This window comes from Symphalangus syndactylus, chromosome X, assembly GCF_028878055.3.
Source record: "Symphalangus syndactylus isolate Jambi chromosome X, NHGRI_mSymSyn1-v2.1_pri, whole genome shotgun sequence".
Classification (NCBI taxonomy): domain Eukaryota; kingdom Metazoa; phylum Chordata; class Mammalia; order Primates; family Hylobatidae; genus Symphalangus; species Symphalangus syndactylus.
The window spans coordinates 96,406,890-96,551,068 of NC_072447.2; the positions used below are offsets into that span (position 1 = coordinate 96,406,890).

A 144,179-nucleotide genomic window follows, 5' to 3' on the forward strand; every position below is an offset into this window, starting at 1 on the left:
AGCTTCATAAGTGAAGGAAAGATACAGTCTTTTTCAGACAAAGAAATGCTGAGAGAATTCACCACCACAAAGCCAGCACTACAAGAACTGTGAAAAGGAGCTCTAAATCTTGAAACAAATCCTGCAAACATATCAAAACAGAACCTCCTTAAAGCATAAATCTTATGAGACTTACAAAACAAAAATACAAAAAAAAAAAAAGCCATGGTATACACACAACAAATAGCATGATGAATGGAATGGTACCTCATATCTCAATATTAACGTTGAATGTAAATGGCCTAAATGCTCAACTTAAAAGATACAGCATTGCAGAATGGATAATAAGTCACCAACTAACCATCTGCTGCCTTCAAGAGACACACCTAAGGGCTCACATAAACTTAAGGTAAATGGATGGAAAAAGACATTCCATGCAAACAAATGGACACCAAAGGTGAGCAGGGTTTTTGGGTTTTTTGTTTGTTTGTTTGTTTTTTAGACGGCATCTTGCTCTGTCACCAAGCTGGAGTGCAGTGGCAGGATCTTGGGTCACTGCAACCTCTGCCTCCCAGGTTCAAATGATTCTCCTGACTTAGCTTCTGGAGTAGCTGGGACTCCAGGTGCGCAGCACCACACCCAGCTAATTTTTGTATTTTTAGTAGAGACAGGGCTTTACCATGTTGGTCAGGATGGTCTCAATCTCTTGACCTCGTGATTCGCCCACCTTGGCCTCCCAAAGTGCTGGGATTACAGGTGTGAGCCACTGCACCCGTCTAGGGGTAGCTATTCTTATATCACAAAAGAAACTTTAAAGCAACAGCTGTTGAAAAAGACAAAGAGGGGCACTATATAATGATAAAAGACTTTGCCCAACAGGAAAATATCACAATCCTAAATATACAGGCATTTAACACTGGAGCTGTTTATAAAACAATTACTAATAGACCTAAGAAATGAGATAGAAAGCAACACAATAATAGTGGGGAACTTCAATACTCCACTGACAGCACTAGACACATCATCAAGACAGAAAGTCAACAAAGAAACAATGGATTTAAACTATACCCTGGCGTAAATGGACTTAACAGATATTTACTGAAAATTCTACCTAACAACTGCATAATATACATTCTATTTAACAGCACATGAAACTTTCTCCGAGATAGACCATATGATATGTCACAAAATGAGCCTTGATAAATTCAAGAAAATTGAAATTATATCAAGCACCCACTCAGACCGCAGTGGAAAAAAACTGGAAATCAACTCCCCAAAAACCTTCAAAACCATGCAAATACATGGAAATTAAATAACCTGCTCCTCAATGATCATTGACCCAACAATGAAATCAAGATAGATATTAAAAAATTCTTTAAACTGATTGACAATAGTGACACAACCTATCAAAACCGAGGGGATACAGCAAAGGTGGTGCTAAGAGGAAAGCTCATAGCCCTAAATGCCTACATCAAAAAGTCTGAAAAAGCACAGACAATCTAGAGTAACACTTCAGGGAACTAGAGAAATAAGAACAAACCAAATGCAAACCCAGCAGAAGAAAGGAGATAACCAAGATCAGAGAAGAACTAAATGAAATTGAAACAAACAAACAAAAAATACAAAAGATAAATGAAACAAAAAGCTGGTTCTTTGAAAAGATAAATTGATAAATAATTAGCAAATAAATAGATAAATTGATTAGCAAATAATTAGCAAATAAGACAGATAAATAATTAGCAAATAAGACAAGTAAATTGATAAATAGCAAATAATTAACCAAAAAGACAGAAAATCCATAAGAACATGAGTAGACCCTTCTCAAAAGGGGATACACAAATGGCCCATAAACATATGAAAAAATGCTCAACATCACTAATGATCAGAAAAATGCAAATCAAAACCACAATGCGATACCACCTTACTCCCACAAGAATGGCCATAATCAAAAAATGAAAAAATAATAGATGTTGGTGTGGATGCGGTGAACAGGCAACACTTCTAACACTGCTGGTGGGAGTGTAAACTAGTTCAACTACTATGGAAATCAGTGTGGATGTTCCTTAAACAACTAAGAGTAGAACTACCATTTGATCCAGAAATCCCACTACTGGGTATCTACCCTGAGTCACTATATGTAAAAGATACTTGCACAGGCATGTTTATAGCAGCACAATTTGCAACTGCAAAAACGTGGAACCAACCCAAGTTCCTATCAATCAGCAAGTGGATGACGAAACTGTGGTATCAGATGGAATACTACTCAGCCATAAAAAGGAATGAATTAATGGCATTCACAGCCACCTGGACGTGATTGGAGAACATTATTCTAAGTGAAGTCACTCAGGAATGAAAAGCAAACATCATATGTTGTCACTCATATGTGGGAGCTAAGCTATGAGGATGCAAAGGCATAAGAAAAACACAATGGACCTTGGGGATTCAGGGGGAAAGGAAGGGAAGGGAGTGAGGGATAAAAGACCACAAATTGGGTGCACTGTATACTGCTCTTGTGATGGGTGCAACAAAATCTCACAGATCACTACCAAAGAACTTACTCATGTAACCAAACACCATCCGCTCTCCAATAACCTATGGGAAATTAAAATATATATATATATATATATATACATTTGTTGAATAAATGAATGAGTTAAACACACACACACACAAAGAAGTCATACACACAGCCAACAAATATATAAAAGATGCTCAACATTGCTAATCATCAGAGAAATACAAATCAAAATCGCAATGAGATACCATCTCTCACCTGTCAGAATAGCTATTATTGAAAAGTCAAAACAACAGATTCTGGCAAGGCTGTGGAGAAAAGGGTACAATTATACACTGTTGGTTTGGAATGTAAATGAGTTCAGGCACTGTGGAAACCAGTTTGGAGATTTCTCAAATAACTTAAAACAGAACTACTATTTGGCTCAGCTATATACTCAAAGGAAAATATATCATTATACCAAAAAGACACATGCACTCATATGTTAATCACCACACTGTTCACAATAGCAACGAGATGAAATCAAGTAAGGTGCCCATCAATGGTGGGCTGGGTAAAGAAAATGTGATATATATACATCATGGAATCCTATTCAGCAATAAAAATGGAGTCGTGTCCTTTGCAGGAACATGGATGGAACTGGAGGCCATCCTAAATGAATTAATGCAGGGACAGAAAACCAAAATACTGTGCATTCTCATTCATAAGTGGGAGCTAAACATTGAGCACACATGGACGCAAACGTGGGAACAATAGACACTGTGTACTACTAGAGGGGAGAGGGAAAGAGGGGGTCATAGGTTAGAAAACTACCAATTGGGTACCATGCTTACTACCTGGGTACAATATACCCATGTAACAAACCTGCACATGTATCCCTTGTATCCAGAATAAAAGTTGAAATTCGTAAAAAGCCAAAAAAAAAAAAAAGAGGATATACATTTTCATCTGCATGTGGCACATACTTCAAATTTGACCACACAATCAAGAATAAAACAATTCTCAACAAATTAAAAGAATGTAAAATCATACCAACCACACTCTTTGAACACAGTGCAATAAAAATAGAAATAAATACTAAGAAGATCTCTCAAAACCATACAATTACATAGAAATTAACCTGCTTCTGGGCTGGGCGCGGTGGCTCACGCTTGTAATCCCAGCACTTTGGGAGGCCGAGGCGGGTGGATCACGAGGTCAGGAGATCGAGACCACAGTGAAACCCCATCTCTACTAAAAATACAAAAAAAAATTAGCCAGGCGTGGTGGCGGGCGCCTGTAGTCCCAGCTACTCGGAGAGGCTGAGGCAGGAGAATGGCGTGAACCCGGGAGGCGGAGCTTGCAGTGAGCCGAGATCGGGCCACTGCACTCCAGCCTGGGTGATAGAGCAAGACTCCGTCTCAAAAAAAAAAAAAAAAAAAAAAAAAAAAAAGAAATTAACCTGCTTCTGAATGAGTTTGGGGTAAAAAATAAAATTCAGGCAGAAATCAAGTGTTACTTGAAATTAGTGAAATTATTGAAAAACAGATAAAAACATACCAGAAAATCTAGGACACAACTAAAGCAGATTTAACAGGAAAGTATATAGTACTAAATGCCCATATCAAAAAGTTAGAAAGAATTCAAATTAACAGTCTAATATCACACCTAGGGTAACTAAAAAACCAGTGCAAACAAATACCAAAACCAGCAGAAGAGAAGAAATAAGCAAAATCAGAGCTAAGCTGAAGAAAACTAGGATGCAAAAAAATATACAAAAGGTCAATTAAACCAGAAATTGGTTCTATTAAAAATAAACAATATTAATAGACCATAGCTAGCCTAATAAAGAAAAAGGGAGAGAAGACTGAAATAAACACAATCAGAAATAACAAAGAGGACATTACCACTGACCTCACAGAAATACAGAAAACCCTCAGAGACTATTTTGAACACCTCTATGTACCCAAGTAGAAAACCAAGAAGAAATGCATACATTCCTGGAAACATACAGCCTCCCAAGATTGAACCAGGAAGGAACTGAACCCTAAACAGAGTAATAATTTCCAAAATTGAATCACTAATAAAAAGCCTATCAATCAGAAAAGGCCCTGGTCAGATGAATTCACAGCTGAATTCTGCCAGACATATAAAGAACAGCTGGAACCAATCGTATGAAAACTATTACAACAAATTAAGGAAAACAGACTTCATCCTAACTCATTGTATAAGGCCAGCATCATTCTGATGCCAATAACTGGCAAAGACAAAACAAAAAAAGAACACTTCAGGCCAATATCCCTGATGAACATACATCAAAAATCCTCAGGAAAATACAAGCAGAAAAAATTCAGCAGCACATCAAAAAGCTAATCTACCATGATCAAGTAGGCTTTATGTCTAGGATACAAGGCTGGTTAAATATATGCAGATCAGTAAATCTGATTCATCAAATAAACAGAACTGAAAACCAAAATCGTATGATCATCTCAATAGACAGAGAAAAGATTTAGATAGAAGTCAACATCCTTTCATGTTAAAAACCCTCAACTAGGCACTGAGGGACAATACCTCAAAATAGTGAGTCATCTATGAAAATCCCATATCCAATATCATACTGAGCAGGGAAAAACTAGAAGCGTTCCCCTGGAAAACTGGCACAAGACATGGATGCCCACTCTCACAACTCCTATTCAACATTGTTCTAAAAGTCTTACCCAGAGCAATCAGGCAAGAGAAAAAAATAAAATAAATCCAAATAGGAAGAGAAGACAAACCATCTCTCTTCACAGATGATATGACTTCACAGATGATATACATAGAAAACCCTATAGTCTCTGCCCAAAAGCCTCTAGAAGTGATAAACAACTTCAGTAGACTTGTAGCATACAAAATCAATGTGCAAATATCAGTTGCATTTCTATACATCAACAATAGTCAAGCTAAGATCTAAATCAAGAACACAATCCCATTCAGAAGAGCAGCAACAAAATAAAACACCCTGGAATAGATCTAACCAGGGAGGTGAATGACATCCACAATGAAAATTACAAAACACTTCTGAAAGAAATCAGAGATGACACAAATGGAAAACATTCCATGCTCATGGATAGGAAGAATCAATATTGTTAAAATAGACATACTGCTCAAAGCAATTTACAGAAATGTTATTCCTTTCAAGCTACCAGTGGCATTTTTAACAGAAGCAGATAAACCTATTTTAAAATTTATATGGAATGAATAGAGCCTGAATAGCCAAAGCAATCTTAAGCCAAAATAACAAACAAGAAGGCATCACATTACCTGACTTAAAACTATACTACAAGGCTATGCTAAGCAAAAAACCATGGTACTGGTACAAAAACAGACACTCAGAATAATGGAGCAGGTTAATGAACCCAGAAATAAAGCCACACACCTACAACCACCTAATCTTTGACAAAGTCTCCAAATGCAAGCAATGGGGAAAGGACTGCCTATAAAATAAACGGCACTGGCATATCTGGCTAGTCATATGCAGAAGACTGAAACTAGACCCCTTCCTTTCCCTAACATTAATTCAACAATCAACTCAAAATGAATTAAAGAATTAAATGTAAAACCCAAACCTATACAAACCCTAGAAGAAATCATAGGAAATACCATTCTGGATATAGACCTTGGCAAAGATTTCATCACAAAGACTCCAAAAGCAATTGTAACAAAAACAAAAATTGATCAATCATTCCTAATTAAACTAAACAGTTTCTGCACTGCAAAATAAACTATCAATAGAATAATAAACAGACAAGCTACAGAATAGGAGAAAATTTTTTCAAACCATGCATCTGACAAAGGTCTACCATCCCAAATCTATAAGGAACCTAAACAAATTAACAAGCAAAAAACAAAAAAAAGTCATTAAAAATGGGCAAATGGCATGAACAGGCACTTCTTAAAAGAAGACATACACGTGGTCCACAAGCATATAAAAAAAGTAAACATCACTGATTATAAAAGAAATGCAAATCAAAACCACAATGAGATACGATCTCACACCACTCAGAATGGCTATTATTAAAAAGTCAAAATATAACAAATGCTGTTGAGGTTTCAGAGAAAACAGAGTACTTATACACTGCAAGTGGGAACGTAAATTAGTTCATACACTGTGGAAAGAAGTTTGGAGATTTTTCAAGGAACATACAAAAGAACTACCATTCTACCCAGCAATCCTATTTTGGGGTATATATCCAAAGGAATATAAATTGTTCTACCATAAAGACAGATGCACACATAGCTTCATTCGCAGCACTATTAACAACAGAAAAACCATGGAATCAACCTAAATGCCCATCAATATTGGACTAACAAAAATGTGGTACATATGACCCACAGAATACCACACTGTCAGAACACAAATGAGATAATGTCCTTGGCAGCAACGTGGATGGAGCTGGAGGTCATTATCTTAAGAATATTAATGCAAAAACAGAAAACTAAATATCACACCTTCTCACTTACAAGTGAGAGCTAAACACTGACTGCACCTGGACACAAAGAAGAGAACAAGACACCTGGGCCTCCTTCAGCATGGGGTGTGGATCAAAAAACTACCTATCGCGTATGATGCTTATTGCCTGGATGATGAAATAATCTGCCCACCAAGGCCCCATTTCTCTAAGTTTACATGTGTCTGGCCATCTCACATAATCCCTGAACCTTGAATGAAAGTTGGAAATAAAAAGAAATAAAAAATATTTAAAAATAAAAAATAAATCTAGGATGTGGAAGAAAAATAGAAAGACTACAGTAGAAATTAATAAAATAGAAATGCAATACAATGTATCAGCTAAATCAAGCATTTGTTATTTGCAAAGATTAATAAAATTGATATGTCATTTTTTTTTTTTTGAGATGGAGTCTCCCTCTGTCACCCAGGCTAGAGTGTAATGGCGCTATCTTGGCTCACTGGAACCTCTGTCTCCCAGGTTCAAGTGATTGTCGTGCCTAAGCCTCCCTAGTAGCTTGGATTACAGGCATGTGCCACCACAGCTGGCTAGTTTTTGAATTTTTAGGAGAGATGGGGTTTCACCATGTTGGCCAGGCTGGTCTCTAACTCTTGGCCTCAAATGATCCAGCTGCCTTGGCCTCTAAAAGTGCTGGGATTACAGCTGTGAGCCACTATGCCTGGCCAAAAATTGATATGCCTTTGGCAAGATGATTAGGATGAAAAAAGTGAAGGCATAAACAATACTAGTAATAAAAATTGGCACCTAAATATGATGCTGTAGACCTTGTAAAGATAATAAAACTTATTTTTAACTATATTACATCAACAAATTTTGATACTTCATATGCGACGGACAACTCCTTGAAAACTATAGCTTATCAAGCTAACTCACAAAGAGCCACAGCTTATGAGTTGTATAACTTTCATTAAATTGAATGAGAAATCAAAAATCGTCCACTTCCAAATCCGAGGTCTACCAACTTTGTAAGTTCTACTGAACTTTCAGTGAAGCCAGTACTACCATAATACCTAAAGTTTTTCATAATATATAACACTTGCATAACTATGATTCTAAAACCTGAGAAAAATAATGTGAGAAAAATGTACTAGCCAATATCATTCATGCATATATAGACCGTTTTTTTACCGTTTGTATTTGTGGGTGCATATGCAGGTTAGTTTCCTGAGTGCACTGCCTAATTGCTGAGGTCTGGGGTACAAATGACCCCATCAGCCAGATAATGAGCACTGTAGGCAAAATATTTAAATAAAATACTAGCAAAGTGAATCCAGCAAGTTAGATTTAATTGAGGAACATAAGACTGGTATGTCATTAGAAAATCAATTGAAGTAATTCACCACTTTAATAATTTTAAAAAGCCTTGCACTCCACAACTCATCATGGAATGGGCAAGCTGATCCAAACTGAAAAAACAATTGGTGAAATAACTGTTTTAAAATAGTTAAAATAGTTTGTAATCAATGTCTGGTTTTCGAAACGCAAAATCCTTGGAAGAAAATAAAAACTTCAGGTGGTGCATTTCCACAACCTGAAGGATAATTTGAATATTTACTGATAGACTTTATTCAGTTGCCACCTTCATCTTTATTTAATAGTAAATAAATATTAAACTATGTATGTATGTACTTGAAATGGTCTGAATGTTTTTTTGGTTAGACAGAAGCTTTTACGTGTAGGAGCACTGATGCTGTGAGAGTGGCTGGAAAGCTTTTAGAAGGTATGTTTCCTTCCCTTTACGGGGAATCCCTGGAGAAAATTTCAGTGACAGAAAAACCCATTTTAGGCTGGGCACGGTGGCTCACACCTGTAATCCCAGCACTTTGGGAGGCCGAGGTGGGTGGATCACGAGGTCAAGAGATTGAGACCATCCTGGCTAACACGGTGAAACCCCATCTCTACTAAAAATACAAGAAAAAAAAATTAGCCAGGCGTGGTGGCGGGCGCCTGTAGTCCCAGCTACTTGGGAGGCTGAGGCAGGAGAATGGTGTGAATCCAGGAGGCAGAGCTTGCAGTGAGCTGAGATCACACCACTGTACTCCAGCCTGGGAGACAGAGCGAGACTCCGTCTCAAAAAAAACCCAAAAAAACAAAAACAAAAAAACAAAAAAAACCATTTTACTGGGCAAATTATAAGGTATTACGGATGCATTATGCCAGAGTGTATTTTCACTAAGTAAACAAAGCTTTTTGTGGCCCACGAACTGATGAAAACCAGACCTCTCAAAATCTAGAACCTTGGAGGCTGGGTATTCTGGAAATGACATCAGAGAAAGACTGCCCTTGAACCTTGTTAGAAAGAATCCTACTCACTGATATTCAAGATAATGTTGAAATCCAATGTAAGGAAGCTAAGAATCACAAAAAAATGATATAGGAGCTGACAGACAAAATAGTATAGAAAAGAATGTAACTGACCTGATATGGCTGAAAAACACTACAATAATTTCATAACACAATCTTAAGTATTAACAGTGGAATAGACCAAGCTGAGGAAAGAATCCCAGGGTTTGAAGACCGGATTTTTAAAATAAGAAAGTCCGGCAAGAAAAAAGAATAAAAAAGAACAAACAAAACCTCCAAGAAATATGGGATTATGTAAAGAGACAGAATCTATGACTCATTGGTGTTCCTAAAAGAGATGAGGAGAACGGAAGCAACTTGGAAAACATTTCAGGATATTACCAATGAGAATTTCCCCAATCTAGCTAGAGAGGCTAACATTCAAATTCAGGAAATGCAGAGCACCTCAGCAAAATACAAGATCATCCCCAAGACACATAATCATAAGATTCTCCAAGGTTGAAATGAAAAAAAAAATATATAGTAGAGGCGACTAGAAAGAAAGGACAGGTCATCTATAAAGGGAAGCTCATAAGACTAATAGTGGACCACTCAGCAGAAACCCTGCAAGCCAGAAGAGATTAGGGGCCTATATTGAACATTCTCAAAGAAAAGAAATTCCTACCAAGAATTTCCTATCTAAGAAAAACCAAGCTTCATAAATGAAGGAGAAATAAGACATCTTTTTTAGACAAGCAAATGTTGAGGAAATTTGTTACTACCAGACCTGCCTTACAAGAGCTCTTGAAAGCAGCACTAAATATGAAAAGGAAAGACATTACCAGCCACTAAAAAACATGCTATAGGACACAGACCAATGACACCGTAAAGCAACCAGACAAACAAGTTGGCATAATGAACAACTAACAGCACAATGACAGGATCAAATCCATAATATCACTACTAACATTGAATGTAAATGGGTTAAATGCCCCAATTAAAAGGCACAGAGTGGCAAGCTGGATAAAGAACCAAGACCCAAGGGTATCTTCATGAGACCCATGTAACATGCAATGACAACCATAGGCTCAAAATAAGGTGACAAAGAAAAATCTACCAAGCAAAAGGCAAACAGAAAAACAGCAGGGATTGCAATCCTGATTTCAGACAAAACAGACTTTAAGTCAACAAAAATTTTAAAAGACAAAGAAGGGCATTACATAATGATAAAGGGTTCAATTCAACAAGAAAAGCTAACTGTCCTAAACATATATGCATCCAACACAGGAGCACCCAGATTCTTTTTTTTTTTTGAGACAGAGTCTTGCTCTTGTCACCCAGGGGGAGTGCAGTGGTGCAATCTCTACTCATTGTGACCTCCGCCTCCCAGGTTCAAGTGATTCTCCTGCCCCAGCCTCCCAAGCAGCTGAGATTACAGGTGCCGGCCACCACGGCCAGCTAATTTTTGTATTTTTAGTAGAGACGGGGTTTCACCATGTTGACCAGGCTGGTCTCAAACTCTTGGCCTGAGGTGATTCACCCCCCTCGGCCTCCCAAAGTGTTGGGATTACAGGCATGAGCCACCATGCCCGGCCCATAAACAAGTTCTTAGGGACATTCAAAGAGACTTAGACTTCCACACAATAATAGTGAGAGACTTTGACACCCCACTGACAATATTAGACAGATCACTGAGGCAGAAAATTAACAAAGATATTAACTCAAAACAGGACTAAGTGGATCTGTACATCTAAGATCCAAGACATCTATAGAATTATCCACTGAAAAACAACAGAATGTACACTCTTCTCATCTGTACATGGCACATACTCTAAAATAGACCACAAAATCAGTCATTAAACAATCCTCGGCAAATTAAAAAAAAATCCAGACCTTCAGACCATAGCACAATAAAAGTAGAATTCAATATGAAAAAAATAGCTCATAACCATATATTTACATAAAAATTAAACAACTCACTTCTGAATGACTTTTGGGTAGATAATAAAATTGAGGCAGGAATCAAGAACTTCTTTGAAGTGAATGAGAACAAATATACAACATACCAGAATCTCTAAAGACACAGCTAATGCGGTATTAAGAGGGAAATTTATAGCACTAAATACCAGCATCGAAAAGTGAAACAGATCTCAAGTTAACAGTCTAACATCACAGCGAAAAGAACTAGAGAGGCAAGAGCAAAACAATCCAAAAGCTAGCAGAAGACAAGAAATAACCCAAATTAGAGCTGAAGTGAAAGAAATAGAGAAATTAAAAGCCATTCAAAAGACCAACAGAGCCAGGAACTGATGTTTTGAAAAAATTAATAAGATAGATAGGCTGTTAGACTAATGAAAAAGAAAATGAAGAAGATTAAAATAAACACAATCAGAAATGTCAAAGATCTTACCACTGACTCCAGAGAAATACAAATAACTATCAGAGACTATTATGAAAACCCCTATGCACACATACTAGAAAATCAAGAAGAAATGGATAAATTCCTAGACACATACACCTTCCCAAAATTGAAGCAGGAAAAAGTTGAATCCCTGAACAGACCAATAATGAGATCCAAAATGAATCAGTAATAAATAGCTTACTAATAAAAAAAAGCCCTGGACCAGACAGATTCACAGCTGAATTCTACCGATGTACAAAAAAAGACCTGGTACCATTCTTATTGAAATTATTACAAAAAAAATTGAGGATGAAGGACTCCTCCCCAATTCGTTCTATGAGGTAAGCACCATCCTGATACCAAAACCTGGCAGAGTCATATATGAAAAATATAACTTCAGGCCAATATCCTTGATGAACATTGATGCAAATATCCTCAACCAAATAGTAGCAAACGGAATCCAGCAGCACATCAAAAAGTGAATCCACCGTGATCTAAGTAAGCTTCATCCCTGGGATGCAATGTTGGTTCAGCATATGTAAGTCAATAAACGTAATTCATCACATTAACAGAAAAAAAAATCCCATATGATCATCTTAATAGAGGCAGAAAAGACTTTTAATAAAATTCAACATCCATTCACATTAAAAGCTCTCAGCATACTAGCTATTGAAGGAACATACCTCAAAACAATAAGAGCCATTTATGACAAACCCACAGGCAACATCATACTGAATGGCCAAAAGCTAAAAGCATCCCCCTTGAAAACTGGAACAATACAAGGATGCCCTCTCTCACCAGTCCTATTCCACATACTATTGGAAGTCCTCACCAGAGCTATCAGGCAAGAGAAAGAAATAAAGTGCATCCAAATAGGAAGTCAAACTATCCTTGTTTGAAGATGACTAATTCTATATCTAGAAAACACCATAGTCTCAGCCCAAAATCTCCTTGATCTGATAAGCAACATCAGCAAAGTCCCAGGATATAAAATCAATATACAAAAATCACTACTATTTTTATACACCAACAACAGCCAAGCAGAGGCCCAAATCAGGAACACAATCCCACTCACAAATGCCACAAAAATAATAAAATACCTAGGAATATACCTAATGAGGGAGGCCAAAAATCTCTACAAGTAGAATTACAAAACACTGCTCAAATAAATCAGAGATGAAAAAAATAAATAAATAAATTCCATGTTCATGAATAGGAAGAATCAAGATCCCTAAAATGGCCATACTGCACAAAGCAATTTATAGATTCAATGCTATTCTTATCAAACTACTAATGATATTCTTCACTAAACTATAAAAAAAGATTTTAAAATTCATTTGGAATAATAATAAAAAAAAAACAGCCTGAATAGCCAAAGCAATCCTAAGCAAAAAGAACGAAGTAGGAGACATCATGCTACCCGACTTCAAACTACACTATGGGGCTACAGCAACTAAAACAGCATGGAACTGGTACAAAAACAGACACACAGACCAATGGAACAAAATAGAGAGCCCAGAAATAAGGCCACACACCTACAACTATCTGATCTTCAACAAGGCTGACAAAAGCAATTGGGAAAGGACTCCCTATTCAATAAATGGTGCTAGAATAATTCGCTAGCTGTATGCAGAAGATTGAAAGTGGACCCTTTCCTTAACATCATATACAAAAAGTAACTCAAGATGGATTAATGACTTAAATGTAAAATCCAAAATTATTTTTAAAAAACCTGGAAGACAACCTAGGCAATACCATTCTGGACATAGGAACTCACAAAGATTTAATGATGAAGATGCCAAAAGCAACTGCACCAAAAGCAAAAAATTATAAATGAGATCTAATTACACTAAAGAGCTCCTGCACAACAAAAATAAATTATCAGTAAACAGACAACCTACAGAATTTGAGAAAATATTTGAAAACTATGCATCTAACAAAGGTCTAATATCCAGTATCTATAAGGAACTTAAACAAATTTACAAGAAAAAAACAAACAACTCCATTAAAAAGTGGACAAAGGACATGAACATAAACTTTTCAAAAGAAGACATACACGCAGCCAACAATCATATGAAAATAACTCAATATCACTTATCATTAAAGAAATGCAAATCAAAACCACAATGAGATACCATCTCACAACAATCATAACGGAAAACACATGCACACATATGTTCACTGCAGCACTACTCACAATAGCAAGGACAAGGAATCAACCTAAATGACCACCAATGACAGATTGGTTAAAAAAAACGTGGTACTTATACATCATGGAATACTATGCAGTCATAACAGAGAACGAGGTCATGTGCTTTGCAACAACATGGATAAAGCTGGAGGCCATTATCCTTAGCAAACTAACGCAGGAACAGAAAAACAAATACTGCTTGTTCTCACTTATAAGTGAGAGCTAAATTATGAGAACACATGGATGTAAAGAGAGAAACACCAGACACTGAGGCCTAACAAACGGTGAAGGCTGGGAGGACGGAGAGGAGCAGAAAAAATAACTAATGGGTACTAGGCTTAGTATCTGGGTGACAAAATAATCTTTACATCAAACTCCCATTACACTAGTTTACCTGTATTACAAGCCTACACATGTACCCCTGAATCTAAAATAATTTTTATTTATTTATTTATTTTTGAGATGGAGTCTCCCTCTGTCACCCAGGCTGAAGTGCAGTGGCACGATCTCGGCTCACTGCAACCTCTGCCTGCTAGATTCAAGCGATTCTGTCTCAGCCCCGCAAGCAACTGGGATTACTGGCATAAACCACCATGCCTGGCTAAACTTTTTTTGTATTTTTAGTAGAGATGAGGTTTTGCCATGTTGGCCAGGCTGGTCTCGAACTCCCGACCTCAGGTAATCAGCCCGCCTCGGCCTCCCAAAATGCTCGGATTAGAGGTGTGAGCCACCGTGCTCTGCCTAAAGTAATTTTTTTAAATAAAAAGAACCCTACCAAGTTTTTTTCTCCACCCTCACCACAGCAAAGCTCAAGAGACTCGAATCTTGGGCCTACAAGTCACAACTTAAGAGGGCCCCTCCAGGCTCCTGGAACTGCACACCTGTTGGAGACTCTAAGGTAAAGCTAACCAAAGAAATTCTTTCCCAGAAACAGATGGCATTGTAATACATGGACAGCTTTCCTAAGATCATGGACGAAGATTTCTCTGCAATTATGAAGACCTTAATTTTCCTCCTGTTTTCTGCTGTTCTCACCCCTTCTCTTTTCATGCAGGAAAATTCATGGGACAATAACCTGCGGATGGCTTTAGCAAAAGCTTGTGCTCTAGCAAGAAACCAAATAATTGTTGGATTTGTGGTCTAATGCAAAAAGAAAAACCCTTAAGAAACCATTCCATTATTGCCAATACGTCTTCATGTTCCCATACACACCTTGAAAACCTCAAAGGAAGAGTGAAAAGTTATCCCTGATATGTTAAACATCACCACTTATTGCTTTCCTATGATCTGTAGAAGTAGTACTCTTACCTTTTCAATCAATAGCCTAATTGCTACCAGGAACTTTTAAAAAAATCCTCTCTGTGTGATGCCTTTTACAAGGTATACTGTGCCTTCTGGCATCAAATAGTAGAGACCCAGGAACTACCTATGTGGGTACAAGTAACTGCTTATATAACACTACTCACCAATAGGTGTGGTTATGCACACCTACAGTATACAACAGAGGGGCCACCTAAGAGCAAATTTCTTTTTGTATTTTATTCAGGAACTATGATTATTGACTGAGTAGATATAACTGACCTTCGCTCAAACGCCACTAGGTGGCCTTCCTTTCCAGCTCCCGAGGGCCTATATTGGGTCGGCTTCTTCACTTTAAAATCTTGCTATTTGTCCAGTCTCCCTTCTGCCTTCCAAATAGCTTTTCCTGAAAATCCTCTTAGTATTTTCTATAATCAGAAGCCAAAAAGGAAAATAATCAAAATCAGTATCTATGTTGAAATGAATATGGACAAATTTGTTCTCAATGAGGAAAGGTTCCCATCATGTTTCCGATGCCTAACTTTTGGCAGTATTGGGGTGTCAGTTGTATGAAATGAAATGTAAACCTAATTCATGTAGTGGGAAAAACTTTGGACTTTGTGGCCAAACCTCTCAGGGATTCAGATGCATAGAGGCTACCCTCTGACAAATGGATGGCAAGCTTGGCTGCTCTAAGGTTTTCTAATATTTACATTTCTGTTAATGGATCTCCGGATCACTATGAATTGTGTCACCAGACTAACCACAAAATTGAATACCTCTTTAGAACACGCAATCTTGCAGCATGCTATGGGCCTTGTTCTCCATCATATTACAAACAAGGAGTATGACCAATGGGACTCAAACACTAATGAATTACACTTAGTGCCTGAACTTTCAGTTGTTCAATTTTGATGAGTTAATTCATGGAGACTCCTGCTCGAAGGTGAGTTTCAGTTTCTTGGCATTGAATTGTGTTGTATTCACTCAAAAATTTTAAATACCCATATACAGCTGTCTTCTGTGCATTGAATGGTCTCATTACAGTTGGAATAACAAAAACATAAAACATAAGAGTCATCTAACTTATTTTACATCATGAAATTGTAAATTCTTGACAATTGCTGGATCCAGAAGAGTGATTGTGAAGGCTGCAGAGGATGGTGTAACTCCCCATGCCTATGGCTTTAGTCAATCTCTCTTGGGTAAGAGGATGACAAAATGGGGGGAATTGTTAAATTAAGTATGGTTTAAAATGGCATTTTTACATAATGAACTGTGGCCTAGCTTGATGCATAAACAAGTTGTCAGCATACATAGTAGTATGCCCTTGTAACGAAGCAACAGTGTCTCAGTCAACTATAACAGCCGGACCTTCAGCTGAAGGTCTGAAAGCTGCTAAAAGCTGCTGAAAGCTGCTAAATTATTCCCAAATAAGGCAAATGCAAACTGCCCCAATCAAGTAATCCCTATATGTCATTTTCTGTTTTCTGGTTGTAAATATAGCTCACCACGTTGCGGGTGGGGGCATTCTGAATAATCTTTGGTCCAGAATGCTGCCTGGTTCCAGAAGCTACTGCTTGCTCAAATAAACTTTGTTGAATTTAACTTGTCTTACGGTTTTTCCTTAACAAACTCCATGAGGTATATGCTATTTTATCTCCATGAAACATAGTAATATGAAGATTACAAAGGTTAAATAGCTTGTCTAAGCTCTCATAGTAAGTTGCAGAGCAGCACTATTGCACCTGTCCTCTTCTAAATATCTTCCTTGCAAATAATTTCAGTATTTTCAAAGTGTCCAAATGGTAAAATCACTTATATTTTCTAACAAGTAAGCAATTTATAATTTATTCATCAAGTTATTCTGAATAAGCAATTTAGTTTTTTTGATGATTAAGACATATTGCTATGTCTTAGACACTAAGACAGTATTAGTGCAAGACATATATTAACTAGATAGTTAACTAGCTAATCTCTATGATAGGGGATGGGGTTTCAAAGTTTCTTAAGACTTAGTGTCTGGTCTTAAAAAACTAGTAGCAGAGGCCCGGCGCGGTGGCTCACGCTTGTAATCCCAGCACTTCGGGAGGCCGAGGTGGGCGGATCACGAGGTCAGGAGATCGAGACCACGGTGAAACCCCGTCTCTACTAAAAATACAAAAAATTAGCCGGGCGTGGTGGCGGGCGCCTGTAGTCCCAGCTACTGGGAGAGGCTGAGGCAGGAGAATGGCGTGAACCCTGGAGTTGGAGGTTGCAGTGAGCCGAGATTGCGCCACTGCACTCCAGCCTGGGCGACAGAGCAAGACTCCGTCTCAAAAAAAAAAACTAGTAGCAGAGTCCGAAAGATAGGTAAAGTGATGATGAAATGTGGCAAGTTCTATAGTAAACATTTGTGTAATATTGTATGGGAAATCAAATGAGGGAATGAGACTACCTCTATCAGGAAATAACAGTATGTTTCAGAGAAGGAATATTGAAAAGTGAGTAGGAGTTGATAAGGTAGAAAAAGAGAGAAACACATGCTAGACAGTGGGAACAACACAGAAGTATAAAAGTGCATGACATGAAAATGGCATGAATGGTGAAGAGACTATTTCAATAAAGCAGTTGTATATGGTATGTGGTAAAGAGCAGTGGGGAATGAAGCAAACAAGGTTAACTGATCAGGTCATGAAGGACTTTGTTTGCAATGACTAATTTATCCTTATAGTGAAAATATTTGGAGCCATAGAAGATGTTCAAGCAAGAGATGAACAAAATTGTATTTACATTTTACTTTTAGATTCTAGTCTACAAATTTTACATTTACATTCTATTCTGTAAACAAATAATTCTATTTACACTATATTTAGATTATTCTTGTGCCAATGTAAATGATGGGATGAGAACAGAGAATCCTGGAGGTAAGAAGACTAAATATATGAATGCTCCACTAAACCATGTGAGAGATTATAAGTATCTGAGCTAATACAAAGATAGAAAAAATGATGGAAAATGTGTTAAGAAGTAGAAATAAATTTAATTAAGACATAGGAAGGAGTGCTCCCAAGGAAACTTGGGAGTATGTCCCAGGCTGCAGTCCATTAAAAAAAAAAAAAAAAAGGACATAGGTATTGGGTAGTCCATGAATGGTAAAGAAGAGGAGGAACCATCAATGACCCCACAGCAGTTTCTTTTGGAAGTGACTAAATATGAGGTTCATATATAAATGAAAACATAACTTGCATTATAACTTAGTTTTGTTCAACTGCTCAGAGTCCCATTACCTTTTGTTATCTTCATGGGAATTGATTGCACAGTTAACCTCAGCTGGCTTAAAAATTCTTCCCACCAGTACAATAATTATGTGAGAAGCTTTGCATAAATTAACATTAATCTAATTCAACTAAAATTTGTTATTTGATTACACCTTATCTAATTTCTAAAAGGATTTGAAATAACTAGCACTGAAAGGCAGAGAAATATTGTTTTATTTTATAAAAAGACTTTGAAAACCACCATGGAAAACAGGGAATGTGTTTGTTTTGTTCATCACTATCACTTATTTACTATTATAGTGCTTGGCCCATAGTGAATATTTGTTAAATAAACAAATTGAAAGCAAGTAAAAGACCCACACTAAGTAGCTACAATATAAGTAAAAGAAGTGTTACTCAAAAACTTTGAGTACATTAAGTTTTTTAAATTTGAAACATATTTTCCAAGAATTCTCGATGTAGTCAATGCTGAAGACTTTCCATAGAAAACCTGTAGCAAAACATTATATTTATCATAGCAAACATTTTAAAATTATGTATTAATACAAATACCTTAATTATAACAGGAGGTGCAATGTGTCACTAGCTAAATATTATCTTAAAACATACTACTATGCATTACCAGAAACTTCTCATTGTCAGTTTTAAGAAGGGTCAGGACTAATTTTGCCAGTAAAATATTGTGGATTTGGGGGGATATTGTATTAAATAAACTCTAAATCAACAGACATTTCATTTTACTGTTGAAGTTTCTTCCTAGAGTTTTCTTCTTTCACATTATTACATTTTGCCAGCCAGCTGTAGACGAAAACAATGCAATATGTTAAACTCACAGTCAATGGATTCTGTTTCTAAGTTATGCTTCTCACAAAGTCCGCAATTTTAATAAATATTATATACTATGTTGTAACTTAATTATTATCAGAATTATTTTAAATGAGAGGCAAAGACCAAAAGAATAATAAGATGTGACTACAGAAACTATTAAAGAAGCCAAATAATTTACTAAGAAAGCCAAATTAGAAAACAAAGAGTTTTATATTAAGGATGACAGAAAGATGACTCCCCATGAAATACATTTATTTGCCAACTGCCTAAAATTCATTCATGAATTCTAATCCAAAATACATACTTCCAAGCTTTAAGACACTCTGAAGCTAGAGTGATCAATTCCTCTGGGCCTACCTTGGACTTTCCAACTTTTACCACTGAAAGTCCAGTATCCCAGGAAACCTCTCTGTTCTACATTAACAGGGATGGTTAATCACTCTATATGAAACACATCAGAAAAAATAAGAAAAATATGATTTTATACCACGTAAATTCATTCACATGTTTTATTAAGCTCTGACCTAACCAAACTATTCATTTCAATGTAAAATAAAAGCAATGAACCGAATCCACTTATTAAAGTAAAAAAGGAACTATGTCCTTCAGTTTCATCATATGTTTTCAAGTAGTTTATTATCCTGAATTATAATGGAAAAGAATTAAGTAGTTCCAGTAAATTCAGAACTATACCTTTCATTGCAAAATAATTATGTTATGGCTAGATCGAATACAACAGACTTCACATGTCTATTTTTACTCTGTCTCTCACATACTGCTCTTCTGTAGTTATAAATTTCACAAGTGATAACAGTTTAAACTAAGAAATTAAGTCAACAAAAAATTCACGGTTAAGATAGTTCTCTTCTTCACATATTGAAGAATTGGTAGCAGATAAAAATTAAATTATATGAGAAAAGCTTAACATTTGGTGGATACATTTACAATATGCATATAATAAGCAACTTCAATGTTGAAATGCTAAATTTCATGTAGAAGTAAAATATTTTCTCTTAATAGGCCATTTTATTCTAAAAATAATATTATAAACACTATTCTCATGTTCTTTCTCAGAAACAGACATAAATATCCTGGATTTTTATGGTGCCCTAATGTTTACATCTGATTCTTCACTAGGGTTTGAGCCTGAAAACCAACTGAGGCCAACAGAATCCAAGAAGAAATCTTCTGTGCTGAGATGTGACTTCAGAGAAAGGTTTCCTTCCATGATTAGGAGTGATAAACTAGGCAAATGTTCTGCCTTGCCCTTGCCTGCATCAAATATAGTCTGTCAGCATGAGATTCCTGGGGATTTAGTTATAAGTATGTGAGGATGAGATCCCTCAAGGGGAAGCCTGAGAGAATAAAAGAAGCCACTTAACCAACACCTGAACCATCTCTCTTTGGTATTCTTTATGTGAAAGTAATAAACCTCTAGAGTTTAATTCCATTTTAGTCTGGTATTCTAATACACGTGGCTGAAAGCATCTTAATTGATACTCCAGTTTTCCAACCACAGAAACAAAAATACTATAGCTGTCAACATGATAAAAGGCAACTTGTTGGATAAACAACTAAACTTATCACTTTGGTATTTGTCTTTACCTATTTCACTGTTTTTATATAGTTAGGTTTTTTTCTCTGAATTGAACTTTTATTCTGACTCAAGATGCACAGGACTAGTAATTTCTCCCAAGGGCTAACATCATGCCAGCTTCCACTCATAAATGACAGAAAATCTTGTTATAAGAATTATTGCCGGGCACAGTGGCTCACGCCTGTAATCCTAGCACTTTGGGAGGCCAAGGCAGTCAGATCACTTGAGGTCAGCAGTTCGAGACAAGCCTGACCAACATGGAGAAACCCTATCTCTACTAAAAATACAAAAATTAGCCAGGTATGGTGGCAAGCGCTTGTAATCCCATCTACTCGGGAGGCTGAGGCAGGAGAATTGCTTGAATCTGGGAGGCAGAGGTTGCAGTGAGCCAAGATTGTGCCACTGCACTCCAGCCTGGGTGACAAGAACGAAACTCCATCTCAAAAAAAAAAAAAAAAAAAGAATTACTAACATGTCAGTACAGAGACAAAAAGTTCCCAGAAAATTTTCCCACTTGAAATGTTCATGAAGGGAATTTCCAGTTTCCAGCTCATCATGTAAAGAATGTGAAGGTCAACAGTCCTGTCCACACAACAACAACAAAAGCTGAACAAACTAAAAATCAACACCATATTACTGATTCATCAGAGAACCTAGGGCACAGGGCAAACCACTGTCCCCAAAATTGGAGAGGAAGATAAGCAGATAGAATAACAACTTATTGAAGCAGAAATGCACAACAGAAATCCCCATGTTAACAAAACCAGAGTAGAAAAATCTAAACAATAATTAATACATTTCTAGAAGATTCGTGTGAAAAAAGTTTGAGAGTTAAAAGCTCCAAGGTGGGGGTAGTCTTAGAGATGCTTTCACATTTTTGTAAGTTTTACTGCCAAGAGATAACTAGGTTCTCACAGTGAACATCAGAGAAAAATGTCTTAGTTATTTCAGCAGGAGGAGAGTAAAAGTAGCCATTAGGAAATACTCTGAGAGCATTCAGTTTTTCACAAGGCCTGCCCTCAAGAAAGACTATTTTGTCAAAGCTGTATCCACTGGGGTTTTACCAGAGGCTAACCCACCTGGAAGGAAAATATTCAACTCCAGCAATATCTGGACTCCCTGCATCACCTAGGTGGTGAAGGAAAGATGAGAAGCACTTACAAAGGTCATAGCTCAGGGAAACAGGCTCACTAAAAGGCTGAGGTCAAACCATAGGGCAATATAATGATTCTCCTTTCACCCACATTCTAGCAATACATCAGTAAAGACCTATGTACCACAGTTATCCAATATATCATGACTTCCTTCCAACAAAAAATTATAAAGGATAGTAAAAGACCACACAATTTGAAGAGACAGAGCAAATATAAGATCTGGATTCAGATATGACACAGATTTGAAGATTAACTGGTAGAAAATTAAAAATAACTGATTTAATAAGCCAAATATTCTAATGAAAAAAAAGCCAACATGCAAGAACAGATGGATAATGTAAGCCATGAGATGGAAATTTTAAGAAAGAATACAAAGAAACGCTAGAAATAAAAAACACTGTAACAAAAAAGAAGAATACCTTTGACAGGCTCATTAGTAAACTGAACACGGCCCATGAAGGAAACAGTGAACTGGAAGATAACGTCAATAGAAATTTCATAAACTGAAATGCAAAGAACAAAAATACAGAAAAAAAATAGAACAGAAATGTGAGATTACTGCAAAGGGTATAACATATATCAATGAGAATACTGGGAAAAGACGAAAACGAGAAAGGAACAGGAGAAACACTTGAAGCAATAATGACTGAGAATCTACTAGGATTAATGTCAGACACGAACCACAGTTACAGGAATTTCAAAGCACACAGAGCAGTATAAATGTCAAAAAGTCTACATCTGGGAAAATTATATAAAGAAAATCAAAGACAGGAAAAATCTTGAAAAAGGTCATAAGGGACAAAAATACCGTAACTAGAAAGCAACGAGGATAAGAATTATATTGGACTTCTTTTTTAAATTGCAGCCTGTGCCATCAGAACCAGCTGCTGCAGCCACAGAGGTAGCCAGAATCAGAAGGAAGGTGGGCTGGGCTGTGCAGGGCTGTGTAGGATGGGGCAGGCTTCTGGCCACCCACCATGCACTGCTTTGGAGAAGGCTGCAAGCTTCCCAGCCTAGAAGAAATTCCTAGCTAGCTTTAAAGTCAGTGCCTCCAGAGCCAGCATGGTGGCCGTAGACAACAAGATAGAGTAGGCCACGGATCCTTGGCTGTGATGAAGAATCATCTGATGCATGCTGTGAGAGAAGAGGTGCAGATTCTGAAGGAGCAGATACTAGAGCTGATGGAGATGAACTCCCAGCTGGAGTGCAAGAACACCTTCTTGAAAACCCTGGCGAGCCCAGAGCAGCTGGAGAAATTCCAGTCTGGTCTGAGCCCTAAAGAGCAAGCTCCAGAATCCCAACTGCCTGAAGCCCTCTGTGGTTCTGCAGTGTAAGTGGTTACACCAGCTACGCAAGGTGTAAACTTCTCATGAGATGATGCTTGGGGAAACAAAAACAAACTGGAAAGAACTAGGTAAAATAAGTTTAGTGGCTTTGCTCACTCCGAGGACAGAACCACCAGCTTGGCCAACTTGGTGAAACCTTGTCTCTACCAAAAAAATACAAAAAATAGCTGGGCATGGTGGCGCACGCCTGTAATACCAGCTACTCGGGAGGCTGAGGCACAAGAATTGCTTGAACCTGGTAGGCGGAGGCTGCAGTGAGCCGAGATTGTGCCATTGCACTCCAGCCTGGGTGACAGAGCAAGACTCTGTCAAAAAAAAAAAAGAAAAAGAAAAAAGGACATGGTCACCTGGGTCCATTCTAGTGACAGACCCCCAACAAAGACTAGATCTCTGGAGGCTGATTTGCATGGGGTCTAGTAACTCCAAGCCAGTGAACCTCTAATGCTACTGCACCGTGGGGGCTCCCAGGGACTGGGCAACTTAGTTGCAACTGGCAAAGAGGAAGGGTAGTTTGAGATGTGATACCAGTTTGCTCCAGAAGGTATAAGGGGCCTGTTTCTTATTCCGTGGACATCTTCAACAATTTCACCTGACAATAACTGTTCCTATGAATAAGTCACTTGTGTTTTAAGCAGAGGCAGCCTCCCTTTTCTCCTCTGCTTTGTGAAAGCAGAGGACACAGATGGGACAGATTGAGCCAAGTCAGCCTTCTGTTGGTTAATATGGTATAAAGCATGGTTTTGTACACAGTGCAGTGTGAGATTACAGCTTTAGAATAACTGCTTACAAAGTTCTGCTTGGTTAGTATTGGCATAGTTTTTCTTAAAGTCACAAATGCACATACACACACACACACACACACACACACACAAACACACACACACACCCATAGGGCTAGATCTGTATCTTAGTGTAGTGATATATACATACACTCATCCACCTACATGTTGAAGGGCCTAAACAGCTTTGGGAGTATTGACTGGCACCTTATCTCTTAAGGCTAACTCTTTTGACTGTGTTCATTTACGATATTGATGCAGTTTCTCCTTTAGGTTAAGTAAGACTCATGAGTAAAGGCAGGGAGGGTGCCAGCCTCTGAATGCAGCCACAGATGCCTTACTGCTGCAATCCTTTCCCCAGCTGTCCACTGAAGACACATGAAGTCATTTGAATGCCATACCCACCATTCACTGGTGCTGACTTCATAGAATGGGGTTAACGGACCAGTTTGCACTTCACAGTGTCATTTAAATTATTTTTAATTATTTAAAAATAAATAAATAATTATGTGGAAAACTTACAAATGAGAAGGAGGGTGTCCTACTGTGGATGAGGGATGGACAAGGGAATGGCTTTAATCAAATGGAGCCTGGGAGGTGTACATAGGGAGCTTGTCTGTAGGGGAGTGATATGCTTTGTCTCTGTGTCCCTACCTAAATCTCACCTTGAATTGTAATAATCCCCGTGTCAAGGGCGGGACCAGGTGAAGATAATTGAATCATGGGGGTGGTTTTCCCTATGCTGTTCTGGTGATAGTGAGTGAGTTCTTACGAGATCTGATGGTTTTATAAAGTGCTTCCACCTCCACTTGGCACTCATTCTCTCTATTGCTGCCCTGTGAAGAGATGACTTCCACCATGACTGTAAGTTTCCTGAGGCATTTTCCCAGCCATGTGGAACTGTGAGCCAGTTAAAACCTCTTTTCTCCATAAATGATAAAGTCTCCGGTATTTCTTCATAGCAGCATGAGAAAGGACCAATACAGGGAGTGTGTGATAGTTTCTGATACATTATCCTGATGTGTGTTTCCAGGATTTGGAATTGGATTTTTCAAATGTAGCTTGAAATTTCAGTAAACTTTCCTCTTTTTTTTCTAAAAAAATCTGCCAACAACAAGAAAGTACAATAAAATATTTAAAGTCTTGAAAACAACCCACCAACCTCGAATTATCCATCTAGCCAAAGCAATTTTCAAAAGTGAAGGACAAATAAAGACTCTTCCAGACAAATAAAAATTGATGCAATTGCTGCCAGTAAGACTACCTGGCAAGAAAGGTTAAAAAAATTTATTTAAAGATAAGGAAAATCACATAGGTGAGAAACTTGGACCTAAATAAAGAAAATGAGAATATTAGTAAATGAATAAATAGAGGTAAAATAAAACATATTTCTTATTTTTAATGATCTAACAAATAAGTTTGTTCAAAATAATAATAGCAACAATGTATACAATTATTATAGCTATAGATAAGTTAAATGAAAGACAGTTATTATAGAGGAATGGGAAAGAGAAATTAGCAATACTTCATTAGAGGGTACTTTTACTGCTTCCAAAGTGGCATAGTGTTATTTGAAACTAGATTTGCATTTATTGTAAATACATATTTTAATCTCTACAGCAACCAATAAGTAAAAGCAGTTTAAAGAAGAGTAAAGTATAAAAAAAAGTATAATGTATACGTTAAGAAAGGTGAGAAAACAAAATCGTATCAAATCATCAATTAAGGTTGAGGAGGCAGAATAAAAATGGAAGATAAAAATCAAAAGAAAGAAGGACGATGAATAGAAAACAGTAAAAAATGTTGCAGATATTAACCAAAGTATATCAGTAATCACCTTAAACATCAGTGATCTAAATACAGCAATTAAAAGACAGAGACTGTCAGAATGGATTATAAAAGACCCAACTGTGTGTTGTCTTAAAAAAAAACTATTTTCAATATAAAGACACATCTAGATTAAAAGTAAAGGGATAAAGAAAGTGAGTGGCTATATCAATTTCAGAGAGAGTAGACTTCAGAGCAAGAAAAATTGTCAAGGATAAAGAGGACTGTTATCTAGTGATAAAAAAGTCAATTATTCAAAGAGACATAATAATATTTAATGAATGTGTCTAAAAACAGAGTGTCAATATAGATGTGGCAAAACTAATAGAAATGCAAGGAGAACAATACTAATCTACTATTATATTGGAATACTTCAACACCCCTCTGTCAGAAATGAACAGATCCAGCCAGAAGATATCAGGAAGGATACAGTTGAACTTAACAACATTATCAATCAATTGGATCTAATAGACACCTATAATATATTTTACCCAGCAACAGGAGAAAACACATTATCCTCAAGCTTACACGGATTCAGCAAGATAGACCTTATTCTAGGCCACAAAACACACTAAACCAAATTTAAAAGAATATAAATTATACAATGTGTGCTCTCAGAGCACAATGGAAATAATTAGAAACCAACAACAGAAAGATAGCCAGAAAACCACAAAATACATAAAGATTAAGCAACACGCTAATAAGTAAGACACACGGCTACGAAAAAGTCTCAAGAGAAATTTAAAAATACTTTGAACTAAATGAAAATGAAAATACAACTTATCAAAAATCATGTGATGCCACAAAACTAATGCTTACAAGGAAATCTATAGCAGTGAATTAATATGAATTTATATATTAAAAAGAAGAAAGATCTGAAATGAGTAATCTAAGCTTCCACCTTATGAAACTAGAAAAAGAGCAAATTGAATCCAAAGTAAGCAGAAGAAATAATATACCACATATTTGAAATAAATCAATGAATTTGGAAACAGGAAATCATAGTAAAATCAATGAAACCAAAAGTTATTTATTTGAGAAGATCAATAAAATTTATAATACTCTAGCCATGCTAACTAAAGAAAAAAGAGAAGACACAAATGACTAATATCAAAAATAAAAGGGAAGCCATAATGAGTAAACATCAAAGGGGTAAAAAAGAAATAAACAACTGTATGCCCACAAATTTGATAACATAGATGAAATAGGCTAATTCCTTCCAAAATATAATTCTCTAAAGCTCACACAAGAAGGAATAGATTATCTGAATAGGCCTGTATCTATTAAAAAAGTTTAATCAATAGTTAAAAATCTTCAAAACAGAAAGCATTGTTCCCAGATGGGTTCGCTGGCAAATTCTACCAAATATTTAAAGAAGAATAGCAAATTATCTGCAATCTCCTCTAGCAAATAAAAGCAGAGGAAACCTATCCTAACTTGTTCTATGAGGTCAGCATTAGTTTAAAGCAAAACTAGATAAGGACTTTACAAGAAAACAAAACTAAAGACCAATACCCCTCATGAATATAAGTGTAAAAAACCTCAATAAAATATTAGCAAATTGAATGCAAATGTACAAAAACAATTACTCACTTTCAGGCATGCAACATTGGTTCAATATCCAAAAATGAATTAGTATATTCCATTACATCAACAGATTACAGAATATAAATCACCATATCATATCAACAGATGCAGAAAAAGCATTTGATAAAATCCAAAATCCATTAATAATAAAAATATCTCAAAAAATTGTAATAGAGTAGAACTTCCTCCAACTGGTAAAGAACATCTATAAAAAGGGATTCAGTCCGGACGCGGTGGCTCACGCCTGTAATCCCAGCACTTTGGGAGGCCGAGGCAGGCGGATCACGAGGTCAGGAGATGGAGACCATCCTGGCTAACACGGTGAAACCCCGTCTCTACTGAAAATACAAAAAATTAGCCGGGCGTGGTGGTGGGTAACTGTAGTCCCAGCTACTCGGGAGGCTGAGGCAGGAGAATGGTGTGAACCTGGGAGGTGGAACTTGCAGTGAGCCGAGATCGTGCCACTGCACTCCAGCCTGAGCGACAGCAAGACTCTGTCTCAAAAAAAAAAAAAAAGATTCAATATTGTCAAGATATCAGTTTTTATCAAATTGATCTACAGATTCATTGCTTTAATTCCAATCAACATCACAGGAAGTTATTTTGTGGTTATCAATAAACTGATCCCAAAGTGTATATGTAGAAGCAAAAATCCTAGAATAGCCAACACAATATTGAAGGAGAAGAAGAAAGTTGGAGGACTGGCACTACTCAATTTCAAAACTTACAATAAAGCTATAGTAATTAAGGCAGTGTGGTACTGGCAAAGAATAGCAAATAGATCAGCACAACAGAGTAGAGAACCAGAAATAAACCCACATAAATTTAGTAAACAGATCTTTGACAAAGGAGCAAAGTACAATGTAGCAAAGATAGTTTATTTCAACAAATGGTTCTGGAACCAGTAGATATACACATGAAGAAATTAATCTAGACACAGACTTTACACTCTACACAAAACTTGTGGAGACTGTGAAAAGGGGTATCCGAGGAGAGAGAGACAAATGGGTGGAGCCTAGGGGACTTCTGGAGGAAGGTGATATATTTTGTATAATACTGTAATGGTGCATACTTGTCATTTACATTTGTACATTATGAAATGTACAACACAAAGAATGAAATGTACTTTGGTTGATAATGATGTGTCAATGTTGGTTCATTGATTGTGACAAATGTAGCATTCTGGTGCAACATGATGCCAGGGAGGCTCTGCTTGCACTTTGCACTATCCACTCAATTTTGCTGAGCATCTAAAACAGCTCCAAAATAAAGTCTTGACCAGGTGTGGTGGCTCACGCCTATAATCCCAGCACTTTAGGAGGCAGAGGCGGGTGGATCCCGAGGTCAGGAGTTCAAGACCAGCCTGGCCAAGATGGTGAAACCTGGTCTCTACTAAAAATACAAAAATTAGCAGGGCGTGGTGGCGGGTGCCTGTAATTCCAGCTACTTGGGAGGCTGAGGCAGGAAATTGCTTGAACCCAGGAGGCGGAGGTTGCAGTGAGCCAAGATCACGCCACTGCACTCCAGCATGGGTGACAGAGTGAGACTCCATCTCAAAAACATAAAAATAAAAATAAATATAAATATAAATATAAATAAAGTCTTAATATTTTTTAAAGATCATAAAGATAACTAGATGCTTTCTTGTGTCATCATGGATTGTGAAGCAAACAGGCAAGTTTCAACAGAATAGAAATATGTATAGGCAAGTTCCTGAGTGGCAGGGAAGCAATAAAGACAAGTTTAGGGGAAGTGCCTGATTCATTTTGTGATGGTGGGATTGTATAATTTGTACTTAGCCACCAAAATCAACTGACACAGTTTGGATATTTGTCCCCACTATTTGTTGAAGTTGAAGAATCTAACTTCAAATTTCATGTTGAAATGTAATCCCCAATATCGGAGGTGGGGCCTTGTTGGAAGTGACTGGATCATGGGGACAGATCTCTCATGGCTTGGTACTGTCTTGGAGATAATGAGTTGCAAGATCTGGTTGTTGAAAAGTGTGGCACCCCACCCTCACCTTGTCCCTGTTATCACCATGAGAAGTGTCTGCTCCTATTTCACCCTCCACCTTGAATAAAACTACCTGAGGTCTCCCTAAAAACTGAGCAGATGCCAGCACCATGCTTCCTGTAAGCATGTCATAAATTAAAATTCACTTATTTCTTATGTTTTTTTTAATTATATTCCCCCCTCTAGAATGTAAAAACTACTATGGATAGCAGAGACCATGTCTATCTTGTTCAACATTCTATCCCCTAGGCCAAACATAGTGCCTGACACATAGGGGTCCCTTAATAAATATACTTTATATAAGTAAGTGGACTGCAAATAGATCTTAAAATGATCAAATAGATCTTAAAATGCACCTTAATATCATCATATATTGAATGTCATGAAAATAAAATAAGATCTATAAACAATTATGTGAAGAAAAATACATGTCGTGTTGGTTGGGGGGAAGAGTTGAAGCAAACGTGAAATACCTAGCAGTCAAACTGAAACAGAGAGCTCACTTAAGTTGATGAATAATGTATCCAAATATTTTAAAGGTTATTTCAGTATTATTGGAGCCATAAGTACGTCAACAAATTAACCAAAACAAATGTCCCCACATTATTAATGAATGATTTTTTTGTCTTAATAGTAAACCAGTTTCAAGGCTATTTCAGCAACCAAAGTCTAGAATTAAGACTTTAACAACCATGAAAAGAAATAAGGATAAAAAATTTGAGCCACAATCAGGACACTTCAATCAACAGTAACTATACCAGGACCTCTTATATCCTTTGATTTTTTGAGTCAGATTTGTCCCTTCTATTTAAATTTAAATCTAATTTTAATATTAATTCCTACCTATTTATCTTTGTTTTTGTTGCATTTGCTTTTAAGTTCTTGGTCATGAAGTCTTTGCCTAAGCCAATGTCTAGAATGGTTTCTGCACAGCAAAAGGACCAGTCAGCAGAGTAAACAGACAACCCACAGAGTGGGAGAAAATCTTCACAATCTATACATCCAACAAAGGACTAATATCCACAATCCACAAGGAACTCAAATCAGCAAGAAAAAAAACAAACCATCCCATCAGAAAGTCCCCTAAAGATATAAACAGACAATTCTCAAAAGAAGATATACAAATGGCCAACAAACATATGAAAACATGCTCAGTATCACTAATGACCAGGGAAATGCAAATCAAAACCACAATGTGACACCACCTTACTCCTGCAAGAATGGCCATAATGAAAAAATCGAAAAATAACAGACATTGGCATGGACGCAGTGAAATGAGAACACTTCTACATTGCTGGTGGGAATGTAAACTAGTACAACCACCATGGAAAACAGTGAGGAGATTCCTTAAAGAACTAAAAGTAGAACTACCATTTGATCCAGCAATCCCACTACTGGGTATCTACCCAGAGGAAAATAAGTCATTATATGAAAAAGATACTTGCACACGCATGTTTATAGCAGCACAATTTACTATTGCAAAAATATGGAACCAGCCCAATTGCCCATCAATCAACAAGTGGATAAAGATATTGTGCCACACACACACATACACACACATATATACATATGTATATATCTATATGATAGAATACTACTCAGCCATAAAAAGAAATGAATTAATGACATTTGCAGCAACCTGGATGGAACTGGAGACTATTATTCTAAGTGAAGTAACTCAGGAATGGAAAAGTAAACATCGCATGTTCTCACTCATAAGTGGGAGCTAAGCTATCAGGATGCAAAGGCATAAGAATGATACAATGGACTTTGGTGACTCCGGGGAAAGGGTGGGAGGGGGATGAGAGCTAAATGGCTACAAATTCTGTTCAGTGCATACTTCCGGGGTGATGGCTGCAGCAAAATCTCACAAATCACCACTAAAGAACTTACTCATGTAACCAAACACCACCTGTTCCCCAAAAACCTATGGAAACAGAAAGTTTTAAAAAATAAAATAACCCTTAAAGAAATTATTTCTTCAATACTGTAATAATTCATATAAGATGCTCTTCAAAGAACACCTTTCCAGTAATGACATTTCCACCAATGAACTTATGCCAACTCTGTCTTTGATTCTCCAAAACCAATGAACTCTATTTCCAAGCAGCTTATGTGAACTTATTTTTTTGCCAATATCAGCTTCCCTTTACTCTGCCTCTTCAAATGCATGCGTGACTTGGCATAGCTGTGCATCTCAGGTTAGAAACTTCATTTCTAATTCCCAAATAAATTCAACATAAATTTTTAAACTGTATTTCTAATGGAAATGTGCTAGAGCTTAAGTATTGCTCCAAGTCAACAAATACTTATTTTGATTATAATATAAACCAAAGGTATTACCGATGATTCTTTATTGAGAAAAATCAAAGTAATTAGAATGTGTGTTTCTTCTCGGATCAGACGCATTAGTTTACTTTAAGCCTTGGAGTTTCTTTCAGTTTTCACATTGTCAGATTCTAGTATTGTCATTTACACTCTCTGATATTGCACAGGAATTAGGTTTAAAGGACAAAGTAAGGAAGTAAATGTATAATATTAGTAAAATAATAGTAGAAATATTCATTACATTTTATAAGGGTAAAATATTTTCATGCTACCTCACCCCCAAAACGAAATATACGGAAAGGAAATTTTATAATAAAAAAAACTTTTTTAAGAGCATATTTTAGACAGTGGCAAAGGAGAAGTACTAAGGAATTAAAAGACCAAATGAAAAATGAAGATATTTTACCCTTTAAATAAAATGTGCAATTGATATAACTACTGTTATATGTAAAAAAGCAGAAAAATAATGATTACTCTCAGAAGAAAATGGGTACACAGTTCCTGTTTTCTATTATGTGGATTAATGTGGATGACTGAGAACTATAAAAGGGGAGTCCCATCAGCTTTCACAGGAATTGCCTTATTACTTGGTATGTTCATAAACACAAGGCAGAGATTTGGGGACACAGGATACTTTAAGAAAGAAACTCTACGATTTTTCCATTGATATTGATTAAACAATAATGTATTGTTTTATATATGCAGTTTTATGTAAGGAAAGGCAGAGGCTTTTCCTCAATCATCTGCTTGTTACAATTTTAACTTTTCCTCATTTGCGGAGAAGTGTTCTCCATGTTTTATATTTTTGAACAGACATTCCACAAATGAGGACAAAATGTTAATATATGATGGTCAGTATTTGGAAAATGGTTTGGTTTGGTTTGACGTTCTAAACCAGAAGTCTTCAATTAGCTTCCTGCCACATACTCCTTTCTTAATCTTTACAAGCTAACGTGTAACCCTCTCCTGCAATCTGCAACTCTCACACTCTCTACCCTGCCCCGCACACACCTAATTGAGTCCATATATATCCAAGTTCTACTGGTAAATGGACTGACCATGAAGATATACATTAGTCTGCTTTGAAAACATGGGCTAAGTTCATGTCATTACTCACTCAGAGATAATGTTATAAAAATGAATCAGGAGCTTTTATGGTTGAATGTGCATTTTTATGGCTGGAATGCCATTGGCTGTACATGTATTTTCTTTTATTTATTTATTTATTTATTTATTTATTTATTTATTTATTTATTTATTTTTTGAGACAGCGTCTTGCTCTGTTGCCTAGCCTGGAGTGTAGTGGCATGAACATGGCTTGCTGCAGCCTCTGCCTCCTGGGCTCAAGCGATACACTCACTTCAATGAGTAGCTGCTAACACAGGTGCCTGCCATCACACCCAGATAATTGTTTTAATTAGCTGGGGTCTTTCCATGTTGAACAGGCTGCTGTTGAACTCCTGGGCTCAAAGAATTCTTCTGCCTTGGCCTCCCAAAGTGCTGGGATTACAGGAGTGAGACACCATGCCTTATGTTTTCTCAAAGGTTATATAACAGTACTCAACTATAAAATCACCTGTTCCTGTTTGTTTTTTTAGTAGCATATGTGTAATCATTCTGTAATTTTTTCTAAGGCTATTGTTCTTTTCTCCTTTCAGTGAAATTTGGTAATTTCTATTTTGCTAGAAATTCCAAGTTCCTCCAATTTTTCATGTTTTTGGCAAAGTAGATAAATTGCTACAGCATATTTGAAACAAGTCTGACAGTATATAATAACACTTCATAATATACATACCATTTAATTGTGCAATACCCACTTCTGAGAATCTAGTTAATAGAAATAGAATCAATAATATATAAAATTACGTAATGTGGATGTTTATTATAGCATTGTTTGTTATAATACTAAAATAACTAAAAGCAGCTTTAATGTCCAACAATAGAGAAACGGTTTAATATATTTTAAATGTCATCTAAAAGCACAGGTTAATAGGTATAGAGTTTCAGTTTAACAAGATAAAAAGAGTTCTGGAGATAGATAATGGTGATGGTTGCACAACAATATGAATGTTTCTAATACTGCTTAAACACTTAAAAATCATTAAGATGGTAATTTTTGTTACATGTATTTTACAATAATTTTAAAATTTAAAATAAAGCATAATGTTCACATCTTTTAAAATTATCATTCTTTTATTTATTCTTCTAGGTCAAGTGAAAGGACTACATATCAAGATTTCTAATCAGAGAATGTGCTAAATATATATTTTCCCTATATGAGACATGTGTTCAGTTAACAAGCACTAGCAAGGAAACAGAAATTTGTCTGAGACTATCTGCTAAGTAGGCAACGCTCGCCTACGTTGTTTCAATGTATCATAACAGAAAATAGCTTAATTATATATAAAACTCTAAATACACTGGATTCTGAATACATAGTAATTGCATAAATTCACATGTACTATTCTAAGTAATTATTTTAAACTAATAGTATCTAATTAAAAGGGCACTCTAAGATGTGTTAATCAATCTGATTTTAGTCATCATTATACAATGTATACATATAGCAAATCATCACATGGTACATCTTGAATATATACAATCTTTGTCAATTAAATATTTTAAAATAAAAAATAACCCTGAGGAGATGCCAAACTAACTCAAAATATATTTAAAGTTCTTATGCTATTTTTATTATGTTTTTTAATACTCATATTTCTTCACAGTTGAATGATTTTTTTTAAAAATTGTACTAAGAACACTTAACATGCGATCAACCCTTCTAACAAACTTTTTAAGAGCACAATACAGTATTTTTAAATATAGGCACAATGTTGTACAGCAGATCTCTAGAACTTATTCATCTTGTGTAACCAAAACTTTATATCCACTGAATTCCCCAGTTCCCCTCCAGCAGTCACTCCCAACCACCACTCTACTCTCTGTTTCTATGAGTCTAACTGTTCTAAATATGTCATTGACATGGAATCATGCACTATTTGCCCTTTCATGATTGGCTTATTTCACTTCACATAATGTTCTTGAGCTCCATCCCATCCCTGTTGCCACTTGCTGCAGGATTTCTTTTTTTTTAGGCTGAATAATATTCCATTGTATGTTTATACCACATTTTCTTTATGCATTCAACCATCAATGGACATTTATGTCATTTCCAAGACTTAGCTATGGTAAATAATACTGTAATTAACACGGGAGTGCAAATATTTCTGAGATTCTGATTTCAATTACTTTGGATATATACCTAAATATATGTGACTACTATCCAGTAGAACTTGGATACATATTAACTCAATTAGTTGTGTGTGGGGAGGGGTAGAGAGCATGAATGTTGGCAGATTGCAGGAGTAAGGTTACATGTTACCTTGTAAGGATTTAGCAATCCTAGTAGGATTGCTGCTTCATATGGAATTTCTACTTTTAAGTTTTTGAAGAACCTCCATACTGTTTACCATAGCAGTTGTACCACTTTACATTCCCACCAAAGGTAATGGATTCCAATTCTTCCACATCCTGGCCAACATTTGTTATGTTTTGATTTTTTATAATAGCCATCTCAACAGATGTGAGGTGACATCTCATTAAGGGTTTGATTTGCATTTCAATGATGATTATGATGTTGAGCATCTTTTCATTTACCCATTAGCCATTTATATTCCTTCTTTTGAGAGATGACTATTCAAGTTGTTTCTTTGTTTGTTTTTGCTATTAAGTTGTAAAAGTTCCTTTTATTTTGGGGATGATAACCCCTTATCAAATACTTGTTTTACAAAAATTTTCTCCCATTCTGTAAGCTGCCTTTACACTGTTGATTGTTTATTTTGCTGTGCAGAAGCCTTTTAATTTGATGTAGTCTTTTTCTATATATATATATTTTTTTGCTTGTGTTTTGGTGTCATATACAAGAAGTCATTGGTAAGACCAATGTCAGGAAGCTCTTACCCTGTTTTCTTCTAAAATTTTATAGTTTCGGATCAGGTTGAAAGTCTGTATTTTGAGTTGATTTTTGTGTACAGTGTAAGATAAGGATCCAATTTTATGTATAGCCAAGTTTGTAACACTATTTGTGAAAGAGACAATCCTTTCTTCATTGTGTTTTCTTGGCACCTTTGTCAAAGACCAGTTAACTGTACATGTGTGGGTTTATTTCTGGGCTCTCTATTCTGCCTCATTGGCCTATATGTCTGTTTTTTATGACAGTGCTACAGTGTTGTAATTACTGTAGCTTTGTAACATGTTTTGAAATCAGGAAGAATGGTGTCTCCAGCTTTTTTCTTCTTTCTCAGATTGCTTTGGTTATTCAGGGTTTTTTTGTGGCTCCAAATGAATTTTAGGTTGTTTTTTTCTACTTCCGTAAAAAAAAAATGCCATTGGGCTTTTGATAGGGATTATATTGACCAGTTTGGATAGTATGGAGATTTAAAAAATATTAGACTTTAGGGTTTTCTACAGATAAGATTATGCCATCTGCAAACAAAGATTAATTTACTTTTTTCTTTTTGATTTTGATGCTTTTATTTCCTTCTCTTGCCTAATTGCTCTGCCTAAGGTTTCCAGTACTATGTTGAATGGAAGTGGTAAGTATAGAGAAGTGATTATTTTGAAAATGTGTATTTTAACAAATCAATTCTAACTATAATCTTAGAGAAAATATGTACAAATAAATTTGAATATGGACAATATTTAGTTGGTTACAGGAACAGATGAAAATATTGATTTGAATCAATAATGAGGTTGTGGAAATTGGATTTATGTTGTTATTTTACTATTTTCAATAAGGCAATTTTAAAAATGAGAAAAGTCCAAAACAGACTAGAATTCTAACCCGTTGTTAATTATGCATAAAAGAAAATGTGTTTATAAAAGAGCCTGCATCGCCAAGTCAGTCCTTAGCCAAAAGAACAAAGCTGGAGGCATCACGCTACCTGACTTCAAACTATACTACAAGGCTATAGTAACCAAAACAGCATGGTACTGGTACCACAACAGAGACATAGATCAATGGAACAGAACAGAGCCCTCAGAAATCATGCCACATATCTACAACTATCTGATCTTTGACAAACCTGACAAAAACAAGAAATGGGGAAAGGATTCCCTATTTAATAAATGGTGCTGGGAAAACTGGCTAGCCATATGTAGAAAGCTGAAACTGGATCCCTTCCTTACACCTTATACAAAAATTAATTCAAGATGGATTAAAGACTTACATGTTAGACCTAAAACCATTAAAATCCTACAAGAAAACCCAGGCAATACCATTCAGGACATAGGCATGGGCAAGGACTTCATGTCTAAAACACCAAAAGCAATGGCAACAAAAGCCAAAATTGACAAATGGGATCTCATTAAACTAAAGAGCTTCTGCACAGCAAAAGAAACTACCATCAGAGTGAACAGGCAACCTACAGAATGGGAGAAAATTTTTGCAACCTACTCATCTGACAAAGGGCTAATATCCAGAATCTACAATGAACTCAAACAAATTTACAAGAAAAAAACAACCCCATCAAAAAGTGGGCAAAGGACATGAACAGACACTTCTCAAAAGAAGACATTTATGCAGCCAAAAAACACATGAAGAAATGCTCATCATCACTGGCCATCAGAGAAATGCAAATAAAAACCACAGTGAGATACCATCTCACACCAGTTAGAATGGCCATCATTAAAAAATCAGGAAACAACAGGTGCTGGAGAGGATGTGGAGAAATAGGAACACTTTTACACTGTTGGTGGGACTGTAAACTAATTCAACCATTGTGGAAGTCAGTGTGGCGATTCCTCAGGGATCTCGAACTAGAAATACCATTTGACCCAGCCATCCCATTACTGGGTATATACCCAAAGGACTATAAATCATGCTGCTATAAAGACACATGCACACGTATGTTTATTGCGGCACTATTCACAATAGCAAAGAGTTGGAACCAACCCAAATGTCCAACAACGATAGACTGGATTAAGAAAATGTGGCACATATACACCATGGAATACTATGCAGCCATAAAAAATGATGAGTTCATGTCCTTTGTAGGGACATGGATGAAACTGGAAAACATCATTCTCAGTAAACTATCGCAAGGACAAAAAACCAAACACCGCATGTTCTCACTCATAGGTGGGAATTGAACAATGAGAACTCATGGACACAGGAAGGGGAACATCACACTCCGGGGACTGTTGTGGGGTTGGGGGAAGGGGGAGGGACAGCATTAGGAGATATACCTAATGCTAAATGACGAGTTAATGAGTGCAGGAAATCAACATGGCACATGGATACATATGTAACAAACCTGCACATTGTGCACATGTACCCTAAAACCTGAAGTATAATTTAAAAAAATTGTAAAAAAAAAATATATATATATCTTCAAAATGCAATAAACTAAGCAGATGTTCACAAGTGTTTCCACATGTTGGTCACTCTGGTCACACTGTAAAACCCATTTATTAGTCTATAATATCATTGTTCATATTTGCCTTTTCTCAAAATCTCCATGTCTTAGTTAACCAAGAATACTAGAAAGCAAGCCAGAAAAAAATAGTAAAGAAAATTACTAAGTTTTTGAGTAAATAATGAGGTTTAATTTTAACTCTACAGTCTAATAGACACTGTAAAATGTATAAAGTGAATCAATACTTTAATTTAGCCTCTTATTCTGAGGACTTATTAGAAAAACACCCACTAAGGTAATGTCCTTCTCTGGCACTCTTTTTTTCCCAGGATCTTTTCCAGCCTAAGAGTAGTGATAGATGTTTTGTTTGGATTTTTCTGGAGGGATAGGAATTGTGGAAGGAGCTTCTTGAAGTGTTGTTTGCGCATGCTAGATATCAGTGAATTTCTGAAAACACAGTCAAAATTTCTCTTCAAAACGGTTTCTCAAATACTCTGAAGAGAGATATTGTTGAGAAACCGCTGAGTTGAGTCCAGTCTGATGGCACTGTTTCCTGCAAGGGTTTCAAGTTGACAACTCATGCTGAAATTCATAATTGTGTAAAGTGTATATATCTTAACATGTTTATTTCATCTATAAATATTAATTACATATTTCGTATTGATTCTGTCGCTTTTATCTCTTTAACTGAGATTTTGTAACTGTAATTCTCGCGGCAGCTCAACAGTTTCAACGTTTTGTGGCACTAAACACCATCAGAAGCCATTATATGGCTCTCCAATCATTAAAACCTTAGCATTATGGGATCAGAGAAAAGATCTCTTTGCCTACCACCTGAGGAAAATATTACCATTATGTTGGAGATTAATGAAGTAAGGCTAAAGGCCAAAGGTAACATGGTCCTGTGTTCTACTTGACCCTGTGATCCTTTAGCACTGGATTGGGAGGCCAGGACATTTGTAAACTTTGACTTTCCAATGCACTCTGGAAAGTATGCAACCTATCCTTTTCCCTAAGCTTAAATGATTTTGATAATTAGTTTTTTAAAACTTATTATTTTTGTCCAGGTCGTCATCTTCTTATGTGATTTTCAGATGTTCGGCTTAAATATAGTATTTTAAATAATAAATAACATTTAAAATATAAGAAACATCTAAAAGCCATCTTAGATTTTTCTTTCTCTCCTTCTCTCTCTCTCTCTCTCTCCCCTTCTCTCTGTCTCTCTCTCTCTTTCTTTTTTTTTTTAATCTTGGTACAGAGGAAGCGGGAAGTTACTTAGCACGGTTCCGGGTTTCTCGCGCCCCGCCTGTCCCCCCTCCCTATCACTGCTACTGGCTCTTGGTCCCTCCGTTGGACTGTCCTGTGGAGAGAAACCCCAGCCCATCGGTCTGCGCCGGACCGCCCGCCGCGCATCTGCCCTTCTTCGCTGACTCCGCCCCGCATCTGGCCAGACCCGCCTCGCGTCAGAGCTGACCCACTCACTGCGCGTTTGCCAGTCAGTCTCTCCGGACCTGCCTCGAGCCTCAGGCTGCTGAAATCACCGCGCCTCACTCGGTCCGTACCCAGTGGGCATCTTGGGTATCTGGGCGGTCTTCGATCCCCCGCGCGTGTGTCTGTCTGTCTGTCTCTGTGTCCTATCCGCTGCCTGCAGCCTGCCTGCCGGTCTTATCGCACCAAGTGTCTAGTGTACCCTTTCGCAGACGCTGAGTGCGGAGAGGCCTTAGCGAAAGGCTAGCCAGCCCGAGACTGGCCAGGCAGCCGGCGGAGGAATACGCGCTCGGTCCCTGCCCTTGTTGATATCATTTTAAACCAACAGGAGCTCTAGGCCTATATTTATGCAGAAAACGGGTCGGGAGGCCTCTGTCTGCAATGCTAGTTGTGGGGAACCAGCCAGCTGCTTGGTGGCTTTTCACAATTTCACGGGGACAGGAAAATTACGTTTCTGGTACTGGCTTTTGAAACTGATTTTAAATCTGAACGGGTGACAATTTTAAGTCCCCGCAGGGAGAATAGATTCGTATTTGGGGCGCCTTTTTGTCTGATGTGTTTGTTCTGAGCCTGCTGACCAGCTGTTTCTGAACTTCATTTTCTCAGCCTCGACAGTGATTCTGAGTCTGCTTTTAGCTTCCTTTTGCCTGCCTTGGCTTTTTCTGTTCGTGAACAGCTGTTTGGCCCATAGCTTAGAGAAAGCAGCCTTTTTCTCTTCAAAGAGAACCTCCTCCCAGTGCTCAGAGAGATGGGGAGCGGGGAGCCTAATCCTGCTGGCAAGAAAAAGAAGTATCTCAAGGCCGCTCTGTACGTGGGTGACTTGGACCCAGATGTCACCGAGGACATGCTCTATAAGAAGTTCAGGCCTGCTGGCCCTCTGCGATTCACCCGAATCTGCCGTGATCCGGTGACCCGCAGCCCCCTGGGCTATGGGTACGTTAACTTCCGCTTTCCCGCGGATGCAGAGTGGGCCTTGAACACCATGAATTTTGATTTGATTAATGGAAAACCATTCCGCCTTATGTGGTCTCAGCCAGATGACCGCTTAAGAAAGTCTGGAGTGGGAAATATATTCATCAAAAACCTGGACAAATCCATAGACAATAGGGCCCTGTTTTACTTATTTTCTGCTTTTGGGAACATTCTGTCCTGCAAAGTCGTATGCGATGACAACGGCTCTAAGGGTTATGCCTATGTGCACTTTGACAGCCTGGCCGCTGCCAATAGAGCCATCTGGCACATGAATGGAGTGCGGCTCAACAACCGCCAGGTGTATGTTGGCAGATTCAAATTCCCAGAAGAGCGGGCGGCTGAGGTCAGAACCAGGGATAGAGCAACTTTCACCAATGTTTTCGTTAAAAACATTGGAGACGACATAGATGACGAAAAACTGAAGGAACTTTTCTGTGAATATGGGCCAACTGAGAGTGTTAAAGTAATAAGAGATGCCAGTGGGAAATCTAAAGGCTTTGGATTTGTGAGATACGAGACACACGAGGCTGCCCAAAAGGCTGTGCTAGACTTGCATGGAAAGTCCATCGATGGAAAAGTCCTCTATGTAGGGCGAGCACAGAAGAAAATTGAACGCCTGGCTGAGTTGAGGCGGAGATTTGAACGGCTGAGGTTAAAAGAAAAAACTCGGCCCCCAGGAGTGCCTATCTATATTAAGAACTTGGATGAGACAATCAATGATGAAAAACTGAAGGAGGAATTTTCTTCCTTTGGGTCAATTAGTCGGGCCAAAGTGATGATGGAAGTGGGGCAAGGCAAAGGATTTGGTGTGGTCTGCTTTTCCTCTTTTGAAGAGGCTACCAAAGCAGTGGATGAGATGAATGGCCGCATAGTGGGCTCCAAGCCCCTGCATGTCACCCTGGGCCAGGCCAGGCGCAGGTGCTGAGAATAAGAATGCTGTTTGTTTCAGCCTTAGCTGGTGCCTCCTTAGTTTGGGCTCCTTTGTGATAAGGGGTTATTTTATGCTAATTCACAAGTTTTTTTTTTTTTAAGTGAATTCTTTTTTTTGAAAAAAAAATGCAAAACTAGAAAACTTTGTTCATTTTAGAATAGAACATGATTTCTAATTGTAAAATTGTCATTTTGTACTTTTTTTGATGTAATATCCTTAGAAATCTGTAGAATAAAATGTATTCCTCCACTGTTTTTTTCCTGAACAGTCAAGGTGAGGCAATTGATTGAGTATATTTCCCTTCTTATTTCAATACTCTTTTTTTTTTCATGAAAATATTGTCAACATGGTTCTTCTGAATCTATCACAGTGAAAAGTTCTAACCTGCTTTTTGAGAAGTCAGTACAGCAGGGGAAAACATATGTGATCCAATTAACATCTGCATTATTTCACTTAAAATTATTATGCAAAAATTAATGTTTTTTCAAAGAAATGTGAAATGTATTTTATTTTCTTTATTTATTTGTATTCTTGTTTCATTTTTTAATATGTTGTGAACATGCTACAGACTTGATAGCACTTTTGACTAAATGTTGGGAGTGGTCGTATTAACTTCTTGCACAAAGAAGTAAGCATATTGGTGTTTTCTCAATTAGTCACTGAGAAAATTAACAGTTTAGGCAGTGGCTATTTAAAGTAGGAATTGCATCTTAAAAACCTTTCCTAATAGATTTGATATGTGAGGATACTTTCAGTACCACTCCTACCATTCATTTTTCTAAATTCCTTAGTACATATACTTGTATCATGTTAAATTAACAAGAAAGATGAATAACTGCGCTGAATTTCCTTTACCTATAAATAATTTAATATTTTACCTTCGGATTTTACCAACTGTCAGTATAAAAGGCAATACTCCACAGAATGATGTTGAAAAACTTCTTCGAAGAACACCTTCTATTAAACTTGTTATCTCTTGTAAATTATTGAGTGTGTCCTTTTGATAATATTCACAGGTGTTTCAAAGGTAAGGAATAGGTTGTCTCTTGGATTAAGTCATATGCCTCCAGCCATTATACGAGAACTGTGAAACCAATATGGTTTTCTTTATGTCTTGGCTGCTTGAAAATTAAAAAAAAAAGTTTTGTTCAATATTGCCGTTACATTAATTAGACTGTAATTTCTAAATTGGAGATTCTCTACATTTCACTTGCAGTTTCCTGTTCTCATTGCCTGCCTTCCATTCATATTACACTTATTTTTCTATTTTTTGTATTACCTTTTTAAAAATATATACCAGTTCAAGTCCTTTTAGGAAGAAGAAAATACCTAATTTATGTAAAATTTAAATAATTACTTTTTTATAATATGATTCACTTATGCCACAGATTCAACATTAGAATACGTTTTTTTTCTACTGTCAGTTTTATTACCTTATATACAAATCTTCATTTTCATACATAGTACAATGTAAATATATAACTTTGTTAACACTTTTGTTAGCTCTTTGACCATAAAATAATGACAATAAGCTGTTTCTATGTATTTGTTTATCTACAAATTACAGGTTTATTCATTTGCAAATATTTTCAAAATGGAAATCACTGTTTATATTGATTATAAACATAACACATGCTCATTGTAAAAAATGTACACAACGCAGAAGGAAGTAAAATTTCTACAGTTCAGAAATACCACAATTAATATTTTCAATGTGTAAATATCTTTTCATATTTTTTCCTACGTATACACAAACATTTGACCAAAAATCCACACTACGTGTACTGTTCTGTATTTTTAATTTTAAACTGAACCATAATCATTTTTTCATGACAATAAATATCAATCTCTATCATCATCTTAGTGACTGCATAGTATTCCCTTGTGTTGACATATTATAATTTATCTAAACAGTTTGCTATTGAATCTAATTTATATGATTTTTAACATTTTTACATGCATAAACAATGCCGTGATGAACATCACTTGCTTAAAACAGCTATTAATTACTGACTGCAAAAAAATTTCTATAATATGTAAAAGCTTAAATCTGATAAAAAATATGTGCACATCATATTGATATATGTATCAAAATTTTGGAATAGTTTCAAGATATATTCTGCATTTAGACTGACAAATGGAAAACTAAAAACGAATATTATTTTTCATTTTTCTGAGCCAGCTTGCTTTACATCATTGTGATTAACATATATGAAAACTATGAAACTACAAATACAATTTAAAATGTTTACATTGGTAATTATTTATCATATATACTCTCCATTCGTTTTTACCCATTACCAGTTTTCAGTTAAATTTATAAACCTGAAGTATCAGTGTTAGCCTGCATTCTTTACAAATGCTTTGATTCAATATAAATCTAGACAGGTATCTATAATGTAAAAATTATCAAATAAAAGCATTTAATATATTTTTGGAACGATGTATTTAAACTATTACTATTTTTCAAAAGCTAGCCAGTATAAAGAAAAGAAGAAATCAAAATATGCCTAAGAAGAGATAAAATATATATGTTTAGGGGTTTGATAAACTGTTGTAAAAAACACCATAAATTCCGTTGGTGAAAATCAAAACGAAAACATACAGGAAAGATATTCTCTATTTGAATGTAAACACCAGGGTAGTTTTTCAATCCTGTACTTTTGCTCATCATTTCTTTTAGCACAAGATAATTAGTACGAATTAAACAGTTAGGTTAAGAATGCACCATTTAGTACAAATTTTGTTTTGTTCTGTTTAGCTTTTCAAAACAATCACTTGTACAAACTTTAAATGTACCCAAGGAGAAGAAAACTAAAAATATTGTTTTGTAATTGCAAGCCATCATAGTCAAGGTTATTTTGAGGAGGCTTTTTTGTACAAGAAGTTGGCACATGCTGATGCCTATCTAGTAATAATGGTTAAAGAGAAAAATAAAATATTACACATGTAAGTGATATTTTTAGCCCAGTGGAAAAAAGTTATGATATTTTTTTTAAGGGGAGACAGGAATGGAGTGAATATCCTCTTCCCTATAAATAAGTGGCCTAATTTAAGGGAATAATTAGACATGTATCAATATATGATTGCAGATAGATAAAACAAGTTTTTTCAGCACTTATGACAATACCTGGAATATAGTAGGCATTCCACAAGTATTTGTGGAATGAATGAATTCACAATCTGAATTATATCCCTCCATTTGTTTTCTTTTCAATTCCCTCAATATTTGACAAAAGAAATGAGTTATTACAGAATAAGCCATTTGTATTAAGGCCCATTCTATGAAGAAATAATTGAGAAATGATTGGTTACACAGACTGCTGCTTATACACAGTACTGTTGGTTACATAGACTAGTGCTTACAGTGTAAAGGTTTTCTCAATGTTTTCCCTCTTCTCATGCTCTTTTTTTCATTATTTTTGTGTTTAATACTTGATTGATGAGCCTGTCTTCAACAGACAAAGCTTCTAATAATTGGCATAACTTAAATCAAACAGTCTATTTGTAGAGCAACACGTTTTATAAGTTAATGGGGTGCTCCATCGAGACCAATGCTATTTCACAAAGTCTTACTCCTGAATTGAACCGTATGACCACAGTAATCCCTGAGATACAAGAGCATGCTCGTTTGAAGGGAATTGATTCGTACACATTTTAGGGTTTTATTTACTGCCCACGAAATGTAACTTAACAAATGATTCCTTGAAGCCTCATGAGAGTTAATGTATCCCTCTTGGTTCCAGGGAATCATAGTAAGTATTTAAAAATCGTCTAGCTACCATTGGAAATACGAGAAAATAAAGCCTTGAGGAATTCAAAGTACCAGTACTGAAGATGTCATTCTTATAAAACTTTAAAAAACTAACTCCAAATAGTTTCACCCTCAAAAGTCGCAGTCAACTTCAAAATAGCTCCCATTTGGTAGAAAAAAAGATCAGTCTACTCACTAAATTTCTCATCAAAATTTGGGAACTTCACAGTTTATTTATTTAAAAATAATATTTAGTGCTTAAGAGAGATAAGGAGTGCTGATAAGGGATGAGTGCTGATATTGTATGGCATGACTGCTCTGTTTTAGAGTAAGTGAAACACAAGTGTTGGAATCTTTTGTATGAAAAAATAAGTCTTCTATAATGTAAACTAAATAATTTTACATCCTTTTGTGATTGAATTGAAACTTCTAAAAGGATAAATTATACTTTTGAAAAATCAAGGACTTTACAAAACAGTGTTTTAAAAAGTAATTTAAGCGAATTTACACAGAATGACAGCCAACTTTTTTTTAAGTAACCTCTCTTTGAGGATATTGAGCAGACTAAATCCCTGAATAAAACAAATACAGAGAGGAATTTACAAATATTTCTTTTTCAGTGTCTCAGGAAGCCCAGAATATATCAGTAAATGGTCTTGTTGCACAAAAATCTATCATATATTAATATTTATAAATAAAGAAATAAGAACCCACTTTAGTCTTTTTGTCTCAAAGGACAGTTTTATTACATTAAAGATGGTTACAAAGCAATGCAAGTCAGGATGAATAATTTGTTTCCTTGTTTATTGCTGAATTTAAAAAAATAGGGGAGTTGCAAATTAAATCAAGAATAATTAAAAGAAAGGATGTACAGAAACAAATAGTAATTTAAATGTTAGAAATATGAATTAATACTGTAAAGGCATTAAAATTCTGCCTATTTTGTTACTTAATTGAAGATAAAACATCACAAACCGTTTGTATTCAATTTGTATGGTTATTTTTATCATTGATATGACTACTACAGTGACACTAAGCCTCAGGAGTATTTCATTTGTAAGTGAAATTGCTTAAATAATTATTGGTGCTAATCTACTTCCCTCTACTCTCTTACCTCCCTCACTGAATCTCAATCCCATCCTTGCTGAGTATTCAAAAGTACATGAGGTATTTCTGGTTTATGTAGTCTGTCTAAACATCACCTCAGAAATTTATCTGTAACTATTAAATGTGCATGTGTTTGATATTGTACAATTTGGTGAGATAAAGCTTCAGGACTTGCACGTTACGTTGTACATGGTGGGAAACTTGTCTACTGTTTAGATGTAAGTGAATGTATTTAGCTAAAGATATTCTTTTAAAAAATGTAAATTTCATAATGATGCTAATTAAACCAATGACAAAGCCATGGGGTCTGTTTGGAATTGTGGTTTCATAATGTATACATGTGCTGGAGCATACGAATATCACAGACTAGGGAATATATCTAGAAATATATATTGCTAATGTGGGATACATTTTGTGTTATGAAATCACACTGCAAGCATAACAAGAGATAATGCTAAGAGAAACTGCCCAATACTTCTGAAGTGTAACATAGGCAATGAAATTATCTAGTTGTTTCATGGAGACATATTACAATAATGTGAGCCCTCTCAGTTGAAGAGTAAAAATGTATAGGAAGATGCAGTTTTCTGAAACTTGTGTTATATTTTGATATAAGTGAAAGATACCATGAAAGAATGAAAAAGTATAAACTTGGTATGTCTCTTACTTTAGTCTCCAAAATGAAAAACAGTTTTACTTTAGGCAGAATAATTTTCTCAGACTACTGAGTACTGTTTGTATTATCTTTAGATTGTGAGAGATGCATGTATATAATTTATCGTAATGCTCAAGTACAAAAATATCTCCTGAGTACATTTTAAGGTAATATATAAACTGAGAAACAGGACTACAACCTCCCCTCAGCAGCAATTCTCATCATAAATATCATTTAAGCTGAGTTTCTGATTCAAGTAATTGCTTGCTTGAAATTTTAACTGGAATCTGGGGCTGAGAACTTGGGGTTGTGACAATTATGTTTTAATTGATCTTGGGTCCTCTATTTTTAGGGTATTGCTAACCTTGTCTGGTAAAGCAGTTTATCTTGCTATATATGCAAAGTTACCTATTGTTCAAGTTGGTGGATGAAATTTCAAATGTTATTAAATACATAAAACAATATGGAATCTGTCCCTAAAAAAATTCTTCAGTGAATAATTAAGAACATTATACTAAATAACTTGTCAGTATTAAGAATTCATAATTTAAAAAGAGGAGTTTCAGATCAATTGAATACACATTTTGAAATGCAAAAAAAAAGAATTTTACAGTTGAAAAAATGGAAAACATATCTGCATCAGATACTAGTTAATACATTCCCTCCAGAGAGAGAGCCCTCACAGAAATTTGTAAAGGTGATGATTAGATAGAAAAGGATAAAAAAAAGTCATGGAAATCTTTCATAACAACTCTGAAAGGAGAGTCATGTTTCTCCGTTGCACCATCAATGTAGATCCAAAGGAACAATGAGAATGTAGAAAAGGTGGCAAAAAGAAAGACTTGGCCCTTGGAAATATAAACTTGTGGCATGCATTGAAAGTTCATTAAAAAGTGTCAGTATTTATTGCTAGAAATTATCTCAGAAGATACATTACTGCTTGCTTTCTTAATTTCATATGTACTATCTAAAAGCTCCAGAACTTCTTAGAATTATTAAGGTATTAAACAATAATTGTAACTTACAATAACAATGATTCTGAAATGTGTTCTAATGATTCGATTTTTAAAGCTCCCTTTGTTTTGTTGTTTGTACTGAGTTAGACACCCAAAATTTGCTCTTTCCAAGGTGGATTGGTAAATTTTTTAATTTTCTAGGGCACAAATGGTAGATCATACCTATTAAAAACTCAAGATGTGCATGGCAATTGGGCTGGAGGACTGTTCTAAATATAGTCAAGTTAAAATCTTTGTGTTTGTAAGGAAATTGGATGGACGAATAGATCAGTGGATGGATGAATGTGAGGGTGGATGCATGCATATATGCCTGCATGCATATATAAACAATAATAAAGATGATATAGAAGGGAGATAAGAACAAATACAAGGATCCCAGGACTAAGGATGCATCAATTATCATATGGGCTCAAATTAGGAACCACAAACCTCTTAGTCCAAAAACAAAGCTTTGCTTCCCAAACAAGTCTACGGTCCAAAGAAAGGTGATTGGACAGCTGGACAGAACCATAGGCAAGTGTGATCCCTGTAGCAATTCACTCCAGTAAGATCTTTATGATGAACTAATATTTACCAGCATGCTGGTGGGGAAGCACTGGCCCACATTTAGTTAAACGACAGTATTAAAACCTGTTCAGCATTTTTGTGTTTCTCAAATTGTGTTTCAAAGTGTATCAGAATCAACGGGAGTATTTGTTAAAATTTGGATTCCTAGGACTCACCCTTGGCTTACCGAATCAAATTTGATGTAGCAGGGGTGACACTGGGGTGAAGAAGAGAAATCTACATTTTTTTCTCATAGTTCCCAGGAGATTTTTATGCATACTTTTTCTAGAACAGGAGTCAGCAAATTGTTTGTATAAAAGTCCAGATAACAAATATTGCAGCCATTGTGGGCCAAGAGGAAGCATCAAGGATATTATGCAGGCTCTCATATAACAAGAAAAAACACATTTCCACAAATGTTAAATTTGACAAAATTCAAAATATAGGGATGATATTGAGAAGAAAAGAATACTATAATAAAATTCTACTAATGAGAAGAATTTGAGAGGGTTATATTTCACTTAAGGTTCAAAGTTAGTGTTCTCAGTCATCAAATCAATTGCAAATGTGTTTACCTATAAAAACCTTTTTTAGCTGTGGCCATACAAAAACAAGTGGTGGCCTGCAAGTTCTCATTTTCCAACTTCTGATCTAGAAACACTGTTCCAGAGGCTTGTCTTAGTTTCTGCTGTTATTACAAAATACCATAAATTGGGTAGTTTGTAAACAACGAAAATTTATTTCTCACAGTTATGGAGGTTGAAAGTCTAAGATCAAGGCAGGTTAGGTGTCTGGTGAGAGCCTGTTGATCATAGACAATGCCTTCTCCCCACAGCCTCACCTGGTGGGAGGGGCAAACAAGCTCCCTTGGGCATTTTTTATAAGGACATCAATTCTATTCATGAGGACCCTACCCTCATTCTCTAATCACCTCCCAACAGACCTTGCCTCCTAATACCGCAGCTTTGGAGGTTAGGATTTTAACATGAATTTTGGAAATACACAAACATTTCCACCATAGCCAGCTAAAGTATAGGATATTTTTAATAAAGAAAAACTATTTAAAAATATAATTACAAACACTTGTAATAACTGAACTCTTATCTCCTCACACTCTAAACTTATTCCTCTACCCTTGTATATTTTTCATCTCAGTAAATGTCAGCTTTTTTCTTGAAGTTTTTAGGCTAAAAGCCTTGGGGTTTTTCTTTACTCCTTTCTTCTTCTCATGCCTCCCAAATCCAATCTGTCGGGAAATCATGATGGCTACGTTTTCAAAATATATTCAAAATCTTAGGATTTTGTATCACCTCTGTTGCCAATCTCCCAGTCCAAACTGCCATCACCTCTAATCCTCTAATGTAGGTTATTTATGTAGGCCATTATGTAGCTTATTAAGATAGGCTATTTATTAAGGCAGATTATTTTGGTAGTCTCCTAACAGATTTTCCAGCTCTCCTTGTTTTCTTCCTATAGTCTATTCTCCACAAAACTACCAGGGTAAATCTTTACAAGTCATATCATGTAAATTCTCTCTCTAAATGATCAATGGCAGCCTATCTCATATTCAATGAAGTTCAAAGTTCTTACTGTGACCTTACCTCCTTGATTAAATCTCCTACTGCATTTCCCCTCCCTCATGTCACTCTTGTCACACTGTCACTTCAACGTTCTCTAAAAACATCAAGCACATTCCTATCTCAGCTCCTTTGTTCCTGCTCTGTCCCTTTGCCTGGGATTCTCTTTTCTCATTCTATCATTTCACTCAGATCTCTGCTAAAGTATCACCAAACAAGGGTTTCCCTCAAACCCTGTACTAAATTGCAACCCCTCCTTCCTAAACTCTTTATTACTATTACTTAACGGACTTTCTTTTTCTTCACAGCACTAAAAAACACCCATCATGTTTTATGTTGACATGTGTTTTTGTCCCCCACCATACTATCACTAGAAAATATTTTCCACCTGATCAAAGACTTTGTTCATAGCTGCATTTCAGTACCTGGAAGAGTGGCTGACATTTATTGATGATAAATAAATGTTTATTTAATAAATGAATTGCATGACATGACAGGAAGAAACATGACATGAAAGCAATTATTCTATCATATACTATTAACAAAATGAAGCAGAGTGCATAGTGCTAAAAGGCAGAAAATGCAATAGCAAAAGAAAACTTTTTTTACTCTTCTATTTTTTGGATATTCCAAATTATCTTTAATGAACATATATGATTTTTTAATGGATAAAATTGTTGAACTTCAAAAAATCATTAAGATATAACAGAATAAATAAAACATTAAAGCTCAATGAATTTAACTATATTAACATTTTACTCTTATATTTCTATTAACCAAATAAAATTTTGAAAGCAAACTTGGAAAATATTCACACCGGTTATGCCAAATCAATTGGTACATTATTTGCTTTTATATAAAGAGGTCACACAAATCAATACAAGAGCACATGGGCAAAAGTAGTTTTTGGGAAAACATAACAACAGACAACTATAACAGGATAAAACAACTAGATGACAGACATATGACAATGACAGTGTCTAAAGTAACTAGCTAAGATGCAATTTTAGTGAGATACTATTTTCACCCATGAAATTAGTAATACTGAAGGAAGTGTCAATATTGATGAGGCTGTAGTTAAAACAGGCATTCTCAGGTATTGCTTATCAGGGTTTAAATTTATAAAACCCTTTTGAAACTATTTTATTAAATAGCAATATGTTTTAGTATCTCTAAAGTTGTTCATAGGTTTTGAACACGTTTTTATCATCTGAAAAGTCATATTAGAATGGAAAATAACATTTTCAAACCTCATTAAGCATCTTTGGAGTAATCTTCATGCTTCATCATTCTTCTATAGCCATGCCTCCACTCCATCTTCATGCCACAGCGTATGCTAAAAAAGTGCATTGTGTTTGCAGGTATAACTATTACATGCCAGACAAACTCATTATTCTTTATATATAGCATCCTTTTTTCTATCTGCTTTCCTCAAGTAGCTACATCTACCACAGACATGAGGTCATAGGAGGTATATAGTACCTATTTGTTAATCAAACTATTGAAAATACACATCTGGTTTTCTTCTAACCATGAAATTATTTTCTGTTGTTAGAAATAGAGGATAACATCCAAAGAGAAAGGACAGAATCAATGTAGTTATCCCTTGCCAACCCAGAACCAAAAACTTCACCTTGATCTTAACCTTTCCTCTATGGTGGTGTCCAACTTATACCAAATATCAATTTGATGCTTTACACAAACTGTCTTTTTGCACACCAGCGTGTGTGTGTGTGTGCTTGTTCATGTGTTCTTGTGTGCTCAGGGAGAAGAAAGATTATCAGAATTGCCTGATTAATGTAATTTAAGTAGGCAAACCAGTTATAGGAGTAGAGATGATACTATCTGACTTATACAACCTCAGCATTTACTAACTCAGAACAGAAACAGAAAATAAAGTACAAATTGAAAGGCATCACCAAATGAAGTATACTTGGAAGAGAATAAAAGTGTTAAAGAAAGACCATTAATAAAAGAAATACTTTGTTTTTTGACCTATTATACACATTCTATATAATTCCCCTAGAAGAGGAAGCAGTAGAGATACTTGAGAGTGAGGAAGACATAGATGTCAAGCTCAATATGTATCTGTAGTCACTTGTAAAATGAATTGTTGAACCAACAGAGTAACTCTTGTTAGGTAAATAAAGCAAGGATACAATTAATCTAATTAAAGGAATGGCAAGAACTGAGACAAATGATTAGATTTGCTCCAAATTAAGGAGACAACTTTGGCAACTGTTTTCATCTATATAAAATACAGTTATTTAATATAATATCTAATGTTTCTTTTTAAATGTAAATCTATTTCTGCAATCTATTCTATTCTAGTATCTAATATTTCTTTTAAATGCAAATCTATTTCTAAACTATATTATATTCCGAAATGTTTATTAGTGATAGGTAAAATCATTTCAGTGAATGTAAAATATTGGCAATTTTATGTTTTTAATTTCGAAAACCACAGCTCTATGTTTCCCTTTGTATTCAAAAATAATAATACATATAATGGATGTTGCTTTTATCACCAACAAGGATAGGCTATGCAGTCCTGCCTTCTGAGCCATTTATTCTTTGTTATCTGGTGGTGTGTTTGACAACAAACACAGTATATAATTAAACTCAGATTTTGTGTAAAAGCATTAGGTTGTAGCCTGGGGTGAGGCAGTCACAGAGCTTTTCACTCCTTGAACCATGTTAAATTATGATACACTTTCTCTTATCTATGAATAAAATATTTGGATCATTTGCAGTATGGGGAGATAATCATCATCCTTTAGCAACTGAAAAACAGTATTCACAAAATGTAAGGATGACCAATAATATATGTATATTTTCCCCCGGGATTAATTCTATGTCTTTAAACATGAGTTTACAGATTTTTGTCTTTGGAACATGTCTAAAAATCTTCAATCTCTTCACATTAAGCGTGGGTGAGAAACCTCTACTGCTTTAAAATTGCTCTAATAGGGGGAAGATAAGGCAACTACCTAAATAATTTATATATGTACTCAAATCAATTTTTAAATTTATGTCACCCTTGTAAAAATAGTACCACCCGCTCTGAAATCACATCCTTATACAATAAGCTTTTCGTTCCTTATCCCATCTTACTATATTAATGTTGTGTTGGTGCCTAGATCAGAAAGGCATTTCTAACTACCACCATTTCACCCTAAAGGAATTTCCAAACTCTGTTAGTCTTCATAGGAGCTTGTAGTTACTATGTAGCTATATACCTATTTGCCTTCACAGATACCTACATAGACTATATAAGTATACTCTATAAAAATGCAAACATGTAAAAAACAGCCCAAATTTTTTTTCTGAAATTTCGGTATTATCTAAAAATTAAAAATTTTGACATATGCAAGTATAACTGAGAAAGGCTAATTAAAACAGTAAAAATAAAAAAGTTAATAGTCAAAGCACTTCTGAGTTAGCAAAGAGTTCATAAAGAATGAAATAAGTCATACATTTGGTGATTTCAAACATAGACTGTTTTATTAACTAAAGTGGTTTGGAATTCATTGCATTCCAAGTCAACATAAATGATTTTTAAGTTGGCCTTGTTTTATACATCTTGAAGTCAACTTTCTCGGCACAGGAATGGGAGAAAAATGTTGCTATCACCGTTTCTATTTAACAGTGTACCAGGACCGGGCGTGGTGGCTCATGCGTGTAATCCCAGCACTTTGGGAGGCTGAGGCAGGCAGATCACAAGGTCAGGAGATCGAGACCATTCTGGCCAACACGGTGAAACACCATCAATACTAAAAATACAAAAAATTAGCCGGGAGTGGTGGCACACACCTGTAGTCCCAGCCACTAGGGAGGCTGAGGCAGGAGAATAGCTGGAACCCGGGAGGCAGAGGTTGCAGTGAGCCAAGATCTCGCCACTGCACTCCAGCCTGGGTGACAGAGCGAGACTCCGTCTCAAATAAATAAATAAATAAAAACAGTGTACTGTATGTCCTAGGTAGTTCAGTAAGTCGTAAATAAATAGATAAATGAATATCTGTACAAACAAATAAGAGGTAAAATAGTCAGAAAGAAATAAAACTATCATTATCCACAGATTTTATAAGTTGAAAATAAAAATGAATCCACAAATAAACTCAGGATGAAAATTGGTTTTCTTATATGTGGTAAATACAAGGACAATGTAAAGTTGTCTTTCTTAAAAGATTATAAATTTTTAAATATTTTATATGATCCAAAATATCAAATAACTAGAAAAAAATACAACAGAAAATTAGAAAAAATTTAAAACTTAATTGTGAGTTATTTAAAGGAGACCAAAATAAATGAGAAAAGTACAATGTTCATAAATTAAAGACATGAATTGTAGAGGTCAACTATCAAAAACTGATTTAGAGATTAAATTTCACATCAGTAAAATGTCCAACAATTTTTCTTGTGTATAACTTGATAAGTTGACTCTAAAATTTATATGAAAATTCAAAGGGCCAAGTATAGTCAGAATAATGTTGCAAAAGAACATGATAGTATAAATAGCTCTGCCAAATATCAATAACCGTAGAAACTTATTATCCAAGATTATTATAAAGCTGTAGTAATTAATATGATGAGTTAATTATTGGGCACAATAGCTCAATAGAACAGAAAAGGAAGCACGGAATGTTACTTTCACACACTTATATATGGAAACTTGATTTATGAACAGAGGTTGCAGTGATGAAAAGATGCAATAAGAAGACTTTTTAAAATTAAATAAAGGGCAATAGAATAATATTAAAGTGTAAAAAATAATTGGATACCACACACCACACACAAACATCAATTCCAGGGGTATTAAGCACCAACATTTGTAAGAAAAAACAACAAAGCCATTTAGAGACAATGTTGGAGATTTTTATGACAATATAGAATGTTCGATAAATTAAAATAAATTACATTTAAAACTTCTATTCATCAAAAAAACATAAAGAACATTAACATATAAGCCACAGAATAAACACAGATATTTACTGTGCATATAACCAACAAGAATATACAATAAACCTATATAGATTTTAAAGAAAGAACAGGTAACAATGCCAACTTTTAAAAATGGGCAATCGACTTGAATGAAACTTCACAAGAAGAAAATCAAAATGGACAATAACCGTATGAAGAAGTGCTCGACCATATTCATGATCAAGAAAATACAAATTAACAGCTCAGAGTGATAAACACCACCAGAACAATGAAATTTCAAATGTCTAATTTGACTAACTGGTTCTTTTAATGTTCTCATCCATTCTCAATTAAAAACATGTAGAGTGCTATTAACAAGGTGAATTTATTTAATCCAATAAGAATCATCTAAAAAACTATAAAGTATCATTCTTAGTGGTAAAATATTGAAAGCAATCACTGTAAGATAGGGAAGTTCATATTCTCCTGGTGAGAGTGTAAGCTTGTAAAACCACTTTGGAGAATAATTTGGAAATTATCTAATAAAATTGAGGGAAATCATATCCTACCACCCAGCAATTTCACTACTCCTTTTATGTGAGAAAATATATGCAGTACCATTCATAACAGCCCCAACCGAAAAAACCCCACATAGCCATCAAAAAGTGTATAATTGTAGAATTATAGTATATTCATATAAACATCACACTACGAAGCAATAAAAATGAAGGAAATACAAGTATACACAGCAACAGGAATAAATTTCACAAACATGATATTATGCAAAAGAGGCTAGGCTCAAGAGAACACATATATTCAAAAGTGTAAAAAAAGCCCCAAAACATGTCCTTTTAAAAAATTTAACAATTTAATTGAGCAAAGAATGATTCATATATCAGGCAGCCTCCCAAGCCAGAATAGTCTCAGAGTGCAGACACGTGGTAGAAGAACATTTACGGACAGAAAAAGAAAAGTGATGAACAGAAAATGGAAGTGGTGTACAGAAACAGCCAGATTGGGTAGAGCTCGGCGTTTGCCTTATTTGAAATTGGTTTGAACAGTTGATGGCCTTTGATTGGCTGAAACTCAGTGATGAGCAGAAGAGTAGGTTACAGTCAGTTTACATGTCCACTTAGGTTACAGTTTGATAAGTATGGAGAAAACTTTAGGCAGAACTTATTAATAAAATATGTGAGGCAGCTTTAGGCTAAACTTACTTTAACTATTCCCCCCTTTTTATCATCCTCTCAGTTTTGATAGACCAAAACTTTAAGCATTGATGTCACTCTGTCACCACTGTAAATGCACTTATTTGGTCTCAAATCCCATTGGAAAATAGCAAAACAGTGGATTTTGTAAGGTAGGGACAAGGACTTTATGTGATTAGTTTTTAAATGTTTAGAGAAGAGGTGAACTTTTGTGCTGTAACCTCTGATCTACAGGAGAAAAACCCTAGTCTGTTTTAGGATCTATCTGTTTTGCTAAAGTTTTAGCTTGATTATGTCACATTTAGCATAAATGACTCCATTTTTGTTCGGTTTAGTCTGCTGGGGCCTAGTACATGAGCTCAGTCCAAAACAATTGCTTCCCATAATTTTCTTTAAAAATGTTTCACTTTTGGTAAGGTTCTCATTTAGATGAGAGTGTAACCAAAACATAGGGCCTTAGCGTCACTCGGTTACTATCATTTTGGGTTCCTGGCCTCAGCACGTCGCTGATGAGTTATGGTGTTCTCATGGTCACACATCTTTTTTTGAGTTTATGTCATTACAGTCAAAGAGAGACCTTGACATTCTAGAGATGGCTGCATGCAAATGTCTGAAGCTTTTGCAAGAATAAAGCACACCAGGGAAACTACTATTATGACTATGAGGAAGATAATACCAATTGTTTGGAGCATGTACACTAGCCAGGATCTCCATAAACCAAATCAACTAAAATCAAATAGATCAAAGCATGAGCTATATAGAATACACTTCTTTTAATCAAGCAGCCTGTTCATTGATCCGCTACAACTGAGCCTCTAAAATACTTGATGTATTCCTCCATGTGCAACTAGAACTATTAATAACTGCACAGCCACTTCTCTGTTTAGTCAGTAAGTAAACTAGAGCCATTATATTATTTAGCACAAATTTAGCAACAGAATTTAAAAAGTGTTGTGTGATCATAGCCTTTACAGTATAATCTGCTATACAATTTATTATGAGGGTTACATTTCTAATCATTGTTTCATTTACTCCAAACCATGAAAAAGGAGGCCTAACACATGATGCCCATCCAGAAGACTGAAAGCCTTCTGACAATGTTCTCTTTAATCTATGATGTAGATTAACAGGAGTGGACCAATGCTATATTTCTGACTGATTATGAAGCAACAAAGGTATCATTTCTCATCCACATTGGCCCTTCATATTTTAGCTATCAAGGCATATGGTTGTCCACATATAAGGTTGGCTAAAAAATCCTGCACAAATAAAATTATACCTTATGAACGAATAAGAGGGACCTCATTTTCAGTTCTATTGTTCATTGGGAAAATAATGAGAAATAAGAGTTTCATGATAGCAGAGAAGTATTGATCTGCAATCTTGGGATAAAACCAGTCCATGTCTGGGGTGCCATCTGCTTCTGGGGAGAAATTTCCCTGGGTTCCTTTACCTTAAGGTCTCCAATCAACACACAGAGAAGGGTCCTTCTGAGTTGTGAGATTCCAACCCCAAGTTTCAAGGTCCTGAAATTTGGTGGCAGTGTAGGTGGCAAGATCAGTCTTTCTCTGATGTCATTCTCAGAAGACCCAATATCCAGGTTCTAGATTGTGAATGGTTCGAATGTGCTCAGTCAGTGGAACATGAAAAGCTTTCTTTACCTGGTGAAAATACATTTTGGCACATTGCATTAAAGCCTGGTAGCATTTAGTCATATCAGAGCTTAGAAGCAGAAGATACATAAGTTTCTACTATTAGGTACATAGGCCTTCCAGTGACTATTTTACAAGATATCAACTTATTTTTCCTCAGGAAGTGAATCTGTCATTAATCTACAATACCTTTGATGAAGGTAATCCCATCAATTCAGTTAGCTTTCTTAATGTTATCGTATCTGCAATACCTTATTTAACAGTTTTACAACTTTTATAGTGAAACAAGTACTTCTATCACTAGAGATTTCTTCAAGAACATCCCATGAGGAAAACATATTTCCTAATAATGTTTCAGCTATCATTATAACATTAGCCCTCTTGTGAGGGAAAGCTTTTATATAAACAGAAAACATGCATCGAAAATGACAATGGAAAGAAATCCCTCTATAAAGGCTTAGTTGGCCCACCTGCTATTAGAGATGTACCTGAAGAGTTTGACTGTTTTCCCAGGATTATGGGTTTGACAAACCAAACAATGGTCAAAAACCATTTTAGCAATTTAGAAGTTTCTACATACATATACATATATATATAGTGACTTCTAAAAATATATATATTTAATTTGAATCATCTTATTTCTTTCATAATGAGTCATGGAATGCAGAGCTTTTAATAATGAAAGCTTTAAGGACTCAGGAAAGACAACATAGAGTCATCCAGTTTCTCTATTTGTCCACACTTAATATTGGACTTATATCTTAAATAAAAATTTTACTTCTCCAATTTAGGTGTATACTATTTATCAGATGGGTTATCATAGATAATTTGACTTGGATCATAAGTTTATTAAAACTGAATATCTAAACATTTTCAGTACTGGTAGACTTAGCATAAAAATCTAGCAAAGTATTTACTTGGTATTCAATTAATTTTTGTTCTGCTGGGGTTAGCAGTATTATCAACTAGTCAGTCTTTTTATTAGAGTTAGGGGAATTGTTAGTCAGTCTAAATGATATAATCCTAAAGTTATCAGAACCTTGTATTCAAGAGCATTTGTCAGGGTTCTTTCCATCCTTTCATGAACCTCCCTGAAAACACAATACTCTAAGATTTTACTTGTTAGTGATGTTTTCAAAAAATGCATCAGAATTATGCGATTAACTGTGGAAAGAACTTAAAATAAGCACAAAGACACAAATACCAAGAAAATTTTGTGATTTTGTGGCCTACATAATTTAACATAATAACCATAATTACAACTGATAACATGTACCCAGACATCATCATTTTAGGAATCACATACAATTTTGGAACGCATATTAGTAACATATTGAATACAATACACCTCAAAGAAAGTTAAACATCGTTTCTTATTTGACAATGCTTCCAAGTAATTTAACATATCAAATAATGCTTTTTATCTCTCTATTGGATGTTGCAGATGCCCTCCGTAACATTCTGAAGTTAACGATTTAAAAAACAAAAGACTTAATTTTGTAATTGAAATCTAACTTTGGGAGGCTTGTAAAATATGTCAAAAGTTTACAACACTTGTCAAAAACATCTCTTAAAGTAGACTAATTTTGGTCCAGGGTTGCCTAGGTACTTTGAGCTCCTTTGTAGCAAACTGCAACCTAACCGAGTATATAAACATACTACATCCTAATTTAAGGATATATTTTAGTAAGGAGTAGCTGAGTCTCAGCCAATCATAACAGCCAAGCTTCAGCCATTCACAGGCTACCAACTGATCAGATCATGTACATAAAAGTCAAAGACCTCCTTACATCGTGCTTAAATAAGGCAAATGCCAAGTTGTAATCAATCAGTTTGTTTCTGTATGTAACCTCCTTTTTATGTCTATAAATACTGCCTGCCCATGTTGTTGGGAGTTCTCTGAACCTCTCCTGGTTCAAAGTGATGCCCAATTCATGAATTATTCTTTGCTCAAATAAACTCTGCTTAATTTAATTTGTCAAAAGTTTTATTTTAACACAGGGAATTGTAAGAATAGTGTTTAAGGATGTGTGAATCAGTAGCAAAACTATAAAGAAAGTAAAGAAGCAATTTTCACCTAAAACAGAAGTCTATTAATCCTTAAGGGAGATAAAAAGTTTGTGATAAAGAAGATGCTCTATTTCCCGAACTTAGTTATAGTTACTGGATGTTCACTTTATAATCAAATGCTAAACTATACAAATATTTTATGTAGTTTTCCTTATATGCATTATACGTCACAATAAATGTGTTTAAAACAAAAAAATTTCCAGTTCAATGTATTACCAAGATTTATCCTAGCCAATAATCTCGATACATAGCTTTTGGACATTCACGTCTTCTTAAAAACACAAAGGAGATTTTCTTTCCAAGACAATGGATCAGAGACATTATTAGCATGCCTCTCCTACTTGGGAAGACAAAATGGTGTGTGGAGATACATGTTTTGAACTTTTTTTCAAGAAGCAACACAAGAACTTAACAGAAAAACTGAAAGAAACCACAGACCCTTTGCAAAAAGCAGCAGGCAGGAGCATACACTATAAACCATGCAGAAAACTATGAGTTTCCGGAGCGTCAAAGGGAGAGAGACTCCCTCAATGACACACGATCTCACAGGGAGGCCAGGTAACCCAGGCCATGGGGTGATGCTTTAATCCTACCCAGTACTAGAGCTGATTCATTGAGCAGTGTGAAGTATATGGAGCAGCATCAGGACATGCTTTGCATGTACTCCACGATTCCAGTGGTGATGGAGAAAAGCGACTCCTGATCTCACCTCAGGGGAACTTGTGGAAGTCTGCCAGCTAAATCAGGCTGTGGTCATAGGTTGAGAGAAGTTCTCAATTGAAATTTGTGATATATTCTTGAGTGGAGATAAATCCCCTTGGCCAAAACCAAGGGGCTAATGGGAAGTGTTCTATAGCTACAGGAGCTGAGTGCCCTTGCTTCCTGGTTGGACTGGGAGGGGCATGACCTGAAAGCCGTCTTTTCTGACTTGATGGAGAAGGCTTATGGCCTGAGGCAGTTTTGAGTTTTAAGTGCAGGCTGCCTGTTTCCCAGCTAGCTGCCGCTAGCAAAAAAATGTGGATGTGGAACCTGCCTTGCCATATGCATGGAAGTTGAATGGGTCTTACTGCCACCTGCTACTCTCTGCTCCCTGTGTGGATTCTTTTGTGGAGCAGAGACAGCTGCATTCTACCCTAGAACATTACTCCAGTGGCCAGGGAACTTCCATCTGATTCTTATTGGGGCTGCTGTTTGTACCCAAACATAGGGAACCAGAGTGTGGACTTGCCTGACTCAGCACCAACTTGGCTTTTTCCCTCCCCACACCCTAGTAGCGTAACACAACGGTCAAAGACTTTTGGGAACTCTGTGGCTCCAGCCATTGCCTAAAACACCAGAGTATGTCCCTTGGATAACATAAGGCAAACACAGATCCCAACACTGCCATTGCAGCTGTAACTCCTCTGCACCACCTCCCGGCTGAAGGCCAAGCAGCACAGCCCATTACAACTGTGGGCACAATAGCACAGCCCTCAAGAGCAAGAAAACTTTTTCACGACCTCAGCTATCAGAATTGCCTGCATCATACTTGATAACCAGGAGGTCTTGAGTTTGGCCATGTGCGCAGTACATTATTATTGAAGCTGGCATTTAAGAAAGCCAACATAGTTAGGCTATTTATAACCAACGAAATCTCACAGAGTCTACATCACTCCCCTCCCAGCCTCAACAGAACTTCTGCTGGTACCTACTCTAAGAGACTAGAGGACAGGTTAAATAACTAGATCCCTTGCAGACATTCTCCAAAACCAGCCTGGAATGTGGCAGCCCCACTGGGTAGCTACACCCAGAGGAGCAGCAGCATTCACAGTAGTCTTGCCCTCAGGATTTCTACTCCTAGGAAAAGAAGATGTATATCACAGTAAGGGAAAATCCAGCCGGACAAAGGAGACCAGACTGTGATCCTTGAGTCCCTGAACTTTCTACTTGTGGATAGTTTCTTCCCATAGGCACAGATGCAGTGCTGGGCTCAATGGAGAAAGTCTGCAGGTCTAACCCAACAGTCAGGCATCCCTGGTGCTCATGAAGGGTCTTGGAGAAGGGTACTACTTTTCCCCCTCACCCAGTAATATGGACACAGCTGGGGCTTCTCAGGTGGGAGCTAAGCATGTGTGCATCTGCAGACAGCCTTTCTGGAACATTTCAGGGTGACTGCATCCCCACAGGAATAGTGCACTCCAGGTTCACGCTTGCACAATAGGTAGAGTCAAAATCCCTCTCTACATGGAAAATCACAACTAAAACACTGTGTTGGGAAAGTGACTGGAAGGTGGATTGCTGTCCAGCTGGCCTGGAAGAGAGGCTGTGGCAGCTCCCTCCCTTCCCTCTAAAAAGACTTCTGTTCATTTTACTTAGAGTTTCCCTTGTTTCCTCTGTCAAAACTGGGACATTGGCCCACCATTCAGATTTTGCATTTACCCACCTGCTTTAGCCATAGCGGGGTTTTACCCATGGGCACCTCCTACTTTCCTGAAGCTGAACTGTTTAATCCCATGAATGAAATATGGGCATTTTTTTTAAGTACACACCACTTGATAATGAGATAAGCTTCATGAGACTTCGTCCATTACAGCTCTAAAAGAGAATGAACCTGCTCACACACACAGCATGTTGCTACCATAACTACCATCTGAGAAAGCCATTGCTCAAAGATTCTCCATAGCCAAGGAACACATACAGAATCTGTCTCTGAAATCAACTAGAGCCAAAGCTAAGTGACAATAAACTATAAATATTAAAGTCACATTCTCTAGGAGAAAAAAAAAATCAGTCAAATCAAAAATAAATTCAAAAATAATTAGGAGAAACATTTAATCCAAATGAGAAGAAACCAGAAAAATAATTCTGGCAATATGAAAAAACAGAGTTCTATAAAACCCCAAAAGATCACACTAACTCCAGCAGTGGACACAAACCAAGATGAACTTTTTGAAATATCAGAAAAGGAATTCAAAATTTTATTACATTACTCAAAGAGATGCAAAAGAAAGGTAGAAACCAACAACATTTAAAAGAATAAAAATTTAAAAACAATTCAATTCCCCACTTTACTCAGCACTTCTCCTTCCTGCTGCCATGTGAAGAAGGACCTGTTTGCTTCCCCTTCTGCCACAATTATAAGTTGCCTGAGGCCTCCCCAGGCCTGTAGAACTGAGTAAATTAAACCTCTTTTTTTTTTTTTGAGACGGAGTCTTGCTCTGTCTCCCAGGCGGGAGTGCAATGGCGCGATCTCGGCTCACTGCAAGCTCCGCCTCCCGGGTTCATGCCATTCTCCTGCCTCAGCCTCCCGAGTAGCTGGGACTACAGGCGCCTGCCAACACGTCCGGCTAATTTTTTGTATTTTTAGTAGAGATGGGGTTTCACTGTGTTAGCCAGGATGGTCTTGATCTCCTGACCTCGTGATCCGCCCGCCTCGGCCTCCCAAAGTGCTGGGATTACAGGCTTGAGCCACCGCGCCCGGCCTAAACCTCTTTTCTTTATAAATTACTCAGTCTCAGACAGTTCTTTATAGCAGCATGAGAAAGAACTAGTACAGTAGCGGAATGTGGGAAATCAGGATACTAAATGGATACAAAAATATAGTTAGATACAATGAATAAGATTTAGTATTTGATAGCAGAGTAGGGTGACTACAGTCAGCAATAATTTGTTTTACATTTTAGAATAACTGACAGAGTACAACTGGAATGTTTATAACACAAAAGAATGAAGAATTGTTGAGGTGATGGATACCTCATTTACCCTGATGTGATTATTATACATTGCATGCTTGTGTCAGAATATCTCATGTACCCCATAAATAAGTGCATTTGTGATGTACACATGAAAATTTTTAAATTTTAAAATTAGAAATGTCATGTTGTAATAATTAAATGTTATATATGGACTGTGCTGTAGATGTTGCACCTTACCACTTACCTTATGAGTTAATTTACAATAGAAAAAATAATAACTACATCCATGTAATATCTATATATTATGTGATAGATTATTGTAGGTTCTTTCTATGATACTAAAAATTGTAACTCTATCCCATGTCTATTCTTCTTGTCTCACAACTATCTTCTTCAAACACCTGCTGCTGTCTGCTTCTTTACCTGAGAAGTTTCTCCTGCAGCTGAGCTTATTCAGCATAAAAGAATAGCAACACCAAGGCGAGGAGATTTAATTATCACAGAGTAATCTTCAAAGGCAAAGACTGGAAAGATTTTTTAAATAAATACATATAATCATGTTGCTTTTTGCTAATATATCTTTATCTTACTACTGTCGACAATAAAATGAATAAATTATATTAATAAATAAGCCTGTTTGATTACTCCAACATGTAATTTCATGCATAAAACTTCAATCAAAGGAAATAAAAAATTCTAATTAAGGAAGTGATGAATTCTTTATGTTTTCTCAATTTCTTAAATATCACATTGGAAGGTTACTTTGAGAATACTGATAGGATTACTATCTTCCAAAAATAGCATTTTAAAAATGTAAGACTTCAATTTTCTACACCAGAGTGCAAAGAGCTTAGAAATTTTCACTCAACCCTATCTACAAGTAAACAGCTAAACAAACTAAAAAATCAACAACTTCTCTTACAACAATGGGGAAATAGAAATCCACAACTCCAGCCCTCTTCAATAATTCTGTCTTACCTAAGTGGGAGTGAGGAAAGCTGAGAAGCTCACAGTCCAGAGGCTCAGGCTCAGCCAGAGCAATCAGGCAACAGAAAGAAATAAAAGGCAACCAAATTGGAAAAGAGGAAGTCAAATTTTCTCAGTTTTATATTCCATAATCTTATACCTACAAAACTAAAGGCTCCCCAAAGAGACTCCTAGGTCAAATAAATGGCTTCAACAATGTTTCAGGATACAAAATTAATGCACAAGATTAGTAGCATTTCTATACATCAATAATATCCAATCTGAGAACCAAATTAAGAACTCAATTCCATTTACTGTGGCCATACACAGAAAATAAAATACCTATGAATACATTTTACTGAGGACATGAAAGATTTCTACAAGGAGAACTTATAAAACACTGATGAAAGAAATTGTAGATGGCATAAACAAATGGAATAACATCCTAAGCTCATGGATTAGAGGAATCAATTTCATTAAAATGACTATACTTCCCAAAACAATCTATAGATTCAATGCAATTTCTATCAAATTACAAATAATATTTTCAACAGAATTAAAAAACATTATTTGAAACCAAAAAAGAGCCCAAATAGCTAAAGCAATTTTAATCAGAAAGAGCAAAGCTGGAGCCATCAGATTACCTGAGTTCAAACTACACTACAAGGCTAGAGTAACCAAAACATCATGGTACTGACACAAAAATAGACACATAAATCCATTGAACAGAATAGAAAACCCAGAAATAAATACATATACTTGCAACCAACTGATCTTCAACAAAGTCAATGAAAATAAACAATGGATGAAAGAACACCCTATTCAATAAATGGTACTGAGAAAACTGGATAAAGCCTAGGAAAAACTCTTTAGGACATTGGCTTAGGCAAAGAATTAATGACATTTGTGACTAAGACCTCACAGGCAAGTGCAAATAAAAAACTGAAATAGACAAACGGGACTTAATTTAAGCAAGGAGCTTCTGCAGAGCAAAATAAATAATAAACGCATTAAACAGACAACCTACGGAATAGGAGAAAATATTTGTAAATTATGCATTCAACAAAGGACTAATATCCAGAATCTATAAGGAACTCAAATAACTAAACAAGAGAAAAAACAAACAAACAAAAATTAAAAAGTGAGCAAAGGGCATAAACAGACATTTCTTAAAAGAAGACATACAGGTGGCCAACAAACATATGAAAACATGCTCAACAAAACTAATCATCAGATAAATGTGCATAAAATCCCCAATGACATACCATTTCACAGCAGTCAAAATGGATAACATTAAAAAGTAAAAAAGAAACAAACAAACAGATTTTTATGCAGATGCAGAAAAATAAAGGAACACTTACACATTGTTGTTGGAATTGTATATTAGTACAACCTCTATGGAAAGCAGTATGAACATTTCCCAAAAAATTAAAAATAGAACTACCATTCAACCCAGAAATCTCACTAATGGGTATCTACCCAAAGGAATAGAAATCATTATATTAAATAGACACTTTAATTTATATATTTATCACGGCCCTATTCACAATAGGAAAATCATAGACTCAAATGTCCATCAATAGATGATTGGGTAAATGTTGTATATATACACCATGAAACACCATGTAGCCATAAGCATAATAAAATCATGTCTTTGGCAGCAACGTGGATGCAACTAGAGTTCATTATCGTAGATGAAATAACTCATAAACAGAACAACAAATACTGCATATTCTCACTTGTAAGTGAGAGCTAAACAATAAATACATGAGCACATATAGATGAATAGAATAGACACTGGGGACTCTATAAAAGAGGGAGATTCATGGAGGTGAGTGTTGATAAATTATCTATTAAGTACAGTGTTCACTATTTGGGTAATGGGTACACTAGAAACCCAAATCTCACAATTATGGAATATATCCTTGTAACAAATGCACATAATTACCTCCGGAATCTAACATAATAAAAATAATAATGTTGGTTTCTTTTTGTCTGTTTTAATCGTCCCATAGTGACACTGAATGCCTAAGTGTAAATTTGTATGTACAGTCTTTATTCTTAATTAGTACACTTGATGCTCATAATTCTCAGATTCCATATTTACAAATTTACATACTCACTGCAATTTATTAGTAATTTCAAAATCAATACTTGCAGCACTTTCATAATCATTCACAGATATGCACAGGGTGACAAAAAATTTGAGTCACTCTATGAGCACATTCTTAGCTGAGGCTGAATAAAGTGACACCCTGCCTTCTTGTTTCAAAAATCATTAAAAATTTTAAAAGGCACATATGGATTAAAAGTGAATGGATATAGAGGCATACTCTGTTAATACTAATGAAAAGAGAGTGGAAGTACCTGTATTAATTTCAGACAGAATAGTCTTCAGAATAAGAAAGGTTATTAGGAATAAAGAGATGCAGTACATAATAATAAAAAAGTAGACTTCAAGAAGACATAAATATCCTTAATGTGTATGTATCCAGCAACACAGCATCAAAATGGATCAGAAAAGAACTTATAGAAGTACAAGGATAAATAAATAAATATCATATCACACTTGGTGAATTGAACACCTTCTTATCAGAAATAGATTCATCAGATCAATAAGAACATAGTTGAACACAACAGTATCACTAATCAACTGAACATAACTGACATCTATAGACTACTTCATCCAACAAGAGCAGAATATACATTCTTCTCAAGCTCAAGTAGAAGGGGAATATTCAACAAGATAGACCACATTCTGGACCATAAATCATCTTTTAACAAATTTTATAAAACAGAAATCATATAATGTCTGCCCTTAGATCACAATGATATTAAACTAGAAATCGATAACAGAAAGATAACTGAAAAATCCCCCATACACTTGAAGATTAGAAAACATGCTTCTAATTAACTCGTGGGTTAAAGAAGAATTCTCAAGGAAAATTAACATGTATTTTGGAATGTATGAAAATGTTAAAAAACTTATCAAAATTTGTGGAATGCAATGAATGCATGCAGTACTTAGGAAGAAATTGTATACATATATTAGAAAAGAAGAAACATCTAAAATCAATCATCTATGTTTTCAACTTACAAATCCACAAGAGTAATCTGAGTCCAAAGTAAGAAGAAGAAGACATATACAAATTTAGAGCAGAAATCGATGAAATTGAAAATGGGAAATCAATAGAGAAAATCAATAAAACCAAAAGCTAATTATTTGAAAGATTAATAAAATTGATAAGCCTCTAGTAGGCAAACTAAGAAATACAGAGAGAAGACACAAATTACTAATATCAGAAATGAAATAGGGGCTATCACTACAGATCTCATGGACAGATAATAAAAGAGCATTATGGACAACAGTGCATCTACACGTTTAGTTACCTAGATGAATGACTAAATTCCTTGAAAGACATGATGTGCCAATATTTACACAAGAAGAAATACACAACATAAATGAGCCTATATCTACTAAATAAATTGAATTAAAAATTAATAAATATCAAAAATAGGATGAACCAGGCCCAGATAAATTACATGTTGAATTGTACTAAATAATTACGGAAGAAATACCAATTTTATACAATCTCATTCAAAACATGGAAGCAGAGGTAATTCTTACTCATTCTATGAAGCCAACATTACCCTAATACCTAAGCCAGACAAAACATTACAAGGAAAGACAACTACAGACCAATTACTGTCATATACAGAGATGCAAAAAATCCTCAACAAAAACTTAGCAAATCAAATTTAACAATATATAAAATGAATTATGCATCATGCCCAAGTGGGATTTCTTCCAGGTATGCAAGACTGGGAACATTGGAAAAACAATTAGTTTAATCAATCGTATCAAGAGAGTATAGAAGAAAAATAACATGGTCATATTAACAGCTGCAGAAAAAGCATTTGACAAAATCAAACACACGTTTATAATAAAAACTCTCAGCAAACTTGGAATAAGAGGGAACTTCCTCATCTTGATAAAGATCATTTGTGAAAAACCTACAGCTAAAATTATAATTAATGGTGAGAAACTCAAAAGTTTTCCTACTGAGATCAGAAGCAATAATGTCCCCTGTTACCATTGTTTTTCAACATCATAGTGAAAGTCCTAGCTCATGCAATAAAACCAGAAAAAGAAAATAGAGGTATATAGATTAGGAATAAAGAAAGAAAATTGTCTTTGTTCACAAATAACATGATTATCTATGAGAAAGTCCCAAAGGAATCAACAAAAAATTCCTAGAAGTAATAAGTTATTGTAGCAAGATTACAGGATACAAGATTAATATTTAAGAAAATTCTATTGCTGTCCTATATACCAGCAATGAACAAGTGGAACTTGAAATTATAAGTTCATTACCATTTAAGTTGTATCAAAAACATACATAAATATAAATTTAATGAAATAGGTACAAGATTGATATGAAGAAAACTATAAAATCTTGATGAAAGGTATCAAAAAAAGAATGGAGAGACACTCCATGTTTATGAATAGAAAGACTAAATATTGTCAAAATGTCAGTTCTTACCAAATTGTCTACAGATCCCAAACAAAATCCCAGCAAGTTATTTCTAAAGTTTAAATGGAGAAGCAAAAGTTTCAGAATACCAACAAAATATTAAAAGGTGCTCAATATTATATGTCATCAGTGAAAATTGCAAGTTAAAATGGGAATGAGATAAGACTACACACTTCTTTAGAATGTTCAAAGTCCAAAATATTGACAACGCCAAATATTGGCAAGGATCAACAGGAACTCTCATTAATTGCTGATGGGAATGCAAAATTATATAGTACTTTTAAAGACAGTTTTACAGTCTTTCACAAAATAAAACATATTCTCACCATATGATCCAGCATTCATGCCCTATGGTATTTACCCAGAAGAGTTAAAAATTTATCTCCACACACACAAAAAAACTGCACAGTCATGTTTATAGAAGCATCACTTACAATTGCCAAAACTTGGAAGCATCCAAGATGTCCTTCAGTAGATGAATGGATAAATAAATTGTGAAACATCCATAAAATGAAATATCATTCAGTGCTAAAAATTCATGAGTTAACAAGACATGTAAAGACACGGAAGAAACTTAAATCTACATTACTAAGTAAAATAAACCAATCTGAAATGCTACCATTATTGTATGATTTCAACCATATGACATTCAGAAAAAGGCAAATCTATGGAGGAAGTAAAGAGATCACTGGTTGCCAGGAGTAAAAGAGGCAGGAGGATTGAATAGGCAGAGCACAGAGAATTTTGGGAGGCAGTGAAAGTATTTTGTATGATAACTACAGTGGTGAATATATGTCATTATACATTTGACATGTCCAACGCCAAGAGCAAACCCTAATGTAAACTATTGACTTTGGGTGATAATGGTGTGTCAATATATGTTTGTCAATTGTAACAAATGTACCACTCTGGTAAGAGATGTTGGTAGTTGGGTTAGTTGTTTATATTTGGGAACAGAGGGCACAGTATAAGGGAGGTCTCTGTACTTTCTGTTCAATTGTGTTGTGAAATTGAAGCTGCTCTAAAAAATGAAATTTATTAATTGAAAAAAATGGTGTAATGAAAAGAAGATAATTCCACCAGATATTTTTTAAGCGCTTAGTGATCCTGAAAGAAAATATTTTACATAGATATAAAAAATGTTTTATGTATTATGGGAATTTTTTTTCTTTTGGAGATTTTTAGTTTATTTTTGTAAGGTTTGATCAGCCTCTAAGAGTTGTGACTTGTTGAAGGTTTTACCTTTAGAATCTCTGCTTCATAAAACCCTCCAAACCACTTTCTACCAGAGACAAAATATTATACAGAGCAGTCCTTTGTTGATTTTTTTCCAACCATCATATACCTTGAGCCAAGAACCACACACTAGGAAAAGCGTAACTCCTCAAATCATTGCCAGATTATTTTTTTAATGTTCCACATAATATGAAAGAGAAAAATGTCTCCATTGTGACAAAATGCATCTATGAGCCTTCCAAATTGACAAACATCAAGCGAATTCTAGCAGGACTAGAAGGAACCTGAAAGCCCACCTACTCTAAATTGCTTCTCAGTATTATGGGAATTTTTAAGAGCACAAAAATGGTTAAGAGTACAGACTCTGGAACCAAACTCCCTGGTGGTGTAGTACTTACTAGCTGTATAACATTGAACAAATTATTTACCCTTTTGGTGTCTCCGTTTTTATACATAAAATAAAGATAATAATGGTACCTTACCATATAGATTCGTTGGGAGGATTAAGTGAGTTAATGCATTTAAAAGCTTAGAAGAGAACCTGGCACTGGATAAGCATTCAAATCAATACTATTATTTTATTAAAATATTCAAACATTTTGTTATAGCTGTATAAAATAATACTTGCAAAATTTGAGAATATTCTTATTAAAATTATTAGAAAACTTTTTTCTAAAAAGCATATCTGTATAACAATCTTTCTGATTTGGATATAAATTCACAACATACCTATTATCTCACCTTTTATCATAACAGCTGTTTTACTAATTCTAAGCATGTCACACTCTGCGATATCAAAATTCCTTGCCTACAAAAAACCTAAATATTATTCTATTATTTAGACATGATATTAATTTTCAACTATATTTTGTGTTTTTTTCTGTTATGTATTATTGTTCTTAATATTCATGTAGCATTCTATATAAAAGAAAGAAAACTCTTCTATTAAATATGCTTTGGAGACATTGATAAACACACAACGATCATGCGAGTTCACATAAAAAGTTTGGGGTTTTTAAGGTAAGGACTTGGAAATTGCAATTAAGATTAACAATCGGCATTTTATACATCTGAGTATGTATTTTAGTGTGTGTGAACAGAAGAGAAAATGATGAAATTCAGAGAAAAATGACTTACAGAACAGGCATAAAATAATTCATATATTCAACAACTACTTGAGTGACTATTTCACGTAAAATGTCCATTAAATAAAGAATAAAGATATGAATGAGTGAATAAATTAATGAGAACATTTATCTATTACCTGTTTTGGAAAAGGAATAAAGCCTGTAAAGCAAACCCAATAATTATGAGCAATAAAGCAAGTAATATTTGTGCAAATGACTGAATTTTGGAAATGTTTTCAAAATTGCCAATTTTCTACAAAACAGAGGAAAAGAAACATCAAAAGAAAAATCAATTTAAGGTTGTGCTCTATTATTGGTAGAGCAAATTTGATTAAGTGAGATTGAGAAAACATACAGCTTTTTAAGTGTGAGTAAACAAGCTCATTTCTCTACATAAGCAACTAATTTCAAGAGATCTATCCGGTTCCAAAGTTTCCCCTTCTCCTTCAGTTTGGGGACTGTTTGCCTGAGCATGCAAAAGGTGGTTGGCATAGGACTCAACAAGAAATGATTATTTTTACAAATCACAAAATGGGATGCTCACTACCCAGAAGGCCAACAATACCAAGAAAAAGCTTCTTGTACAGATGTCAGGTTGTGTGAAAATGGTTCATAAAATACTTGTGGTTATTTGGGACTCTTAGGTCCTGCTCTTTTGAATCATATATCAGTTGTATTTTAATCTGTGGCCAAAGGAGTCTCCATATTGAAAACTTTTCCTAATTTACTTGAAAAATAAAAATTCTGGTGCTTAAACTTCTGTGTGGGAAATTAACAGAAACTTAGAAATTATAAAGAAAATTGTTAATCTTTAACTTAGACTTGGAAAAAAAAGAACCACATGATAGAGGGACAAAGGGGGATTGACAAGACCACGAACAATTCAAGTTTACAAAGCGTGTTAATTTGTGTAGAATTTTGAGGTGAACAACGTTAGAGTAGGAAACAAGAATACATTCATTCCTTTTAACAAAGCGCTTACAGTGTATTTGAGAGCTAAGTGAACAAGTCAGTAAAGTTGCTAAATTACATATATTCATATTCCAAATTGTTCAGTGTAGGCTACATATGTTCTGAAGGATCAAGGCAGGGACAGTCCAATTTTGACCTTATGCTTAGATTTGAAATCTGGGAAAGATTTACAGAAGGTTCACATTAAATCACTTTCTCTTTGATTCTCACTTGTTGATCCATAATTTCAAAATGACACCAAGAAAATGAGTTTTCACTTTTCAAAAAAAAATATGATTTCCAAGAAAAAACCTTATTTAAAATTACCGTGAGCTCCAGGTCATGCTGTACTTCAACAATAGCTCAAAGTGCCTATCATTATTACTAAACTGCCAGTAATTTTGATAGTAAGAAAAATAGGCAAGTCACTTGTAACCTCCTTAAATTTATCTACAATTGTCTTCCATTTCGCTCAAAATAAATTTGAAGTTCTTATTTGCTATTTGTTTCATTAATACCTGTGCAACGACGCCATAAATTATTACCTCTTATGCAATGTAGCTTTATTTTTACAAACTGATAATAACATTCATGAGAAAGAAAGGTTATTTAAAATACCATATTGAGCAATTAAAATGGGTTTGTCAACTTTTCACCATCATTGTTCCATAGAGAACAAATGTGGTATGAGGACATTTAGATCCTGAGGAAAAAAAAAGACCAGAAATTTCTCTACTGGGAAAGTTAAAAAAATAATTTTTACTATTTATTTTTAACTTTATTTCCAAATATTTGCATTCCGTAACAATTTATGCTAAATTAATAGTACTATTCATTTTTCTTTCTGTATTAAGATAAACTGAGTCCTGCATATGGCCATATGCATATGTTTGTGTGTAATGGTGATTATCTTGTTACCCAAGGGCATCCATTTGCAACAACAGCAAAACATGTTTACCTTAACAAAAGGAAGAAAAATGTTTAACTTTAAGAAATTAGTTGAATAATGACCTCAAACCATGTTAAGGTAATTTTGCTCCATATGAGAAATACCACAAAAGCAAAATTTGTAGTGGGGTTGTTCTTTTGTGTGGATTCTGTTTTCTTATTTCAAAACAGAAGAGAACCATGAAAAATGAACGAAAATTTATTTGGAGTAACAGATAACTAAAGAGTGTATTCGCGGAAGATCTAAATGTTACCTAACAGCATTGACATCAACAAATGCTGCACCTTCAAAATTCTAACGATTGATAATCTAACCAAATATATGCACTACCAAACCTCAAGCTTTTATATAAATATTACAGATTTCCTCAGTATTTCTAAGAAGAACTGTTTTTGCATTAGGTAGTTTCAAACTTGTTAGGTATATATTTTAACTATTATTTCCAAGTTTTTAATGAGATCTCTCACAGATCAATCATTACAATGGACAATTTGAGGAGAAGCCTAGAATATATTAAACATCCTTAGCTTCTCTCAGAGCCATATACATTCTGCTCTGCTTTTGTATCCAGTTTATTTAAAACATATTTTTTAAGATTTGTCTCCTTAGATATCAGCTAAACATATGTACACTTTTTAATTTAATGTTACAAATATACATAAAATATAGAGAATAATTTTTTAAATTACAGCAAATAATTTAAAAATATTACAGCTAGTGACCCACCAGCAAGCTTTATCAACTCTGAATATTCTGCTATCATTTAATATATATTTTTGGTATAGATGCATTACAAATTCTTAGAAAACATATATTACAAATACATTGAAACATGCTTTGTTTTTTTTTTTTTTTTTTTGTTTTTTTTTTGTATTTATTTATTTATTTTTTATTATTTTTTTTTTTTAATATTTTTTTTTTTAATTATACTTTAGGGTTTTAGGGTACATGTGCACAATGTGCAGGTTTGTTACATATGTATCCATGTGCCATGTTGATTTCCTGCACCCATTAATTCGTCATTTAGCATTAGGTGTATCTCCTAATGCTGTCCCTCCCCCCTCCCCCCACCCCACAACAGTCCCCAGAGCGTGATGTTCCCCTTCCTGTGTCCATGAGTTCTCATTGTTCAATTCCCACCTATGAGTGAGAACATGCGGTGTTTGGTTTTTTGTCCTTGCGATAGTTTACTGAGAATGATGTTTTCCAGTTTCATCCATGTCCCTACAAAGGACATGAACTCATCATTTTTTATGGCTGCATAGTATTCCATGGTGTATATGAGATACCATCTCACACCAGTGAGAATGGCCATCATTAAAAAATCAGGAAACAACAGGTGCTGGAGAGGATGTGGAGAAATAGGAACACTTTTACACTGTTGGTGGGACTGTAAACTAGTTCAACCATTGTGGAAGTCAGTGTGGCAATTCCTCAGGGATCTAGAACTAGAAATACCATTTGACCCAGCCATCCCATTACTGGGTATATACCCAAAGGACTATAAATCATGCTGCTATAAAGACACATGCACACGTATGTTTATTGCGGCACTATTCACAATAGCAAAGAGTTGGAACCAACCCAAATGTCCAACAACGATAGACTGGATTAAGAAAATGTGAAACATGCTTTGTAAACTTCCTTTGTATATTCCCCTGTCTCCCTCACCAGTGTAAACTACTATCTTCAATTGGATGTTTATCATTGCTATATTTTTTATATGCTTAACATTTATTTGTCAATTAAACTATACAGTTTGTTGCCTTTAAGCTTTATAATAAATAGCATGACACTAAATATCATTTATCTTTGCTGAGACTTATATTTTAAAAGTTTAACAATGTTTATATATGCAGCTCAAGATTGTCACATTAACTGCTTATTTTTTTCCACAATATGAATATATCAGTGTGTTCTCCTAGTGATAGGCATTTGTTATTTCAGATGGTTCACTATTATAAATACTACGAGCAAGTCTACAAGGGTTATAACTAGAAGTATAACTGCTGGGTTGAAGAGTGGGGGTGTTTTCAACTTTACCCGATATTGCAAATGTGTTCACCTAAATAGTAGTATTAATATATATGTCCAGTAGCCATGTAGAAAAATCCCAATATTTTCATATCCTTGCCTGATTTGTTTTTGTCAGATTTTTCCCAATATGTTGGATTCGAAATGGTATCTCACTATAGTTTAAATTGTATTTCCTTGATTATTGATGAAGTTGAGCATATTTCTATATTATTATTCACTAAATGGATTTTCTTTTCTGTGAAACACCTGTTTAAACTCTTGACTGTATTTCTCATGAAGTTTTGATGTTTCATTACTGATTTGTGAAAATACTTTACATATACTATATATTAATTCTTTATTGTTTATATGTGTTTAAAATGTCTTTTCTCAGTATATGTCTCAATTTTAAAAAACTTTATAGTGGTTTTTGTGAGAGATCTTTCTTTTAACGCAGTCAAATAATCTTTTTAAGATCAATTTCAACTTTTATTTTAGATATAGTGTGTCTATGTGCAGGTTTGTTACATGAGAATATTCTGTGATGCTGAGGTTTGGAATATGGATCCTATCACACAGTTAGTAAGCATAGTTACCCAGTAAGTAGTTTTTAACCCATCCTTCCTCTCTCCCTCCCCGATCTAGTAGTTTCTAGTGTCTGTTGTTCTCATATTTATGTACAAGTGTGCTCAATGTTTAGCTCCCGCATATAAGTGAGAACATGTGCTATTTGGTTTTCTATTTCTGCATTAATTAGCTTAGGATTATGGCCTCAAGTTCCATCCGTGTTGCTGCAAAGGACATGATTCCATTCTTTCCTACAGCTGTGTAGTATTCCATTGTGTATATTTACCACATTTTCTTTATCCAATATACCATTGATTGGCACCTGGGTTGATTCCATGTGTTTGCTATTATGCATAGTGCAGGGATGAACATGAGTGGATATGTCTTTTTAGTGGAATAATTTATTTTCCTTTGGGCATATGCTCAGTAATGGGGTTGCTAGGTTGACTAGTAGCTCTGCTTTACGTTCTCTGAGAAATCTGCAGACTGCTTTCCACAGTGGCTGAACTACTTCACATTCCCACCAACAGTGTATAAGTGTTCTCTTTTCTCTGCAGCATCACCAGCATGTATTATTTATTTCTTCTTTTTCACTTTTTAATAACAGCCATTCTGACTGTTGAAAGATATTATCTCATTTTGGTTTTGATTTGCATTTATCTGATGACTAGTGATGCTGAGAATTTTTTCATATGTATTTTGACTGCTTGTATGTCTTCCTTCCAGAGGTGTTTGTTCATGTCCTTTACCCATTTTTAACGAGGTTATTTGGTTTTTGCTTGTTGGTTTAAGTTCCTTATAGATCCTGGGTACTAGGCCTTTGTTGGATACATAGTTTTTGAATATCTTATCTTATTCCGCAGGTTGTCTGTTTGCTCTGCTGATCATCTCTTTTGCTGTACAGAATCTCTTTAGTTTAATTAGGTCCCACTTGTCAATTTTTTCTGTTTGATTGCTTTTAAGGATTTAGCCAAAAATCATTTGCCAAGAATGATGTTAAGAAGAGTATTTCCTAGGTTGTCTTCCAGGATTTTTATATTTTGAGGTCTTACATTTAAATCTTTAAACCATTTAAGTTAATCTTTGTATATGGTGAAAGGAAGGGTTCAATCTTCTGCATATGGCTAGTCAGTTATCCTAGCACTATTTGTTTAATAAGGAGTCCTTTCCCCTATTGCTTATTTTTGTTGGCCTTGTTGAAAATCAGATGGTTGTACTTGTGCAGCTGTATTTCTGAGTTTTCTATTTTGTCTCATTGGTCTATGTGTCTGTATTTGTTCCAGTGCCAAGCTGTTTTGGTTAGTGTGGCTTGATAGTATAGTTTGAAATTGGGTAGTGTGATGTCTCCAGGTTTGTGCTTTTTGCTCAGGATTACTATGGCTATTTGGGCTATTTTTGGTTCCATATTATATTTAGAATAGGTTTTTCTCATTCTGTGAAACATGATGTTGGTCATTTGATAGGAATAATGTTGAATCTGTAAGTTGCTTTAAACACTCTGGCTATTTTTAAATGTCCACTCTTCCAATACACAAGTGTGGAATGCTTTTTCATTATTGTGTTGTATCTGATGTTTTTCAGCAGTGTTCTGTAGTTCTCCTTACAGAGATCTTTTGTCTCCTTAGTTAGATATATTCCTAGGTATTTCATTTTATTTGTGGCTATTGTAAGTGAGATTGTATTCTTTATTTCTCTCTCAGCCTGGACATTGTTTCTGTGTATGCAAGCAGTATGTATGTTTCTTTCTTAATAAAGGTAAAAAAAAAATCATACAAAGTATTTTTCCTATCACAATGAAACAAAATTAAAAATCAATAACAGAAAGAAAACTGGAAAAAAATGTAAAAATAAAAAGATACCTTTTGTAAAAATCAATGGATCAAATAATAAATCACAAAGAAAATTATAAAATATCTTGAGACAAGAAAATATAAAATACAATACACTAATGGAAAATGTATAGCTGTAAACATGAAAAGATAAAAAAATCTCAAAACAGCACCCTAACTTTATAATTTAAGAAACTAGAAAAAGAAGAGCAAACGAAACTAAAAGCTAGAGGAAGAAAATAATAAAAATAGAGTAGAGACAGACAAAATAGAGAATAGAAAAATCAATAAAAATAAATTTATTTTTTAAAAAAGCTCAAAGTATTGACAAATCTTTAGGTATATTGACTCATGAAAAAAAGAAAAGACCTGGGGATCTGGCAAGATGGCCAAGTAGGAACAGCTCTGGTCTGTAGTTCCCAGCGAGACCAACACAGAAGGTGGATGATTTCTGCATTTCCAACTCAGGTACCTGGTTCACCTCACTGAGACTGGTTAGACAGTGGGTGCAGCCCACAGAGGGCGAACAGAAGCAGGGTGGGGCGTCACCTCACCCAGGAAGTGCAAGGGGCCAGGAAACTCCCACCCCTAGCCAAGGGAAGCCTTGAGAGACTGTGCCTTGAGGGATGATACTATCCGGACCAGATGCTATGATTTTCCCATGGTTTTGGCAACCTGCAGACCAGGAGATTCCCTTGGATGCCTACACCACCAGGGCCCTCGGTTTCAAGCACAAAACTGGGTGGCCATTTGGGCAGATAGGGCAGATACCGAGTTAGCTGCAGAAGGTTTGTTGTTGTTGTTGTTGTTGTTGTTTTTGTACCTCAGTGGCACTTGGAACCCCAGCGAGACAGAACCATTCACTCCCCTGGAAAGGGGGCTGAAGCCAGGGAGCCAAGTGGTCTTGCTCAGCGGGTCCCACACCCACAGAACTCAGCAAGCTAAGATCCACTGGCTTAAAATTCTTGCTGCCAGCACAGTAGTCCGAAGTCGACCTGGGATGCTCTAGCTTGGTGGGGAGATGGGCATCTGCCATTACTGAGACTTGAGTGGTGGTTTTCCCCTCACAGTGTAAACAAAGCCACCGGGAAGTTCAAATTGGGTGGAGCCCACCACAGCTCAGCAAGGCCTCTGTAGCCAGGCTGCCTCTCTAGATTCCTCCTCTCTGGGCAGACATCTGTGAAAGAAAGGCAGCAGCCCCAGTCAGTGGCTTATAGATAAAACTCCCATCTCCCTGGGACATAGCACCTGAGGGAATGGGTGGCTGTGAGCACAGCTTCAGCAGACTTAAAATTTCCTGCTTGCCAGCTCTGAAGAAAGCAGCATATCTCCCAGCAGAGTGGTCGAGCCCTGCTGGGGGACAGACTGCCTCCTCAAGTGGGTCCCTGACCCCCTGTGCCTCCTGACTGGGAGACACCTCCCAGCAGGGATCAACAGACTTGACAGACACCTCATAAAGGAGAGTGCCAGCTGGCATCTGGCAAGTGTCCTTCTGGAGAAAAGCTTCCAGAGGAAGGAGCAGGCAGCAATCTTTGCTGTCCTGCAGACTCCACTGGTGATACCCAGGCAAAGAGGTTCTGGAGTGGACCTCCAGCAAACTCCAGTAGAACTGCAGAAGAGGGCCCTGACTGTTAGAAGGAAAACTAACAAACAGAAAGCAATAACATCAACATCAACAAAAAGGACACCCATGCAAAAACTCCATCCAATGGTCATCAACATCAAAGATTGAAGGTAGATAAATCCATGAAGATGAGGAAAAACCAGCACAAAAATGCTGAAAATTCCAAAAACCAGAATGCGTCTTCTCCTCCAAAGGATCACAATTCCTCGCCAGCAAGGGAACAAAACTGAATGGAGAATGAGTTTGACAAATCAATGGAAGTAGGCTTCAGCAAGTGGGTAATAACAAACTCCACTGAGCTAAAGGAGCATGTTCTAACAAAATGCAAGGAAGCTAAGAACCGTGATAAAAGGTTACAGGAACTGCTAACTAGAATAACCAGTTTAGTGAAGAACATAAATGACCTGATGGAGCTGAAAAACACAGCACAAGAAGTTCATGAAGCATACGCAAGTGTCAATAGCCAAATCGATGAAGCAGAAGAAAGGATATCAGAGATTGAAGATCAACTTAATGAAATAAAGCATGAAGACAAGATTAGAGAAAAAAGATTGAAAATGAATGAACAAAGCCTCCAAGAAATATGGGACTATGTGAAAAGACCAAACCTACGTTTGATTGGTGCACCTGAAAGTGACGGGGAGAATGGAACTAAGTTGGAAAACACATTTCAGGATATTATCTGGAAGAACGTCCCCAACCTAGCAAGATGCCAACATTCAAATTCAGGAAATACAGAGAACACCACAAAGATGTTCCTCGAGAAGAGCAACCTCAAGACACATAGGTTGAAATGAATGAAAAAATGTTAAGGGTAGCCAGAGAGAAAGGTCAAGTTACCCACAGAGGGAAGCCCATGAGACTAATAGCAGATCTCTCTGCAGAAACCCTACAAGCAAGAAGAGAGTGGGGGCCAATATTCAACATTCTTAAAGAAAGGAATTTTCAACCTGGAATTTCATATCCAGCCAAACTAAGCTTCAAAAGTGAAAGAGAAATAAAATCCTTTACAAACAAGCAAATGCTGAGGGATTTTGTCACCACCAGGACTGCCTTACAAGAGATCCTGAAGGAAGTACTAAATATGGAAAGGAAAAACTGGTACCAGCCACTGCAAGAACAAACCAAAATCTGAAAAAAAGAAAAAGCCCCAAAGCTAAATCAGATATGGAAGATGGGGCATCACAACTTATTTTACAGAAATAAAAATGATTATTAAAAATACTATAAACAAATATACACCAACAAAATGAAAAACCTAAATGACATGACATAATTTCTAGAAACACACCACTGACAAATACCAAATCATGAAGAAAGAGAAAATTGAAATAGACTAGTAAGGGGATTGAATCTGTATTTAAAAACCCCCTATCAAAGGAAGCCCAGGAAAAGATGATTTCACTGGTGAATTATATCAAATATTTAAACAAAAATTAACCAATCTTTATAGCAGCATGATTTATAGTCCTTTGGGTATATACCCAGTAATGGGATGGCTGGGTCAAATGGTATTTCTAGTTCGAGATCCCTGAGGAATCGCCACACTGACTTCCACAATGGTTGAACTAGTTTACAGTCCCACCAACAGTGTAAAAGTGTTCCTATTTCTCCACATCCTCTCCAGCACCTGTTGTTTCCTGATTTTTTAATGATGGCCATTCTAACTGGTGTGAGATGGTATCTCACTGTGGTTTTGATTTGCATTTCTCTGATGGCCAGTGATGAGGAGCATTTCTTCATGTGTTTTTTGGCTGCATAAATGTCTTCTTTTGAGAAGTGTCTGTTCATGTCCTCTGCCCACTTTTTGATGGGGTTGTTTGTTTTTTTCTTGTAAATTTGTTTGAGTTCATTGTAGATTCTGGATATTAGCCCTTTGTCAGATGAGTAGGTTGCAAAAATTTTCTCCCATTGTGTAGGTTGCCTGTTCACTCTGATGATAGTTTCTTTTGCTGTGCAGAAGCTCTTTAGTTTAATGAGATCCCATTTGTCGATTTTGGCTTTTGTTGCCATTGCTTTTGGTGTTTTAGACATGAAGTCCTTGCCCACGCCTATGTCCTGAATGGTATTGCCTAGGTTTTCTTGTAGGATTTTAATGGTTTTAGGTCTAACATATAAGTCTTTAATCCATCTTGAATTAATTTTTGTATAAGGTGTAAGGAAGGGATCCAGTTGCAGCTTTCTACATATGGCTAGCCAGTTTTCCCAGCACCATTTATTAAATAGGGAATCCTTTCCCCATTTACATGTATGTTTATTGCGGCACTATTCACAATAGCAAAGAGTTGGAACCAACCCAAATGTCCAACAACGATAGACTGGATTAAGAAAATGTGGCACATATACACCATGGAATACTATGCAGCCATAAAAAATGATGAGTTCGTGTCCTTTGTAGGGACATGGATGAAACTGGAAAACATCATTCTCAGTAAACTATCGCAAGGACAAAAAACCAAACACCGCATGTTCTCACTCATAGGTGGGAATTGAACAATGAGAACTCATGGACACAGGAAGGGGAACATCACGCTCCGGGGACTGTTGTGGGGTGGGGGGAGGGGGGAGGGACAGCATTAGGAGATACACCTAATGCTAAATGACGAATTAATGGGTGCAGGAAATCAACATGGCACATGGATACATATGTAACAAACCTGCACATTGTGCACATGTACCCTAAAACCCTAAAGTATAATAAAAAAAAAAAAAAGAAAAAAAAAAAATTAACCAATCTTTTTCAAATTCTCCCAAAAATTTGAAAAAGAGGAAACATTTCCGAAGTTACTTCATAAACCCATCATTACCCTGATTCCAAAACCAGACAGACAATTCAAGTAAAGGAAACATCAAACCAATATCCCTGATGAACGTAGAGGCAAACATGCTAAACAAAACACAAGCAAACAAAATTTAACAGCACATTAAAAGGTTTGTAATGCCTGAGATACAAGAATGATTTGACACATGCAAATCAATCAATGTGATACACCGCATTAGCAAAACAAAGGATAAAATTCACATGACCAACTCAGTAGATATCAGAAAAAGCATAGGACAAAATTCAATACACTTTCATGATAAAATTAGTCAACAAATTTAGTATAGAAATAATTGCCTCAATATAATAAAGGCCATTTATGAAAAGCCCACAACTCATACCTTACTCAATAGTAATGAAACTGAAACCCTTTCCTCTAAGACCAAGAATAAGGCAAGAATGTCCACTCTAGTCACTTCTATTTGACATAGCAATTAGGTAAGAAAGAAAAAAATAAAAAGCATCCAAATTAATACAGAAGAATTAAAATTATCTCTGTTTGCAGATGACATATTCCTTTATGTACAGAATCCAAAATATTCCACAAGATACTCTTAAAACTAACAAATTTAGTAAAATTGCAGAATACAGAATCAAACTACAAAATCGCATTGTATTTCTGCACACTAACCAAAAGAAATCTGAGAAAAAATAAGAAAATAATTATTTAAAATAGCAAATAAATGGAAAGACACCCCATCCTGTGTTTCTGGATTTAAAATGTTCATAATACTCAAAGCTGTATACACATTCAATGAAATCCCCATCAAAATCCCCTTGGCACCCTTTTTTAGATATAGAAAGAAAATCCTAAAATGTATATGAAACCACCAAAGGACTCCAAATAGCCAAAACAATCCTCAAAAGAAAAAAAAGCTGAAAGCCATTCATTTACTGACTTCAAAACATATTACAATGCTATGATAATCAAAACAGTGTGGTACTGGCATAAAAAATAGACATATAGACCAATGGAACAGAATACAAAGCCCAGGAATAATCCTACACACGTACATACGGTCACCTGATCTTCAACGAGTGTGTCAAGAATTCACAATGGGAAAAGGATTGACTTTTGCACAAATAGTGCTGGGAAAACTGGATATTTACATGGAAAACAATGGAATTAGATTCTTATCTTATACCATATACAAAAATCAACTCCAAATAGATTAAAGACTTACACATAAAAACTTATAGGAGAAAATGGAGGAAAAGCTTCATGACATAGATCTTGGGTATGGCACCAAATGCACAGGCAACAAAAGCTAAAACAGGCAAATTGTACTTGATCAAACTGAAAAGCTTCTGCAGAGAAAACAAACAAACAAACAAAGAACAACAAAAAAACACACACACACCAAAAAACCATCAACAGAGTGAAAGGCAACCTACAGAATAGGAGAAAATATTTGCAAGCCATGTATCTGATAGGCGGCTGGGGGCTAATATCCAAAAGACAATCTATGGAATGGGAGAAAATACTTTCAAGCCTTATATCTGGGTAAAGGCTAATATCCACAAAATTTATCACAAACTCCTATAACTAAATAACAAAAAATCAATAATTTGATTTAAAAATAGGCAAAGGGTAACATGGATGCAGCTGGAAACCATTATCCTAAGAGAACTATGCAGAATCACAGAACCAAATACCACATGTTCTCACATATAAGTGGAAACTAAACTTTCAGTACACGTGGTCATAAATATGAGAACAAAAGACACTGGGAATACAAGCGGGAAAAGGGAAATAAAGGCTGAAAAACTACCCATTGAATATTATGCTCACTACCTGGGTGATGGATTCCTTTGTACTCCAAACCTCAGCATTATACAATATACCTCTGTAACAAACATGCACATATACTCCCTCAACCTAAAATAAAAGTTGAAAAAAATGGGCAAAAAGCTTGAATGGACATTTCTTTCAAGAAGATATACAAATGGCCAATAAACATGTAAAGATGCTCAGAACCACTGTTATTAGTCGGTTCTCACATTGCTATGAAGAAATACCCGAGGCTGGGTAATTTATGAAGAAAAGAGGCTTAATTGGCTCACCATTCTGATGGCTGTATAGAAAGCATGATGCTGGCATCTGCCCAGCTTCTGGGGAGGCCTCAGTAAACTTACAATCATGGTGGAAGGTGAAGGGGGAGCATGCATATCACATGGCCAGAGCAGGGGCAAGAGAGAGAGAAGCCACACACTTTGGAACCACCAGATCTCACGAGAACTCACTCACTATCATGAGGTCAGTACCAAGGGGACTGTACTAAGCCATCATGAGAAATGCACCCCCATGAGCAAATCACTTCCCACCAGGCCTCACCTCCAACATTGGGGATTACAATTCAACATGAGATTTGGGTTGTTTCACAGATACAAACCATATCAACCATTAATCATCAGACAAATATAAATCAAAACCACAATGAGATGTCACCTCACACATGTTAGGATGGTCATTATAAATTTAAATAAAATAAAATAAACAGAAAAGAAGTGCTGCCAAGGATGTGAATAAAATGGAACCCTTCTTATCTGCTGGTGGGAATGTAAAGTAACGCAGCTGCTGTGGAAAACAGTGTAACAGTTTCTCAAAAAGTTAAAAATAGAGCTGCCACATAATTTGGCAATTTCATTTCTTGGTATTTAATCAGAAGAATTGAAATCAGAATTTTTTTTTTTTTTGAGAGTGAGTCTTACTCTGTCACCCAGGCTGGAGTGCAGTGGTGTGATCTCGGCTCACTGCAACCTCTGCCTCCTGGGTTCCAGCGATTCTCTTGCCTCAGCCTCCCGAATAGCTGGGACTACAGGCACGTGCCACAACGCCCAGCTAATTTTTTGTATTTTTAGTAGAGATGGGGTTTCACTGTGTTAGTCAGGATGATCTCGATCTCCTGACCTCGTGATCCGCCCTCCTCAGCCTCCCAAAGTGCTGGGATTACAGGCATGAGCCACTGCAACTGGCCCAAATCAGAATCTTGAAGAGGTATTTGTGTCCTTATGCTCATTGCATTGCATTTATAACAGCAAAATTGTGGAAGAACCTAAATATTTATTGATAGATGAATGAATAGATAAATGTGATATATATATACACATTGAAATACTTAGCATTAATAAGAAGGAAATACTACCATATGCTACAATCTGCATGAACCTGGAGGACACTATCCTAAGTGAAATAAGCCATCACAGAAGGACTAATACTACGTGATTCCACTTATATGAGGTATCTAAAGTAGTCAAACTCATACAAGCCGAAAGTAAAATGGCGGTTGCCAAGGGTTGAGCAGTGGGGAAAATGGGAACCTGCTGTTCAATTGGCATAAAGTTTCAGTTATGCAAAATGAAAAAGTTCTGAATATCTGCTATGCAACATTTTGATTATAATTAACAATATATTATACATTTCAAAATTTATTAAGATGGCAGATCTCATGTTTTGTGTTTTTTGTCACAATTTTAAAAATCATAAACAAGCACCTATTGAGATAGATAGTAATAGTTCAGTGTTAAATGCTGTAATAAAAATCTCAGCATACTTAGATAAGATATTGAGGGGACATGAAACCAAGACGCTGGGGAGAGGGAGCCAGGAAAACTTTATAGAAAAAGTGATGCTCAGGTTAGGAAGGTATTAGCTAGGTGAATAGAATTTGAATTTAGATGAAATGAATAAGTCTATTTCAGACATATATTCTAACTTGTGTAAATGTATAGGAAAGGCATGTAGATAAAGTTGGAGGAATCAAATCAATTCAATATGGCTGTAGACATAAAATGTAGGATGAAGAGTGAACAGGGGCATGATCAAAGGAAGATGTAGCTGTCAAGGCATTTATAAGCTTGGTAAGTCATGTAAGGAATCTAAACTTTAAGAGCAATGGAAAAGATTAACATCGACCACTGAAGTGATGTGATCAGAGTAAGGAAGGTGACTTAGTACTGTGGTTGTAATACAGGTGACTGTAATGGTGGTCTGAACTAATTTAAAATTGAATAGCCATAATAGACAGGCTTAGTAATTGAATAGATGGTAGGGAGAATACAGCTATCAAGGATGATTCCTATGTACGTACGTAAGGCAACTAAATGGGTGGTTTTTAATTCACTGATACAGAGAACATACAGTAAAGATGATGAACAGAAAGTGGAAATATGAGAAATAAGGGAGAATCATCAGATTTTGGCAACTTGTGTATAATGGATAATTTTTACTTAAAATTGCGAAATAAAGACTGTGTTTTCTAATTTAGGGTAGAATGTCTTTATTTCCATTTATAAAACCGAAACAATACAGGTTTCAATATGATTCTGTTATATTAGGATTTTATTAATACACCGACTCTCTTTTGCATTTATTTGATAGATATCTCATATCTGTCATAGTGGTGTTAGTATATTTTACTAAGAAATCAAGTTGGAGGTAGATGTTAGCAAATAAAAGGCTCAGTGAAAACAATAAAGTTTCTTGTTGTAAAATTATGCAAATAGCAAGAATGTAAGTATTCCAATAACATTGTGGGGTTGTACACACTATGGTTGTTATTACTTCTTCCTGGTAAAATCATTTTTTTGAGACATAGTCTCCTTCTGTGGCTCAGACTAGAGTGCAGTGACATGATCATAGTTCACTATAGCCTCAATCTCCCTGGCTCAAGCAATCCTCCCACCTCAGTCTCCTGAGCAGCTGGGACTATAGGCATGTGCCACAAAGCCCAGCTTTTTTTCTTTCCAAATTTATTTTAGGTTCAGGGGATACATGTGCGGGTTTATTACATGGGTTAATTCCCTGTCATGGGGAATTAGTGTAAAGATTATTTTGTCGCCCAAGTAAGAAGCATAGCAAATAATAGATAGTGTTTTTTTTTTAATCCTTACCCTCCTTCTACCCTCAAACCTCAAGTAGACCTTGGTATCTATTGTTATCTTCTTTGTGTCCCTGCGTACTCAATGTTTAGCTCCCAATTATAAGTGAGAAGATGCGGTATTTGGTTTTTTGTTTCCATGCTAATGTGCTTAGGATAATGGCCTCCACCTTCGTCCACATTGCTGCAAAGGACACGATATGGTTGTTTTCATGGCTGCATAGTATTCCATGGTGTATATGTCCCACATTTTCTTTATCCAGTCTACTATTCATGAGCATTTAGGTTGATTCCTTGTCTTCAATGTTGTGAATATTGCTACAATAAATATATGTGTACATCTGTATTTATGGTAGAATAATTTATATTCCTTTGGGTATATACCAAGTAATGGGATTGCTGGGTCAAATGGTAATTCTGTTTTAAGTATTTGGAGATATCTCCAAACTGCTTTTCACAGTGGCTAAACTAATTTACATTCCCATGAACAGTTTATGAGCATTCCCAAGTTTTTCAGTATCTGTTATTTTGTTGACATTTTAGTAATAGCCATTCTGACTGGTGTGAGATGGTATCTCTGTGTGGTTTTGATTTTCATTCCTCTAATTACTAGGGATGTTGAACATTTTTTCACCTGCTTGTTGGTCATGTTTATGACTTCTGTTACGAAATGTCTGCAAAGTCAGGATTTCGAGACCAGCTTGGCCAACCTGGTGAAACCCCGTCTCTACTAAAAATACAAAAAATTAGCTGGGCATAGTGGCAGGCGCCTGTAATCCCAGCTACTCTGGAGGCTGAGGCAGGAGAATCGCTTGAATCTGGGAGGCGGAGGTTGCAGTGAGCCGAGATCGCGCCACTGCACTCCAGCCTGAGCGACGGAATGAGACTCCATCGCAAAAAAAAAAAAAAAAAAGTCTGTTCATGTCCTTTGCCCATTTTTAAAATGAGGTTGTTTGCTTTTGGCAAGTTCATTTGTTTATGTCCTTTATAGATTCTAGATACCCAACATTTGTTGGAGTCATTCAGAAGAGGGTTGTTTAATTTTAATGCAATCGTGTGACTTTGAGAGATCTTCTTAGTGCTGGTTTCTATGATTATTTCACTGTGGTCTGAACGTGTGGTTGGTATTATTTGATTGTTTGTTGAATTTGTTGTTTTATGGCCAATTGTGTGGTCAGTTTTAGAGTGAGCGCCCTGTGTAGATGAGAAGTATGTATATCATGCTGTTGTTGGTAGAGTGTTCTGGAGATGTCTGTTAGGTTCATTTGGTCAAGTGTTGAGTTTAGGTCGTGAATATCTTTGTTAATTTTCTGCCTCAATGATCTGTCTAATACTGTCAGTGGGCTATCGAAGTCTCCCACTATTATTGTGTGTTTATCAGTCTCTTTAAGAACTTTAAGAACTTGTTTTATAAATCTGTGGACCCCAGTGTTGGGTGCAAATATATTTAGAAAGGTTAACTCTTCTCGTTGAATTGAATGCTTTATGATTATGTAATGCCCTTCTTTGTCTTTTTGGATCATTGTTGGTTTAAAGTCTGTTTTGTCTGAATTTAAAGCAGGATCCCCTGCATTTTTTTTCCTATTTCCTTGGGATATTTTTCTCTTTGCCCTTATGTTGAGCCTATAGATGTCATTGCATGTGAGATGGGTCTCTCAAAGACAACGTACAGTTTGTTCTTGCTTCTTTATCCAGCTTGCCACTCTGTGACTTTAAGTGATGTGTTTAGTTCACTTATGTTCGAGGTAATGTAAATGGACTGTGTTGATAGTTTATCAACTAAGCATTGATATTATGTAAATGGACTAAACACACTAAATATTGATATGTGCAAATATGATCCTATCTTCATGTTGTTTTCTGGTTGTTATGCAGATTTGATTGTTTAGTTACTTTACAGTGTCAATAGTCTATGGACTTAAGTGTGTTTTTGTAGTGGCCAGTAATGGTATTTTGTTTCCATGTTTATCACTCCCTTAAGGACCTCTTGTAAGGCAGGTCTGGTGGTAATACATTTCCTTAACATTTGCTTATCTGAAAAAAAATTATTCTTCTTTGCTTATGAAGCTTAGTTTAGTTGGACATCAAATTCTTGGTTGGAATTTAATTTTTGATGCTCAATGTAGGCCCACAATCTCTCCTTGTTTGTAGGATTTCTGCTAACTGGTTTGTTGTTAGCCTGATAAGTTTCCCTTTGTTGGTGATCCGTCCCTTCTCTCTAGCTGCCTTTAATAATTTTACTTTTGTGTTGACCTTGGATAATCTGATGACTAGGTGTCTTGTGGATGGTTATCTTCTATAATCTGTGTCTCACAGGGGTTCTCTGCATTTCCTGAAATTGAAGGTTGACCTCTCTAGTAATATTGGGAAAATTTTCAGGGACAATATCCTCAAATATTTTTTTCAAGTTTCTTGCTCTTTTTCCCTCTCTTACAGGGATGCCAATGAGTTGCATGTTTGGTCTCTTTACATAATCTCATATTTCTCAGAGGTTTTGCTCATTGATTCTTATTTTTTCTTTATTTTTGTCTGACTGAGTTGATTTGAAGAACTTGTCTTTGAGCTCCAAGATTCTTTCCTCAGCTTGGTCTATTCTGTTGTTCATACTTTCAGTTATATTATGGCATTCATGCAGTGAGTTTTTAGCTCTAGAAGTTTAGTTTGGTTCTTTCTTAAAATGGCTATTTCATCTTTCAGCTCTTATATTGATGTATTAAATTCCTTATATTTCTTTGATTGGGTTTCTACTTTCTCCTGAATTTTGATGATCTGTGTTCCTATCCAGATTCTGAATTCTATGTCTCTTATTTTAGCCATTTCCACGTGGTTGAGAACTATTGCTGGGGTGCTAGTGCAGTCCTTTAGAAGTAAGAAAACACTCTTAACTTTTTGAGTTGCCAGACTTCTTACACCGGTTCTTTCCCATCTGTGTGGGCTGATGTTCCTTTAATCACTGAAGGCATCAGGGTGTACTGGTTGTGGTGGTGGCTCTGTGAGTTCCAAGTGCACAGTAGTGGAGGCAGGGCAGCAGTTCAACATAACCACTCATGCATGCCAGGGGCAATGAGACAGTCCACATATACGCACCGACAGAGCAGTGGAGGGGACTGTGGCTGAGTGTGGTCCAGCAAAGTAATAGGGGGAGGCTTCTGGTGGGTGGGGGCATGTTCGTTGGGGCCTGTCTGCTGAAACTCTCGTACAGTTATGAAAGGTCTGCTAGTGAAGGAGCTGTGGTGGCAGCTGCCAGGAAGCACTCCTGTTGAGTGTTCAAGGCTACAATGCTAGTGGGCATGACTAGGCATGATACCTGAAAAAAGGCTGGCAGACAGGGAGGTGCTCAGGTCATACTGGCCCCATCTCATGGGCAAGACTACCCTGTTTTATTCCAAGTCCAATAGTCAACAAAGGCCAATCTCCCCTAGAAAAGCATGGCAAGCCTTGGGGAATGGGCATTCTTGGCCATATTCATCTGCAGCCATTCCTTTGCCAAACCATCTGGGCTCCAGATAGTCTGGAGTCCTGTCCCTGATACTTCTTAAAGCAGCCCTCCCTTTCAGGTCAAATGTCCATGGGGGTCATCAGATCTCCTGCAGCTAGGATTCTACATGTCTGTGGTCAGATTGGACCACTTCTTGCCTATTTAACTCATCCCTTTCCCCAGGGCTGTTTGGGACCAGGAACTAGTCCTGGTGTTTGTCAGCCCCATGCAGGGTTCTCAGCTTTCTCCTCTTTCAGTCCAGAGTCCGCATTCTCCTTCTGTCCACTCTCAATGCCCTTCTTCTGAAGATCTGTGAGGAGTAGGCTGATCTTCTCGATGGTCTGGTATTTTGGTGAGAGATGCTCTTCCTGGTTGCATCTAGTCAGCCATCCTGGCTTTTGTCTCCCTTGTTTTTTTTGTTTTTATTTTTAGTAGAGACAAAGTCTTGCTATGATTCCCAGGATGTTCTAGAACTCCTGAGCTCAAATAATCCTCCTGCTTCAAGCTCCCAAAGTGCTGGGATTACCGGTATTAAGAAGCCAAGACTTCTTAATAATGTGTTTTACAGTTATTCAAAATTATTTTCTAGTAGAAAGATGTAGATTACAAGTTTTTATATTTATTTGGTCTTAAAACATTTGTAATACTTTCTGTCTGGTTCACTAAGGGTTAAATATGAATAGAATTAGGTATTTATAAAATATTTTCTAATGAAAAATGAAAATATAGAAAGTTAGGGAGTGGAATCTAATATTTAAACACTGAGGATTCGTGAATATGTTCTTATAATGAACTCAAGTTCTCTAATGTGGTTCTTTGGGGGAATAATGCCAGTGTTATGTCAAAATATTAAGCCTGTGACATAATCAGTGTCCTTTCATTTGGAGTGATATTTCAATATATACTTACTTGTGATATTCCAACCTATTTTCCAGTCAGCCTTTTTAGTTAAAAGCATTATCAACTTACTCAACTTTCCTTAAAAATAAAGATAAAAAATCGAAATCTTATATTGCCATATTATCATGTTACATCTCCCCTTCCCTTCACATTCAAAACTTTTAAAAAGTGTGATTTAGAATTAGTTTTCATTTTCTTACAAATTATTTCTTTGTTCCTCATTATCCAGTTTTCATTCAAAATGAAAGTGCCTTTCTTGCAGGTAATTGGTTGTCTCCTAACTGTAAAGTCCAAATGCTTCTTCTCAATCCTCACTGGGTATTTGACACTGTTCATCAACACCATTGTAAACACTATCTCATTTTTAAAAATCTTTTTTCTTGCTCTTCACAATAACATTATGACGTACAGGCTGATGACTACCACATCTATAATTCTCGCCCTGCTTCCTCTTTCAAGCTCCAGACTCATTTTCAACATATGGCATGGCATGTGTCTCCTTGTGAATATCCCACTAGGATCCTAAACCTGACATTTCTAATACCAAACTTATCTGAGTCACCAAACCTGTTCTTCCTCTTGTGGTCCTACTCCTTGTTATTTAAGTTCTCACCTTTAAAATAACATGCTTTAAAAATAACATATTAGAAATTTCAAAGTCATTGTAACTCTTTCCTTTCATTCCACATTCATTTAATTGTAAGACCTTCTAATCATGCTTCCACCATGTTTTCATATCTTTTCTTTCCTATCCATGGTCATATGTCACACCTTTATTAATTCTTGCCCAGAGTGTTACCAAAGCTCCCAATTGTTTCTGCTTTCTCTATTATTTTTGCTAGGGTTATTCTCAACAGGTAAGGTTATGCCACTACTCAGCTCAGAAATATTTTGGGTATATTCACTATGCAGGAAATTGCATCAATACATCTTAGCAAAGCATTCAAGGTGTCCTGGCCATGCAAACTTTCCAGTCTCATTTTTTATTATAGCCTTCTATGTTACTTGTGTTCTGGCCACAATGATCTCGTTATCCATAGCTTCATGCTCAATATTCGATGCCCCAGAAATCATATTCAACCTTCAAGGTTCAGCTAGAATATTACCATTTTCATGAAGCTTTCTGTTAAAAATCAATTTCTTCTTCTCTATATTCCTATAACACTTTTACCTCGGTTATAATACTTACTCTTCTTTATACTTTGATAGTTGGTAGAATATCTAAAACAGAAAAGAAACAAATCAGTGTACTATAAAAAGTGTATATACACTGAAGGACATCTGATTATCTAGAATTGAAAGGCTTTAGCAATATGTACTAGTTGCATAGGGAAGCATTTAATGTTACACTAACAGACAAAGAAGTAGAACATGAAATTGAGAAAGATGGCAAATGTTTTAGGAATCTTGCCTATGAATCAGCTTCTAACCAAGTTCATGGTGACAAAGTAATCATTACTGTTCAAATGTTTTGTTTCTGGCCGGGCATGGTGACTCATGCCTGTAACAGCACTTTGGGAGGCCAAGGCGGGCAGCTCACTTGAGGTCAAGAGTTGGAGACCAGCCTGGCCAACATGGTGAAACCCCATAGCTAATAAAAATACAAAAACTAGCCGGTTGTGATGGCATGTGCCTGTAATCCCAGCTACTTGGGAGGCTGAGGCACAATAATCGCTGGAACCTGGGAGGTGGAGGTTGCAGTGAGCCAAGACCTCACCACAGCACTCCAGCCTAGGTGACAGAGAGAGACTATGTATCCAAAAAAAAGTTTTGTTTATAATACATTAACATGCAATATGTTTAATATGGTTTCTAAATGAATCCCATCAAGATCATTTTTCAAATTATTTTCTACCACAGAAACAGTAAATAATACACGTATATAATAAATATGAATATAGTGAAGTTGCTACTAAATAGTAGGAAAAATACGTAATGATATGAACATATTTACAACCAATGTCATCTTAACACTGTAAACCTATATCGTTGCACAAAGCATTAAGTATCAATAGGTACACAGCAACACATCATTCATAGACAGCTACTCGCCTTTACTATGAATCAAATGGTATTTATTATTTCTCGTTCATGTCTAGAAGAGAGAAGACGTTGGTCCCTTGCTTATATTTTCAATCACACTGACTTAGAAATAATAGCCTCTTAGGAACATAACTTTGGGACATGTTTAATATCGATAATGTGTTTCAACATACTCTAAAGTGCCATATTATGAAAATCACTCTTAAGAACTCTTAAAACTGTTTGTGTATTTGTGCCCTGGACACTATAGGTCAGCCTTTAAAATCAATAATAGCCCTTACTATTATTTGTTAGGACTCTGTGGCAGTGTATCTAGAATAATGACTGTAGAGTTGAAAAATTATTTTTATGTTATTGAACATGGTCCTTTGTTGACAGAATAAGTCTTCTTCTTTCTCTGCACCTATTTCTTTTATGCCCATCTGAGGATCGTAGGCCAGTGGAAAATTTCCTAGTTACAACAGTGAAACTTTGGACTATTTGGATAATCCTTTTTCAAATAGTTACATCAAAAGAAAATAATCTCTAATTGCAAAATGTCAAAATACTCTTTTAAATCAAGTATATAGTGATTTATTTTATCTCAGATTTTTCTATTCCTTTTTATGTTGGCTAAAAGACACACACTGTTATGAGACAATTATCTGTATGTCTCTCACATTGCTGCACGTCTTGCAAAGAGAGTCATTGTCTGACTTTCTTCCAGACTATCTTTTTGAGAATGCTTATATCATGAACTGCTTTAAAAGATAGGGATGATTTCTCCCCCAGAGCATGGAACAGTTTTGTTTACTGTCCAGTATAATAAAGACAGTGTCTCCCTCCATGACAATAATCACATAGGCTTACTGACTCTGAAAAAAGTTTAAGTTCCCTAAGCTCAGGGTTCCTTTTCTGTAATGTAACCTATTGCATGTATAGGCATCACGTGAACCTCTTACATCATTCTGTGAGAACTAAGGCTTACAGAACTGGGACGAATGCTGATGCTGACACTCTGGCTACTGTTATTGACATTAGTAAAAAATCGTACTTTTTCTGACTCTGATGTCTCATGTCTTCGGCCAGTATCCATGAAACTATGGCAGCCTAACTCATTAGCTTGTAAGAAGGGTAAAATCTTAGACCCTTCACAGTTCTCAACACATTCATAGGTGCATTATTGCAGGAAAAGAAAGAATAGAGAAACGACCTCCAGGCAGCATTGTCCTAGAAACATGTTTCAAATTGGAAAAATGTATATATTAATTTAATTTTCTTTACGCAAATTAATTGTCATGAGTTGTAAGCTACTTACGTAGCTAACACTATTCAAATGTTATTTTTCTATTAATTTAATAACTTAAATTGCTATGTAATTTATTTTCATCTGCCCTCTGCATTTGTGGTCTATTTTCAGATTAAATAAGAGGTAAACCTAACCAAATGCATTTATGTGGCTATACTAATGGGTACATAGAGAGTTGTCTAACACTTTGCTGCTTAAGGAAAAAAAATGAGTTACTGCATACTGAACAGTGCTGCTCTCTGAGAATATGGAAAAGGCTATTTAGTTCACAGTAGGAGAAGTTACAGTTGTATGTGTGACAAATATTGTGAAAAATACAAACACTAAGATTTTTTCTGCAGGTGGCACTTTTTTATAGGGATGGCTTACAAAGAAAAAGATACTGTGTTAGATCAAACTACAGCTATTTTCTGTACTCTTGGGTTTAATGGAGGAAGCACTTTTCCTCATCCTGTCATGCTTACTTTGCAGGAGACTGCAGATGCATACAACCTGACTTTCGACTCCTCTGTAAGAATGCTACAGTGTGGGAAAACAATTTGGAGAAAATTGCCATAGAGATTTAAAAAAAAATTCGAATCATACATTTTGTTTCTATAAAAATGATGTGAGTAAACATATCTTATACTCATGATATTTGAGCTACTGCTACAACCAACATGGTTTCAAAAATATTCCATTATTACTGTGGTGTAGTCTTAACTACAAAATGCTGCATGTTGCTATGAAAAAGAACATGATGTGGCAATTTCTGCTCAGAAACCATTTCACAAATATCTAATTTGGGGGTTTAAAAAACTAGAGAAAAATTAAAAAGTCATAATTTGGAAAGTAAGTTAATTCAATGTTTCTCAGATTACTCAATGAATAACTATTGGATAAAAATTCTTCTATTAAACAGTGTTAAACACACAGCTTATCATTTAACTTTTAATGATATTTATGAATGCCTTAAACGTCTCTAAAGGACGAATAAATATAGCTTAAGGAGATGACTTAGAGTAGTTTAGTCATCAACCATTAATGAAGTAATGGTTGAAGCCTCCTGGAGGGGACAAAAGAGACAGAATATGGATTTGAAAATATATTTCTTTCCAAAATAACTGAATATTTGATCAAAATAAAAAGGCATATTTCATATGAAAGGTTATGTATCCCCCCACTTGGAAAGAAAATGTGAACCTATTGTGGCATTTTTATCCACAGCCAAACAGAGCAAATTTCATTACTCTCTGATTTTGTCAATATTCATTCTTTATATTAAATCACTCACTTAGAGTAGGAGAAAGTTCCATGGAAAGAAATTCTACAATTTCTCCTTTCGGCAAAGCCTTCATACTTAGAAAATTATCCATGATCTTTATACCCACATAGAGAGCCAAAAATAAGGATGTGAGAGTTTTTCTAATGCAGCTCTGTCACAAATTCCAAATGAAATATTTTAAAGGCCTTTGGTCTGATAACGGGACAATTACGTTCCTTCTCCCTACAAAGCTAGCAGTGAAAGAAGTTCATTTTATTTAAAGAAAATCAGTTGGAGCTCCAAAGTGGAGAAAAGCTAGCAAACTAAATTTAATTTTTATTTTACTCTACATATGTATTGGTGAAAAATAAGATAAATAAAAGTATTATTAAACAGTTTAGTAATCAGTCATTATATTTTTTCAAAGTTCTGCATCTTAATTATCCTTAAATTATATAGTTAATAGCCCCAATCTTCCACTAAAATAAAGCAACATTAATAATGACATAAATCATAGCATAAAAAATCACATGTGTTCCACAAAGAGCAAAAACAATTCTCTTTTATCAACTAAACAGGGTCTCTCTGATCAAAATTTATGCTAAGACAGACATGAAATCTTCAAAAGTATACAACACCAAAAGTATTGTGTGACTTGTTATTTAATATTTAATATTGTGTTGCAAATAATGTCACACAGGTATGACACAACTTAAAATATGCATTGAATTGCATTTGTATTCAGGTTATATGCAAATAGAGATACAACACTTTAAGGTGCTTGGTAGGCATCGTTCACATCTGTTCTTTGCCTAGATGCCTCACTTTCTCCTCTCTAACAGAATAATAGAACTGAAAGTTACAAACAACCTTAGAGGTCAGCTATCCAACTTGTCTTGAAAAGCAGGAGTCGCTTCCAAGTATCCCTGGAAGGTAATTGCCTAACCTTTGCTTGAATGAGTTCACAAATAAGTTGAAAAGGGATAACGGCCATAGAAGCAGGGAATGTTTTTATATAAATTATTTCACAAGACTAACTCGTGTGGTGAAAACCATATAAATGATGTTCCTTGTGATTATGACTTTGCACATTTATAAATCCTAGAATGTGCATAATCTTCTAGATTAGTTTTATAAAAATTCAAAAAGCCCATCAAAGATGGACTTACCATACAACTCTCTGCTAAAATGAAGATAAATGCTGATAGGAAATTCAAAAATTGTCATTTTATGCTTAAGCATCATATTACTTTATACTCAGCCTTATAGTTACTGTGTTATCTAATTAACTGCAATGCGAATCTCACAGGTAACTAGAATGTATAGTAATTTGAGTATCATTAAGGAAGCTACATTTATATTTATTTAAAAACAGTATTTTCATAGTTCAGTAAAAATTATCAGTATTTGGCCGGGCACGGTGGCTCATGCCTGTAATCCCAGCACTTTGGGAGGCCGAGGCAGGTGGATCATGAGGTCAGCGGTTCAAGACCAGCCTGACCAATATGGTGAAACCTCGTCTCTACCAAAAATACAAAAATTAGCCCGGTGCGGTGGCAGGCGCCTGTAATCCCAGCTACTCGGGAGGCTGAGGCAGGAGAATCGCCTGAACCTGGGCGGCAGAGGTTGCAGTGAGCTGAGATTGTGCCACTGCACTGCAGCCTGGGTGACAGAGTGAGACTGTCTCAAAAAAAAAAAAAAAAAAATCAGTATTTGTCATCTGTCATAACGTATAGATGATCTATGAAGGGAGAGAAATAAATAGAATAGAAGCTAAGTAGAGTAAGTAGAGTGGAGAAACAAAAATAGATGGAAGGAAAAGAGAAAGTTTGTAAGGAGTAAATGAAACCATGCCATTGGAGGCTAGTCACATTATAACAATTACCAATATTTACAGTGACCATATGTCCCTATTTTCCTGGGTCAGTCCTCAGTTATTCCTCTTATTCTGAAGGCATCCCTCTTTCACTCTCAAAAGTGTTTGGTTTAGATGATAAATATTATGGTTAACCTACCTAGATAAATTTCAAAAATTGATTCAATTGTTTTACGGGCTACCTATTTATTTATTTTTATTTTTTAAATTTTTATTGAGGTGTGATTGACAAATTATTTATAGTTAACATGTACAACATGATGTTTTGTTTACCTTGTTTAACAATTCCCATAATCAAGCTAACTAACATATCTAGCCCTTGACATAATTACTATTTGTGTGTGTGTGTGTGTGTGTGCGCACGCGCGTGTGGTGAAAACACTTAAGATCTATTCCTTAAGCAAATTTCAAGTTTAAGTTATAAAATGAATAAGTTCTAGAAATCCAATATGCAGCATAGTAACTATAGTTAATAATATATATTGTATACTTAAAATTTGCTAAGGCAGTAAATCTAGGGGCTATGTATTTAAAACATTCATTATTCTATATGAGTATGCTTAATAACAGTATTTTTTCTTTTTAAAATCAACGTTATTGAAGTATAGTCTATATTCAACAAGAAAAACATACACTTTAAGTGCACAATTCACTGGTTTTAAAAACTGTATACGCCCATGTAACTACCATTCCAAATCAATTATAGGATATTTGTATTACCCCAAAAAATTCCTTGTTCTGCTTTGCAGTAAATTCCCATCCCCACTTCCACTACCAATCCTAGAAAAATAGTGCTTTCTGTGTCTATAGGTTAGATTTGTCACATCTAGAGTTACATACTGATGGAATCATACTTTATATTCTATTTTGTGTCTGGCTTCTTTTGTTCATAATGATGTTTTAGAGATCCACGTATGTGGTTGTGCATATTAATAGTTTTTTCTTTGTCCTCGCTGGTATTCCATTGTATGGACAGATGTGTTACAGTTTGTTTAACCATTCATGCATTGAAAAACAACTGGTCTAATTCCAAGTTTTGTCTATTACAAATAGAATTAGTTTGAACATTTGTGTATAAGTATTTGTGTAGAAAAACATTTTTCTTTCTTTTCAGTGAAAATCTAGGAGTGAAATAGACAGATAATATAGTAAGTGTATTACTAACTTCATATGAAACTACTGTATGAAATTGTTTTCCAAAGTAGTTGTACCATTTTACAATACTGCCAGCTATATATGAGAGTTTACTTGTTCAACATCCTTGCCTACAATTTAACTTTAGCTCATCTAGTAGCTATGTAGTGCTGGCTTTACTTTGCATTTCTCTGATAACTAATGAAGTTGAACATCTTTTCATATGTATTTTGTGAAGTATCTGTTCAAGCCTTTTTAAAATTTGCTTAACAGTATCTGAATTAATGGTTAGAGAAGTTATTGAAAACTGTGCTTTTAGAGTCCCTAATAGTCATACTATGACTTTAATATATAACATGCAAATTACAATGAAATGAGTCAAAACTATAAGTTTATGGAAATATAAAAGCATGCGAGAATTTCCAAATCTACACAGTAAATGATCTCAGCAGTGATTCTATTTTATCAAGAGTCTCATTGTGTCCAGTGCAGTGTCTTGTACCCAGTGTTCAATAAATGTCTGTGTATTTATTAATTAATGATCTTATATCATTTTAGATTACTACATCATGGCAGTTAAGTTGTGGGAAATGTATTAATTAAAAAATATTTTAAACAATAATTGATTTTTTTCCTCTTGAAAACACACATTTTTGCTACTGAAAAATCTGCTTATCAAGTTAGTGAAGTATCCAATTTCTTTACTTCTTTCACCTTCCTCTCATTTAAGCTGACTCACTTCTGACAATAAAGAAGGCATATAAGTAAGAGAAAGTAAAATAATAAACATTGCATTTCTTGTTTCTTAGTAGCTTGGGTAAAAAAGATGTGTTTGAAGAAAGGCAAAGTTATTAGAAGAACGAGCTTTTTACATTAAATACGTTTCATTATCCTTGTTCCTCTTACTTTTAATCAGCAACTATGCCTATATTATGTATTTAAGAATACATTCTGCAAATAAGCCTAACCGTTATCTGCATCTGTTTCAGCTGAAACACTATGCAGATGCAATTATAATAAAAGATGGTGAGATCTAAAACTAGGCTCAGATACTTAGAAAAATCTCAAGTATTTTAGATAGTTTTCAAAAGATTTGAAACATTTATTCTGAAACCTCACTATACTTGATTCCAAAGGGAAAGATACTTATTTCTATTTGGTATCTACAAATCAAACAGAATCTTTTTATTTTATAGTTTTGCTGTTTTTAATACTATACTGCAAGTTACTGATTTTAATTTGTTCAAATTGTACTTGAAATTCATAAACTCTGTTCTGTCAGACAACATAGAAAAAAATCTTAGTTTAGTGCAAAATAAACTTAGGATTAAAAGTGAGTTTGTATATGCAGAATATCATGTTCTTTCTTATATTTCTAAATAAAACATTTAAAACATGTATATTCTAAATAATGGAAAATTATATTGATTCTAGTCATACACCCAAATTATAAAGAATTAAGTGTAACATTTCTTGCCATCTTTATAGAGTCAGAAATAATATATCAGCACTACCATAATTCAAGAAAACACTGTTTTGCATTTGATTCAATTAATAAAAGACGAATATAGAAAAATTGACAACATAATTTAACCTTTTGAATCTAGCCCATTTTATATGTGTTTATTTGAGGACCCTCAATATACAACGGCATCCTTCATTACAAAGTTCTATCTACAGTAACAAGAAAGTGTCCTGTTGAATAAAACAGCTCTTTATTCCTTTGCTTAAGAAGATATAAAGTTAAAAATACAATATATTTACTACTAAAGCAGGGTCATCCAATACACTCAGTATTTTACAATGGAAAAAGCTGTAGATGATCATACAGGGAACTGATGCTCTCAAAATGAGAACCAAGAATTGCTGAGATTTCCAATTATACCTTCAGCTTCTCAAGGTTCTCTCTCTAGAACATCATTAAGGAAGTATATTCTTCTTTCTTTAATGCTACTTGCTCTTACCTCTTCTTCTCCTGATTAGGCATAGGGATGATTGAGCCTTCGTTGAATTAGCTAATCCACTACAGAGAGCAATAAGAAGCCCCAAAATTCTGGATACACAGGTGTGCAGAAGAACAGGCCATATTTGGGTTTGTTACCTAACCAGACTGATATTCCATGAATAATTTCTACTATAGAACAGGCAAGTCCAATTATATGAAGGAAAAAATTTGCCCATAACTTCTATTTGATACAGATGAATATAGCTTGTGACCTAAAACAAATGAATGCTTATCTCCCATGTAATGAGATATATTTTAACATTTATTCAGTGTCCAGTATATATAAGGCCTCTTGTTGGGTCTAAGGGTAAGAAAAGAAGAAAATGTGAAGATGTGATCTTTGTTCTGAAGGTGTTTTTAATCCAGTAAAATTCATATCAATTGCAAAACAAAGTTTGGAAGATAAAACAAGTGAGATAAACTCAAAATGGTATAGAAACACAATAAAGTATCATAGTAATTGGACCTGGGGAGCTCCAGAAAGGTAGAGTTATGTTATGAAGAATAGGTCAAATTTTGACAGAGTGGGAAATTCATAGTCTAGTTTGCCTGGACTATGAGGTAAATGCTAAAGAAGCAGAAGCAGAATCTGGAACAGTAATTTTTAATTTTGATGATAATCATTTTTTTCTTTTATGCATCATGCTTTCTGTGTCATATCTAAAAACACATTTATTTAACTAACCCAAGGCTAAGGTAGTAAATACATTCCCTTTTGTTTCCTATTATTTGTTTTATAGGTTAAGGTTTTCCATTTTGGCCTGTGATCCATTTTGTATATATATAAGAAATATATAGGACAAGGTTTATCTACTTATTTCTCTTATGGCAGTCCAGTTGTTTCTGCTCTATTTTTGGATAAGACTGTTCTTTCTTCATTTTCTCCACTGAACTGCCTTTGACAAAAACCAATTGATCATATATGTATAGGGCTATTTCTGGGCTCCCTTTTTTATTTCATTGATCTATTAGTTTATCTTTTTACCAATACCACACTGGCTTAATTATTGAAGCTTCATACTATCTTGAAGTCAAGTAGTCTAAATTCTCTATTTTTTTTCAAAATTACTTTAGTCACCCTTCTTGAAACTCAGTAATAATTCTATGGTCAAATATCTTGTGATGCAATGTGTAGAAGTCATGATTTGTCAAGCTCTACAGCTGCTGACATACTTAACTAGTCCACAAATAGCATTTTTAGGGTCCTTCAGGATTTCTGGTGGACTCAGAAGAAAATAACAACAGGATTCAGGTCACTGAGAATATACGTGTGACAGATTTTAGAAAGTTCTCAATGAAGTTTATTATAGAAGAGAAAAACTAATTCAACCAGAAGAAAATATTTTCTTAAAATCAATTATTTGGGCTTTTTAAAAAGTTTCATGAAAATCATTTATGAGAACTGTATTTTTTAACTTTTATTTTAGATTCAGGGATACGTATGTAGATTTGTTATATGGATAAATTTCATGTCACAGGGGTTTGGTTTACAAATAATTTTGTCGTCTAGGAAATAGGCATAGTACCTAATAGGTAGTCATTCAAGGATACAATGGGGGTACAGGCATTGGGTAAATGATGCCACTCTAAAAGGGAGAAATTGGCTAAAACAAAGGGGCTACAGGCCCCATGCATGTCCAAAACCAAGAAGGATAGTCATTAAATTGTGAAGCTCCAAAATAATGCCCTTTAATTCTATGTTCCTAATCTAGGCTACACTGATGCAAGGGGTGGGCTCCCAAGACCTTGTGCAACTCCACCCTCATGCACAGGCACAGGGGCAGAGCTGCACAAGGCCTTGGGAGCTGACCCCTTGCATTAGTGTGGCCTGGATGTGAAACATAGTCAAACATGGAACACAGGGTAGAAGACACTGCACTGGGCAGGATCTCTGAGATTGTACTCTGCAGGGTACAGCCCCCCAAGCAGTACCTTGCTTTCATGGGTTGGCATTGAGCGCCTGCAGCTTTTCCAGGTGCACACTGCAAGCTGTCAGTGGAACTACCATTCTGGGGTCTGGAGGATTGTGGCCGCCTTCTTACAGCTCCACTAGGCAATTACCAGGTGGGAACTCTGTGTGGAGACTCAAAACCGACATTTCCCCTCAGCACTGTCCTGTTAGAGGTTCTCTATGAGGGTCCCTCCCCTGCAACAGACTTCTGCCTGGATATCCAGGCATTCCCATACATCCTCTGAACGGTAGGCTAAGGCTTCCATGGGTCATCTGTTGCCATCTGTGCACCTGCAGGCTTAATACCACATGGAAGCTGCCAAGGCTTATGGCTTGTGCCCTCTGGAGCAGCAGCCTGAGACATAGCTGGGGCCCTCTCAGCCATGGCTGGAGCTGGAGGGGCTAGGACAAAGGAAGAAGTGTAACAAAGTTGCACAAGGCATCAGGGCCCTGGGCCCAGCCTTTGAAACCATTCTTCCCTCCTAGGCCTCCAGGGCTGTGATGGGAGGGGCTGCTGTGAAGGTCTCCAAAATGCCTTTGAGGCATTTTCTCCGTCATTTTTGGCTATTAACATTGGGCTCCTCTTATGCATATACTTATGCAAATTTCTGCAGCCGGCTTGAATTCCTCCCCAGAAAAAGGTTTTTTAAAAATCTTTTCTGCTATATGGTCAGGCTGCAAATTTTCTAAATTTTATGCTCTGCTTTCCTTTTAAATATAAGTTGCAGTTGCAGTTTCAGGTCATATCTTTGCTCAAACATATGACCATACATTGTTAGAAGCAGCCAGGCCAAATCTTTTCTTTGTTTTGAGAAGGAGTCTCACTTTATCACCAGGCTGGAGTGCAGTGGTGAGATCTCAGCTTGCTGCAACCTCTGCCTCCTGGGTTCAAGCAATTCTTCTGTCTCAGCCTCCCAAGTAGCTGGGATTCCAGGCACGTGCCACCATGCTCAGCTAATTTTTGTATTTTTAGTAGAGATGAGGTTTCACCATCTAGGCCAGGCTGGTCTCGAACTCCTGACCTCAGGTGATCCACTCACCTCAGCCTCCCAAAGTGCTGGAATTACAGGCATGAGCTACCATGACTGGCTGCCAGGGCAAATCTTGAATGTTTTGCTGCTTAGAAATTTCTTCCACTGGATACCCTAAATCATTACTCTCAGACTCAAACTTCCACAGATCTCTAGGGCAGGGGCACAATGCCTCCAACCTCTTTGCTAACACATAACAAGAGTGATCTTTACTCCAGTGTCCAATAAGTTCCTCATCTCCATTTGAGATCTCCTCAGCCTGGACTTCATTGTCTATATCACTGTCAGCAACCATACAACAAGTCTTTATAATGTTCTAAACATTCCTTCATCTTTCTTTCTTCTTCTGGGCCATCCAAGGCATTCCAAACTCTGTCCATTACCCAATTTCAAAGATGCTTCCACATGTTCAGGCATCTTTATAACAGTATCCCACTCCTTGTACCAATTTTCCTTATTAGTCTCTTCTCCTATTGCTATAAACAGCTGCCCTAGACTGGGTAATTTATAAAGAAAAGAGGTTTAATTGGCTCATGGTTCCACAGGCTCTACAGGAAGCATGGCTGTGGAGGGCTCAGAAAAGTTACAATCACGGCAGAAGGTGAAGGGGAAGCAGGCACATCCTACATGGTTGGAGCAGGAGGAGGAGAGTAAAATGGGAGGTGCTACACACTTTTAAACAACCAGATCTCATGAGAACTAACTATCACAAGAACTGCAAGGGGGAAATCTGCCCCTATGATCCCAGCACCTCCCACCAGGTTCCTTCTCCATTAGGAATTACTATTTGACATGAGATTTGGGTGAGGACACAAATCCAAACCATATCAGGCACATGCAGCCAGGTGGCTAAGCAGAAAATGTCAGCATCCATGCAGGGTGAGAGCAGCGTGGTGGTCAGCCTGGTGTGGGATATTAAGGACTATGCAAGATGAGGAGAATCTCCACATGGAGATATGAGTTGGGGCACACTCTCAGACTTGAGCATAACAATGAGGTTATATGTGCAGAGGAATGGCTGAAGTTAAAGTCAAGAGATTAATTACATACAGGGGGACTGATCAAATAAGTAAATATACTAAGCATAATGTAAGCTAGGTTTTCCACTATCAGAATAAAAAGGAAATTCAATATGATAGAGGATAAAACTAGAATAAACCCAGTAGTATAGATTGGAATTTGAGATACAGTATGAGCTCATGCTTTTCAAAATATAGAGCTATGAAAAGAAATACTACTATAAACTTTGGTTTGTTTTTGTGTATGCACTAATACATACATACCCCAGCTTATTTACTGAGAGGACAGGCCTTGGAGCAACAACATGATAATCTCAATGAGCAAATATAGTGCTCAGATCCTGACTTATAAATACTACTTTGTAATAAAAGGAACCAGCACTGGTTAAAGACATGACTGATTCCAGGGCTGAAGAAGGAAAATATATGATTTTGATAGTTGTATTGTAGTTATATCAAGAATGTCCTTGTTCATAAGTAATAGACATTAAACTGGTATCAAAAAGGTGATGAAAATCATGTTGTTAACCTACTTTCAAATGGTTTGGAATAAACTATTCCCTGAACCATACTTATAACTTTTTCTATAAATTTGTGAATTGCTTCAAATTTTTAAAAAGTGTATATCGTTAAAAAATGATTTTTGTAAATTAAGATGAAGAGATATGCACCCCAATCAATAGTTTATCTACCGCAATTCTTAAGTAAACATAGCTCTCATCATTTATCCACTGCAATTCTTAAGTAAAAGTAGCTCTCATCATTTAGCTTTCACTTATAAGTGAGAACATGTGGTATTTGGTTTCCTGTTCTTGACAATTTTTGGAAGAAAATTGTACATGATTGAATTTTATTTTATTACTAAGATATTGAACAACTGGCACTTTTTTTGTATTTTATTATTTGCTTCCTTTCCTTAGTTTTGTATACCACATATGCAGTTAAATAAACACTCTTAAAGGTCTACATTTCAAATCTATTCTTTTTTATTTCTGAAAAAGTTACTTACTGAAGAGGTATTTTTATACACAAGGTTGATTAATAAGTTGAAAACAATTGTTCTGGCATTAAAAATCATTACAGTATATTTCTTTTGATGATTTCTGTGTACTTTCAAGTACAGAACAAAATTCATGAAAGTGCGCAAACACACACACTCACACATGCACACACACTCACACACGCACACACAGACAGTAGTAAAAGCAGTAAAAATGGTAAGCCCAGGCTTGAAAACACTGTTAGTCCTGAGAGTAAATATATTCTATTACAGTAATTTAACAGGTCTGTATTAACTATCTTCATAATATTCAAATTCTTTAATTTCTTTTCTAGATAACCCAGAACATAATGGAAATTTTTCTTACATAGTAACATGGTGAAAATTACAACATTAGCTGGTTTGTGAACATAAGGAGATTTATGAAATAAAAAAGTCTAGTAAATTTCTGTAGCTAGCAAATACTCTAAACTGTGAAAGAAAATGGAACCTCAAGGCCTCTAATTCACTATGCAAAAGGAAGTTAAGCTTAGGAATTGAGTCACACAATATTTGCTTCCTTTTGTTCCCAACCGTATAGCTGTAGTTTCAAAACCTTCATCCATAAGTCAGGTTCTCACAATGATGGAAAGCCATATATCTCCTCAGATGGCCTCGCTCATAAATTTCTCACAGTGGAATTCCTTGTGAGCCCTTAAGTCTTTTAGGATATATATCTCCCCTATAAAGTAGCCCTAAAACAAAGTTCCATTGAATCTCTCCCGGACAATATTAATAACCAGCTTATCTTCACAGGTACAGGACAAGGACAAGACCAGAAATCATCCCTCTGCATATTCTGAGACTAATGCATAGTTAGTTGGCTTTTTCTCTAATTTCTCCTTTCATGTTTATTTTATGTAAAATTGAGATTTACCAATTGGGACAGGGATGCGTAATTGACTTTTTCTTCTCTACTCTGTTTTTGTATGTAAAATGTAGATTTACTGAGCACTAATTGGAGGCACAAAAGAATGTAACCATTTGCAAAGGACATGATGTTGTTTTTTATGGCTGCATAGTATTTTATGGTGCAAATGTACCACATTTTCTTTAGATTGAGACTATTATCCTTAGCAAACTCAAGAAGGAACGGAAAAACAAATGCCACATGTTCTCACTTATAAGTGGGAGCTAAATGATTAGAACATAAGAACACATAGAGGGGAACAACACAAACTGGGGTCTTTTGGAATATGGAGTGTGGGAGGAGGGAGAGGATCGTGAAAAATAACTAATGGGTACTAGGCTTAATACCTGGGTGATGAAATAATCTGTAACACAAATCCCCATAACACGAGTTTACCTATGTAACAAACCTGCACATATACCCCTGAAGTTAAAATACAAGTTTTCCCTTATTGCCTACACTCTCTTCCTTTCTTTCCTCCTGCTTGTTCTTGCCTCTTTAAATATTGAAATTCCCAAAACCCTCTTTGGAAAAAAGCACAGGACACAGATACTCCTGTCTCTTCTGTTTTGCTGGGCACATCCTGAAACTTCGGGTACATAAAACTCTACCAATTGAGGCACCACCCTCAGTCACTTTTTAGTTAATAAAATCTAACTGACATTTTCTTCTTGTTACTGAAATAACACCTGTAAGCCTCCACATTTGGAAATGAAGAACTGTCATTCTAATTTGTGTTCAGAACATGCAAGCTAGAGCTTTTGTAAAAGATTAACTTATACTATTATATCATGGAGCATATACAGAGAATATTGTAAACTTTTAATTAAAATATATATATTTTTAGATAGAGTCTCTCTCTGTCCCCCAGGCTGGAGTGCAGTGGTACCATCTCGGCTCACTGCAACCTCTGCCTCCTGGGTTCAAGCAATTCTCCTGTCTCAGCCTACTGAGTAGCTGGGATTACAGGCGTGCACCACCACACTCGGCTAATTTTTGCATTTTTGGTACAGACGGGGTTTCACCATGTTTGCCAGGCTTGTCTCGAACTCCTGACCTCATGATCCATCCACCTCTGCCTCCCAAAGTGCTGGGATAACAGGTGTGAGCCATCACTCCTGGCCTAATTAAAATATCTTAACAGAAAGTATTAAATATGTTTAAAAACAGAAGCAGAAAATTCATAAATCAGAGTGTAGAGGATAGGGTCTATAAATAGTTATGACAAAGCAAGTAGAAAGAATCAACATAATTTTTAAAAAATTGAAAATATAAAATTACTGTTACAAACAAAAGTTTTGCCAATAACTAGAAGATTAAAATTGGCTTTTCTAAGCATCATTGTGCCCTGTGTGAGCTAAATAGGAAATTTTTCCATTTTCAAGAAAGTACTTAGATTCAGAGTTCTGTTGAAACTAGTCTTCTTGGCTATGTTGAAATGAATTGACTATCTCATTAGGACCATGCAAACCTAATAACAACAATTAAAGTTGAAAGAATATATCAACTTGTCTTAAGATTCACTTATTTGTTAACTATTCAATGGCCCAGAATGTACATTCCTTTGGGAATCAAATTTTGTGCTTTTCTTTAATGTGTCAAGCCCTGTGTTTGGAAGTTTACATGCAATATCAGATTCACTTTTCACAATAACCTTGTGAGAGAAGAATTACTACTTCTATTTCATATCTGTGTAATTGAGGGGTTAGATAACTCACGATCTTACAGTAAAGGAGAATCCTAGGACTGGCTGGCACTGAATGCTATATACCCTTTTCATTAGATTCCTTGTACAGATACAATGCAGTTAGGATGAAAGTTATTTTGTACTAATCATAAACTTCTAATGGAACAGTAGTTTGGTAAAACCATTTCTAGCAATTACAAAATGACAATTTTATCAAGAAGTGCATAATAAGGATTGAAGTGGCAATGTTAAATGAAAACAACAAAAAAATCTCTGTTCTTCAAATAATACTTGCAAATGACCATTCCCAAGCTTCTAGCACAGTGCATCTGGTGCACAGCGGGCACTCAATACTTCTTTTCTTTTCTTCTTTTTCAAATTAGAATATAAATTTAAATAGCATTCTGTGCTTTGTAAATCATAACACTTCTCTGAGAATGCAAAAATTTATTCTAATTCACTGCTTTCAATAGATCTTAATTTTGTACACTTAACTCTATTCTTTGGGCTCTTGAGATTCTGAGCTCTATTATAAAAAATTGTCAAATGACTTGAGATTAGGTGAATGATAAGGTGTAAGAGACGATGTAAGAAGACAAAAGGAAAAGGAAACGGTAATACCATGATTTCATGTTTCAGAGACAGAGAATATAATTATAAATTATTCACACAAAGAAAAAATACACAATTATAAAGTATTCAAGAAATAAAATTTTACAAAACAACATCAAAAAGATATGTATATGTTAAATGTTAAAAACTTTTTAATGATAATTTGTAGCTTAATAATAAATGCAGAGGGAGGATAAAATGGCTGGCTAGACACAGCCAGGAAGCACCACTCCCATCAAGAGAGGCTGAGCATTATAGTAAACCTACATAATTTAAATACATCTTTAGAGAGAAAATGTTAAGTGGATAGTAATGTGACACAGATGATGAGGCTGAGGATGGAGGAGGCTAGGGACAATTTGCAGGGTACCAGAGCACTGCGGCTAGCTCCTGGCCCTGAACACCTCCTGGGAAATGTGTGAGCAAAGAAACTGTGGTATCCTGGTTACAAAGGGGCCCACATCTGCCATTAATGCTTGAGCTTACAGGGGGATCTGCTTGGAGAGTAGCAGAGGCAGGGCTTCAGTCAGCACAGAGCGAGAGGCCTTTGCCCATTGTGCAGCTGCAGCAGAGTGTGGCTATAGCACCTGTCCCCCAGGTTTTCCCATCTCTCTCTAAGAAGCTCTAGCCCCAGCTGACCCTGAGCCAGGACAAAGCAAGGCCAACTTTGCTGCAGGGCCGGGGCATGTCTGCACTGCATATTCTCCTGCTTGCCAGCCTTTCCCCGGGCCCCTGCCTGGCCACCCCACAGGAATGTGTGGATAGTGTGGCTTCCACTGCCCAGCCTGGGTGCTGTGCTTCACCCAATTATCTTCCCTGTAGCCTGGGAACACTTTGGATTCCCCAGCACACCTGGTACCTGACTCTGTTGGTACAGAGGACAGAGTTGAGAGCCAGTCCTGGCACCCTAGGGCTGCAGTGAGCAGCTCAGGAGTGCTGAGCCAAGATCTGTGGCTGGCACTTGAATGGGAGAGGAGCCCACACTCACAGAGCACTGAGAGGGTGAGGTGCATGTGTTCATGGACTGGAGCAGGAGTGGGGCATGCCTCCCTCTGCAGGGTCACCCCAGAAAGGATGTGGCCAGTCTCCCTGTCAGGACCTCTGCCCAGGTAGCCTTGCAGCGCAGAACCAAACAAACAAAAAAAAAGGTGGAGGCAGTGTCAGCGACAGTATGGGGCTCCCTCAAGGCCCAGGAGCAGGCTTGATGAGGGAGTCACCTTTCCCCACTGCACCACAGAGCATGTCTTGCAAATGCAACGAATATCAAGAAGCTACACAAGGAAGTTTATATAGTGCCCATTACTCTTAAGTGCCATCTGCTGGACCACAGCCCAAACTGCAACACCAAAATATGCTAATCACTGCCCTGTGAAATCTAGAACAAGAATTCCGCCAAAAAGCAAGACCCTATACAGATTCTTGGCCCTCCAAAAAATCCAAAAATGAGGCCAACTTACTATAGACAATTTACACCACGTTTGAAGGAACACTAACCCTTCCACATGAGAATCAGTGCAAGAACTCTCACAATTTAAATAGCCAAAGTGTTCCCTTACCTGCAAACAAGTCCACTAGTTTCACAGCAATGGTTCATAACCAGTCTGAAATAACTGAAATGATAGACATATAATTCAGAATCTTGATGGCAAAAAAGCTCAACAAGATTCAGGAAGAAGTTGAAACCCAATCCAAGAAATTCAGTAAAATCATACAAGAGCTGAAAGATGAAATAGCCATTTTAAGAAAGAACCAAACGAAAGCGCTAGAGCTGAAATTCACTACAAGGATTTTATAACACAATCAGAAGTATTAACAGCAGAATAAATGAGGCTGAGGAAAGAATCTGAGAGCTTGAAGCATGGTTCTTTGAATTAATTAAATTTTTTAAAAAAATTGTAAAAGATGAACAAAACTTTTGAGAAATATGGGATTATTTAAAGAGACCAAATCTGACTCATTGATATTACTAAGAAAGAAGGAGAGAGAATAAGTAAATTGGAAATTATACTTGAGGATCTAGTTCACAAAATTGTTTCTAATTTCACTAGAGAGATTGACATGCAAATTCAAGAAACACAGAGAACTCAAGCTCGATACTATACCATAACACTATCCTCAAGGCACATAGTCATCAGATTCACCAAGGTCAACACACACACAAAAATCTTACAGTCAGCTAGAAATAAAGGTCAAGTCACATACAGAGGGAACCCTATAAAGCAAGCAGCAGACCTTCCAGAAAAATATCTTAAAGACTAGGAGACATTGTGGGACTATTTTCAGCATCACTAAAGAAGATAAATTGCAATCAAGAATTTCATATCCCACAAAACTGAGCTTCATAAGTGAAGGAGAAATGTAATCCTTCTCAGACAAGCAAACACTGAGGGAATTATTTCAACTAGACAAGACTTACAAGAGGTCCTGAGGAAATGCTATATATGGAATTGAAATAACAACACCCAGTACCACAAAAACATGCTTAAGGGCATAGCCCACAGTCACTCTAAAGCAACTACACAGTCAAGTCTACACAACAAGCAACTAAGAGCACAATGACAGAATCAAAATTACACATCAATACTAACCATGAATGTAAATGGACTAAACACCCCACTTAAAAGACACAAAGTGGCAAGCTGGATAAAAAGACAAGGCTCAGCCATCTTTTGCCTTCAAGAGACCCATCTCACATGTTACAGCACACACAGCCTCAATGTAAAGGAATGGAAAAAGATCTACTATGCAAATGGAAAATAAGAGCAAGAGTAATTATTTTTATATCAGATAAAATACTTCAAGCCAATAAAATTAAGAACAGAAAGGGCATTGAAAAATGATAAAGGGTGAAATCGAACAGAAGACTTAACTGTCCTAAATATATACACATCCAAGTGAAAAGACTTAGACAACCACATAATAATAGTGGGAGACTTCAACACCCCACTAACAGGATTTGAGAGACCACTGAGGTAGAAAATTCACAAAGAAACTTGGGGCTTAAACTTGATCCCTGACCAACTGGACATAATAGACATCACCAGAACACTCCATCTGACAACCACAGAAAATATCTTCTTCTTATCTGCACATGGACCATATTGTAAAAGAAGCTACATGCATAGTCATAAAGCAAGTCTCTATAAATTCAAACACTTAAAGTCATATCAAGCCCACCTGCAGAGCACAGTACAATAAAAATAAAAATTCATATAAAGAAGATATCTCAAAACCACACAAATACTTGGAAACTAAACAACTTGCTCCAGAATAACTCCTGGGTAAACATGAAATTTAAGGTAAAAAAAAAAAAAACTTTGAAATTAATGAAAACAGGAACAAAATGTGCCAAAATCTCTGGGATGCAGCTAAAGCAGTGTTTAGAAGAAATTTTATAATGCTAAACACCAGCATCAAGAAGTTATAAATATCTCAAATTTACAGTCTAACATTTCACATAAAGGAATCAGAAAAAACAACCCCAAAGCTAGAATATGAAAGGAATAACTAAAATTAGAGAAGTTAATGAAATTGAGATGCAAAAATTCATAAAAAGATCAACGAAATGAAGAGTAGGTTCTTTAAAAATAATAAACAAAATTGATAGACTGCTAGTTAGACTAACAAAAAAATCAAAACAGAATATCCAAATAAGTACAATCAGAAAAGACAAAGATAACATTACATATGATCCCACAGAAACACAATGACTCCTCAAAGACAATGATAAACAACATTGTATACACAAATTAGAAATTCTAGAGGAAATGAAATTCCTGAAAATACACAATCTCCAAATATTGAAGCAGGAAGAGATTGAAACCTTGAATAGACCAATATTGATCTCTGAAATTAAACCAGTAACAAAAAATCTAGCAACCAATAAAAGCCTTGGACCAGATGTATTCACAGCAGAATTCTACCAGACATACAAAGAATTGGTACGAATTCTACTGACACTATTCCAACCAACCAACAAACAAACAAACAAAATTACAGAGGAGAGGCTGCTTCCTATCTTATTTTATATGAAGCTAGCATCAGACAGATACCAAAATCTTGCAGAGACACAACAACAAAAAAGTTACAGGCCAGTATCAATTACAAACACAGATATTAAAGTCCTCCACAAAATACTAGAAAACCAAATCTAGGAGTATATTAAAAAGTTAATTCACCACAATCAAGTAAGCTTTATTCCTGGGATGCAAAGCTGGTTCAACACACACAAATCAATAAATGTGATTTGCTACATAAATAGAATTAAAAATAAAAACTATATTATTATCTAAACGGGTCCCAAAAAAGCTTTTGATAAAATCCAACACCCCTTCATGAAGAAAACCCTCAACCAACTAGGCATCAAAGCAACATACCAGAAAAGAAGTACCATCTATGACAAATCTACAGCCAACACCATACTGAATGGGCAAAACCTCAAACCATTTCCCTTGAGAACTGGAACAAGACAAGGATACTCCCTCTCATCACTCCTATTCAACATAGTTCAGGAAGTCCTAGCCAGAGCAATCAGGCAAGAGAAAGAAATAAAAAGCATCAAAATATGAAAGGAAGAAGTAAAACTACCTGTCCTCACTGATAATATGATTCTATATGTAGTCCTAAAGATTCTGCCAGAAGGCTCCTAGAAATGATAAGTGACTTCAGTGAAGTTTCAGGATACAAAATCATTTATAAAAATTAATAGCATTTCTATACATCGCCAACATCCAAGCTGAGAACCAAAGCAAGAACAGAATCCCATTCACAACAGCACCCCGTCCTACACACACACACATAAACACCTAGGGTTACAGCTAACCGGGGAGGAGAAAGATATCACAGGGAGAATTACGAAAACGTGGTTAAAGACATCAGAGATGATACTAATGAATGGAAAACAATTTGATGCACATGAATTGGAAGCGTCAATATTACAGAAGTGGTCATATTGCCCAAAGCAATTTTCAGATTCTATGCTATTCATATGAACTCTCTAAGTCATTCTTCAGAGAATTAAAAAACACTATTCTAAATTCACATGGAACAAAAAAACCCCCAGTAGCCAAACAATCCTAAGCAAAAATAACAAAGCCAGAGACATCAAACTACTAACTTCAAATTATATTATGGGGTTACAGTAACCAAAACAGCATGATACTGGGACAAAAAGAGACACATAGACCAATGGAACAGAATAGAACACTCAGAAGTAAAGCTTCACACTCACAATCACTTGATTTTCAACAAGACCAATAGAAACAGGCAATGGGAATGGACTCTCTATTCAATAAGTAATCTTGGATAACTGCCAGCCACATGCAGAATAATGCAATCAGAACCCTACTTTTTACCATATAGAAAAATTAACTCAAGATGAAGTAAATATTTAAATGTAAAACCTCAAACTATTAAAATCCTAGAAGAAAACCTAGGAAATACCCTTCCTGACATCAACTTTGGCAAATGATTTTTGGCTAAGTCCATAAAATCAACTTCGACAAAAACAAAAATAGACAAGTGGGACCTAATTTAATGAAAGAGCTTCTTCATAGCAAAAGAAATAATCAACTGAGTAAACAGGCAGCCTAAAGAATGAGAGAAATTGTTGACAATCTATGCATATGACAAAGGTTTAATATCCAGAGTTTATAAGGAACTTAAACAAATCAACAAGCAAAAAAAAAATAAGCTCATTAAAAAAATGGGCATAGTATATTAACACTTCTCAAAAGAAGATATAGAAGTGGTGAAAAGCAATTGCAACAAAAGCAAAAATTAACAACTAGGATCTCATTAAACGAAAGAGCTTCTACAGAGCAAAGAAAACTATCAACAGAATGAACAGACAATCTACAGAATGGAAGAAAATTTTTTCAAACTATGCATGTGACAAGGGTCTAATATCCAGCATCTTTAAGGAACTTAAACAAATTTACAAGAAAAAATAACCCCAATAAAAAGTGGACAAAGGATATTAACAGAAACTTTTCAAAAGAAGATATACATGCAGCCAACAATCATATGAAAAAAAGAGCTCAACATCACTGATGATTAGAGAAATGCAAATCAAAACCACAATGAGACACCACCTCACACAAGTCAGAATGGCCATTACTAAAATGTCAAAAAATAACAGATGCTGGTAACGTTGTGGAGAAAAAGGAACACTTATATACTGTTGGCAGGAGTATAAATTAGTTCAACCATTGTGGAAGACAGTGTGGTGGTTCCTCAATGACCTGAAAACAGAAATACCATTTGACCCAGCAATCCCACTCCTGGGTATGTACCCAAAGGAATAAAAATCATTTTATTATAAAGACACATGCAAGCATATGTTCAGTGAAACATAATTTGTAATAGCAAACATATGGAATTAAACTGAATGTCCATTAATGGTAGACAGGATAAAGAAAATGTGGTAGATATACACCATGGGATACTATGCAGCTATATATATATATATATATATATATATATATATATATATATATATATATAAAATCATCAGAAAAAATGCAAATCAAAACCACAATGAGATACCATCTCACACCAGTCAGAATGGCTACTATTAAAAGGTCAAAAAGCAACAGATGCAGGTGAGACTGCAGAGGAAAGGAAACACTTAGACACTGTTGGGGAGAATGTAAACTAGTTCATCCCTTGTGTAAATCAGTTTGGAGTTTCTCAAAGAACTTAAGATGGAGCTATTATTTATCCTAGCAATTGAAATGCTGAGTATATAACCAAAGGAAAAAGTCATTCTACAAAAAGGACATATGCACATGTATGTTTATTACCATGCTATTCACAATAGCAAAGACAAGGAATCAACCTAGGTACCAATCAATGGTGGATTGAATAAAGAAAATATGACACTTATACATGGTGAAATACTATGCAGCCACAAAAAAGAAAAAAATCATGTTCTTTGCAACAATATGGATGCAGCTGGAGGCCATTATTCTAAGCTATTTAATGCAATAATGGAAAACCAAATGCCCCATGTTCTCACTTACAAGTTGGAGCTAATCATTGAGCACACATGGACATAAACATGAGAATAATAGACACTGGACTTCTAGAGAGGGGGCGGGAGGGATGTGTGGGTGCAGACCTATCTATTGGGTATGTTTTTCACTACTTGGATGACAGGATCCATACCACAAAACTTAGCATCATGCAATATACCTATGTAACAAACCAGCACACCTATCCCTTGCATATAAAATAGAAGATGAAGCAGTGCTATACACCAACAATAACCAAGTTGAGAATCAAATCAATAACTCAATCCCTTTAACAACAGCTAAAAATAAAAATACTCAGGAAAGTACTTAACCAAGCAGGTGAAACATCCCTATAGGAAAACTACAAAACACTGCTGTAAGAAATATATGACACAAATAAATGGAAACATCTCTCATGCTCATGGATAGGTAGAATCAATATCATGAAAATGATCACACTGCCCAGAGCAGTCTACAGATTCAATGCAATTCTCATCAAAACATCATCATCATCATTCACAGAATTAGAAAAAAATCCTAAAATTCATATGGAACCAAAAAAGAGCCCACGTATCAAAAGTGAGACTAAGCAAAAGGAACAAATCTGCAGACATCACATTATCCAACTTCAAATTATACTACAAGGATATAGTTACCCAAATAGCATGGTACTGATATAACAATAGGCATGTAGACCAATGGAACAGAATAGAGAACTCAGAAATAAAGCCAAATACTTACAGCCAACTAACCTTCACTAAAGCATACAAAAACAAAAATTGAGTAAAGGACACCCTATTCAATAAATGGTGCTGGGAAAACTAGCAAGCCACATGTAGAAGGATGAAACCAGGTCCTCATCTCTCACCTTATACAAAGATCAACTCAAGATGGATCAAAGACTTAAATCTAAGACTTGAAGCCATAAAAATTCTATAAGATAACATCAAAAAAACTCTTCTAGACATTGGCTTAGGCAAGGAATTCATGAGTAAGACCCCAACAGCAAATACAACAAAAACAAAAATAAATAGATGGTACCTAATTACATTAAAAAGCTTCTGCACAGCAAAATAAATAATCAGTGGAGTAAACAGACAACCTACAGAGTAGGAGAAAATATTCACTAACTATCCATTCAACAAAGACTAATATCTAGAATCTACAAGGAACACAAACAAATCACAAAACACAATCAGAAATGACAAAGAGGACACTATACCAGTCTCCACAGAAATACAAAAGAAAAAACCTTCAGAGACTATTACAAACACCTCTACATACAGAAACTAAAAAGCCTAGAAGAAATGGGTCAATTCCTGGAAACATATGACCCCCCCCAAGATTGAACCAGAAAGAAATTGAAACACTGAACAGACAAATAATAAATTTTGAAATTCAATAAGTAATAAGAATTCTAAAAACCAGGAAAAGCCCTGGACCAGACAGATTCACAACCTAACTCTACCAAACATATAAAGACCTGGGACAATTCCAACTGAAAATATTACAAAAAATTGAGGAGGACAGATTCTTCCCTAATTTGTTCTATGAGGCCAGGATCTTCCTGATACAAAAACTTGACAGAGACACACAAAAATAATTTCAGGCCAATATCCTTGATGAACATAGATTCCAAAATCCTCAATAAAATACTAGCAAACCAAATTCAGCAGCACATCTAAAAGTAAATCGACTGTCATCAATAGGCACTATCCCTGGAATTCAAGGTTGGTTCAACATACACAAATCAATAAATGTGATTCCTCACATAAACAGAACTAAAAACAAAAGCCATGTGATCAACTCAACGCATGCAGAAAAGACTTTCTATAACATTCAACATCTTTTTGTCATATTAAAAACACTCAACAAACTAGGCACTGAAAGAATATACCTGAAAATAATAAGAGCCATCTATACAACATCCACAGTCAACACCATACTGAATGGGCAAAAGCTCAACTCCCCTTGAGAACTAGAAAAAGACAAGGATGCTCACTCTCAACCATTCCTATTCAACATAGTACTAGAAGTCTTAGCCAGAGCAATCAGACAAGAGAAATAAATTAAAGGCATCCAATTAGGAAGAGAGGAAGTCAAACTATCTCTACTTGCATCCAATATGATTTTATAACCAGAAAACGCCATGGTGTCTGCAAGTATCCTAGATCTTGTAGACAATTTCAGTAAGGTTTTAGGATACAAAATCATTGTACAAAAATCAGTAGCATTTTTACACACCAACAACTTCCAGGCTGAGTGCCAAATCAAGAACACCATCTCATTCACAATGGCCATATTAAAAAAGAACTAGGAATACAACTAAATAGGGATCTGAAGGATCTCTACAATGAGAATTATAAAACACCGAAAGAAATCAGAGATGATACAAACAAATGAAAAAACATTCCACGCTCATGAATAGGAAGGATATATACTGTTAAAAGTCATCATGGCCAGGCACAGTGGCTCACGCCTGTAATCCCAGCACTTTGGGAGGCTGAGGCAGGCAAATCACGAGGTCAGGAGATCAAGACCATCCTGGCTAACATGGTGAAACCCTGTCTCTACTAAAAATACAAAAAATTAGCCAGGTGTGGTGGCAGGCGCCTGTAGTCCCACCTACTTGGGAGGTCGAGGCAGGAAAATGGCGTGAACCTGGGAGGTGGAGCTTGCAGTGAGCCAAGATCATGCCACTACATTCCAGCCTGGGCAACAGAGAGAGACTGTCTCAAAAAAATAATAATAATAATAAAGCGGTCATGCTGCCCAAAGCAATTTACAGATCTAATATTATTCCTATCAAACTACTAACATCATATTTCACAGAACTAGAAAAACTATTCTAAAATTCTATGGAAACAAAAAGTAGCCCAAAGTGTCAAAGCAATCCTAAGAAAAAAAAAATGCTGGAGGCAGTACATTACCCAACTTCACACCATACTATAAGGCTACAGTAGGAAAAATAACAAGGTTTTAGTACAAAAACAGAAACATACACCAATAGAACAGGTAAGAGAACTGAGAAATAAAGCTGAATACCTACATGCATCTGATCTTTGACAAAATTGACAAAAACAAGCAATGGGGAAAGGGTTCCCTATTGAATAAATGATGCTGGGACAACTGACCAGCAATATGCAGAAAATTAAAACTGGACTCCTTCCTTAGACTATATACAAAAATCAATTCAAGATGGATCAAAGACTTAAATGTAAAACCTCAAACTATAAAAGCCTAGAAGAAAACCTAAGAAACACAATTCTGGACATAGGCCCTGGTAAAGATTTCATGACAAATATGCCAAAAGCAATTGCAACAAAAACAAAAATTGACAAACGGGATCTAATTAAACAAAAGAGCTTCTGCACAGCAAAATAAACTATCAACAGAGTAAACAGACAACCTACAGAATGGGAGAAAATATTTGCAAACTATTCATCTGACAAAGGCTTAATATTGAGAATCTATAAGGAACCTAAATTAACAAGCAAAAGACAAATAAGCCCATTAAAAAGTGGGCAAAATACACAAACAGACATTTTTCAAGAGAAGACATAGATGCAGCCAGCAAGCACTTGAAAAATGCTGAACATAACTAATCATTAGAGAAATGTAAATCAAAACCACAAGGAGATGCCATCTCACATCAGTCAGAATGGCTACTATTGAAACATTAAAAAACAACAGATGCTGGCAAGATTTTGGAGAAAATGGAATGCTTACACACTTTTTTTTATTATTATACTTTAAGTTTTAGGGTACATGTGCACAACTTGCACGTTTGTTACAGATGTATCCATGTGCCATGTTGGTTTGCTGCACCCATTAACTCGTCATTTAGCATTAGGTATATCTCCTAATGCTATCCCTCCCCCCTCCCTCAACCCCACAACAGGCCCTGGTGTGTGATGTTCCCCTTCCTGTGTCCATGTGTTCTCATTCTGCAATTCCCACCTATGAGTGAGAACAGGCGGTGTTTGGTTTTTTGTCCTTACGATAGTTTGCTGAGAATGATGGTTTCCAGCTTCATCCATGTCCCTACAAAGGACATGAACTCATCATTTTTTATGGCTGCATAGTATTCCATGGTGTATATGTGCCACAGTTTCTTAATCCAGTCTATCATTGTTGGACATTTGGGTTGGTTCCAAGTCTTTGCTATTGTGAATAATGCCACAATAAACATACATGTGCATGTGTCTTTATAGCAGCAGGATTTATAATCCTTTGGGTATATACCCAGTAATGGGATGACTGGGTCAAATGGTATTTCTAGTTCAAGATCCCTGAGGAATCGCCACACTGACTTCCACAATGGTTGAACTAGTTTACAGTCCCACCAACAGTGTATAAGTGTTCCTATTTCTCCGCAACCTCTCCAGCACCTATTGTTTCCTGACTTTTTAATGATTGCCATTCTAACTGGTGTGAGATGGTATCTCATGGTGGTTTTGATTTGCATTTCTCTGATGGCCAGTGATGATGAGCATTTTTTCATGTGTGTTTTGGCTGCATAAATGTCTCCTTTTGAGAAGTGTCTGTTCATATCCTTTGCCCACTTTTTGATGGGGTTGTTTGTTTTTTTCTTGCAAATTTGTTTGAGTTCATTGTAGATTCTGGATATTAGCCCTTTGTCAGATGGATAGATTGCAAACATTTTCTCCAATTCTGTAGGTTTCCTGTTCACTCTCATGGTAGTTTCTTTTGCTGTGCAGAAGCTCTTTAGTTTAATTAGATCCCATTTGTCAGTTTTGTCTTTCGTTGCCATTGCTTTTGGTGTTTTAGACATGAAGTCCTTGCCCATGCCTATGTCCTGAATGGTATTGCCTAGGTTTTCTTCCAGGATTTTTATGGTTTTAGGTCTAACATGTAAGTCTTTAATCCATCTTGGGTTAATTTTAGTATAAAGTGTAAGGAAGGGATCCAGTTTCAGCTTTCTACATATGGTGGCAACATTTGTTGTTCACCAATATCCACTGTTCTGCAGCCTCCGCTGCTGATACCAGGCAAACAGGGTCTGGAGTGGACCTCCAGCAAACTCCAGCAGATCTGCAGCTAAGGGTCCTGACAGTTAGAAGGAAAACTAACAAACAGAAAGGGCATCCTCACCAAAACCCCATCTGTACGTCACCATCACCAAAGACCAAAGGTAGATAAAACCACAAAGACAGGGAAAAAAACAGAGCAGAAAAACTGGAAACTCTAAAAATCAGAGCACCTCTCCTCCTCCAAAGGAACCCAGGTCCTCACCAGCAGCGGAACAAGGCTGGACAGAGAATGACTTTGACGAGTTGAGAGAAGAAGGCGTCAGATGATCAAACTACTCTGAGCTAAAAGAGGAAGTTCGAACCCATGGCAAAGAAGTTAAAACCTTGAAAAAAAAATTATGAATGGCTAACTAGAATAACCAATGCAGAGAAGTCCTTAAAGGATCTGATGGAGCTGAAAAACATGGCACGAGAACTGCATGAAGAATGCACAAGGCTCCGTAGCCAATTCGATCAACTGGAAGAAAGGATATCAGTGATGGAAGATCAAATGAATGAAATGAAGCTAGAAGAGAAGTTTAGAGAAAGAAGAATAAAAAGAAACAAACAAAGCCTCTAAGAAATATGGGACTATGTGAAAAGACCAAATCTACGTCTGATGGGTGTACCTGAAAGTGACGGGGAGAATGGAACCAAGTTGGAAAACACTCTGCAGGATATTATCCAGGAGAACTTCCCCAATCTAGCAATGCAGGCCAACATTCAAATTCACGAAATACAGAGAACGCCACAAAGATACTCCTTGAGAAGAGCAACTCCAAGACACATAATTGTCAGATTCACCAAAGTGGAAATGAAGGAAAAAATGTTAAGGGCAGCCAGAGAGAAAGGTCGGGTTACCCACAAAGGGAAGCCCATCAGACTAACAGCTGATCTCTTGGCAGAAACTCTACAGCCCAGAAAAGAGTGGGGGCCAATATTCAGCATCCTTACAGAAAAGAATTTTCAACGCAGAATTTCATATCCAGCCAAACTAAGCTTCATAAGTGAAGGAGAAATAAAATCCTTTACAGACAAGCAAATGCTGAGAGATTTTGTCACCAGCAGGCCCGCCTTAAAAGAGCTCCTGAAGGAAGCACTAAACATGGAAAGGAACAACTGGTACCAGCCCCTGCAAAAACATGCCAAATTGTAAAGACCATCAAGGCTAGGAAGAAACTGTATCAACTAACGAGCAAAATAACCAGCTAACATCATAATGACAGGATCAAATTCACACATAACAATACTAACCTTAAATGTAAATGGGCTAAATGCTCCAACTAAAAGACACAGACTGGTAAATTGGATAAAGAGTCAAGACCCATCAGTGTGCTGTAGTCAGGAAACCCATCTCACGTGCAGAGACACACATAGGCTCAAAATAAAGGGATGGAGGAAGATCTATCAAGCAAATGGAAAACAAAAAAAGGCAGGGGTTGCAATCCTAGTCTCTGATAAAACAGACTTTAAACCAACAAAGATCAAAAGAGACAAAGAAGGCCATTACATAATGGTAAAGGGATCAATTCAACAAGAAGAGCTAACTATCCTAAATATATATGCACCCAACACAAGAGCACCCAGATTCATAAAGCAAGTCCTTAGAGACATACAAAGAGACTTAGACTCCCACACAATAATAATGGGAGATTTTAACACCCCACTGTCAACATTAGACAGATCAACGAGACAGAAAGTTAACAAGGATATCCAGGAATTGAACTCAGCTCTGCACCAAGCGGACCTAATAGACATCTACAGAAGTCTCCACCCCAAATCAACAGAATATACATTCTTTTCAGCACCACACCACACCTATTCCAAAGTTGACCACATAGTTGGAACTAAAACACTCCTCAGCAAATGTAAAAGAACAGAAATTATAACAAACTGTCTCTCAGACCACAGTGCAATCAAACTAGAACTCAGGATTAAGAAATTCACTCAAAACCGCTCAACTACATGGAAACTGAACAACCTGCTCCTGAATGACTACTGGGTACATAACGAAATGAAGGCAGAAATAAAGATTTTCTTTGAAACCAACACGAAACAACACACAACATACCAGAATCTCTGGGACACATTCAAAGCAGTGTGTAGAGGGAAATTTATAGCACTAAATACCCACAAGAGAAAGCAGGAAAGATCTAAAATTGACACTCTAACATCTCAATTAAAAGAACTAGAGAAGCAAGAGCAGTCACATTCAAAAGCTAGCAGAAGGCAAGAAAGAACTAAGATCAGAGCAGAACTGAAGGAAACGGGGACACAAAAACCCTTCAAAAAATCAATGAATCCAGGAGCTGGTTTTTTTGAAAAGATCAACAAAATTGATAGACTGCTAGCAGGACTAATAAGGAAGAAAAAAGAGAAGAATCAAATAGACACAATAAAAAATGATAAAGGGGTATTAACACCAATCCCACAGAAATACAAACTACCATGAGAGAATACTATAAACACCTCTATGCAAACAAACTAGGAAATCTAGAAGAAATGGATAAATTCCTCAACACATACACCCTCCCAAGACTAAACCAGGAAGAAGTTGAATCTCTGAATAGACCAATAACAGGCTCTGAAATTGAGGCAATAATTAAGAGCTTACCAACCAAAAAAGTCCAGGACCAGATGGATTCACAGCCGAATTCTACCAGAGGTACAAGGAGTTGGTACTATTCCTTCTGAAACTATTCCAATCAATAGAAAAAGAGGGAATCCTCCCTAACCCATTTTATGAGGCCAGCATCGTCCTGATACCAAAGCCTGGCAGAGACACACAAAAAAAGATAATTTTAGACCAATATCCCTGATGAACATTGATGCAAAAATCCTCAATAAAATACTAGCAAACTGAATCCAGCAGCACATCAAAAAGCTTATCCACCATGATCAAGTGGGCTTCATCCCTGGGATGCAAGGCTGGTTCAACATATGCAAATCAATAAACATAATCCAGCATATAAACAGAACCAATGACAAAAAATATGTGATTATCTGAATAGATGCAGAAAAGGCCTTTGACAAAATTCAACAGCCCTTCATGCTAAAAACTCTCAATAAATTAGGCATTGATGGGACGTATCTCAAAATAATAAGAGCTATCTATGACAAACCCACAGCCAATATCACACTGAATGGGCAAAAACTGGAAGCATTCCCTTGGAAAACTGGCACAAGACAGGGATGCCCTCTCTCACCACTCCTATTCAACATAGTGTTGGAAGTTCTGGCCAGGGCAACCAGGAAGGAGAAGGAAATAAAGGGTATTCAATTAGGAAAAGAGGAAGTCAAATTGTCCCTGTTTGCAGATGACATGATTGTGTATCTAGAAAACCCCATCGTCTCAGCCCAAAATCTCCTTAAGCTGATAGGCAACTTCAGCAAAGTCTCAGGATACAAAATCAACGTGCAAAAATCACAAGCTTTCTTATACACCAATAACAGACAAACAGAGCCAAATCATGAATGAACTCCCATTCACAATTGCTTCAAAGAGAATAAAATACCTAGGAATCTAACTTACAAGGGACGTGAAGGACCTCTTCAAGGAGAACTACAAACCACTGTTCAATGAAATAAAAGAGGATACAAACAAAGGGAAGAACATTCCATGCTCATGGGTTGGAAGAATCAATATCGTGAAAATGGCCATACTGCCCAAGGTAATTTATAGATTCAATGCCATCCCCATCAAGCTACCAATGACTTTCTTCACAGAATTGGAAAAAACTACTTTAAAGTTCATATGGAACCAAAAAAGACCACGCATTGCCAAGTCAGTGCTTACACACTGTTAATGGACATGTAAATTAGTTCAGTCACTGTGGAAACAGTCTGGAGATTTCTCAAAGAACTTAAAACAAAATTACCATTTGACCCAAAAATCCCATTACCGGGTATATACCCAAAATAAAACAAATCATTTTACCAAAAGGACATGTGCTCTCATACGTTAATAGTGAAGGATGTGAAATAATACCAAAATATTTCTTCTCCTCACTCAAAATTACAGAGTTAAAAGGGATTTCAAAGATCATTTTTAACTATCTCACCTTAAAAAATAAATAATTTCTAGGTTTGTTAAGAAGCAAAGTGATAGCTCCAAGATTATCCAGGAAGCATCATAATCAGTCTTTGATTCAACATTCTCTCCACATCCAAATTCAAAACTAAACGTCTCTCCTTTTTCTTTTCAAAAATCCCCATGTATACCTCTAATTATCTATTATCTTTCACTGAATTTATTTAATATCTGGTTCATTTACTTGATTAAAAACTCCTTGAAAAGAGAGATCCTTTTTATTCACATTTGCATTCATAGACACATACATCTCACTTTGTACATTTCAACAAATGTTTATTAGACAAAATTATTAAATTCAAAAATAAGGGCTAGACATTGGTTTTATGACTATTATTCTTTTTACAATGTTATCCTGCCACTTCTATTCCTTTATTTTACTTACTAAAAATTAAATTATATAACCTACGTAGAAATTGTTTTTCTACTGAAATAGTTCTGTCTGCCTCAGGTTCCTCAAGATGCTGCAAGAAATGCTAAAATAATACGTGTAAATTAAGAAAAACATTTTGGCAAAGAATATATTGTTTTAAAATTTCAAGGTCAAGAGAATGATGTGAAATATCCAAAATAGGAAAATATAAAGACAATTATTTGTGGTTTCCTGGGGCTTGAAAGAGAGGAGCTGGGGAGTGACTACTAATGGGTATGTGGTTTATTTTTGGAATGATGAAAATGTTCCCAAATCAGATTATGATGATAGTCACACAACTCTTTATTTATTCTATAATCGACTGAATTGTACACTGTAAATAGGTGAACTTTATGGTATCTAAATTATATCTGAATAAAGCAGTTAAAAAATGCTCTCCCCAAATGGAAAAAAAAATGGTCCATAATAAAATTGGTTGATGAGAAAGTTTAAATGATTTGAACTCCTGTGATTTAAAATTCTGGATATGCTTACTACTCTTTATGTAAGAAAGTTACAATATTAAAAGGATAGATACATTAACAGTAAAAAATAATCGCTTGGAGGATAATCAGCCGTATCTGGGTTCCGATTGAAGCTCTACCACTTACCTGATGTGTAATCAAGTTACTTAACCAACTTGAACTACCATTTCCTCAGAGGAAAATAATAGTACCTAATTCACAGAGTTGTCATAAATATTAAATAAGACCTATTATATTCAGTGCTTAATGCCTTTTGTTATTCTTTCTCCACTTGCTTTTATTTTATGCTATATCCAACTCTAGATTTTGGGGCCTAAGTCTACCCACATAATCACTTATTTCTTCTTTTCTTCATATGGATAATTTGCACATTACAACTGCAGAATTTAATATCTCATCTCGCAAACAGTCTCACCTTTATTCCTCTTTGTTTTATGTGAGAAAGCTTCACATGTCTACCTTCATCCTGCTAAACTCTATGTGGATTAGGAACATAAACTCTTAGGGCAAACTTATTGTATTTAAATTCCACTTCCAAAATTATTAACTATTTGAACTTTGGTAAGTGATTTGTCTCTCTTGCCTCAGTTTCTTCATCTGTAAAGCAAAGATAAAAATAACATTGACCTTATAGGCTTTAATACTGAGGTGTCTTAGTTCATTACGTGTTGCTATAACAGAAAACCTGAGGCTGAGTAATTTATTTTAGAAAAATAGGTTTATTTAGCTCACAATTCTTCAGGCTAGGAAGATCAAGGGATGGAAGACCTTCAGGGTAGGAAGATGTACTTGGCTTCTCATGAGGGCTTTTGTACTGCATTATTACATGCCAGAGAAAGTCAAAGGAGAAGCAGACGCATGTACAGAGACAAAACATGAGGGGCATCCTGCTTTTATAATAACTCACTGTTAAAAGAAAAACCTCAAACAAATTGAATTTAACAGAGTTTCATTAAGCAGAGAACAATTTGTGAATGTGGAATTACCCCCTAACCAGAAGAGCTTGATGAAGATTCCAAGACGCTGTACGGTCAGATAGGATTTTTGGACAGAAAAAGGAAAGTGATGTACAGAAAATGTAAGTGAAATACAGAAACAGCTGGATTGGTTACAGCCTGGCCTTTGCCTTATTTGTACACAGTTTGAACAGTTGGCTGCCTGTGGCTAGCTGCAACTCAGTAATTCGTACGATAGCAGTTTATAGTCTATTTACACATCCAATTAGTTTACAGTTCACTAAATACTGAGAAATGTTTCAGGACAAGCTTAAAATATGTAAGGAGACAGCTTTAGGCTAAATTTTAACACCCACTCTCAAGAGAATATTTTCAGTCTCTTGAGAATGAGAACTTACTCTTTACCACAAACCATGCCACGTAATTTATGAGAGATTCATCCTCATAACCCAAACACCTCCCATTAGTCCCCACTTTCCAATACAACCAAACTGGGGATCAAATTTCAACATGAGTTATGTTGGGGACAAGTAAACTATATCCAAGCCATAACATGAGGATAGTACCTGCTAAATAGAAAGTTCACAGTCAATATTGAATATCAAAAATGATTAATAAGTCTAATTATTCTCATAAAAATCTTCAACTTGTGGATCCATAAAGACTCTGGCATTGCTTGTATTTTCCAATAAATACTCTTATTCACTCTCTTAAACAAACTATTTTATTCTACACTTTATCCCAACAGAACCCTAACCCTTTATAGGGACCCTATATAACTGTAACCCTTTTCCTTATTATGTTTATTTCTTTATTATGCCTTAGCCTAGCTGGACTTGCAAAAAATAATATATTCATAGTCTGTGTTCATTCAACACCCCGTTATAAATAATCAGAAGACTATCTCGAAGGTCAAAGATTTTTACTTGCTCTAGAGTAGCTCAAAAAGGCTACTTGGATACAAAGGTACAAAGTAGGCAAGGGAGATTCTCCAGAATATATCTAAGGTAAGTAATATAACCTGTAGAACATCTATGTATTCTTGATTTTTTAAAAAACTGTTTTCATTTTTGTGGGATCATAGTAGGTGATATATTTATGGGGTACATGAGATATTAATATTTTGATACAGGCATGTAATGTGAAATAATCACATCATTGAGAATGAGATATCCATCCACACAAGCATTTATCCTTTGTGTTACAAACAACCCAATTACATTATTTTAGTTATTTTATTTTATTCATGTATTTATGTATGTATGTATTTATTTATATTTATTTTTTGAGATGGAGTTTTGCTTTTGTTGACCAGGCTGAAGCACAATGGTGCAATCTCAGCTCACTGCAACCTCTGCCTCCCGGGTTCAAGCGATTCTCCTGCCTCAGCATACAGAGTAGCTGGGATTATAGGCATGCGCCACCACTCCCGACTAATTATGTATTTTTAGTAGAGACAGGTTTTCTCCATGTTGGTCAGGCTGGTCTCAAACTCCCTACCTCAAGTGATCAGCCCTCCTCATCCTCCCAAAGTGCTGGGATTATAGGCTTGAGCCACTAAGCCCAGCCTATTTTAGTTATTTTAAAATGTACACATTATTATCAACTATCCTGTTGTGCTATCAAATAGTAGGTCTTATTCATTCTTTCTAACTATTAACATTCCCTATTAACACTCCCTACCTGCTTCCCGAACCCACACTACCCTTCCCAGTCTCTGGTAACAATTTTTCTACTCTACATGTCCATGAGTTCAATTGTTTTGATTTTTAGATCCCACAGAAAAGTGAAAACATGTGATGTTTGTTTTTCTTAGCCTGGCTTATTTCACTTAATATAATGACATCCAGTTCCATCCATATTGTTGCAAATGACAGAATCTCATTCTTTTTTTTTTATGGCCGAATAGTATGCCATTATGTATATTAGAACATTATCCATTCATCTGTTGATGGTCACTGAAATTGCTTCCTTATCTTAGCTATGTGAACAGTGCTGCAACAAACATGGGAATGCAGATATTTCTCTGATATACTGATTTCTTTTCTTTTGAGTATATACCCAGTAATGGGATTGCTGGATCATATGGTAGCTCTATTTTTTGCTTTTCTGAGGAACCTCCAAACTGTTTTCCATAGTGGTTGTACTAACTTACACTCCCACCAACAGTGTGTGAGGATTCTCTTTTCTCCACATTCACACCAGCATTTGTTATTGCTTGTCTTTGGATAAAAGCCAGTTTAACTGGGGTGAGAGAATATCTCATTGTACTTTTACTTTTCATTTCTCTGATGATCAATGATGTTGAGCACTTTTGCCATTTGTATGTCTTCTTTTAAGAAATGTCTAAATCTTTGGCCCAGCTTTTTATTGAACTATTAGATACTTTCCTACAGAGTTGTTTGAGCTACTTATATCTACTGGTTATTAATCCCTTGTCAGGTGGATAGTTTGCAAATATCTTCTTCCATGCTGTGGGTTATCTCTTCATTTTGTTGATGGTTTTCTTTGCTGTGCAGAAGCTTTTTAAATTGATGTGATCCATTTTGGCTTTGGTTGCCACTTGTGGGGTATTGCTCAAGAAACTTTTGCCCAGACCAATGTCTTGGAGATGTTTCCCAAAGTTTTCTTGGAGTAATTTCATAGTTTATGTCTTAGATTTAAGTTTTTCATCTATTTTTATTTGATTTGTGTATATGTCAAGAGATAGGGGTCTATTTTCATTCTTCTGCATATGGATATCCAGTTTTCCATGTACAATTTATTGAAGAGACTGTCTTTTCCTTGGTGTATGTTCTTGGCACCTTTGTGGAAATTGAGCTCACTGTAGGTATGTAGATTTGTTTCTGGGTTCTCTATTCTGTTCCATTGGTCTATGTGTCTGTTTTTATTTAAGCCAGTACCATACTGTTTGGGTTACTATAGCTCTGTATTATAATTTGAAGTCAGGTCCTGTGATTCCTTGAGCTTTGTTCTTTTTGCTCAGGATAGTGTGGGCTATTCTGGGCCTTTTGTGGTTCTGTATAAAATTTAGGATAGTTTTTCCTATTTATGCAAATAATTCATTTGTATTGTGACAGGGATTGCACTGAATCTGTAGATAGCTTTGGAGAATAAAGGCATTTTAACAATATTGATTCTTCCAATCCATGAACATTGAATATTTTTCCATTTTTTGGTGTCCTTTTCAACTTCTTTCCTCAGTGTTTTATAATTTTCATTATAGAGATATTTCACCTGCTTGGTTAATTTTTAGGTATTTAGTTTTTTGTGTGGCTGTCGTAAATGGAATTACTTTTTTGATTTCTTTTTCAGATTGTTCCCTGTTGACATTTAGAAATGCTACTGATTTTTTATGTTAATTTCATATTCTCCAACTTTTTATTGCTTTTTAGTTTTAATTTTGTGTGTGTGTGCGTGTGTGGAGTATTTGGTATTTTCCAAATATAAAATTATATCATCTGCAAACAAGTATAATTTGACTTCTTCCTTTCCAATTCAGATATCCTTTATATCTTTCTCTTGTCTGATTGCTCTAACTAGGACTTCCATTTCTATGTTGAATAACAGCAGTGACAGTGGGCATTCTTGTTGTGTTCCAGATCTTAGAAAAAAGGCTTTCAGTTCTTTCTTGTTAAGTCAGATACCAGCTGTGAGTCTGTCATACATGACTTTTATTATGTTGGGGTATATTCCTTCTATACCCAGTTTTTTGAGAGTTTTTATCATAAGGGGAGTTAAAAGTTATCAAATGCTATTTGAGCATCAATTAAAATGACTGTATGATATTTTTCCTCATTCTGTTGATATGATGGGTCACATTGATTGATTTGCATATGTTAAACCATCCTTGCATCACAGGGATAAATCTCACTTGGTCATGATGAATGATCTTTCTCATGTATTGCTGAACTTGGTTTTCTAGTATTTCATTGAGAATTTTTGCATGAATATTCATCAGAGATATTGGTCTGTAGTTTTTGTTTTGTTTTGTTTTGTTTCGTTTTGTTTTGTTTTGTTTCGTTTTGTTTTGTTTGAGGTGTCTGCCTGGTTTTGGTATCAAGATAATACTGGCCTCATAGAATGAGTTTGAAGGTGTTCCCTCCTCTTCTATTTTCTGGAATAGTTTGAGTAAGAATGTTATTAGTTCTTCTTTAAATGTTTGATAGAATTCAGCAGTTAAGCCATCAGGTCCCAGGCTTTTCTTTACTGGGAGGATTTTATTATGCCTTTGATCTTGTTATTTGTTATTGATCTGTTCAGATTTTGGATTTCTTCATGGTTTAATGTTGGTAGATTGTATGTGTCTAAAAATTTATTCATTTCATCTAGTTTTCCCAATTTATTGGCATATAGCTGCTCATAGTAGCCCCTAATAAATTTAAATTTCTGCAGTATCAGTTGTAATGTCTACTTTTTCATTTCTGCTTTTATTTATTTGTATCTTCTCTCTTTTTCTCTTAGATACACTGGCTACATGTTTATCAATTTTGTTTAGCCTTCCAAAAATAAATATTCTTGATTTTTTACATACTGTAAATAAGAAATATCTGTGTCATCTTTGCAGTTAACTTCCCATTGATTAACAATTGAGAAACATTTAAAAATCTCTTTCTCTGCAAAAATAGAATACTTTAAGATTTTTACAAAGTAATATAGAAAGTTCTGTGCTGCAGTCAAATCAAGACAATATTTTGTTTAAGTATTATGGTAATGATAGCTGTTCAGAGAAACTCAATGGCTATTTTTTTTGTTACTGGCAGTCATAGTAGTGCCATGGGCAAAGTTATGAACGGCTCATTAACATTATTAGCCATAACAAAACAGCGTTTTTATTATATTAAGTCAATTTTTTTCACAGCATGTAGAATATTTTGAAACAGAACTGGCATATTATGTATTTTCTTTAATATCCATGGGTTTATATATATTAATAGATTAAGCAGCAAATGAGTGTTTGCCTTTGGATAGTTTGAACATTGCATTAAGCTCCTTATAAGTTTCTCATTTTCTTTCTTCAGCCTTACTTGTTCCTGACTTTTAGTAGTCCGATATGCATCACTGTCATTTTTTCATTAGTGCTGCTACCATGAGCATTTATGATAATTCAGTGTATCTGCCATAGTTATTACTGTAAGCCTCTGAACTGAGAATTAAACCTCATAAAGTCAGTTAACTGTGTAGAATATTTCAGTCTATCACTGTCAATTATTCTTAAAGACTATAGCCTCCCACCCAGTGCACTGAGTAACTCAAGAAATAGGAAGATATTTTCATTTATATAATAAGGTTGACATATGCCTTTACAATCCTCTTGAGCATGTCAATAAAAACATACCATACTTTCTATAGGCAATTGTTACCATGCCTTCTAGTTGTTGATGTCTGATAAAATCTTCTATCATATATTCGATACACTTATGCACAACATAATGATATACAATAATATGCCAATATTTTATTTAAGTATTATAGTAATGATAGCTGATATATGATAGTGGCCCCATCAGATTATAATACCATCTTTTTATCATACTTTTTCTATGTTTAGATATATTTAGATATAGAAATTCTTGCCATTGTGTTACAGTTGCCCACAGGATTCAATACAGTAACATTGTATATAGGTAGTGTAAGAGCAATAGACTATAACATGTAGCCTAGGTGTGTGGTAGGCTACACCATCAAGATTTACGTAAGTACACTCTATGATGTTCACACAATGAAAAAAAAATTTTCTAATGATGCATTTTTCAGAATGTATTCCTGTCATTAATCAACACATAACTATATTCAAATATATGATCAATAGCTATAAACCGTGGATTCATATAGACCATTTGATAGTTATAAAGCTTGAAGATACCAGATACTACTTCATTTTGTAAAACTCAGGAAAAATAAAAAGATTTGGCACGTGACAGATACATATCTATGGATGTAGGTTTTTTTGCTGTAGTTTTCATTTCTTCAACGTGTGTTATGTGAAATTTACAGGTTTATACATATGTAATAAATATCTAGGTTTTTTTGTTCTTGAAATGTGTTAATATTATTTACATTTAAGCTATTTACTATCTATGTTTTAAAGATTTACCTATATATTATTTGCACATATTTCCATTTAAAAAGAAAAAACATATCACCAAAGAAACAAATAAATGAAATTTATGCTCCTAACGATCATTAAAAAAAAACTTGTTAGGCAGTAAGAAATGACTGAGGATTTTTTATATACTCCAAGGGTGATTTGTTTCTATTGGTGCAGGTAATTATATTGCATTGTAACTTCAACATGCATTCTACATTAACTTTTGTAAATAGCAATGGCAAACAGTTGTTTCTAAACTCATCTTCAAAAAAAAGGGTTCGGTATTGGCAGAAAAGTATAGAACATACTATTTTAGACAAAAATATTAAGAGAGGCCGGGCGCGGTGGCTCACGCTTGTAATCCCAGCACTTTGGGAGGCCGAGGCGGGCGGATCACGAGGTCAGGAGATCGAGACCACGGTGAAACCCCGTCTCTACTAAAAAATACAAAAAATTAGCCGGGCGCGGTGGCGGGCGCCTGTAGTCCCAGCTACTCGGAGGCTGAGGCAGGAGAATGGCGTGAACCCGGGAGGCGGAACTTGCGGTGAGCCGAGATCGCGCCACTGCACTCCAGCCCGGGCGACAGAGTGAGACTCTGTCTCAAAAAAAAAAAAAAAAAAAAAAAAAAAATATTAAGAGAATTCTGAGAATGAAGTAGACTTAAAGTTGAAGACAAAAAGAAAATGCTTGTATGTATTAAAATAAATGAAATGACATTGTGGCCAATGCTATGCCCCACAGGTTTCATGGATGTTAAATAATTTAATATGTATAAAGACATACTAGTATCATTATTTCAGAAGTGAGCGATCTCAGACTCTGAGACTGCAAGTAACTTGTCCAAGATTATGTTGCTAGTAAATGATGTAAAGATGCTGAAATGCAGATAGTTTTGTTCTTGATGCTTGCTCTTATCCACAACAATATACTGCCTCCCAGAAGGAGGAATACATTCATTTGAAAAAGAAAGTGAAGCAACTGAAGGAACAAATCGTGTTTGAAAAGTGTACTGCCTCTAGTTATAATGACCAACATATGAGCTTGCTTCCTAAGGCCAACCGACCTAAAGTAACAACTAATTAACAGGAACTGGTTTCCACTCTGGGAGTCAATTATGTGAAAAGTTGCATTTAAAAAAATAATAATTAATGTAATTTTATTTAAGTATTTTTTAAAAATACTTCTTTATTCTCCAAAATATACTTTAAATTTTTATTCAAATTCACGTAAAGCACTGACAAAGTGGTCAAAAACATTCCATGAATAAATTTAGGGGCATTACTTTATAAAAAAAACCTCAAAGACACTTTTTTTGTGTGTGTGGATATACTAGGTGAAGTGTTTATCCTTTGGGACACTGAACAAACCTCAACTTTTTAATATATGTTTTTCTGACCCTCTTAGAGAGTATTTGTCAATCTTTCCTTTTTTTCTGAACCAATTTTCTCATACCTTCCATGGCAATTCACACATTGCAATGAAATTATATTTTCATGCTTACTTCATTAAGTAAACTGCATGGAACACAGGTAGAATTGGGTGTTTATTCCATCTCGGTAGTCCCACCACTAAAGAAGAGGCTGAATACATGTGTAATAGTGTAATAAAAAGCACATGTGCTTAATTATATTTTAAAGTAGAGGTGGTAAATACTTTTTGAATTCAGAGTAAGATTTCAAATGTGATGTTTGAATCTGAACAAAATATTAGGTTTTTAAAAATATGGCCAGGCATGGTGGCTCACGCCTGTAATCCCAGCACTTTGGGAGGCCGACGCAGGCAGATCACGAGGTCAGGAGATCGAGGCCATCCTGGCTAACATGGTGAAACCCCGTCTCTACTAAGAACACAAAAAATTAGCCGGGCTTGGTGGTGAGCACCTGTAGTCCCAGCCACTTGGGAGGCTGAGGCAGGAGAAAGGCGTGAACCCGGGAGGCGGAGCTTGCAGTGAGCCGAGATCATGCCACTGCACTCCAGCTTGGGCAACAGAGTGAGACTCCATCTCAAAAAACAAAACAAAACATACAAACAAATATATATATATATATATATATGTGGACTACAAGAACATTGAGTCACTTTCAAATGGATTTTCGTAAGAGCATTAGCAAAAACGCCAGTTTTATGAAAGTTCAGACACTGTAACACATGGCCAAGGTATTACCAAGCTAAATATATGATTATTTTCTTCCCCTCCCCTATCAGAATGAATACATACACAGGAAGAGTGTCTAGGAAATCTCCACATACCCCATTCCCAAACATACACAAAAATTAGCTAGGTTTCGGTAAAAAGAAAATGTCATAAGGGGGAGCATTTAGGTGTGGTTGACTTTTTAAAGTTCTGAATATAATAATACAAAATCTGTTTAAATATTTGAAATGTTTTAAGAACATACTGACAACCTGCTAGTTTCATTACTGAATGTTTCTTCTAGACAAATCTTCCATTTCCCAAAGGAGTTGTGTGAACAATTGCTTTTGCTATTATTAATTTATGGTAACTTGTTCACTTGTTCTCAAGTAGTTCTGTTTGTAGCTACATTTTATGGTGTGCCACTAAACTGCAATAGTCTCTGAGTGCATTTCTTAAGCAAAATATAAGGTAATTACAATGGCAGCTTGACAATGAAAGAGAAAAACATTCTACTCTATACATGACTACTTATCTTCATGTTTTTAATAGTCTACGGAACAAATTAATTGTTAACAACAAAGTTCCTAACCTATAGTCAGAATAAATTCCACCTATATTGGTCATAAACATATTAGCAACTATCAAAGTGTTTACTTCCATAAGGTAGGAAATGATAAATTATGTAAAATGATTGTTTGGAAATAAAACCAGTAACTAGACATTCTTTTATAATGTCTCCTCAAAGCAAATTCTACTTTTAGGTTTTTCTTTTCCTACCTGTCTCCTTCCCATGAAAATCTCATATTCAATTTCACAGCACCACCGTTTCAATAGAGATTACTATCCCCTTTAAGAAGATTATTGCCCAAGCACAAAACTAATAATAATTTGATTACTAGAAATTATTTCGGATGGGATAGTATATTGATCAGCATTTAGGTTTAAGTAAACAAAAGCCTTTAATTTTGTCTAAAAATTAATTAAAATGAAAATAGTGGCCAGATACCAACTCTTGATAGCTTTGCCAGATTAGATGACTTCTATCTGGTGAGAAGGGATTAAGATTCCCAAGAAAGGATTAAAAATACTCAATATTGCTTATTTTGCGGTAAGATTTTTAATATTTTACATTTATGAGACTTCTTTTGGTACTAATAGTACAAAGAATTAATGTACTAAAAACATAATTTCACAATAGCTAATGAAACTCATAGGACGGTCTTGTGAATACATATTGGAATAGCTTTAAAAACTGTCACCATATGGTTTTAACATGAAGTATTCAATAAGGGTGCAAAGTGAGACATAGTTCAAATTTTACAGACTTACGTTTCCTTTCTCAGCCTCTGAACTAGTGTCTAAAATTATTCATCAGCATAACTACTCTAGAATACATTTTGGTTTCTTAAATATGACCTTTTATGATGGAATGAGTTTAGTTCTACTAAAAAACGAGTTAACATAAAATGGAATATGTGTATATTCTTTAATACACATAAAGAGCAAAAAAATTATTGCTTAAGAAGACCTTTAAAGGGGGCAGAAGAAGGGAAGTGAGAACAAAGTGAATAAAAAATTTCTTCAGATCTAAGATTTACAAGGTTATCCTTTTCCCAAAATGTACTAATTTATATTTTCAAAAAGATATCATTATTCTAATATTTAGTAACTTTGCAATTAATGTTGACTCTGTCATAAACACTATTACATATACTTGCTATTTCATAAGTATTTCATCTCAGAAGCCTGCTGTGCTTTTCTGGTCTTCTAATTAATGAGCTTTTCCCACCTTGTGATTATCTAATTTTCACTTAATTGCTTTATAGTAATAAAGTTTATCTTGCATTCTTCTCCCATCAGGGTGAGACTTTTTAAAATGCAACAAATCTTCAACCTGTAGAGCTGAAGATGATACATTATATTAGAATGGTTTCTCTTCCTCTGAGATTTAGAAAATTACATTTTCAACTGAAGGCTGAAAAGATTATTATAAGCCACCTATAGCCAGTTGTTCATCACTTATTGAATGTCATAAACAATTTTTGGAAAAGAACATTTTTCAAGGAAAATAAGGCAATATGAAACAATATTACACCAAATCTATTTCCTTTTTATCAACTTTTGATATGAGATCTCTTTCATAAAGTTTCACCAACTTATTTTGTAAAACTTATTTTACTACTTCTACAACTCATTGGCAAGTGCTCAAACATAATTTGAGCTACTGATTAAATAATACAATAACTAAAGAAATCTTCATATGTTTATTTTTATTATGCTCATCCTTTTCTTTAATAAGAATCTATGCATTAACTGCACATTTACAGTCATGACAAAACTTCTTTTATGTTTGATACCATATACACTACTATAATAATTTGCATATTAAGCATAAAGCTGTAGCAATTATGTAAATTAATATGTACCCTTTAATGTAGTCACCATTTAGATTCAGAACAATTATTTAGACCTCATTTTTATATCCTGGTTTTACTGTATCTAAAAACAATACAGCAGTGGAGCCTTACAGATAAAGCCTCTGCATATAAAAGCTTTGTTCTTAAAGGACCTAGCTCAATTCTGCTATCAGAAAGAAGAAAGTTGGTAAGACTACTCCCTTCACCAAACTTAACAATAACATTAATGCCTATAACAGAAACCACTAATCATTTTTCTTACTGATCACTCAAGAATATTACAAATTTTCAGTCTGTGATCTTTGTGAATTTAATATTAGTTTATCTGGTTTGAAAAGCCAATATGAAGATGGATCAATAATCACTCAGCTATGTAACTGTTATTTGCCTCTCAACATTTGAGGTAAAATATAAAAACAGAACTGCTCTATTCTGAGCTTCCAAATTTGTCAATTCTCTATTGTATACACCTAGATGAAATTTGAAGAAAATTTGTTTGTGCTACCTTCAAATATGATTCATTAATTCCAGCAAGTGCTTAATGCCTTTAAACAATACTTAGCACAGCTGCCTGTGGAACTCAGTATTTAGTTTTTGTTAATGGGGTAATCAGTTATGACAGACCAATGATACCACAAGGTGGGTACGCTTTTGATTTTATGTAATCAATATTGCCATTGAGGTTTAAGAGGTTCTTTTGTTTAAAAAATGACAACATAAAATTACTTACTGCCTTTTAAATAGTTAAAAACTTAATTATAATCACTAGCTGTATGATTTTAACATAAAATGACAAAATGTTTCATGTTTGATTTGTAAAATCTGTACTTCTAATATAACCGCCATTATTCCTGAACACTGTTGTACTGGAGCTTCATGTTGCTAGAAAACTGCCAACAAGAGTGTCTCTAATGAATACTACAATTGCAAAACGCCATAAGCATCCCAGTCTTAGTTTCATAAAAGAGATGATGAGTTATCTCATGAATACCATTATGCCATAAAAAACAAGGAAACTTTGCCGTCATGGTGTTTTCTTGGTACTAAAACACAGTGTAGTGAATTAGATGACTAGATGAGCAACATTTGGCCCTTTTTTATCCATTCATCTGTTGATGAACACTTAGGTTGCTTCCAAATCTTAGCTATTGTTAACAGTGCTGCAACAAACATGGGAATGCAGATATCACTTTTTTTTTTTTTTTTTTTTTTTGAGACGGAATCTTGCTCTGTCACCCAGGCTGGAGTGCAGTGGCGCGATCTCGGCTCACTGCAAGCTCCGCCTCCCGGGCTCACACCATTCTCCTGCCTCAGCCTCTCCGAGTAGCTGGGACTACAGGCGCCCGCCACCACGCCCGGCTAATTCTTTTGTATTTTTAGTAGAGACGGGGTTTCACCGTGGTCTCGATCTCCTGACCTCGTGATCCGTCCGCCTCGGCCTCCCAAAGTGCTGGGATTACAAGCGTGAGCCTACGCGCCCCGCAGATATCACTTTGATATACTGAATTCCTTTCTTTGGTGTATATACTCAGCAGTGGGATTGCTGAATCAGAGTAGCTCAATTTTTAGGTTATTCAGAAACTTCCAAACTGTTCTCTAGAGTGGTTTTACTAATTCCTATTCCCATCTATGGTGTATAAGGGTTCCTTTTTCTCCACATCCTTGCCAGTATTTGTTATTGCCTGTCTCTTGGATATACGCCATTTTAACGGAGCTAGATGATATCTCTCTCATTGTAGTTGTGATTTGCGTTTCTCTGATGATCAATGATGTTTAGCACCTTTTCATATGCTTGTTTGCAGTTTGTATGTCTTCTTTTGACAAATGTCTATTCAAATATTTTGTACACTTTTTTATCAGATTATTAGATTTTTTTTCCTCTACAGTTGTTTGAGCTACTTATATATTCTGGTTATTAATCTCTTCTCAGATGGGTAGTTTGTAAATATTTTCTCCCATTCTGTGGGTTGCCTGTTCACTTTCTTGATTGTATATTTTGCTGCGAAGAAGCTTTTTAACTTAATGTAATCCCATTTGTGCATTTTTGCACTGGTTGTCTGTGCTTGTGGGGTACTGCTCAGGAAATTTTTGCCCAGACCAATGTCCTGAAGAGTTTCCCCAGTGTTTCCTTGCAGTAGTTTCATGGTTTGAGGTTTGAGATTTAAATCTTTAATTCATTTTGATTTGATTTCTATATATGGAGAGAGAGAGGGGTTGTGAACCCCAAATAAATGAGACTGGTTTCAGTCAATTTAGGAAGTTTATCTTGCCAAAGTTAAGGATGCACACCCATTACACAGCCTCAGGAGGTCCTGACCACGTGTGCCCAAGGTGGTCCGAGCACAGCTTGGTTTTATACATTTCAGGGAGACATGAGACATTAATCAATATATGTAAGATGAAACATTCGTTTGGTCCAGAAAGGCAGGACTACTCAAAGCAAAAGCATTACTACTTGAAGTTGAGAGGGGGCTTCCAGGTCATAGGTAGATAAGAGACAAATGGTTACATTATTTTGAGTTTCTGATTAACCTTTCCAAAGAAGGCCATCAGATATGCATTTGTCTCAGTGAGCAGAGGGATGACTTTGAATAGAATGGGAGGCAGGTTTACCCTAAGCATTTCCCAGCTTGACTTTTTTCCTTTAGCTTAGTGATTTTGGGGTCCAAAGATTTATTTTCCTTTCATAGGATCTAGTTTCATTCTTTTCATATGGATATCAAGTTTCCCCAGCATAATTTATTGAAGAGACAATTTTTTCTCCAGTGTATGTTCTTGGCATCTTTGTCAAAAATGAATTCATTGTAGGTGTGTGAATTTGCTTCTGAATTCTCTATTCTGTTCCATTGATCGATGTGTCTACTTTTTTGCCAGCATGCTGTTTTGGTTACCATGGCTCTGTGGTAAAATTTGAAGTCAGACAATGTGACTTGTCCAGTTTTGTTCTTTTTGCTCAGGATAGCATATACTATTCTGGGTCTTTGGTGGTTCCATACACATTTCAGGGTTTTTTTTTTTTTCTATTTCTGCAAAGAATGTCATTGGTATTTTGACAGGGATTTCATTGAATCTGTAGATTGCTTTGGGAAATAAGGACATTTTAACAATATTGATTCTTCCAACCCACGAACATAAAATATTTTTTCATTTTTTGGTGTCCTCTTCAATTTCTTTCATCAACATTTTATAATTTTCATTATAGAGATCTTTCACTTGTTTGGGTAAGTTAATTTCTAAGTATTTTATTGTATGCATGGCTACTGTAAATTGGATAACTTTTAAATTTCTTTTCACATGTTCACTGTTGGCATATGGAAATGCTACTGATTTTTGTGTGTTGATTTTGTGTCCTGCAACATTACTGATTTTTAAAATCAGCTCTAATAATTTTTATGGAGTCTTTAGGTTTTTCTAAATATAAGATCATATAATCAGCAAGCAAGGATAACTTGACTTCTTCCTTTTCAATTTGAATGTCTTTTATGTCTTTCTCTTGTCTGATTCTTCTAGCTAGGCCTTCTGGTACTATGTTGAATAGCAGTAGTGACAGTGCACATCCTTGTGCTGCTTCAGATCTTAGAGAAAAGGCTTTCCATTTTTTTTTTTCCTATTCAGTATGATACTAGCTGTGGGTCTGTCATATATGGCTTTCATTATGTTGAAGTATGTTCCTTCTACACCCAGTTTTTTTTAAGGATTTTTTCATGAACGAATATTAAACATTAGCTAATGCTTTTTCACCATCAATTAAAATACTCATGTGGTTTTGTTTTTAGTTCTGTTCATATGATGTATCACATTGATTGATTTGCATATGTTGAACCATCCTTGTATCCAAGGGATAAATCCCACTTGGTCATGTTGAATGATCTTTCTAATGTATTGTTGAATTTAGTTTGCTAGGATTTCGTTGAGGATTTTTGTATAAATATTTATCAGAGATATTGGCCTATAGGATATTGGTCTATAGTTTTTTTTTTTAATGTGTCTTTGTCATGTTTTTGTTTCTGGGTAATACTGGACTCGTGAAATGAGCTTGGAAGAATTCATTTCTTCTCTGTTTCTCAGAATAGTTTTAATAGGAGAATAGGATTTACATTACTTCTTCTTTAAATGTTTGGTAGAATTCAGCAGTAAGGCAATCAGTGTGCAGGACTTTTTTTTTTCTGGAAGAGTCTTTATTATGGCTTCAATCTCGTTACTTGTTATTGGTCTGTTCATGTTCTAGAGTTATTTCTGGTTCAATCTTGGCAGGTTCTATGTATCTAAGAATCTGTCCATTTCTTCTGGATTTTTAAAATGTATTGGCATATAGGTACTCACAGTTGTCTCTAATAATCCTTTGAATGTCTGCAGTGTCAGGTGTAATGCCTCCTATTTCATTTCTGATTTTATTTATTGTAGCTTCTCTCTTTTTTTCTTATTTAGTCTGGATAAAGTTTTGTCAATTTTGTTTAAATTTTCAAAGAAACAACTTTTTGTTTCATTAATTTTTACATGTATTTCAATTTTATTTATTTCTGCTCTAATCTTTATTATTTCTTTTCTTCTACTAATTTTGGATTTGATTTACTCTGCTTTCCTAGGTTCATAATATGCATTATTAGATTGTTTATTTGAAGTGTTTTCTTTTTTTTTTTTGACATAGGCACTTATACCCCTTAATTTTCCTCTTAGCACTGCTTTTGCTGTATCTGATAGGTTTTGGTATGTTGTATTTTCATTATCAGTTGTTTCAAGAAAAATTTCAATTTCTTTCTTAATTTCTTTATTGACTCACTGGTCATTCAGTAACATATTTTTTAATTTCCATGTAATTTCCATGTATAGTTTCCAAAATTTTTTTGTTATTAATTTCTAGTTTTATTCTATAGTGGTCAGAGAAGATGCTTCATATTGTTTCTTTTTTTAATGTTTCAGGAATTCTTTTGTGACCTAACATATTGTCTATTCTTGAGAATTATCCATGTGCTGAGAAAAAGAATGTGTATTCTGCAGCTCTTCAAATGAAATGTTCTTTAAATATCTATTAAATCCATTTAGTTCATAGTGCGGATTAAGTCTGATGGTTTTTTTGTTGATTTTCTGTCTGGAAGAGCTGTCCAATGCTGGAAGTGAACAATAAGTAATAATGAGGTGTTGAAGTCTCCAGCTATAATTGTATTGGGGCCTATCTCTCTCTTTAGCTCTAAAAATATTTGCTTTATACATCTGTGTGCTCCAGTGTTGGGTGCATATATATTTCAAATTATTATATCCTCTTGCTGAATGGACCTCTTTGTCATTATATAATGACCTTCCTTTTCTCTTCTTATAGTTTTCATCTTGAAATCTATGTTGTCTGATATACATATTGTGACTCCTGCCCTTTTTTGATTTCCATTGGCATGGAATATTTTTTCTTTTCCTTTATTTTTAGTCTATGTGTGTCTTTATGGTTGAAGTGTTTCTCATAGGCAACAGATCAATTGGCCTTGTTTTTTCATCCATTCAGGCAGTCTATGTCTTTTGATTGGAGAGTTCAGTGCATTTACATTTAATGTTATTATTGATAAGAGCTTACTCCTGACATTTTTTAATTTTTATTTTTTCTGGTGGTTTTGTGATCTTCTCTTTCTTCTTTCTTTCCTCCCTGTCTTCCGCTAGTGAGGATCATTTTCTCTGACGATATGATTTACTTACTTGCTTTTTAACTTTTGTGTGTCTATTTTATATTTTTAGGTTGAGGTTACCATGAGGCTTTCAAGTACTGTATTGTAACCCATTATTTTATCCTGATAAAAGCTCAACACTATTCACATAAAGAAACAAACAAAAAATTAAAAAAGAAAACTAATAAAATCTAACCTTAACTTTATCTTCCCGCTTTTTAACTTTTTGTTCTTTCTATTTATATATTATTTTTCTGCCTATGTCTTGAAAAGTTGTTGGAGCTATTATTTTTGATTGGTTCATTATTTAG

General features: G+C 35.6%; 1 protein-coding gene across 1 annotated transcript; it reads left to right on the top strand.

Moving 5' to 3' along the window:
• The first annotated feature begins 39,766 nt into the window (after positions 1-39,766).
• PABPC5 (poly(A) binding protein cytoplasmic 5) lies at positions 39,767-43,013 on the top strand. The gene is made up of 2 exons (XM_055267612.2): positions 39,767-39,850; positions 40,391-43,013. Exon 2 carries the CDS (start codon positions 40,533-40,535, stop codon positions 41,679-41,681), a length of 1,149 nt encoding a protein of 382 aa, XP_055123587.1. The 5' UTR covers positions 39,767-39,850; positions 40,391-40,532; the 3' UTR covers positions 41,682-43,013.
• Positions 43,014-144,179: the final 101,166 nt, after the last annotated feature.

Coding starts and splice junctions, on each gene's coding strand:
- PABPC5 (XM_055267612.2), top strand. CDS start 40,533: ATGGGGAGCGGGGAGCCTAATCCTGCTGGCAAGAAAAAGAAGTATCTC.